Source organism: Sinohyriopsis cumingii, chromosome 13, assembly GCF_028554795.1.
Source record: "Sinohyriopsis cumingii isolate HCF-2022 chromosome 13, ASM2855479v2, whole genome shotgun sequence".
NCBI lineage: Eukaryota > Metazoa > Mollusca > Bivalvia > Unionida > Unionidae > Sinohyriopsis > Sinohyriopsis cumingii.
Window position 1 is genome coordinate 49,122,964 of NC_142973.1, and position 138,941 is coordinate 49,261,904.

Genomic DNA, 138,941 nt, shown 5'->3' on the forward strand with positions numbered 1-138,941 from the left:
TTAGTCCTTATGTTAACGAAATCGATTGATAGGTATATAAATTACAGATTTAATGTTTTTGAATACGAAAAATGCACTCACTCAGATGGGCCTGTCATGAACAACTTAAGTTCGTTTGCAGCGTTGGAAAATAAAATAAATAAAATATATAATAATCACTAAAATATTACCTAGGTCTCAATAAAATTGTTCAAGACTGATGGTGGGGAAAAGATGAAAACAAGAACATCTTCCTAAATCTTTAGATTGCTACTCATGCGCGGAAAACTTTTTTACAGTTTATTATGCCCATGGTTTAAAATAGCGTATGTGACAACTAAACTCGTATAAGAAACTTTCTAACGCGTACAGCCTGTGTGTGCTCTGATATGACAGGTATGGTAAATAGTTTCAATACAGGTAGACATAACCTTGAAGTGATCCATGTAGCTGAATACGAGTAGCTAGCTGATTGTCTGGAAATATCGCCATATAGAGTAAACAAATGCCTGATCAACCTGTCCAGCATTGTTGACTTAGATCGCCTCATACGTGATATTTGGTTGCCCAGTTGACAACTTGTCAAACAACACTGACAAACATCAGGAATTTCAGCATAAACGTTAAATTTTGTACACACTGTTGCTGGCAGTTTTAAATCTGGATTACCTGTAATTTACTGGATGATATAATACACACAGGTGGACACACGGGTGGACAGATTATACCATTATGTACCCTGGTAAGTATCAGAATAAAATATTTCATTTCACTGTACAGATAAGTTACTTTTCATATGAATTCTTCTGTATATATCTTTTTCTTTCAGTGAAACACGTGCGCAAACGTTATGCTTAGGCGTACCTTATAATGCTAATTTAATTGAACAAGTAAATTGATCTCAGAGATTTTGTGTCCTGTGGGTGAGGCATGTGTTTAATTGGGATGAAATCCTATATCATCCACTCTTTAAAAATGTATTAGCATTGATGTTAACTTAATAAGTCGACTCGACAAATAAATTCTACTTCGATTTTAAAACAAATTCATATACGTTATTCTATATTATTTTTGTTGCCATTTTTATTCAGTAATATATATGTAGTGTATTGCATGAAAAGATGGGTACACAATACACGCAGTAATGTGATTGTGTACCCCTAAAGCCATCAATATTTGTAAAAAAAATTACGACGGTATTTCGGATAAGAAGTTCGTTACGTACAGAACATGAAGTAAAAATTTGACAAATATATCAAAACATCAGTAACGTATGTGTAAACATGAACAGTTTAGACATAAGAGTTAGTTGTTATACAGATTTATTTAGAGAGGTGAATAAATATTAATCACCAGTGACAAGTCAGTGGCATAATTCAATAATAGGGCTCTGTTTGCTATTTTGGTAGACCACTGCCTTTCACGTGCATCAATACAAACCGAGAACCGTAGTTTAAATAATAAGAGTAATAAATCGTGTTTCAAGTCTGTTAATATTTTTCGTAAGGGCTACTTAAAATTATTATATAAATATGGAATAGACCCAGACTGTAATGCTTAAGTGCACATCCGCCAAAAACCGTCAAAAATTGTGGCTTTTCTCGGGACGTACTAATTTCTTACCCATCCGTATAACAGACATACCCACCCTTTACCCCCAGCCCCTCCCTAGACGGTGAATAAAATGTTTAGATCGCTGCACACGTGTTCAAAACACATCTAATCACATTTCCAGGGAAAGCCACGGTAGCTCAGCTGATAGAGCAACAGATTGACAACCCAAGAGCGAGATTTAATTTTGGTTGTGGTGGTTGCTATTGTTGCAACAATTATGTAAACTTAATTGAGTCTTTGGTGTTTTGGTTATGAATAATAGTGTGTTGTAGTGGCTCAGTTATAAACACACGGATCAGGCTGGACAAGAGGTAGACGTGAATTAGATTGGTAAAATTTAAAAACTGCATTGCTCACCTGACATTTAAAGCAATATAAATAACATGAATTCATGAGTGCATCACTATGGGTTTAGAAACAAGATTAAAAGATTTAAAATTTCTTAGATGCGTCACGCTGTTCTCAATAAAGTCTCATATAATCAAACACACTCTACCTAGTGTGTCCACAATAGCAACATATGTTTAGGTATTGTGTGCCACTCGAACAGACACTATAAAGTTGGAAATAAAATATATTGGAATGTATTTTTAAATGAATATTTTCATAATAATTCGCTGATAACAGTAAATTTGATGAAAGGTTTTAAGTAGCTCAGTTCTGGGCCATGTTTTTCACGCGACATCCCTTGAAACTATCTGTTTAACTCGTACGCAAAGCTGAGCACTTAATTGAACGGTTCGATACGTGATCGCTTTTGTTGTTTAACTTTGACTCTGCAATTATTGGAATATTTTTCGTATTGTATCGTGTAAGTAGATTTGTTTTCACAAATTGATGATTTTTAAAATTAAATATAATTGAAAATCATATTTGGCACATAAATTACAAAAATGTTCGTGAAATCCAGACGGCATGTTTTTGTTTTTTTTTCTTTCTTTTTTTTATGCAGGACACCATTACATAAAAGGTCAGACTGCTAGTGATAGTTAAGTCTGACCGTTTATGTAATGGTATGTAATTAGGGCTAACAATAATTAATTTTTTTAAAACTTAATCGTTGTTTCTTTGAGGATTAAATCAGCCGTAATATGATCTTTATTTAGAATATTACATACCTCGATTACTATAAAATGTCACGTGACATCTCGCATGACTGCCAGACAGCATTTTGCTCCCTGCCCATCAGTTGGGCGAACCTTGGCCCAGTAAATAATAACCTGTCGAAAACATCAACATAACTTGGCTAAATGACGTTGACCTGGCGTCCTTTTGCTCATTAATATAAATGTCTCGTGACATCTCGCATGTCTGTCGAACAACGTTTTGCTTACTGGCCCTCCGTTCGGACAACTTCGGACAAAGAATGCTTGTCGTCAACATCGACCCATCTCGGCTAAATGACGTTGGCCCAGTGTCATTTAGCTCGTTAGACCTTTCTTGGGCCAGCGTGTCTGACCAACGTTGGATCGACGGATCGTTATAATACTGTGATGTTGGGTCGACGCTGGAGACGACGTTAATACGTCGTTGGCCAGACTTGGGTGTGCAATTGGGAAGACGCTAAAACGTAGGTTTAGAGGCGTGTGGAGTATCATGAGTGTAACTTAGAAAGATAGCAGTCTAACCCATTTATAAAACAGGGCTAGTACATATATCCCAACGTTGGCATAACAACGACAGAACAAAGTTGCCTCAACTAATGGGTTCTTTGCTTTGTTTTTTCCTACCTCGGGAATTGAAGGATGGTTCGACTTTGGCCCAACGTCATATACCCAATGTCGACGATTGTCTGCCAATGATGGCCCAGCAAAGGTGTAATATCTGGGTTCTTCCGCCCCAGGGTCGGATCCAGAATATTCGGGGGTGGGGACGTAAACAAGTAGGCAATGGATCTGTGGGACTGAACCCGCGTTGGGGACCAAGGGAACGAAGCACCCTGAAGCTTCCGCCTTGTCAGCACGTTTGGTGACCTAAGTTTAACCACTGAACCTTGAAGAAAACTTACTCCAGGAACGTTCCATTTGTTTCGCGCTCAATTTAAAAGGGGGGTGCGTACAGTAGCCGCTCCCACCCGCTCTACCAGCCCCTGCGTGCCGTACAATAAAAGAAATATCATCGTGTGATATTACGAATGAAAACTAATTCAATTACTGGGCTAACACATTCTGTTGAAAACGGCTTCCGTGTGTCTCATGTGAAAAAGTGCCCGTACCTAAATTTACTTGTATTGCCTTTACTTACTCGTCAGTATATCTGATGCACGTGAAGGATTAAAAAAATCTTTTACGGCACACTTCATATTGAGATAATCATGTTCTCCCGTTTCTTTATATTTGACTGTTCATTATCCACCTTTCTCATACACATACATCTTCACAAAGGGCAGAAAGTTACGCAAGAACACCCCCATCTGCCCTCATTCGGTCTGTGTATGTGTTGTTTTTTTTTCATTCTTTCACACACGGAAGCACTCACCTCTATCCTTCCCACCCACCTGCACGTACGCACGCAACATAAGTAACACATATCTGTTCTTCCCCAGTTTAAGAACGTAAGGGTTTCTACATTGTGTGCAATGGAAGCGAGCTCCACTGTCGTATTTAGGAACATGCACCCAGATGGCAAGGGCTCATAAAAACCTCGGCCATAAACAAATTAATTAGTTCTTTTAGGTTATCGCATGATTTGATTTATGGCTGCTGCACTTATTTATATTGAGCCAGCCCATGAAGTGAAAGGTATGAAAAAGTCAATATGTGCCAACACTATCTAGTGATAAAAGCCAAGAAGGCTTTATACAAACCAGAAAGGAACGTAATCGGTTTTTATTCTGGAGTACTTCATCCATCGCTAAGTAGTGTGTAGCATACTGCACCAGTAGGTAGGTTAGAGAGAGAGAGGGCAATCCTCTAGCGTCGTATTTGCGGTTAACGTCTTCTTTATCATATGTGGGCAATGTTAGTTGACTATGATTATGACCTATTCTCGAACAGCCACGATATATATATATATATATATATATATATATATATATATATATATATATATATATATATATATATATATATATATTTGTTGTGGTTACAGTGCCAGGGTCGAAGCCAATGGCAATTTATCTCACCAGAAAACATTGTAGCAGAGCAGTTCCTGAGCTTAAAGTTTAAGATTTCGTATTTCACTTACATCAAATGACGTCGTCTGGTGGCAATAGTGCCAGCCGGAACTGATGTAAGGACCGTAGTAAGGTTTATGTTTTCTTGCATGCAAGCTTCCCACATATCTCAGAGCACACTTATCGTCATAGTCAACGCATTTTTAGGACCTTTATAAAAATCCATGAGTGGACTGCCAGTGAGAAATATCATTTTGCGGATAGTTATCACACAAATGAATAGTACTTAAGAGTCATCTTTCGGGTGACCAAATAAATTCCCTCTTTCTATTCGATTATTTCTATGTGGTCATTTTTGTATACAGTTTTGAACAGGAAACCCGACAAACCCATTTTTCTCTAATTTTCATGATGCTGCCAAGTACCTGAGTTGGTAAAAAAAAAAATAAGAACTGCTTGAGTGTGTTATTTAGATGTGAAACATGGCACTAATATTTTTGTCGTCTCGGCATCATTTTGAAAGACCGAAGTAAAAAAAATAAATATATATATATAATTGTAACCGAAACCAGTCATGAGCTTCTACACTGTTGATGGGTCTAAAGCGCTCTCCGTTACGGATCACTGCTATCTCACCTCTGTCGGCGTGGGTTCGAGTCTCGGATTCAGTCAATGTGGGTATGTGAGAAAGTCTGCCAGTAGCTTCTCGTGGGTCGGTGGTTCTTTCAGGGGTTTTCCCGGGTTCTTCCTCTACAATTAATACTGGCCGCCATGTATAGTCTATCGTGTGCTGAAAAATGGCGTTAAGCCCCACAACAACAACACTGTTGATGCTCGTCTCTTGAGTACTCGTATTTGTAGTGAGGCCATTCTTGCTTATCGAAGAATACTGAAGTTTTATATATAAATAAACCTTACTCATTACAAAACAGTGTCCTGACGACAAGTAAATCTTTGTGGTATCGTGGTATCTTGCCAAATCGCTTTTACGTACTACAGTATGTTATGGTTGTTATTTTTACCGATTAAATCTAACATATTTAATTTTATATACTCTAAACATACGTGCGTGTGGTGACAGATGCAAGACGGTATATGTATCTAAACTTTCTTTTTCTTTGTTTCTTTTTGTTTGTTTGTTTTGTTACTCATATAGGTTAGACAAGTTTGCATTGTAAAGGTGACTGGATATATAAAAAGATGGAAGACGTTTTGTCTCAGAAACAAACAAAAAATTAGAAGAAAAATGCGGATTTATTAATACAATATTTCGTACTTTTTTCAAGAAAATCCATCGAGTTGGAGTAAAAGCAGTGGACGCGTTCTTCTCTTATTCCTTTATATAAGAGATATAGTTTACTCTAATAAGACACAAGGCATCCCGATGGTGGCACAGGGGCTCGTATCGTTGCTTTAAATTTACCTGTCATACATGTACTATACAATAACTACTAGTTAATATATAAGTGTTTCTCAAACTTTTTTGTCTTGCGGCGCATCAAAAAGATCTAAAAAATTTCACGGCACACCTAAAAAGATTTAACAATTTTTGTGGTGAAGAAAAATACGAGAACATTGTATAGCTGCCACCCCTGGCGGCCAAATGTAGCGGTCTGATTTTTTATTTATTATTTTAGCGTGGAAAATTCGAGAACATTGTATAATGGGCTGCATGTATTTATTATAAGACTATTCTTATAATTAGAGCGATCGAGTTCTCCCGAGATCTCGCACAAGTCTCGCGTTACGAAAGGAACCAATGAATGACGGACTGACAGAGATTGCGTTTTTATATATGTTACTTTTTTAACTTTTGCGACATTGATTTACCATTTAATATTTCGATATGTTTAAGGTTTCAAAACGCAGCAATTTTAAATATTGTTAAAAACTCCCACGGCACACCTGCAAATCTCTCGCGGCACACTAGTGTGCCGCGGCACACAGTTTGAGAATCACTGTATTATATAGTACACGTATAACAGATAAATTGTAAGCAACGATACCAGCCCTTGTGGATGGTGGAAGTTTCTTGTTTTACTTATAATGATGGGTTACTTTTAATACAAATTCTGAATGAAAAACGAGGGACGAAGTAAAAATGGCATATTGTGACGTAATGTGTATACTGCTGTCACTTTCAAAAACCGCCGAACACCCATTAAAATGTTCCATACCTTAGAGAGAGAGAGCGTAAAATAACGTTGGTTTTACACTGAATTATTTCACTGTAAACTTTCAATGACGTTTAAACACAGCTAAGCTGTCGAAAAACAGTGGTAAAAATTGCTACGGTAATTATAGTACACAGCGTCCAAATTGTGTACTGCATATTGCGTGCGCAAGGATACCATTGTGAACAGGTCAAAAAGTAAAGTTTACTTTTATCTGAAAGAATATTCGAGACAGACAACAAACAAAAAAAATAAACATGAAATTATCATCGATTCAGCTTTGATCAAGAAATGATTTACCAATCAAAAATAATTATGTCAACATGATTTAAAAAAAAACAACAAAAAAAACCAAAAAAACATTTACAACAACGGCTAATTGGACAAGAAATGGACTAAATGAGAGTTGCTTGTAGATATGTCGATCAGTGAGAAAGTGTTTGCTGCTGGAACACTCATAAAGAACCACTGCACGCTTTAGTGCATAAATGTATTACAATTAATATTTATCTTCACTATTGCGAAAGAATGTTCAAGCGATAATTGTAATTGGGAAGTTTTTTGGAACTTTGTATACACTATGCTCGCAGTAGAATGTCAAAATAGTCCACGAGTCAGGATCAAGGTTTCGTGTGATGCGGTATTTTATTGCTGTCGTAAACGAGTTTTACAGGCTGTGCGTCATTGGATCCGGTAAAAAGAAACTTACGACACTGAAACAACCAGGAAAGTCCACGGACTGTCGAACGCAAGTCTGTTATTCCCATTCGAGTACTCCTTGACGCACCTTTAAAAAGGTGACTCTTAAAATATTATTGAAAATATTGCATCTTGAAATAATAATGTCCTATCACGAAATTAATGTTAGCCAAAACCAGCTTGCAAAATTAAAGAGCGAAATACGTGCGGTCAAACAAAAGAACACCTCAGTGACAATAAAATTGTTAAAGTCAGAGGTTGCGCAAATACAGAAAATCATTTGGATATTTACATCTGGTGCTTTCGCAGTTGTAAAAGCGTCTGCTTTAGGGTCTGTCGGAGCTGCGTCCTGATGGCTCTGAAAATAGGCAGTGAGAGGCGGAGCCTTTCGCGGCCGCATACAAAGGAAAATGTCTTCGATTATTGAGGCGTGTAAGCCACAGAACACCGAGCTAAAGTGGTCTTCAGTTGTGGCCTAGCCGTTGACCAGTCCATTGACTAATTGTGATTTACTTCCTATGGCTAAGTCAGTCAAACATTTTCGAGCTGTCTTTGGTGGGATGGGGGTGAACTTGCATCGATGATCCCGCCCACGCGGGAAATTGGCATCATCAGCCTGATTTAATAGCAGGACCTGGAACGCATTGGGTAGCATACGTGGTAACACCTCAATATTTTGTATACTTTGACTGGTACGGATTTCAACCGCCACGTAAGTTGTTTATTATTAAACCGAGGGGGTAGAGTTGTTAAAGTGTTGTTTGCACCCGAGCGTTTACCAACCCCGCAAAGTCTTGTTGATTTTACATTGTCTCTTAGAAAGTACTCTTAATAGTATACAAATAACTATTGACATTTAATAATGATCGACCGCCCGACGACGTGACCCATGATGTGGATCTGACCAGGTTTGCCACCAAAGCTGATTTGACAGAGTTTAAGAGTCCGGTTGTTATTTACGTCGACCCGGGCCGGCTTGTGACTTCTAAGATCGAACTGGAAACCTTTAAAACGTCAATCGTGGACGTTCAATATATTGTTTTGATGCTGTGATGCGCTGTTGCGTTGAACCTTGCCGAAATCATTGAAATTGGGGAAATAATTGACAAAAGTATATCGTTTGCGTTTTTTTTTTATCAAGAATTACATTGATGATGTAGAAACTATGATGAAACAATGAGTGCAAAATATCATAGAGTTGCACCACCACGACGCGTAGTAACTCCGTTGAGTATATGCGGAAAAAAAATATTAACCAGTGTAAAAAAACCGAAATAATTAACGAAATAATCTTAGCACTTGGTAGACTTATTTACGAGAATGTTATGAGTGGATTGATAGATCTAATCCTCACATATTAAAGGAACATGAGTCTGGATAATATTTATTTATCATTCCCGGATATACTGGCATGCAGCGTGTAATGTCAATATTGGTCAATAATCACAATCGTGTTAGCCGAATTGTAAGACTACCTGGTTAAACGACACATATTTTCATTAGCATCAGAGATGAAATTCAATTTGAAGGAATTTGTCTATCCAGTCGTGTATATAACGTCTTTGTTTTTTATAATTATAAATACTTCATTTTATTTAAAATTAAGATTTATCCTTACATATAAGTAATGGATTCTAGCCGCGGTGATGAGGTTGCGGAATTTGCTGACGGAATATTGAATCGGGTGACGGGATGCTAGCATTGATGGTGATTTTGTCCCACTTGTCGATGTGTATCTGCGTTAAAGTGGTATAGTCTTGGCAAGTACAAAAAAGAACTGACAGATGGAACCACCGTGATATACCAATATCAACTAAAGACAAGTATGGTCTCATAGCGTTAGCACGCGAAAAAGAGCAGTCACAAATTGCACATGCAGGTACAGAGAAGGATTGTGTCTACAATGATCAAGAGGAGTTTACCGACACATACACCGCAGTTGCATTACCTGATGATTGGGTTGTACCAGCACTGACTCAATCAAGATGAGAGAAATATCGACCGTTTGTTAAAAAGGACGCACTTTTCCGTGTAACCATGTTTGGACGAAGACGAAAACGGTCGTTTCAGAAGCTTTTCAATGGCGCAATTAGTATAGTTTTATATAAAGGTAACGTCAGGCCGCAAGAACACACAGTCGCCGTGAATGTTACAGACGTGAGAAAATAATCGAAGCGTAACACCAGCTACGAGATGAAATCACCAGGAGAACCGCGCTACTCATGAAAGTTGTGGTCACTGCGGCAGCCACCGTTGGTCTTGGTGTAGCGGGAATCACCACTATGTTGTCTATTATAGGCACATCAATTGGAATTGTTGTAAGAGCCATATCATTAGTAACCAGTGTAACTGGTGGTGCTGGTAAAATAATCTCGTCACGACTGAATTCGCGAATACGTGTCTGTTCAGAACTTCTCGCGGTGGTACAAATCAACCTCAATACAATTACCAAGCTGTACTTCATTGCTATTGTGGAAAACATGATTAGCATAACAAGGATCGACACCATATTGGAGGAAATTTAAACCACCGGCAACTCCGAGTACAGATACGGAACCAAGGCTACTGGATTTACCGACAGTAAAAGTCGAGTAAATGTTTGCATGTTCACCAGTGCACTAATGGTGGGTTCCATAATCATCACTCTTGTGATTTCGCAATCGAATGATCGAGTAGTAAGATAATAGCAGATTTGTTGGTTACTGGCCTAGGTTGAAGTCTTCAACCCACTATGACTTCCCTCTTACAGGGGCGCCTGTAGGTAACATTCACGCGTGGGCAAGTGCGTGTGATAGAAGGCTTTGACCTATATCAGCAAAAAATATGTCCAATCTTAATTACTATACACCTCGTTGTCGATACATGACTTCTCAAAGAGATCAACCGTATTTACTAATTTGTTTTTACTTGATTGTTTTTTGAGTACGCAGGTTACATATTCAGTGTCTTGCTACCCTTCACCTGGAATACAGTGTGTGTGTGTGCGTGCATGTGTGTGTGTGTGTGTGTGTGTGTGTGTGTGTGTGTGTGTGTGTGTGTGTGTTGATGGGTATTGATTCACTGTGCTTAGTTGTTTGATTCCGGTTCTGATTCGTGCCGGGGAATAGGGTTTCTTCCAGGTTATTCGGTTTCCTCTTGTCTTACTGGTTCCTCTGGGGTCTCTGGTTTCCAACGGAATTTTTGGTTCTCCGGGTTCTCTGGTTTTCTTTGGGTTTTCTACGTAAGATAATAAAGCTTTATTGCTAGCACACCCGCCCACCCACCTCCTGCTTCCCATCTACTCTCTGTCTTGACGTAGGCGTATGTTGTTCGTGCGCTCATACAATTACAAGCGGATGATTTATAATAATGATTTTTTAAATAGTATTTTTAAGAATCTGTAATTATCAAACGTTGATCACCTTTCCCATTTTCGCATTCTTGGATTCTATTTTGATTAAATCATGTCATCCCTCGAGAAGAAAACTTTTATCCCTGACATAAATATGTGGCTGACAGCACGACCGCTCAGTAGTATTTTTAAAGAATGAATATCATTCATTTTTTTTGTTTTCGATTTTTCTTCAGAAAGCGTTTATAATCGCATAAAATTTCCCATTCCACTGGCATTTTAATCTGTACAGCATCCTGTTTACGTGACTGATAAGACAAGGTCATAATGGAGTCGTACACAACGACATCAACAAATTAAAGCAATGACTTAATCTTCTGGCAGCTTGGTAACCAGATTTAACATAAAAATAAAGCTGCTAAAGTACTCTTAATCTATTTTAAAGCGATTTTCATGGAACAAAATCTAACAACTTGTACCACGTCATCTGAACGGGTACAAGTTGATGTGATGCGATCTTCAAGTGCAAGAAACGAAAGGACCCTGAGGACACCCCAGCTACTTTCAATTGGCGACTGCTTACCCGTGCATGTATTGGAACCAGTGATTGAACTTGAGACTAGATTTGCAGATCACTATTACTCGTGTATACGTTGCTTTGTGACGTGGCGGTTGTTAGCAATTATTCAAGTGTGTTCGATCAATAAATCTGATACACAACTAATTATAGATTGGTACATTAACAATACCGTTTTGCAAAGCACAATTTGATCGCGGTCAGGATTATGGGGACTCAATTGACATTCTTTGAAAACTGCAAATATTGACTTATATAGATGTGATTTTACGAACAACTTAAGAGTGCATGTCAGCATTTTAAAATATCTTATTGATACTGCATTCGAAAATTTGAACTTTCAGTTTGCTTACACTTCTGAAATTACATAGGTAAATTATATAGTAACGTTTTATCAACAAAGAATGTTCGGTAACCATTTTGAAAATAAGACTGGCGTTTCGTGCGAACTGCAAACATAGGTATACTTGTGTCGATCAATAGAATTTTGCACTTTATATCTATCTATCTATAATATATATATATATATATATATATATATATATATATATATATATATATATATATATATATATATATATATATATATATATATATATATATATAGTTGTAATCAAACGTTCTTTAGAGAAAAATGACAATAATGAAAGTATATTACTTGCAGTAAAACTGCATGCAATTACAAATACTAAAGGCAAATGTAATTACGTAATTACGTGTTTCGATGCAATTGACATATTCACCAAACTCTACATATTTATTACCATTTGTCAGACAGCTGCACCAGTCTTGTTTCACGGCAACGTGTGAACAATTGCGCAATTACACCTGGCCCTGTATTCTCGAAACTTTCTGAGCGCAAAACTCAAGCTCAAAGTCGGAAAACGTTGTAGTTTAGTACCTTTCAGCAGAATAAAGTTCACATATAACCTTTTAGAATCTTCTTAAATTTGATTTTTCTACTGGCAATCAACATTTAAATCAGGTTGGTGAACTCCAATTATCAAATCGGATTTGAAAGTTATGAGTTTGCTCAAAAAGTTTTGAAAATACGGGGTCTGTTGTATTTAGCTTGTCTATGAGGATTGGTGCCGCCCTGATTGTTAGACACCTAGACAGTTCACACCATGTAACATGTATACATCCAATTTTAAACTTTTTTTTTTTCCGTTCCACGAGAAACTATCAATATCAGCTGAAACATTATCTAAAACATAAAATAATAAGCTACACTAACTATTAGGCGTGGTTATCTCGGGTATGACATTTGGTCAACTGTTAGACCTTGCTAAGTAAATGTCTATGTAAAACGTATTCCATTAATATATTGTGAATATATTCTACAGTAAAGGTATTTTAACCTCCCTTCCCCTCCCTATCTGTATGTCTGTCTGTCTCTCTAATACTCAGACCCACATTATAGAATCAGTAACCGTTATTGTGAACGTTAGCTATGCCAATACTCGTATTTATTGGTAAAGTTTTGCTTTTGCCAGTTGATATACGTCAACATGTATATGTTTTTAATAATATTGAATGTATTCAATTAATATATTGTGAATATATTTCACAGTACACGTAATTTAGCCTCCCCTGCACCTCTGTCTGTCTGTCTCTAACACACACACACACACACACACAAACGCACACACAATAGAATCAGTAATCATTACTGTAAACGTTAGTTATGCCATTGCTTGTATTTATTGGTAATGTTCTACTTTTGCCAGTTGACATATGCCAACATGTATATGTTTTTAATAATACTGAACCCTACAATTACCGTTTTCTGTTACCGCGATTCTTTGTTTTCCTAAAGTTTATGGAATTCGGATTCCTGAATATGTCATGCGTCATGGTATAAATCAAAGAGGGCAATAATCAAGCTCTGCACATTAAATAATTATGATTTAGCTAATAATGTGTTTTCAGTGGAAAACGAGTTACTCTTCTTAAACTGTCGGAAACTGAAGGAGGTTTGTCAGCTAATACTTTGACGACCAGAAATGAAGTAGTCTTCAAAGAATTTACCGTAGAGTCTTCAGTCGGCAACACACTTGAAGCCCAAGTCATAAACAGAGGTCATAATTCATTTTTCGTTTTCGACTTTTCGCACCGATTTGTTTTTGTCTAATGTCTTCTTTTTTTTTTATAGATTTCTCACGAAATGTTTAGATAGTACAATTGGCAGGTAATTTTTTGAGTACACTAGCACATTTTTTTTTTTTTTAAATGTTGGCATATATACATTTCGATATTTTCTGACGCGTGCAATTTTGTGACCTTAGAGGTACTCAGTGATCGGAAGTGCACAAGCTACTTGAGTACAGTTACACAAAAAAAAACAAAAAAAAAACACATACACAAATATATATATTATTTAAGAATTGATCATATGTGGAGAACGACTATGTATGTTTGTTATGTACGACATCTGTCGGCACACTCGAAGAAGACCGCCCGACTTAAACTCTTTCTTACCGCTCTGGCAAACGTTTGTCAAATCGTGTATGTTCCAGTGTTCTTTAAAACAAAATTCTCTAAAACATCATTATGTACATTTTGTAATGAATTTTCATAATACACTGTCTTATTTATTTTACGAAAATAGTACTGATAAAACTTTATGTAATTTCTTAGGTGTCATATTCAGTTAGATTTTGCAGAAGATACCATAACATATGGAGTGGTATCTACCCTTCACCCCACTTGTTTATCCCTCCCTCATACTTCTTGATTCAGTACTGAAAAGTATCAATCAGAACTTAATGGATGAAGAATGTGTTCATGCAATACACACCCCAGTCTAAACTTGTATTCTTTTCTTTTTTGCGGAGTTTATGATATAAGACTATACATGTATATCAAAGTAATGCTATAAATTTACGCTTTTGTGAAGTGAATGTAATACAAAAGTTAAGTTCTTGTAAGATTTTTAAAAAGCGTCACACGATTGAAAAACATGTAATCTTCAAAATGTTTCTACGTTATAATCGCAGCTTTAATAATAATAATAATTATTGTTATTATTATTATTATTATTATTATTATTATTATTGTGGTGGTGGTGGTAATGGTGTTTATTATTATTATTATTATTGTTGTTGTTGTTGCTGTTGTTGTTGTGGTGGTGGTGGTGGTCGTGGTCGTGACGTTTGTTATTATTATTATTATTATTATTATTATTATTAAGTGATTTATATATCAGTAAATACCGTGAGTACAATTATGCATTATTTCATCAGGTCCCAGCGTCATCATGGACGTAGACGTAGCAGAAACAGTCAGACAAGTAAGTCCAGAATGAATGAATGAATGAATAAATGATGAATGAATGAATGAATGAAACGGCACTCCAGGGAGATGTGTGAGAAAAACAAATTGTTTGCTTTACGCTTAATTTCTAGCAGTGTGTCTGCATTATTCTAGACAGCCAAACATCACGGACATAGATGTTCACAATCAGTTTTCATTCATTGCGACGTAACGGTCCATCGGTATCAGCAAATGGGAGTGGGGGTGGGGACGAAGGGTGCTGATTTATCTGACTATAGCTAAGGCCTCCTTGACACAGAATACTAATTTAATCAGTTCAATACACACATTCACAGTTCTCAATCTGGCCGATCACGTGTGGTGAGACTAAATCATACAATCTCTATTGATCTTGTTTTTAATTCGTGTAAAGTTACAATGGCCTTGTTAGGCGGTGTTAACAAATGAATGATGGTATTTTTTTTTTTTCAACCGACGCCTGTAGTTATCGTTATAAACATTCTCTGTGTCATAAATACCCATTAATACGGCGGTGTTAAAATATTTACCTTGGAATAAAAAGCTTCATCCTGTATACCTAACACTAGCTCAACTCGTCAAAGCTAGATTTGATTGCAAATATATTGTGTGCGGGTTTTAAAAAAAATACTTTCTCGCCTAACGTTTCCTTAGACCATAAATGTGAATGTCAATATATAGAAAATCGTTCTCACATTTACTAAAGAAAACATTGTACATGCTGTGATCTTCCGATTTTGCATACCTGTGCGCGAGAATGTGTGTGTGTGTGTGTGTGTGTGTGTGTGTGTGTGTGCACTCAGCATTGTTTACTAAATCGGGGCCTGTTATTTCACACACGTGTCTGCATACCGTCTCGTTCAATTTGGATACTTCAAAATTCTACAGTTATTCTCTCTCCACTTTAGGCAGGATACGGGCGATATGACCTTGAGGTGGAGGGTTGAGGTGGGGGTGAGAGATGGTAAATAACCGAGCTCGGGTACATGAGTCGTTCCTTGGGTATAACTATTGTTTATTGATTTGCAAGTATTGTCCGACGCTTATTAAAAAAACCCACAAAAAGTAACTGATTTAAAACTTCTTATTGGTGATAAGCCTAAATAAGCATGATGCAAATGTTTTTTCTCCATTTTATTGTCTTCAAAAGCATTTGAAATCATTAAATTCACCAACTTTTCTTTAATAAGTTTGCAGGCCCACCCCTCCCACATCTGTTCTTGAGACATTCTGATCATGAGATTATTTCTGATGGCAGTATCACATAAATAAAAAATAATAAAAAATATGAAAATAAAATAAAAATACAAAACAACCCCCAAACATTCATGACAGAAGAAAAAAAAAATGTCCGTTCTACTCTCATGGCCTAGGATCCAATGTTTCCATAGATTTAGTGTGAGCTAGCTCTGGTTAAAGTATTGAAGCGATCAATATACATGACACCTTTTCATAAAATGTCGACGATCTGTAATTGACGCTGATTGACTGGTATATAGATTTTTCAGACAACCTCGGTATTCAGACATACTAAAATATCTTTGCCCTGTAACCGTGTTACTGTTGATGAAGGAACGAAAATGTTTTGCCAAGACAATCTTTGAACTCGTGCGTTGAATATTCGTATCTTTTTACGGACTTGTAGATCAACGAGGCAGCAGGGTTGAGTGATATATATATATATATATATATATATATATATATATATATATATATATATATATATATATATATATATATATATATATAATGCAATCGTCAATGTTATAAAACTTGTACCTACTTATTTACCTACCGTCTATACTCGCTTATAAGACGAGTCCAACTGTAAACTTCACAGACCCAGATATGTCGTCGCATAATGCTTGTTAAGAGTAATCAATATAACATACAACATATACCCTGCTCTGCAGGCGCATTGTGCTACTTTTAGATCAGGATCTATGTTGTTTGGAGTTTGACTTTTGGTATAGGCAATTATATACGGTAATGTTCCAGAGGAGTAAAGTGCGTGAATTACAGTGACATACTGAACTTGTAAATCGTTTCTCTTACCTAGCAATAGCACGCTTTTTAGGCGCTGGTACTTATTGTTGAGCCATTTTCTACAAAAGAAGAAAAAAAATCCTGTATTTTTGGAATTCTGCCAGTAAATCTCTTTCTTTTTACTTGAATTTCACGAAATTTACCCGCCCAAAGTTACATGTTTTGTGATTTTATAAATATGGTTACATTAATTGACAGTTTCAACCTCTCTACAAAGTGTACGTTTAGAATGGCAAATAAGTAGATGAATATAATGAGAGAAAAAAAAACATCTTTTTACGATTTAAGTTGTATTAATTAAAGACTGCCATTCGATCAGTTTGTCATTTATTTTGTTTTTATCAGAATCCAACACATGTTCAGTTTGAAGATTTTAGACTAATACCGCAATCATTTAATAGAAATATATTTTACTGAATTTAATCTAAAACGTCAACATATTGAACCCTATTATTCAAAGAGTACTTTATTTCTAAATTAATTATTCTGAGTAGGAAGTTGGTAGCGAACTTTTTTTTTAAAATTGCTATTATCAATAATATAATTACAAATAAATATAAGTTATTCAAACAGCTAAACATTCCAATACATTATATTAAATAATAGCAAAGAAGTACTAAAATAATCCAATATTGCAACGTACCGATGTTAGATTAACATCTTCACACTAAAATTCCTTAAACTATATTTTTTAAAAATTGTACACAGACGATAATCTTACCTGTAACGACACAAGCCTCTTTGAGATTCCGACGAAAGGACTGATTGTCAAACAGATTTCCTGCTTTTATACAGTTTCTTAGAATGCAGCCAAATATGGTCATACGTATGGTTCTTGAGTTTCGCCAGTTTCTCAAAGCGAGGCTTCATAGTTTCTCACAGACTATCGTCTGGGTCTATGTACGTCATTAGACAGATAATTTTGCAACAGAATTTTAGGAATCCGCTAATTAGTAACTTACACAACTTACTGAGTGTAGTTTTTTGCTGACTTACGATACAAGGGAAATATATAGTACAAGAGTTTTGCCTTTTTGCACATAAGGTCGCAGTCTTCATTAAATAGTATGTAACATAACTGTAATACCGAAATAAATGAATTTAATCTTATTATATTTTAATAGAAAATTACTTTCAATATAATTTAATGAAAAATTACTTTTAACATAATTTAGAGAAAATTTCAACCTTATTACTATTGCTATAAAAAAATTGTCCTAATAATAGTTTGTCAGTGAACATTATACTCAAGATATAGCACTGAATGAACTGTCATGATTAATTGGAAAGAAAAAAAGATCAATAACATTTTGGTTTGAGTCACAAAATGTATCTGCAGATTTCCAGACCTATTTTATGAATAGAAACGAGCTAATTTCCTCAAACGATGCCGTTACTTTTTTATGACCAGTATCAGCTAGAGAGATAAAGATAACAAGATTGGGATCAGCAATAATCATAATAGATTTCACATTTAAAAAAATGAAATGACGTTAATTGCAGCTAATAATAAACATGTACAACATAAAAAGAATGTCGAATCAGCCATTTAATAAAATACTAACACTAATTCACCAGCAGATAACCGCTGACAGTAATTTTATGAGTGCTGGAATTGATTTCCTCACACTTCACACAGACCAATACACACGTATTAGATCTAGGTTATAAATTAATACGTTTAAGTGGATCCATCACTACCCCCCCCCAAAAAAAAACATGAATCAACATAAAAAAAATCACAAAACGCGACGATAACGTTTTTTTTTTGTTTTTTTTTTATGCAAGCGAATCAGTTTTAAACACTCGTATATTTCACGCCGATACAACAAGCTGGTACGGCATGAGGATTTATTTCTTTGCTAGCTAAGGTTCCGAAATGTTAACCTATCTACACCTTGGCGGATCGAGCAGATATTTATGTGCTTCCAGTCTATGCATTTCATTGGAAGCCACCGCATCCAATCAAAGTTAAGCTGTTCAAATTTGAACACTGATTCTACATGATCGAGACAAGAAGAGCACACAACTTGAATTGACTAATAAATGAACAATTTTCCACTGCCGGTCCGTGCTTGTACAAATATTTTTTCACTCAAATACACCTATAATGGCTCCTCTCTGGTAGGTAGTCATAATTTCAATGTTAAACATACAAAGTATCATTTTGAAGTCAATTGTTTCCACCATTTTCAGCCAATGTACAATGCACGGCTGTTACATGTTATTGGTTAGTTGACAGTATTATATACAAAGGGAGGCAACTCATGAAATCCAATAGATGTCACTAGGACAAAGCACTAAAATATTTGCTCGATCAGCCAAGGGGTAAATAGGGTTAACATATTGGAAGCTTGACTGGATTTATTGAAAATATTGTAACAAATCTCTAATAAAAATCACAGACTGAAGATGAATATTACCTATCAATCAACATGTACGAACCAGTATGTGAAATGATCAAACCTACAAGACATAAAATGTTCCAAAATGATAGACATGTTAATATGTTGATAATTGCATATAGTGATAACAGTTGTTACATCAGAATGAAAGATTTGACAGGACTAATATCAGGCTGACCAGGCCAGGTGTCACATAAACAACATATTTTATATTCAGTTTATACAAAGATATGTTTTAGTCTTTATAAGATCATTTTATATAATTTATCAAATATCTTTTCTTTTTTTTAAAACCAAGAAATGTAGCTTTAGGGGTTAAATTTAAAAGGAGCTTATCCCGTGTCCAAATCAATAAGGAAGTTTATCCTATCAGTATATTGCCAGTTATACCATTGAAATCAGAATATTTAAGCTCTTCAATAGTAATTCTGTGACTATGAGACAGATGAAAAACAAGCGTTGTAGCTTGAATACTTCATCCAATACAAAGATACAGCAAGTTAGAGTGTTCCTCATTTAATTCATTTTTTTCTCTTCTTTTTTTCTTGTTTTCTTTAATTCTTATTAGTTGCGGGACTTCATAAAGGCTGGTGAACTTCAAAATATCCAGAGATTAATTGGTCCTATTACAGATTTTAAACTTATCAATGCCATAGATGAACAGGTGAGTATTTTATGTCTGTCCATCTGTATGTCAGTAGCTAAATCCTATCCATCTATCTGTTTAATTTGTCTGTCTGCATGTTTCTTTTCTTCAACATTTACATGCAATACTACACACATTATTAACTTTTTTGCTCAGATTCAAATATTTGTATTTCACATCCAAATGTTATATGAATATGTTGAGCAATTTCATGACAATGTTATTATGATTTTATGGTCTTAAAAAATAATAGAAGAGCAAAAACCATCAAGTTTTGTAAAGTTTAACAAATGATTTATTTCACTAGAATACAAAGTGAAAATTTAAAAAAGAATTAAATCCCAAATAGTCCCAAAAAGTTCTTTCATGAGTCCTAATGAATAAAGTTCAAATTAAGATCCAGCACTGAAGTTGTTGATGTGTCTGTAGTCTTGAATGTACTAATGTACCAGTAGCCTGAGGTGTGATGATGTACAAACAGTCTTCCAATTAATGTCAATAATATAGTCCAAAATGACCTTGTTAGAATTCATTATAATTCTAAATTATTGTTTCTGTCCAAAAATATTATTGAAGAGCACTTTGTATTTCCGGTGAATAAATAATTTGAATAAATAAATTCACCCAAATCAAATGCTGAACAAAACAATACAGATGATTTCTGCTTCAGATGTTATGAGTAATTTCTCAAATAAACAAGTTTGTATAAAAAAAATTAAGACACAAAGGAAGAGTCATGATATAGGGCAAAAGTTCATTTCTAGAAGAATCTGTTATTAAATTTATAATAAAGATGTGGTATACATCAGGTAGGCTAGGTATTTTCATGGGTGAATTCCAATAACCATGACCCAGACAACATACCCTAATAAATATGTCTACCCCTACTGATGATGATCTGAATATTTAACCCACCTCCCTAGTGAAATATTTACTATGTATTTTTTGTTACAAAATAAAAACAACATCAGTGCCTCTAGTCAGGAACACAGTGAACTTGATTTTGGACAAGGTCAGGTCAAAAATACAATTATACATAACTTATAAATAATAAAAAACCAAGCTAACAAACAATGCAAATTATATACCTAACAATGTCAAGTTGAGAAGGCATAATCTTAAGCAAAAACGTTGCTGCATTTGTTTCCAGAATAGCATACATGGAGGAAAATTGTAGACTCAAATGTCTAAAATAAATTCTAGAGGGGAATGGTTTCTTGGACATGAGGAATTCAAATCATAATAGAGAAGACTTTTGACAGGGGCGGCTGATGATGATCCTGTCCTCTGATGATTTACTAATTGCTTCAATATTCACCTTTCTGGCATGATGTACTTTGAGTCAGTCATTGCTGAGTCCGACTAATATATAGTTTCCTTGTAACTTAAATGACTGCACCCTGAACACAAATAGCATTTTCCTGACTTATTTTTGATCACTGTAAACATGTGAAATGTGAAAAACATTCACTCTAACAATTAAGTCCAAGTGAAAGAAAAGGTCACAAATATGAAATATTGTGTTTCTGTTTATGTCAACCATGGTGTAACCTGCTAGTCTCTTAACAAGATGCCTTGATTACAAATTGTCAGTGACAGACACTGCATCATAAAAGAGTACCAATTTCATGATACATTCATTTTCAACTTTAACGGTGGTTAGAAAAATAAAGAGATTGTTTGAATTTACCATTAGCTTTCTTGTTTGATGATGATCAAAAAATAAAAGTCACATACATTTAATAGAGACTATTATTATGACTGTTATTATTCAGCCATATAGTGTATATTTATTCAGCCCTATAGTGTATATATTTATTCAGCCATTTAGTGTATATTTATTGAAGCCATATAGTGTACATTTATTCAGCCACAGAGTGTATATTTATTCAGCCGTATAGTGTATATTTATTCAGCCACAGATTGTATATTTATTCAGCCATACAGTTTATATTTATTGCAGCCATATTGTGTACATATTTATTCAGCCATATTGTGTATATATAAGTCCAATTGTTGTGATTGCTGTTTGAATTTCTTGAATAGATAAGAAATGGGTAAAGATATTTGTGACCCCATTTTGTTTATTTTTATACATGACCCCACAATTTGACCTGGAAGGAGCCACAGGGGGGCCCACTTTTTCCATTTCTGGAATGAACACTGCTTTAGTAACTTTGTTATTGACAGGAATGATACATTTTTACAGTTTATGAAATAGCATCATTTAAAGGAAAACTATATGAAGCATGACAGGACTTAGCAAATTCTTTTTTTAAATATAATTTGACCTTTGAAAAATCACTTGTCCTTCAAATCTGTCACTTGTCACTAGATCCAAGTTGCTTTTGTGAATTCCAATTTTTCATTAACACATGGCATTCAGATGCATTCATTTTATGGAACAAAATTTATGAATTTATGGGAAGGTTTAATTTCCTTTTTCTGCATCTAGGATCTATGTGTCATACTAGAATGTAAAGTTATATCTTTAAACAATACATTTTTTGACTATCACAAAAACTGATTGTTCAACATTATAAACCTTATCTTGTATTAGCAACATATGAACTGAGTTCATATTACTCAGTAAATATTAATCAATATATATATTTCACTTTTGATTGCTGCAAAGAATTTAAAAAAGTTATACAAGTTAAACAATTAATTCTTCTGTTGATCCATAGTAGAAAAAGTTCTCAGATAAATTTCCTATCACCTTGATGCCTTCAAAGGTTCTACCATATGTACTGTATCTATGAACCTATTTGATTCCTGCTGCAGTCTACACAGTTTTTGAAGTTGTTATGGTTGTATTATCAGGTGAAGCTGTGTTATCACAGTCATGAGCTTGGGTCTACAGTTTGACAGGTACAGATGTATTATTAGTCATGAATTGGGATCTACTGTTTGTCAGGTAAAGCTGTATTATGACATTCATTAGTTGGGGTCTACTGTTTGCCAGGTACAGCTGTATAATATCAGTCATGATTTGGGGTCTACTATTTGTCAGGTAAAACTTTGTTATCACAACCATGAGTTGGGGTTTATTGTTTGTCAGGTAAAGCTGTATTACCAGTCATGAGTTGGGGTCTGGTTTGCCAGGTAAAGCTGTATTACCAGTCATGAGTTGGGGTCTGGTTTGCCAGGTAAAGCTGTATTACCAGTCATGAGTTGGGGTCTGGTTTGCCAGGTAAAGCTGTATTACCAGTCATGAGTTGGGGTCTGGTTTGCCAGGTAAAGCTGTATTACCAGTCATGAGTTGGGGTCTGGTTTGCCAGGTAAAGCTGTATTACCAGTCATGAATTGGGGTCTGGTTTGCCAGGTAAAGCCATGTTATCACAGCTATGAGTTGGGGTCTACATTTTGTCAGAATTAGTGATGTATTTTTACATTGTAATATAGAGTATGAAACCTTGAAGTGAGCAATGTCTTTGTCTCTGTGGACCCATGTGACCACTTTGATCTTTATAGATAGATTCCAAATGACATCATTGGCAGCCATATTGGTGGTATGCTGACTGATTTACTATCAGTTATCTATAGTGTTTGCAAGTTGAAATAAATTATTTTGAATCTCAAGAAACTGTGACAAAACATACATAAATTGAAAGAATGCAAACCCGGCTTTCTGTCGGTATTATAAAGTCATTTTGCCTCAGTATGCCTTACTGAAAATAGCAAATTTTTATGGCTGAATGTAGTAGAACTACCATATTGCCCATCACCCAGGTAAAATGGACTGAAGAGCATCTGTTAGCAATGTTGTCAGGAAACATCTATTTGCTAAAAAAAAAGGATGAAAGTGTCAGCACCGCTACATATGTTTGCCAGTATTTTCTTTAATGCTGGTGGCAGTAGATAGAAATATTGATCTGCTGTTTACTTCTGCTGAAAGTTCTGTCCATTACTCAATTAATTTGATTGTGAAAACAACTTCATTTTAGATATTATATTACATGCTACTGTAAACAATCAGAAATCTGCAGCTGTCATTTTTTCACATCAACAAAAAAAATTATTAAATGCACAAATGCACCCCCCCAAAAACTTTCACTTTTCCAACCAAGAATTACACTTGAGGTGGAGATCAGCAACGGAGTTTGCTTAGCCCTGTATAACATGTAATTTGTTATATACTTACAGTCATTACGTTTTTATGATATCATCACTGAGCTGTTAAGTTCAGTTTTATCTCATTTATAATTACTTTACCGTAACATTCCCAAAAGTCTCTCAGATCTCATCCATGATCCTATCCTGTTATATTTTCAGTGTACACATCTGTGCTATCAATTTGAATTAGTCCAATAAAACAGCCCACAAACTTGTATTGATATGGCATGGTACCAGTACAAGTTTGGGGGGCTAATTTATCAGATTAAATTTCAAAATTTCCATTTTTAATCTTTTTTTCAGTTTGTAACGCAGTCTTCCCCTTCAACAGATGCCTTGAACTTTGCCATTTCATGTCAGCAAGAACCTGTTGCCATCTATCTTGTAGAGAAATCCTTCCAAATAGACAGAGTCTTCCAGGTACTAGATTCTATTATATAACATTTGGCAGACAAGTGGGGTTGTCAGCTGACATGCCATTATATAACATTTGGCAGACAGATGGGGTTGTCAGCTGACATGCCATTATATAACATTTGGCAGACAAATGGGGTTGTCAGCTGACATGCCATTATATAACATTTGGCAGACAAATGGGGTTGTCAGCTGATATTGTATCAACAGTGAAATCAATGCAATGGCAAATACACTTATCCAGATCTTTGATTAAACAGTACATCTTCATTATTAGAGTCTACACTTGAGGTCGTAAGCACAGTTACAATAACAACAATGACCCAGATCTACTGGCACAGACCTGTGCCATCACAGTTTGCAATTTAGTATATGTTATAAACAGTTATAGTTGCTAATGTTTGGAGCAGATGTTAGTTGTCAGTTAATTTAATTAATGGAATGCTTTGTACTGTATTTGGTTATAACATGAAAATGAAATGGAACAAAGTGCCCTACCGAAGGACTAACCGGGCTGCCATCCAAGGCTGGCAGTGGGTTGGTATCAGACCTCTGAGCCATGGATTATGAGTCTGATACTGTATCTATTGAGCTGAAAATGGCTCCTTTGAGTACATTTTCATCAGATTACAAATACAGCTCCTCTTAAAATAAGAATCCATTTAAATTAATTTCCCTAGTGTGAAAACTAAGAGCTGAGAACAGAAACTATGGAAAAATAATTTGGAAGTCTCCACGAAAGACAGAATGTTCATTATATTTTCAAAATAGTGTTATGTATATATACTTTAATTGTTTGTCTGTTAGTTTTAAATTTTGTTATGTCATTACATGTTATTGTAATGTAACATTGTTTGCTGGACTTGACCTTGTCCAGCATTGAGTTAATTTCTGCTTGACCTGATAGACTTTTTTAAAATTTTTTTAAAATTTCATTTATGTAAACAACTAATAATAGCTTCATTATTCTCTATGTGTATGAGTTTATTAACCAAATTATTATTCAGGTAAACATGCTGATTTGGGTCAGGGTTTTGGAGATTCCAAAGTGAATTTTATCGGCTATTGTGTTGTAAGTAAACAAGGCTTATTTGATCATTCTAGAAGGTTATTTTCCATTAGGTAATGGTTGCTTTTAGTAAATGCTAATATGTGACCTGGGGTCAAGTAGAGAACTATATAATCTTGTGACTGTCAGGATTTTGCCAGTCGTGCTTTAACATCTAGCACTTTAAGTTGTACATGTATTATGTTGTGACCAGTTTGGGCTGAATTTTATTTTCTTCAAATTATAGAATTCAAGTGATTATTTTCTCTGGAAATACAAAAGTGCTCAGACAAAATTCTTGGATAAAGACATTCATTGGAATTTATACTGAATTCAATCCTGCAATAATATTTCTATGATGCAACAAGAGACTGTTGACACACCAGTACTTTGTAGGCTATAACAGACATGTTATCACCTTCAATTTTGGATCTCTTCGGGACATGAACTGAGTTTTATTCAGGACTTTTTTTTGCTAGGACTTGTGTCTTTAATTCAAAGATTATTCCTGGAATTAATTCACAATACTGTAAGTTCTTTTTTTCTCATTTTTCACTTTGTATTCTAGAAAAATAAATTATTTGTTAAATTTTACAACGCTTGTTTTCTTCACCCTTTTCTGTTACTTATTTTAAGAGCATAGACTTGTAACAATAGGCTGTAAGTTGTGTGACAAATTTCCAACCTGAATTTCTCTATAGACCCCTATGCAGCTGTCAGGCAGTCACCTGCCTATACTTTGGATTTTGGTACACAAAAGGGGGGAGGAGGTTACTTCCATAAGACAATTTTATGGGTAATATGCTGCAATATTGCCGGTCAATAAAGACCCTATTTATCAATATTATCTGTCCAAAAGACCCCTTTTTTCAATATTGCCTGTCCAAAAAGATCAAATATTGTCAATATGTTCTTGCAAAACTCAAATGTGTCACAGCCTCTTTTTACCTCCACATCTCTGAGTTTCAGAGCTATACGGTGTGAGTGATATTCATGTATGCATATAAACTATCTTTCAGGTGGCTGGTGCCCATTGTGACCAATGGTGTATGGAGGGTCATGGACCAAGCCGCTGTCCAAAGGAATACAGTGCCACAAGTCAGGCTCAAGACAAAGGAATGTTACGCCTGAAAAATCTGCTGGATGCCATTCATCACAGAAACTACAAGCCAGGCACTGGACTGACTGAACCGGCAGTTGAAAATCACATGCCACACCCACCAACTCAAAGAGAACATAAACCTCACATACATAGGGTACTGTGAATTTATTTATTTTCATGGGTATTAATTTTCATGGTTTTTTGAAGAAAAAACAATTTTGGCAGTGGTATATAAATTCAGGGATTGGGCAAGTGGTTCTGTTATTTCCACAATGGAATCATGGTTTGTTGGGTCTAATTATGTTCATGGTTTGTAGTAACCACAAAATTCATGAAAATTGGTACCCCATGACAAATAGTGAAATTATTTTCTGCTGATCAGCTCTTGTGTGTTACTGTTTTATCATGTTGCAATGTACATTCTTGTATATTCAGCTCTTGATAATTTGGAGTTTACAGGGAAAATTTACCCAAAAATTTTGAACAAAAATGAGGGTCAAGCCAACTTGAATTTTTTATGCCATGTAGAAATAGCCTGCCTCTGTGTATTAATTTATTACCATGCCGTCTCAAGCTCAGAGAAACTTAATTGTCAAGGTGCGACTATTTAATGTCAATTACACATAGCCTGCATTAAGCTTGGTCTGTGGGTGTTGGTCTATGTCATGGTTTGATTTGTACCATGTGACTGACAACTGGTGGTAGGCAGATGGATCTCAATAATTGATCAGTTTAAATGTGGGATTCTAGAATGGAAATGAGATGATAACTTTTTTCCCTCACCTATATAAACATGGGAGACCTTAGTGTAACTTTTTCAGCATTGATGGGAATGGTTTGATCATCAACATTAAGATTCTATGTTAAAGTTTATTTAAGTACGATAAGACACTAACATTTTGTGGAAAGTTTGTTTTTGATATAACAAAGTAATTGGATGAAAGAACATTTTTAGCTCACCTGTCCATAAGGCTAAATGAGTATGTGGTATGTTCATTCATTGTAATCATCCATCAGTGTGACTTATATTGATTTAATCAATGTGAATAAAAATAGAAACTCAAAAATGTAAACAATCAGCTTATCAATATACAGAGGTGATTGTGAATGGGCACAAAAGGACATTACATTTTGTAGTGGACACAATCGGCTGGGATGTGAGTTCATGGACTCGGTCAATACACAGTCGCCTGTAGTCAGTCTAAACTCCATTCAAAAGGCAAATATGTGTATTTGTATGTGATGTAAATAAAATATATTCATAGCATGTACGCTGTATCCACAATATACCACTTGTTTTGCAGGCCTCATTTCCTTTTAATGAAAAATGTATACATTTCGTGGTATATCATTGATACAGCGTACATACTGTGCACAGATTCTGCTGATACACCATTATTTTGGTCAGAAATATGTGTCTTTAAATCATTTATAAATAATCAAAATAAAATATGTCATAAAACACAACCTTGCCTTACCTTGGTTGGGCAGTTAAATATTTCTATCAAAGCTATTTGGTGTTTTCACACAATATTTAACATTTGCATATATTGGTTTTGGTATAATAAGCATTTTAGTACTATTTTCATTTACTAACATAAAATAAGTGAGTTTCTGTCATGTCGATATGGACAAATGCTTTTTGATAATCAACATAATAATAATAGCAATAATAACCGTATTTGGACTGTTCATCGAGCTTTCATAGTTGTACACTCCACTATTGGCTGTATGAATGCACACATGACACTCATAAGGGTATTGTCCAGAAATAGTTTTTAAATCATCAGATGTCAAACCATCACACTTTGCATGCATCAAACACTTGCACTTATCACAAATAAAGGAACCAACAGCACAACTAAGTCCACATACACAACAAAGTTCGTTTTTTGTCCTTTTCGAGCAGAATCACTAGGAATTTTGGAATCTAAACTTGTTAAATATAAAAAAGAAATATAATTTAGAGATATGTAAAATATATCTGATAAAGCTAACACAGAGTCACTCTTTTATTGATATACCAATATTTACATGTCCCCTTAGTATAAATAGGCATCATTTGGCATGTTGCATGCTTTTAATTGGTTAGTTATTCAAAGATATACAGGTGTTTCATTTTTGGGGTTTACTTTTCAAGTTAGGAATGATAACATTACTTTCTGTGATGACGTTGCATGATTTTGTCTGCCATCTTATGACACTGAGTGCCTGTGTGAAAAATAGCCATTTCTGTCGATAATTCACAGAATATATATATATATATATAAAGAAAACATTTGGTTATGATTTTATGATTTTGTCAGGTTTTGTGTGCCTTTGTTATGCTTTGTTAAACATCAACACACTTGTTGAGTTTGCCAACATATGTTTGATAACTCAATAAGACATACTTAAAGATACAGCATTTCATTTCCATAGTTTATCCAAGTAACTCATAAAAATACAAAACATTTCAAATTTGATTTTGTCTGACTCTGTTATTATTCAAATTAATTAATCTCGCGATTTGTGGTCTATTAATGGGGTACATGTATAACCCTCGTCTTTCAGTTTGCTTGATTTATTCATCAATCTGATATTGTAACATAAATACACCTTCCTAATATGACTTTTCTGGCTTTGTGTACCTTTGTTATGTTGTGTCAAAGATTGACACAAGTCGAGATAACAATTGATAACTCGTTATAACACATACTGGAAAATTGCATTTTCTGTCCATAATCAGTCAAAATAACAATTTATAAAATAATAAAAAACATTTCAAATATTACTGTGTCAAGACTTCATCAATACTTAATCATTGTTCGAATTTGAAATCTGTCGCCCAGTTTTTGGTAATCATTTTGGAATAATTATGTTGAAATCTAGTCTTTTGGTTTGGTTAACTTATTTACCAATATAATTAACAATATAAATACACTTGTGGTGATGGTCTTTGATGATCATGATAATGATGATACTCATGGTGTTGGTAGTGGTTTGACGGTAATGATAGTGGTGGTGGATATTGTGTTTTCATGATGAACATGATTTTGGTTGTGTTGATAAAAGTGATTTTGGTTGTGTTGATAAAAGTGATTTTGAATGTGTTGATAAAAGTGATTTTGAATGTGTTGATAAAAGTGATTTTGGTTGTGTTGATAAAAGTGATTTTGGTTGTGTTGATAAAAGTGATTTTGAATGTGTTGATAAAAGTGATTTTGGTTGCATTGATAAAAGTGATTTTGAATGTGTTGATAGTGTTGATAAAAGTGAGTTTGATTGTGCTGATAAAAGTGATTTTGGTTGTGTTGATAAAAGTGATTTTGGTTGTGTTGATAAAGGTGATTTTGAATGTGTTGATAAAAGTGATTTTGAATGTGTTGATAAAAGTGATTTTGGTTGCATTGATAAAAGTGATTTTGAATGTGTTGATAAAAGTGATTTTGGTTGTGTTGATAAAAGTGATTTTGAATGTGTTGATAAAAGTGATTTTGGTTGTGTTCATAAAAGTGATTTTGGTTGTGTTGATAAAAGTGATTTTGGTTGTGTTGATAAAAGTGATTTTGAATGTGTTGATAAAAGTGATTTTGGTTGCATTGATAAAAGTGATTTTGAATGTGTTGATAGTGTTGATAAAAGTGAGTTTGATTGTGCTGATAAAAGTGATTTTGGTTGTGTTGATAAAAGTGATTTTGGTTGTGTTGATAAAGGTGATTTTGAATGTGTTGATAAAAGTGATTTTGAATGTGTTGATTAAAGTGATTTTGGTTGTGTTGATAAAAGTTATTTTGGTTGTATTGATAAAAGTGATTTTGAATGTGTTGATAAAAGTGATTTTGGTTGTGTTGATAAAAGTGATTTTAAATGTATTGATAAAAATGATTTTGAATGTGTTGATAAAATGTTTTTGATTGTGTCAGTAAAAGTAATTTTGATTATGATAAAAGTGATTTTTATTGTGTTTTTGACAAAAGTAATTTTGGATTGTCTTGTAATTGTTAAACTGAAGTTCAGACACACGATAGGAAACTGACGTGTGTACAGTTTGCTTAGTAGGACATGTTACTAATTACCCATGATGCTCTACTGGTAAATGGAATTTATATACATAATTTGCCACCAAACTACTTTCGGGCAAACAGAAGAACATTGGAGTGCGAAGCTTACATTAAACTATATCCTTTACTTTTAGCATTTCTGCATTATTTGATAAAACTGGGAATGGTTGTCTACATATTGAAATTTAAAGCTGCCATGTTTGAAAGTTTGTCAGGAGTGGTGATTAAGACATGTTTACATAGGCTAGTTTTAAGCATTACACATTGCCTCACACTCACCTAACCTGCCCTATTCTAGCCATTAAAGAAACTAACCTTACTTTGCAGTTTTGTCTTTTTGTTGCTAAATGTACTGTATGTAGTATTTTCAGTTTGTGTAATAATTAACAGCATGTAACAGAATATACTTAGTTCTGTTTCCTTAAGGCACAAGGTTGATTATAAATTTTGATCTGGACAGAGTTGGGCACCTCCAAACAATGGGGTCAAATGGAGACAACTAGTTTATAGTTTACTGTTAATTTAAAAGGTTTCAATTTAATGCAGATACAAAATATCTAAAATCTTTTTTAGGATCAAAATTATAATATTATATATGTGAAGAAAAAAAACAATTCTGAGTACCAGTAACCTCAGAAAATAAAAGACAAATCCAACATCTCACATCAATAAAACTATTGCAATATCTTACCCCCCTCCAAAAAAAACTCTCTCAGTCTTAAAAGTACTTTGCATTTATGAAATGTACGGTAAAATTGTTAAATATCACTTGACTAAATAGTTATGACTGTTTTCTAATTAGATGGTAGAAAATCAAAGCAATTCCCCATGTTTGTCTAAAGGCCTGAAACAAGGGAAAGAGAGAAAACAGCCTGTTCTTTAGTTGCCTAGGGGTATGAATACTTAGGGAATGAGAGACTTGCCTTTTGCAAGCATAATTTCCAAGCTGAATTCTGGTGCAGCTTTTGTGCCTGAAAACAACAGTGGACTTGACACAAACCCGGCATCAACCAATCTGAAAATGTCACACAAAACATGTGGAATTATGAATCAAAAGGAAGTGAAATGTTTCCGATTTGGAGAAAATAAAAATTAACAAAGTTGAGCTCAGAGAGTTTTGAAAGTTAGACTTTATAAATGAAGTTATATTTATGAATGCGTTAGTGAAACAGGTGAAATTTTGAAGACTGTACAAGGTACATGATATCATTTGCAAGTTGAGTCGATGTTTAAATAACATAATAAAGTGGTATAATAATCAGTAATTGGGTCATTTCTGCCACATGTTTAACGGGTATGGGTCATATTTGTTTCTCCTTCTTGCAGCCATTGCCAATGGTCAGCACAACACATAAGAAAGAAGTTCGTCCTGCAGATATTGCTAGGTCCATTGTGCAGTCTCATGGAAGATTATATTCCTCAAAGGTAAGATGATGATGATTATGAAGATGCTGGTGACAAAGATGATTGTGGTGCTCATGTTGGTGGTAGTCTTTGATGACATTAATGGTGTTGGTAGTGGTGTGATGGTAATGATGGTGGTGGTGAATATTGATGAGGCACATGTGTTTAATTGGGTTGATAAAAGTGATTTTGATTGTGTATATTGATAAAGATCTTGAAGTTGATAATCACTGAATTAAAGTACTTTAAAAGGAATTTGCATTATCCAAATGAATGCTCACATAGTAGGAAATCAAAATGATATGCATGCAAAAGTAATAAGAATAAAAGAACAAGGCTAAATTTCCATGAGAGATTATTCTGCCTAAGATAGTAATCCTGTAAGATTGCTACCAGCTCAGAAACTTGACAGTCACATTGATAAGTCATAAAATTGTAAAAGAGAGAGAGAGAGAGAGAGAAAATTGTATTGGTCTGCTAAACAGGTAAGATAGTTTCATAGCATCTTGCAAATTTCTAGTTTAGGACACTAACAAATTACTATTTATGGATTCATAGATCCTTAATTCAGTGTAGACTTTTTTAGTAATGATGTTGATAATGATGATGATTATTATTATTATTATTATTATTATTATTATTATTATTAATTTTTACCACTATTATAATTCATGTAATAATAAGAAATATGCAATTGGTATCTCCTTTTATGGTGTTTTTTCATTGCCCAAAACATATAATGGTGTTAAGGTTGGGGAGCCTTGGATTCACCATTTTATTGCGTCTGACATTCAGTAGTATCACATCTGGGTTGACCCAGACATTAAACAGTGCCAAGTTTGGAAAGTGTTGGACTCACCATTTTATTTCCACAGACATAAAATGGTGTCAAGGATGGGAAGTTTACTCTCACCATTTTATTTCCCCAGGTATATAACACTGTCAAGGTTGGGAAGCCTTGAACTCACCATTTTATTTCCCCAGACACATATTGGTGTCAAGTTTGGGAAGTTTGAACTCACCATTTTATTTTTCCAGACATATAATGGTGTCAAGGTTGGGGTGACCTGAACTTAGCACTTTATTTCCCCTGACATAATGATGTCAAAATTTGGAGCCTTGAACTTACCATTTTATTTCCCCAGACATAGAATGATGTCAAAATTGGGGAATCTTGAACTCAAGTTTTATTTCCCTAGACATATAATGATGTCAAGGTTGGGGAACCTTGAACTCACCATTTTAGTTCCCCAGACATATAACAGTGTCATGGTTGGGAAGCCTTGAACTCACCATATTATTTCCTCAGACATATAACAGTGTCAAGGTTGGGGAACCTTAAACTCACCATTTTATTTCCCTAGACTTACAATTGTGTCAAGCTTGGGAAACACTGAACTCACCATTTTATTTCCATAGATATCTAACAATGTCAAGATTTTTGGAGTCTTGAACTCACCATTTTATTTCCATAGATATCTAACAATGTCAAGATTTGGAGTCTTGAACTCACCATTTTATTTCCATAGATATCTAACAATGTCAAGATTTGGAGTCTTGAACTCACCATTTTATTTCTATAGATATCTAACAATGTCAAGATTTGGAGTCTTGAACTCACCATTTTATTTCCATAGATATCTAACAATGTCAAGATTTGGAGTCTTGAACTCACCATTTACAGATTATGTACATTGAGAATCAATTCTACATAGTACATGTATGTTGTAAATTAAATATTCAACTGTAATTCAACAAATCTGCTTCTGTTATTGTCTGAGACTTAAAAAATGACATGAAAAATGAAACAAAAAATCGGAGGGATATAGTTGACATTTGAATTTGATGCCTTTTCCCCCTCTACACACACACACACTGTTTATTTAATTTCATGATTTTTTAATCTATCCTCTCTATCCCTCTATTCATCTTCTTTCCATGAATATTTTCACACTGGACAGAAAGCAATCATACCAAATCTACAAGCCTATTGTAAAAAAAATAAAAAATAAATATCTTCCATGTTACGGGGGCCCTGATTGGAGGAGTGGTCTAAAGCGCTCACCATTCTGGATCACTGCAATCACACCTATGTCTAAGTGAGTTTGAGTCCAAGGCTCGGCTAGCATGGGTACATGGGAAAGCCGGTCAGTAGCTTCTCATGGGTCGGTGGTTCTTCCCTGGGTTTTCCAGGGTTCTTCCTCCACCAGTTATACTGGCTGCCATGTATAGCCTATCTTGTGCTGAAAAATGGCGTTAAACCCTAGAACAACAACAACAACAACAACTTCCCTGTTACTGTTGACATGAGCAGAATTGTTTTCTGATAAAAAATGTTTAACTTGAATTCCTTCTTAAAATGTTAAACATTAGGTAGTTCATTGAAACAGCTGGATCAATAAATGTATTGCTTCAGTAACAAAATAAATAAATTATAAGATCATTTTATTGTTTCTCATTAACAATTCCCCAAAAAAATTAAATTGATTATTACACCCATTCTTAATCCAATCTAAATCATCATATAAATATAGTTAACAGTTTTCACAGCATTTTTGCATAGTCAACAGACCGCTCCTGTGGCCTTGTGGTTAGGGCATCTGTCCTGGATGTGGGAGGTCGAGGGTTAAAACCCTGGCCAAGTCATACCAAAGACTTCTAAAAATGGTACTAACAGCTGTCTCATTAGGCACTCAGCATTAAGAGGTTAGTGTTAGAGCAGGTCAGCCTGGTGTCAGGATAATGTGATTGGTTGGGACATCATGCTAAATGTCTGCAGCATGATGTCCAAGTGCTAGAAATCACAATAAACTGCCACACTACAGACATCATAGCGATATGTCTGAAAAATTGTTAAAGCTACATTAAAGTCAAAATTACACACACACACACACACACACATACACATAGTCAGCATAGATTACTTAATAACTTTTCTGATTTTATTGCCAAAAAAATGAACAAAATTCTGTGCAAAAGTTTAAACTGGAACCATCCTAATTTTAGTGCAATGTTCTTTATTTATTTATTTTATTTTATTTTCATTTCTTCTTTCATCTTTGATTTCCTGGTGCAGACTGGTGGAAGTTTGCTACATATGAGTATAGAGAGAGATCAGCCCCAGGTTTACGTGTATGTTTTTGCTCATGCTGGTGTACCAGTCAATATTCAGGATGTGGTAAGTGTAAATCAATGGATGACTGTTATTTGGAGTACAGTAGTCTTGACTATGAGAATTTGGCAGTGTTATTATTGTTGTCAATTGAGCATTACTGCTGTCACATTAACAGTCCTCACAGTAAAATGAAAAAACTTACATTTTTTAGCAGCCCAAAAATTCCCCAATATGTTCCTGCTGATGTACTTTTTCAGATCTGTATATCAAAATCATTAAACTGTATATATTCTACTACTTTTTACTTTTGGACATGAAAACCTCCTACAGACATAACAAAATATTAAAAATCAGATTTGCAATACGTGCAACTGTAGAAACCCCATTCATGTCCCAAATTGGTACACATGTCAAGCAAGTTGCTTACAGGGGACTTTTGATACTTTGAATTTTCCACACAATAATATGGGAGGATGTAGCTTATATTAATGTGTCTGTCAATCAACATTGTCTCACTAGAGCACAACATTAAAAATTCAAAGTACATAATTAGCCAAACATGTTACAATCATGTAAAGCAAGTTGCTTACAGGTGACTTTTGATACTTAGAACTTTTCACAATAAATATTTTGTATGTTACCATGGAAACACAGTGTTGCATAAGTAGAACATACATTGTGAGTCATTAACCTATATTAGGGGTGCACAACCTTTGTTGGTCTAGGGACAGATTGCATTTTCTAAGACCATTCAAGGGTTGCAAACACGACACTACATGTTCTATACAACAACTACTTGGTAAATAAAATTAACGATAATAAATATTGTAATGAACTACTGATTGACATGAAGGTTTTATATAATTTTATTTTTAGTAACCAAATGGATTTCTAATTTCTTTAATATAATTACTGTTCACGTGCCAGATTTTCTGTGTTATTTTAATTTTCCCTGAGGGCCAGACAGAACAAAATATGGCCCGCAGGCCAGGGGTTGTGCACCCCTGGCCTATTTGGTACTTAAGCATAAGTAGTATAAGAATTGAGAGTACTTAACCACAGGGTACATTCAGTAGGAGTCTTCACATAAACAGGGGACCATGAACCACAGGGTACTTTCAATAATACTCTTTACATGAACAGGGGACCATGAACCACAGGGTACTTTCAATAGTACTCTTTACATAAACAGGGTACCATCAATCACAGGGTATTTCAATAAGGAGTCTTGACATAAACAGGGGACCATGAACCACAGAGTACTTTCAATAGGAGTCTTGGCATAAACAGGGGACCATAAACCACCAGGTGCTTTCAGTAGTACTCTTTACAATTAAACAGGGAACCATGGATCACAGGGTACATTCAGTAGGAGTCTTGACATAAACAGAGGTCCATGAACCACAGGGTACTTTCAATATTAAGTCTTTACAGAAACATAGAAGTCTTTACATAAACAGGGAACGATGGGATATGTCAGGGTACTTTCAGTAGAAGTCTTTACATAAACAGGAAACCATGGGATATGTCATCTTTAGATGACTTATGTTTTTATAAGGTCATGCTTTTTTCTTTTCAGAATGGTGACACCGCACTTCATCTTGCTGTCAGGCGAAAAAGGTTGGATCTTGTGGAAGCCCTTGTTCAATGTTGTGCAGATATTTCTTTAAGGAATAAGGTTTGATTTACCTAGAATTTTTTAATCACCATCCTTATATATATATATATATATATATATATATATATATATATATATATATATATATATATATATATATATATATATATATATACACACACACATATATATATATACACACACACACACACACACACACACATATATATATATACTTTTCTGAGTTTATCATGGTATAAACTGTCAGTTGCCGAATCACACAGCAAATAACGCCCGAAGGGCATTATGTAAGCTGTGTGAGTCGGCAACTGAAAAGTTTATACCATGATAAACTCAGAAAAAAGTTAAACTCTTATAATTGAAATTTCAATTATTTGTTATGTTATTTTGTTTGCATCATTACAAAATAGAAATCTTAAATGAGCGTAGTAATAAATGTTTGGGTTTTTCTGTTACGTAGCTATATATAGCACTTGGGATTGTCCTGCTTGATCGTAATAAGGTCATCATAATACCAGTCCTTCAACCAATGAAAGCCAAATTTATTCAATTATTTTTATAAAAAATGTAAAAATGTTGTTTTCCTTTAATTGCTTACTTCGTGTCTGCCTTAACTGGCGGTGTTTATCTTATGCTGTACATGTGACTCTATTTATAGAAGTGGAAAAGTAGTTCTCCTTGCAGTTCATACAGAAATGAACACAATTCATTTTGATCACATGGTAACATTCTGACCAATGGAAATGTTACATTCCTGTACCAGCTACTGCCATTGCAATTATGTAAAGAATAATCTGTGTTGTTAGGATGATAATTACTTAGATTGTAGCAGAGTGTTGTAAAAATGAGAGTTGCTTAGATTTTAGCAGATTCAGTGTTGTTAGACTGTGAATTACATAGATTTTAGAAGAGACTCGATGTTGTGAGACTGATAATTACTTCAATTTTATCATAATTGGTGTTGTTAAGCTAAAAATTACTTAGATTTTATCATAATCTGAGTCTTGTTTGGCTGAGAATTGCTTAGATTTTAGTGGAACTCAGTGATGATATTATTAGAATTTTAAAATTTATTACAAAATGATGATGATGATGATAATGATGATAATATGATGGCATCAATGATTTTGAAGGTGGTATCAATGGTCATATGGTGGTAATGATGATGATGATTGTGATGATAACTGGTGATGATAACCGTAATGATGAAATAAGTTACACTTGTAGCTTTATTCTGGTACAGATACACATTGGTACTAAGTATATGCTTAATCTGTCGTATTTATGTGGATGTTTGGGTCAGCTTGTCAAACAAGAGAATATTCATATTTACAGGAGGACCTTAGGGTCAGTAGAAAATGAAAAGTGTCACAATGCTTTGCATAATTGGTTTGTCACTGCATTTAATTTTGCAATGTATGGAAATTTAGTGCCAAAAATGTTCATTTAAAATCAGTGCTTGAATAGGTACTTTAAATCACAATATTGCATTGGAAATTGTTGCAGATATATTAAGATAACACAATTTTCAACAATTTCAACAATAACTCTCCTCTGATTTTTGCCGAAAACAAACTGCATGGTGGTTATTCCTTATTTAGTTTCCATTATGTAACTGTCAAAGAAATTCTGAATGAACTGAATCGACTTAATATATCAAAATATACAGGTCTGAAAGTAGCAAAAACTACCCCCCTCCAAAAAGCACCTCCTTCTTTTGACCTGACAACTATAGACCACTATCTGCTCTTTCGACAATTTCAAAACTCATTGAAAAATAAGTTTACAAGATAAATACTATATAAATATTTACCTTTTGATTGGTTCTCAGTCAGGTTTTAGATTTCATCACTCCTGTATTATTTCCCTTACTGACTTAACTGATAAGTGGTTGAATGATTGTATGAAGGTTAACTAATATACAGGTGTCCTAATTGTTGACCTCATGAAAGCTTTTGATGTTGTTAATCAGAAACTATTCCTACACAAACTCACACTGTTCAAATTTTGATAATGTTACTCAACACTGGATTGCATTATATCTCAATAACAGAACTGGACAGCTCCAATTTATCAACACTAAAGATCCTGTTTTGTATGAAGTTCCACAGGGGTCTGTAATCTGACCTCTTTTGTGTTTGTTATATCAGTAATGTACCTTTAATGATTGAGTCTTGTGACCCTGGTATGTATGCAGATGATTCATCATTGCATGCTTCCTCAAGCACCTACAAGACATTGAAGAAAATCAAAATGCTGACTTGATGAATGTGACTCATTGATGTCTAAATATATGAGAATCAACTGGAAGAAATTAAAACTAATGGTATTGATGAATTTAAGAATATAATAAAAGTAATGTAGATGAAACTTTATCTCGCTCCATGAATATATACAAAATTTATGTTTTGGAATATTTTGTCTCAGCTAATTGGTCTGTTAGGTGACAATGAATTATTTTATAATGGCAGTATCCTGATTGATAATGCTTTTACCATTTTGGGGCAGTTCATACAACAAAGAAATGATTGATAATGTAATATACTGGTACATTAGATATCACACTTACAGTTCATTGCTGTGTGTGTGATAAGAAGAGTGTGTGTGATTAGGATTGTTCACATAATTTTAACAATTTTTCAGTCATATCGGTACGATGTCTGCAGTCTGGCAGTTTATAGTGATGCCTAGCACTGGGGCATCATGCCGCAGACCTGTAGCTTGATGTCCCACCCAGTCGCATTATCCTGACACCAGGCCAACCAGTCCTACCACAAACCTCTTAATGCTGAGCGCCTAGTGAGGCAGCTGTTAGTACCAGTTTTGTAAGTCTTTGGTATGACTTGGCCGGGGATCGAACCCACGACCTCCTGCTTCAGAGGAGGACACGTGATAACAAGAAGCAAATATGATAATGTAATGTACATCAGACATCACATTTACAGTTCATTAAGCTGAATGTGTGCTAACAACAAGCAAATATTGTAATGTATTGTACATCAGATATATCACATTTACAGTTCGTTAAGCTGAATGTGTGCTAACAACAAGCAAATATTGTAATGTATTGTACATCAGATATATCACATTTACAGCTTGGACAGACACCCTTAGATGAGGCAGACCTAATTATACGACAATTCTTGAATATGTTTGAGGTATGTATAGCTGCATGACTTCATTTCTTATTTCAAATTCAATCCATCACTTTTAAAAGCATATCTTTTTGATGGTATCAATTATTATATTCATCAATTATTTTTGTTAATATGACCAAATTAAAAATCATGTGATAAACAATGCTATATAACTGTAGCTATTAACTCAAAATGTCACTTTCTTCCATTTGTAGTGCATGCAATTGCTGCATAGAATTTTTTATAAAAAATTCATTGGAGAGATTGTGTTTGAAAGAAATGCAAAGATTAATCAATGTTGGAAACATATATCTATGTTATATTGTATCATTTGTGCAGTGAACCCATTAACTCTATTCTCAGTTGTAGGGGCCCTGAATGTCTGAGTGATCTCACCCTTACAGATCACTCTCACATCCGGGCCACCTCTCTCGGTGTGAATTTGAGTCTTGGCTTGACTAACATGGGTGTCTTAAACCTTGTTAGTAGCTTTCTGTGGGTGAGTGGTTCTTCCTGGGATTCCTCTTCCACCAAATATAATAGCTGCCATGTAGAGCCCAATCATGGGGTGAAAAATCATGCTAATACCTGAACCCCTCCCTCAACTTTTCTTTGTTCTAATTTGCTACATAGGGCAAGTATATCAACTATTTGAATATAGACATCCACCTACCATCAATACTCACTTATAACATGATTCAAACTGCAGACTGCATAGCCTCAGATCTACCATCATTTAAGGCACCATATCTAGGTCTATGCAGTTTGTTAGGAGTAATCGGTAGAACAAACAAGATAGACCCTGATCTGCATGTGTATTATGATCGGGCAGATCAGGATTTTTGTTATCTGCAGTTTGACTCGACTTATAAGCGAGTTACTAAATGGTAACTTTGTTTGAAGAAAAAGAGCTCAAAACAAGTTCACTTATGATTGGGGTATGATTAGCATTGTCAGAAATTCTGTTTTTGTCCATTGAATGTAGATTTAGTGCCTGGATCAACCCTGTGACAACCTTTCACAGCAGAAGAGAATTAGTTGTAAATTGTGTAAAATGATCTTTTTGTTTGACATTTTTTCCAGCTCATAATTATTATTCTTTTTCTTTGTTTTTGTTTAGTTTTATTATCATATTTACTGTAATTTATGAAAGTTGTACTTATACAAGTTTTTTTTATTTATGTGAACTGTATGCTTGATAGTACAATAGTTTGGATCATTTATTTACAATAGCCATCATTTTTAGGTAGCTCATGAGAGATTGGAGATGTAAGAAATACAAAAATTTAAAACAAATTTACACTTTCTTTTGTTCAGTTACACAGAACACCTTTGAAGTACCATATATACATGTACTTACTTATAAGTCAAGTCCAGCTGCAGACTGCACAGACCCTGCTCCACTGATGCATAATGCACCCGCACATTTGGATCTATGCAGTTTGTTAGGAGTAATCAGTAGAACAAACAACACAGAACCTGATCTGCTGACATGTCAAGCAATGGCAGATCAGGGTTTAGGTTGTTTGCTCTTGAAATCGACTTACAGGCAAGTATATATGTATATCTACTCAAAAATATCTGTTGGCAAATGTTGAGCTTGTATTTGGTAGGGACTCCTGAATGCAAGTTTCAACAGAAAGCATCGTGTGTTTAACCGAGTGGCCAAGTGGTCTAAAGCGCTCTCCGTTATGGATCACTGCCATCTCACCTCTGCCTGCGTGGGTTCGAGTCTTGGATTCAGCCAATGTCGGTATGTGAGAAAGCTTGCCAGTAGCTTCTCGTGGGTTGGTGGTTCTTTCTGGGGTTTTCCCGGGTTCTTCCTCCACCATTAATACTGGCCGCCATGTATAGCCTATCGTGTGCTGAAAAATGGCGTTAAACACTACAATAACAATAACAATATCAACTCTTTAAAGTCATGAGTGTTAGTATAATGCAGATTGATAAAAAAGCAGAAATTTGAAATGGCTAGATATTAAACTATTTACCATAAAATGCACCAAAATAATTTTCACTGAGTAGCAATAACACAAGTGTATATTCTAAATTTCATCTATGTATTCGTAATAATTTAAAGATACTAAAAGACTTTATTTTTGTATTTCTTTCATTCAGTTTATATTTTAGTGCTAATTGTAATAAAATCTAATAGTCAAATATATCTTCACCTAGCCTGGGCTTTTAGGTGCATCACTTAGTGGTGATGGGCATCTGGTCAACAAATTCTTTCGCAATTGGTGCTTTGTGGATGCCATTATTAAGGTATCAGGTCAAAGCTTTGCAGTGAAGATGATGAAATGAACCAATCTTTTTAATTTTAATTTTAGTAACTACTGAGTCTATTTACTTACCTCAAAGTGGCAGATCTAGTCAACATTAGATTTATTATATTTGTTATATGAAGTATTATATTTCTCTGAAAATCAGTCCAAGGGAGACAATTAAGTTTTCTATTTCAGAAAGCAATTGGTAGCAAGGGAGACAATTAAGTTTATGTTTCAGAAAGAAATTGGTAGGCTTATTATAGATAAGCCCTTATTAATGGGTTTGTGCAGGACAAGAGATTAAGAAATAGGCAGAGTGGTGATAGATAAATAACCATTATAAGTGCATTAAAGGATGGACAATTTATTTAAGATTAATTAGTATTGAATTCAAAATGAGAAAAAAGAAGAATCAAATGATTTTACATTTTCCAAAAACTTTACCAAATGACACACTTATGCCCACATACATCAGTGCTGAATGCAGAAGAATCAGTAAACTCCCATTTATCTGGACAAAAGGGAGGAACAGAATTAGTGGGTTATTTTGAGATACACCTTGAATTCTAGGTCTTCTTTATGATATTGAAAATGGGCTTATTGTCAAACATGGTCTTATTACTGGAGAAATATGGATTTGAATGCTAAGTTTGAATTTTTTAGAAATGTCCTTGGGTTGATGCAAATAGACAAAGCTGAAAATAAAGTCTGCTATCAAAAAAAATTTTATTAGAAAAATGTGTGTTGCTCAGAATGTATTAAGGCACAGGAGATTGCTGACAATAAATAATACAATTTGCAATGTAAACAAAAAAGGATCTGCCACTTGTGTGTTCTTGTTATCTCCTTGCCAATGGGATGGTGTGCGGCAATACAATGCTTTGTGCGAAACAGAGATTTGGCCCCCCCCCCCATCATTAAAATATTTGCTGATAAGAAAGCTCATAAGAAATGTGATGTAAGTTAAAATCAAAAGATTTTCATAGTCAAAACAAAGGTTCAGTTTTTAGCTCCTTTGTCAGATTTTTGTACCCATTTTCTTCTCCATTTTTTTTTTGGCACACCTTTGAAAATGGCTCCCTGTGGAAGGGCACTGTTTGCACATAGCTTGTGACAACACTGCATGCCATTGAAGTTGGTAGGGGATATAGTGTTTGAAGATTATAATTTTGTGTGTTTGTTTGCTCATCACCCTTTCAAACATTTTGCTACCTGCTCATTATCTCAGACTCTGTTTAACCTAAAAAAACTGTAATATGTTATCTGGATGTTTATCTGGAAGATTATCTCAGCCAAACCAAAACTTGGTTTCTATGACCTAATTATTAAACATCAGTGATTTTTTTTGTATCTACAACTGTTTGCTTGCCCACAATATATTGGATTCTGTTTCACAGGTACTCATGAAAAATGACACATATATAATGAAACTAACTAAACCATACTAAAAACCATGTCAGTTTGACCTAATTTGCAGATTAGAGTGACTTTGTATTTTCAGCTGTTTGTTGAATTTACACTCCCGAAATTTTGGACTCTATTTTACATACATTAATGACACTTGGTATTTAGATACATCTCACTGAAAGTAACTTATGACAACCATATCAAAACTAGGTCATGATGAATGAAATTGCATGCTTGAGTGGCTTTTGCATTGTCAGATCATTCTTGTTGCACACATGCATGCACACATACACTGGACCCCATTTCCCTTACATTCATGAAATTTGGTGTGTGATTACATCTTAGTGAGCCGAGTGGTCTAAAGCACTCTCCGTTACGGATCACTGCCATCTCACCTCTGTCTGCGTGAGTTCGAGTCTCGGATTCGGCTAATGTGGATATATGAGAAAGCTTGCCAGTAGCTTCTCGTGGGTCGGTGGTTCTTTCCTGGGTTTTCCCGGGTTCTTCCTCCACCATTAATACTGGCCACCATGTATAGCCTATCGTGTGCTGAAAAATGGCGTTAAACCCTACAACAACAACAACAACAACAACAACAACATCTTAGTGAAAGTAACTCAACCATATCAAAACCAGATCAATGACATTCTGATCCACTTTCCATGCTTGAATGACTTGTATTTATATCTGTTCATCCACTACACCCTCAATATATTGGACCATATTTCATCTATACTCATGAAAATTGTTTTGTGGATACATCTGATAAAAGTGACTCAGTTATACCAAAACAAGGTCAGTTAGACCCAATTTTCATGCTCGAGTAAATTATGCATTTTCAGCCTTCCATTTATGACACCCTCAATATCTTGGACACGATTTCACCAGCACTAATGAAAATTGGCTTCAATTGCATCTCAAAAGAAAGTAGCTCAACCATACCAAAATCAGGTCAGTATGACCCAGTTTTGATACTGGAGTAACTTTAAATTTAGCAATTTATTTCTTACATCCTCATTGTGGTGTACTCATTTTTACCAAGACTCATGAAAATCAGTATGTCAATGCATCTTACTGAGAACAACTCAATCCTACCAACACTAGGTCAATGTGACCATGCTTTGTTAAGCTATCTATTCATGACATCTCAGTATCTTAGATGCTATTTCACCTACATTTATGAAAATTGCAATGTGGGTGCATATCAAAGTGAGTAAACTTACCATAAAAAATAATCTATTGTGACCTAATTGTCCTGATTTAGAGACCTTTATGCTTTCAGTTATCCATCTGTTACACTCTTGATATCTTGGACCCTTTTTTCACCTATACTGTATATGCAATTTAAAATACAGATGGATCTCAAAGTGGTTAACTCAGTCATACAAAAACTAGGTCACTGTAACTTAAGTTTATTGTTTGAGTGACTTTTGTATTTTCAGCTATCTGTTTGTTATACTTTCAATAGCTTTGACCATAATTTACCCAGACTCAAGAAAATTGGTATGTCGATGGATCTCATGGAAAGTAACTAAAGCCACCAAAAGTAGGTCACTGTGACCTAATTTGCAGGCTTGAGTCACTCAGGTATTTTCCTTTATACCAGTCTATATATTTTCAGTTAATCCAAATGTGTTCTCTTAGTGAGGAGATTTGTGTTTGCAAGTAAACACCTTGTTATCAACTGACATTCACTGCATATTCAGAATAATGAGATAAGAGATGTAACTCAGATAACAGAGATGTAACCAAGGTAACAGAGATGTAACCACGGTAACAGAGATGTAACTGAGAAAACAGAATTTTCATTGACAACTGATAAGATCTAATATGCTTGTTGCTTCAGATTTTGAATGCTAATAGTACTTTTTTTTTTTAAAACACTGCAATAAATGATTTAGTGTTTGTTTAACCCGGTGTTCAGTAAGCAGTCTGTAGTATTAGTTACTGTTTTCTTGTGTGTCTTTTGCCTTTTACTTTCAATCGAACTAAATTTTCTTCAATGTTCTTCAATGCTGTGTTTTTTTTCTAAATCGAATTACTGGCAAATATACATTTTTTCTTACTAATGAAAAGCTCATTATACAAATGTGGATTTCACATTTTGGGGATCAGTGGGATGAAAATTCAGTTAAAACTTCATCATATGGAAAATATTCACTAACATTTAAAAACAGAACAGCTGCAATATACTTCTAGTTTCATTCTATTTCTTACATTTGCTCTTTTAAACCTAAAAAAATGTAAAATTTTATATCTTAAATTTTTATTATTTTTCTGAATTGTAGAAAATCAAAATCCCTTCACTTAAGGGTCATACAGTTTAGGTCATATTTAGTATTATTAATAAGACTGTGACTGTAAAAAAAATATTAAATACAAATTTCAAGCATACTAAAGCATGTTGTTATATACATACGATCCTAAAGATAAAATTCATAATACTTCCTGTACATAATATATATTTTTTCATGGGTGCAGTTTTTTGGTGTATTGAACAGATTTTAATAAATAGGCAAATCAAATTGGCATAATATTCCATTGCCAGAATTTGAACTGATTGACTCCCATCCCATCTACCAGTATAAACTGCATTATACAGTATCTCACATATACAGTATCTCACAGCTCCACCCAGTGGCGTCGCTAGGGGGGTGCGGGGGGTGTGGATTTCACCGGGTGACACCATCTCAGAGGGGTGACACCAAAATGAAAAATTGCAAATTTTACAGAGCACACACTGCTCGGTCTAGTCAGATTTCATAAGTGGATAACCAATCATAGTTAAATACATGACTAGCAGGCACAGCAGTGGCGTCGCTAGAGGGATGTGGGGGGTGCGGACTGCACCGGGTGACACCATCAGAGGGGGTGACACCAAAATGACATTACTAAGGATTCTGTGAGGTCTGTTACGGAAGGAGGACCATGGGGGTGACACCATGAGCTTCCGCACTGGGTGACACCAACCCGAGTGACGCCACTGGCTCCACCATAATTGTTTATCAGTAGTTAAACAATTATTTTAGGTTGCTGTCAGATATTTCCCATTGTGTAAAACTTATTCAGAGTCAATCGTAGGTTTACTTTGTGCTTGGAATTTTCATCCCATTGATCCTATGCAATTTCATGTAATGATTGAAAAAGATCATCAAGTGTGAGCAGCTGGTACTTTGTATCATGGTGTTGGACTCTGCAAAAGCTAAATTTTGGTATATTAGATTCATTGAATGGTTATCATTATTTCACCCCCACTACTAGGATGTGCCCTCTATTTTTAGCCCCCAGGGCTTTACAGTGCCCTGTTCAAGAGCAGAGATCAAGCATTTGGCAGAATATTTAGGAAGTCTTGGTGCAGTGTTGAAACTGTGGTCAAAGGGAAGGCTGTAAGTATTTTAGGAGAATGACAGGCACAGGTAGGGAGACAAAATTACATTGCAGTCTCTGATTAGATGATCAAAGTTAATTACATTTTCTATCCAGAACCAAAATACACTGTATGGTGATTTTAGTACAGTAGTATTTGAAATTTGTATAAACATTCAATAAAAAAACAAACTTATTCCTATATTTCTTATACTTCCTGCTTACAAGTTTAACAACATTGGAACGGCTGCATAGCTAGCCTTTCTGTGTACCACTGAATGTCAGCTGCAGCCAGTGTCTATACCAGTATCTAATCATGGGCAACAAATGAAAGATAGCCTACATTGTAGAAGGATAAGTTGTCATAATAGTCTACCTTGTGGAAGGGTAAGTTGACCTACCAGTAATAGTCTACTTTGTGGAAGGGTCAGTTGCCATAATAGCCTACCTTGTGGGACTCCTGGTAAGTTGAATTTAATAAGATCTTTATCTTGTATTATCACCTCTCTGATCAGCAAGGAGAGTCTCTAGATGCCAGAAATTTTCATCCAAAAAGTGAGAAAAACTGGAAATATTGCTAAAAGCTAATAATGGATTTCCTTATATATTCAATATATTCTGAAAAAAAATCTTCTGGAAATGAAGACAAAATCTCTCTGAAGGCTCATCCAGAAGTATCACATGTAGATGGTCTGTGCAGGTGAAAATAGGCACATAACCATTAAACATGTATACTTTCATTCTTTGTCTAAAATGTTAAAGATATTTTTTTTGAATGAATTAATTTTAATTATGATTGAATCTTTAGTTTAGATGCTTAATTTTTTAACAAATCTATTCAGCAAGTGAAGCTATTTTTATGGTGCATCCATGAATATAATGGCCAATGCATAGACACATGAATATAATGTCCAATGCATAGACACATGAATATAATAGCAATGCATAAGCACATGAATATAATGGCCAATGCATAGACAGATGAATATAATAGCAATGCATAGGCACATGAATATAATGGCCAATGCATAGACACATGAATATAATAGCAATGCATAGGCACATGAATATAATGGCCAATGCATAGACACGTGAATAAAATGGACAATGCATAGACAGATGAATATAATAGGAATGCATAGGCACATGAAGATAATGGCCAATGCATAGACACGTGAATATAATGGCCAATGCATAGAGAGATGAATATAATAGGAATGCATAGGCACATGAATATAATGGCCAATGCATAGACACATGAATAAAATGGCCAATGCATAGACAGATGAATATAATAGCAATGCATAGGCACATGAATATAATGGCCAATGCATAGGCACATGAATATAATGGCCAATGCATAGACACATGAATATAATAGCAATACATAGGCACATGAATATAATGGCCAATGCATAGACAGATGAATATAATAGCAATGCATAGGCACATGAATATAATGGCCAATGCATAGACACATGAATATAATGGCCAATGCATAGACAGATGAATATAATAGCAATGCATAAGCACATGAATATAATGGCCAATGCATAGACACATGAATATAATAGCAATACATAGGCACATGAATATAATGGCCAATGCATAGACACATGAATATAATAGCAATGCATAGGCACATGAATATAATGGCCAGTGCATAGACACGTGAATAAAATGGCCAATGCATAGACAGATGAATATAATAGCAATGCATAGGCACATGAATATAATGGCTAATGCATAGACACATGAATATAATGGCCAATGCATAGACAGATAATTATAATAGCAATGCATAGGCACATGAATATAATGGCCAATGCATATACACATGAATAAAATGGCCAATGCATAGACAGATGAATATAATAGCAATGCATAGGCACATGAATATAATGGCCAATGCATAGGCACATGAATATAATGGCCAATGCATAGACACATGAATATAATGGCCAAGGCATAGTCACATGAATTTTTATGGCCAATGCATAGACACATGAATATAATAGCAATACATAGGCACATGAATATAATGGCCAATGCATAGACACATGAATATAATAGCAATGCATAGGCACATGAATATAATGGCCAATGCATAGACACATGAATATAATGGCCAATGCATAGACAGATGAATATAATAGCAATGCATAGGCACATGAATATAATGGCCAATGCATAGGCACATGAATATAATGGCCAATGCATAGACACATGAATATAATGGCCAAGGCATAGTCATATGAATTTTTATGGCCAATGCATAGACATGTGAATATATAGCCAATGCATAGACACATTAATGTAATGGCCAGTGCATAGACACATGAATATAATGGCCAGTGCATAGACACATGAAAGGCCAGTGCATAGAAATATTACTGATCTGATAATAATGGTGCTGTATAATCACCACTAGTACTGCAATGAAAAGGTCACTGTCATATCTAAAGACAATTACCAATACTTTGTGTCATATCTAAGGACAATTACCAATACTTTGTGTCAAATCTAAGCACAATTACCAATAATTTGTAACTTTGTTTTATGGATATCAATCACTTAATGAAAATCAATACAGTATTACATGTATCTTTTCCTTTCAGGATGGAAAGACCTTGATTAATTTGGTTAGGGAGAGAAGTGAAAAAGATAATAAGGTCTGGAAATGTCTACGCATGTTGCAGGACAACGAACAAAGCAGCGTATGTATCTCATTAGAACTGGAGGATGACAATGTATTTTTTGAGGCTTTCTTATGTTAATGATGGTTCAACCATGACAAATTGACATTTACCTGTGACACTTAAGTTGGTCAGTAAGGGATATTTTCAGCCATAGCACTGTTGAGATCATAAAAGCTGTCAGCATGAAATTGAAGTCAGGATCAAATCATGTTGGTAACAAAACTGAACATCCTTAATATCAATCAGTCACATATAACAAATACCAAGGTCATTGTATTACAACAGAACAGAGATCTGTAGGACATTACAAATGCCAAGGATATTGTATTACAACAAAACAGAGATCTGTAGGAAATGTCAAGGTCATTGTATTACACCAAAACTTAGATCTGTCATGTATAACAAATGCCAATGACATTGGATTACAATAAAACATGGAGCTGTCCCATATAACAAATGCCAAAGACATTGTATTACAGCAAAATGGAGGTCTGTCACATATGACATATTCTAATGACATTCCATGCAACAAAACATGGGTCTGTCACATATAACAAATGCCAAGGACATTGGATTACAGCAAAATGGAGATCTGTCACATATGACATATTCTAATGACATTCCATGCAACAAAACATGGGTCTGTCACATATAACAAATGCCAAGGACATTGGATTACAGCAAAATGGAGATCTGTCACATATGACATATTCTAATGACATTCCATGCAACAAAACATGGGTCTGTCACATATAACAAATGCCAAAGACATTGTATTACAGCAAAATGGAGATCTGTCACATATGACATATTCTAATGACATTCCATGCAACAAAACATGGGTCTGTCACATATAACAAATGCCAAAGACATTGCATTACAACAAAACATGAGTCTGTATATATATATATATATATATATATATATATATATATATATAGAGGCTTTGATAAACAATAATGGAGACATAAATGTACTTTTATTAAGCTTTTTGCCAACATTATGAAGGTCGTAAGGCTTTCCTATTCAATAACAGAAAAATAAATGTGATTTTATGATGCTTTTTGTCAACATTATGAAGGTCGTAAGGCTTTCATATTCAATAACAGAAAAATAAATGTGATTTTATGATGCTTTTTGCCAACATTATGAAGGTTGTAAGGCTTTCCTATTCAATAACAGAAATATAAATGTGATTTTATGATGCTTTTTGCCGACATTATGAAGGTCGTAAGGCTTTCCTATTCAATAACAGAAATATAAATGTGATTTTATGATGCTTTTTGTCAACATTATGAAGGTCGTAAGGCTTTCCTATTCAATAACAGAAAAATAAATGTGATTTTATGATGCTTTTTGTCAACATTATGAAGGTCGTAAGGCTTTCCTATTCAATAACAGAAATATAAATGTGATTTTATGATGCTTTTTGTTAACATTAAGAAGGTCGTAAGGCTTTCCTATTCAATAACAGAAATATAAATGTGATTTTATGATGCTTTTTGCCGACATTATGAAGGTTGTAAGGCTTTCCTATTCAATAACAGAAATATAAATGGGATTTTATGATGTGTTTTGTCAACATTATGAAGGTCGTAAGGCTTTCCTATTCAATAACAGAAAAATAAATGTGATTTTATGATGCTTTTTGTCAACATTATGAAGGTCGTAAGGCTTTCCTATTCAATAACAGAAATATAAATGTGATTTTATGATGCTTTTTGTTAACATTAAGAAGGTTGTAAGGCTTTCCTATTCAATAACAGAAATATAAATGTGATTTTATGATGCTTTTTGCCGACATTATGAAGGTTGTAAGGCTTTCCTATTCAATAACAGAAATATAAATGGGATTTTATGATGTGTTTTGTCAACATTATGAAGGTCGTAAGGCTTTCCTATTCAATAACAGAAAAATAAATGTGATTTTATGATGCTTTTTGTCAACATTATGAAGGTCATAAGGCTTTCCTATTCAATAACAGAAAAATAAATGTGATTTTATGATGCTTTTTGCCAACATTATGAAGGTCGTAAGGCTTTCCTATTCAATAACAGAAATATAAATGTGATTTTATGATGCTTTTTGCCAACATTATGAAGGTCGTAAGGCTTTCCTATTCAATAACAGAAATATAAATGTGATTTTATGATGCTTTTTGCCGACATTATGAAGGTCGTAAGGCTTTCCTATTCAATAACAGAAATATAAATGTGATTTTATGATGCTTTTTGCCAACATTATGAAGGTCGTAAGGCTTTCCTATTCAATAACAGAAATATAAATGTGATTTTATGATGCTTTTTGCCAACATTATGAAGGTCGTAAGGCTTTCCTATTCAATAACAGAAATATAAATGTGATTTTATGATGCTTTTTGCCAACATTATGAAGGTCGTAAGGCTTTCCTATTCAATAACAGAAATATAAATGTGATTTTATGATGCTTTTTTGCCAACATTATGAAGGTCGTAAGGCTTTCCTATTCAATAACAGAAAAATAAATGTGATTTTATGATGCTTTTTGTAGCTGTTGATCCATGCTGTGTTGCAAGAAGATATCAATATGACAAGAGACATTCTCAAGAAGATGAAAAATAAGGAAACTCTCCAGTCACGTTTCAGGGTATGGTTTTTCAAATACAATATTTAATGTAATATTCACGTTATACTCATAAGACATTATTATTGGAGTAAATTTCATGAGGTTTAAGCTCATTATAATAAGCACACACTGATACTTTAATAAACAATGTCCTCCTTACATGTCAGTATTAGAAAAGTTGTATTTGTCTTTGTTGGGAACTCATCACTTTTGAGGTTTGTTTGTTTTGTTGATTTTAATGTCATTTTTTAAAAAAACATTATTGGCTATATCTTGCCTTTCTGAAGGACACACTAAGGCAGGGTCTGACCCAGGATGGCCTGGGTAGGTATTGAACCTGTAACCCTCAGATCATGAGTCTGATGCTTTACCAACTGGACAACCACAGCTACACAACTTTTGGGGTGTACAGTGTGTCCTAATATGGTCATGCTTACGAAAACATGTCAGATTCACTTTATGGAACTGATTTAACCCAATAAATGGTAAAGAGATATGAGACAAGCACAGTGGCAAGTTCCAAGAAAGAAATTATGAAGTTCTAGATGGGTCTTTGCACCACTTCAGTGCTGGAATCAAGAGCCTGCATTCAGTAAGGCAAAATTTTGGAGTTTGGTGTGAAGTTATTAAGGCATATTTGAGTATTATGTTGAATACTGTACATGTGATACAGTGTACATTATGAATGAATAAAGAAAACAATTATATTCATACACATATTTGTTCATTTGTTTAATTAATAAGTAAATTAGTTTATTTGTTGAGTTATTTGTCAGTTCAAACTATAAATATTTATCATTGTAAGCAAAATGAACAACCCTGCAGAAACTTAGGAGCTTAAATGAACAGCTGTAAAGAAAACCACACCAGCCTCAAATATGGGACCCAATCAAAATACATTAGGATTACATCCGCTATCTCAAGCCTCAAATAAAAAGATTTTCACTATGATTTTCAGCTTATATTAGCAATGAAACAGTAAAACTTGTAGACCACTCTGGTGGCCTAAGTGGTTAGAGCATCCATCTTGGATGTGGGAGGTCGCAGGCTAAAACCCTAGCAAGGTCATACCAAAGACTTTTAAAAAATGGTACTAACTGCTGCCTCACTTGGCACTCAGCATTAACACATTAACCCCTGCCGATGAGTTTAAGTGGCAGGAGGTAGTAGCCTACTACCAAGCTCTGTAGTGTTAAGGTCATGTATGATACACTAAAGTGGGTGGTATTATAGAAAGGTAGACAGATGTAGCTCTACAATGATACCAAATAATCTGGAAGTTCTAGTTGCACTACAAAATACAGAGGGAAAAACCTAATTTTTTGGACCTGATTTTCCACCCAAAATTCGCTCGTGGTTGGAATCCGATTTTGTGTCCGGATTTTAAACTTTTTGGTCTCAGATCTAAGGCAGACTGGTATGAACTGAAAACAGGCAGATTAACCTTTCCAAAAAGTAGGATAAGATGGACGTTTGGAATAAAGAGTGGTCTTGATACAAAAATAATAGGTCTCTTAAGCAAAATAAATAAATAAAAGAACTCCAACTTTTACCCTTCTGCTTATGCGCATTAAGCCAGATAGCCAAAGAAAAATGATGTTTCTAACACAACTAGGCATTAGATTATTGGAAAATCACCTGGAAGTAGTATTAGGAAGGGCTGGATTTGTAAGGAGGTAGTAGTTCTCCTAAGGTATTATGATTGGGTAAGTATTCTTGAAAAAACATGTTACTAGGAAATATTTTTCATGATAGATTGTATTTTGTGTCTATTTTTTTACTATAATTTTGTCTGTATTATATTTTTAGCTATTAACAATACCTTCTATATTCAATGTTCGTATGAAACAATTCTTGATAAGCATGTGATGCTAAGGAGAAAAAATTAAATTGATGTAGTTTTTCAAAATAAAACATGCAGTTAACTGAAAGCAGTCCTGGATGCTTGTATGAATGTTTGTCAGTGTATTTTAATTGTTCCATATATTAATTTTTTAAAATATATTTAGAAAAGTATTCAATCCATTTACTTCTTCAAAGTTATTATAATGAAAGTATTATAATGAAACTTGTCTTAGTGTACATCTTCATATAAAGGACAAATACTCAATAAGGACAGCATATACTGGCCTCCTTTTCTTTAGTTTACTTTTATATGTAACCTTTGTGTAAAGGACATTGCATAATGGACAAAATTATATAGTCCATTGAGTGTCTGTTATCAACAGATCACAATCTACCATATATAATATAAATCAAATATACCCTGATCTGGCATTATATTATCTTCCAGCAGATCAGGGTCTGTGTTGTTTGTTCTACTGATTTCTCCAAATAAACTGCATAGACCCAGATCTGCAGCTGCATTGTAAAATGTCCAATCATCAGATCAGTGTCTGTGCTGTCTGCAGTTCAGTCCAACTAATACATGGGTATATATGGTATTTATCATGGAATTATTTCAGGATCGCAAAGGAAAAACTCTGTTGTCCCATGCTATTGAGGCTAACAGTCTTGAGCTGGTGCAGTTACTGGTGGAAAATGGAGCGAATGTCAATCAGATTAGGGTCAGAGAGAGTCAAGAAGATAGTATTACATCGGACACATCCCTGGTAAGTTGTAACAGCCCTGATTAGAGTAGCTGCACGACTCACTTTGTTTATAATTGGTTTGAGAAGCTGGAAGACTTCGTTGATTAACCACAGATGGTTTTGGGAAACTGGAGGACTCTTAAATAAAGTCATTATTATTATTGTTATTATTATTATTATTATTACTTTGTCCAGCAGCCATGATTGGTTTTGAGAAGCGTGAGAACTCTCTTTTATCCACTAGCTATGGTAAGCTGGAGACACTTTAGGACTGACTTTATCTATCAGCCATGATTGCATCTGAGCAGTGGTGGATCCATCTGTCTTTTCTGTTCAAGATTTAACTTTATTTCTGTGAACTTATTGAAACAACTCTTGAGATGTATGTGTAATGTGTAAGGATGGATCCTTGTCACATACCGTATTTATGTAATTTTTCGTACCCTTTAATTTTTAATACACAATCCAGTTATGAGAATAATAATTATTTAAATGTATCAAAATTTTTCATACATATCACTTTGTATTTTTCAAAAAATCCATTAAATTATCAGACATAAAATTTCTACTTTACGTTTGCAAAAAAGATCGAAAATACAGCATTGCCATTTTGTTTTTTCAAAAATTAATAATTAATTGTTGGTGAGAAAATACAAAGATTGATGCATAAGCATGGGTGCCTGCAGCATAGCTCAAGGGGGGGGTCACATGACTCCTCCAAACCATACTGCAGATATATATATATATATATATATATGTAAACTCCTACAAGTTTAATCATGCAAATTAAGCTGAAAATATATCACAAGATTCAGTTCAAAATGCTTAGTAAATATCAGCTTTAGTTTCAGACTGCTTACTATATTAACTCTCCCGGCCATGACTGACTACACTCCCCCCTGCAAAAATCCTGACCCCCCCTCCCCGCAAAACATTCTGTGGGCACCCCATGTGCATAAGCTCTCTCATTGTCATTACAATATCTACTGGTGTTTATTAACAAATGGATGAAGGACTTAATTAGTTCTCCTTATTAAGTCCGTCACCGTAATAAAACACCACGTACATTTTAAAATGAGTTTGGAAGCCCTTTAATGCTTTCTTATCCAACAAAAATTGCATCTCAGTACATGCTAAAGTGAAGACCACAGACCATTGGTCAACTAGTCTTATTGTTTCATTATCGTGATACAAACATGAAATATAAAAACCTTGTCATTTTCCATCATAAATTTTAAAGTCATGGACTCTGTTAAATCGATCCGTATATAAACATATACTATCTTTTAAGTGCTTGTTCTGTTTTGAATAAAAAAATAACATTTTATTGCAAATCTATTCTATGATATACCCCACTATTATCTTTATTGGCGAGTTCGAATAACAAGTAATGTGTATGTTCACTTGTCCTTATAACATCTGCTGTATGGACAATGGCTTCAATAGCACATTGACAGATTTTCATTTCCCTAAAGAGAGCCTCATTTCCCTACTGGCAGCCTCGCTGATTTTACCTCTTCTGTCCATTTTTGCCCTCAATCTGGTTTCCACAAGATAACCAAAGCGATAAGCATGTTTAATTACCGTGTAAATAACACTGCATAGCCATGTGGTTGTTGTGACAATGTACATTGTAATTAATACAAGAATGAATTGTTGATTTAGCAGTGTTTATTGATAGGTGTAATTTCAAGTTCTTTATTTTTTATTGTAATTTGATAATGAGATTATTGTTGCTGTAAAAATACAAGTTGCACTTAATTTCTTGACAATGTTGACTCATGTCATTGCATACAATTTACCAGTAAATAATACCCATAACTAATACATGTTGAAACCATCTTAATCATTTTGCCAACATTACACAACATAACAGCTACATATGCTCTAAATGCAGACAAGCTTGCACACTGAGACATAATCCTCTTTCTCTCTTGTTCACTAATAATAACAAAAATCTTTTTGAGTACTTTTATTTTTATTGTAATTAGATTCTTTAGTTGAGAGCAGAATGAGACAGAAAATATGTTTACTTTGTACATTTGTACCATTAGGTTGTCGAGTAGCGTGTGTTCTGTGGAACTTGTTTAGGTATGATCCCTTTATTTTTTGTACATGGTCAGTACCACCAAATGATAATTATTTATTTTACATATCATTTTTTGTACACTGACATTAATAAATATTTTTTCGTGTACGAAAAATTACATGAAATACAGTATTAGAAGTAAATTATCTTTTTTTTCCAGTGTTTTTTCAACATTTAAAAAAAATATTATCTTGGCTCAAATTCTGATAGTTTTTAATCTGTTTACATTAATGTTACTATCTGGTTGCAACATTTTATGCATGTGTTTCATGCAGCAAAACTGGATCACTGTGACATACTTTTAGAAGCTATTAAACTGTTAAACATGGCCATTAAATATCTGCAATTAAAGTTTTTTGTTCTATTGATTAACTACAGTTTTATGTTCATACCATTTTTTAATGTACTGTATGTATAAATTATGTTGAGACACTGTTATCATTTTCGTCAATGATTTTATCACAGGATTTTTTTGATAGATTTGGATCTAGATTAACATGAGCAAGACATTTAAAAATGTCTAAATCAACAATCAGCAAATTAGTCAAAAATAGATTTCTCTCAGCAGCTGAATGAATGAGAAAGTTCAGAAATGAGTGGGAGACCAGTGTTCTTCAGCTATGATTAAAATGGAAAAATAGTGAAGTGGGTGGACATCTGGTGAAATCTGCAAATCCCCATCAGTGTGGACATTATCTGTACTGATGTTAAGAAACCGATGTAAAGTGAACAACCAGACATTGAATTATCAAGCCAATAGGAACTGGGAGACAGGATTTTTAAAACAACATGATCTAGTGCTTTTGGCAAATACATTATGTCTCAGTGTCTACAAGAAAAATTTGAAGAGAAAATAAAATCAAAATTGGTGAAGGCCTGAAGAGAAGATGATCATTTTGCTAACGAATGATTATCAATGTAGATGAAACTTCAGTGTACGTTGCTCTTGCCCCTGGCTGGACTGTCATTAACAAGGTGGTCAAATGCATGAGAATTCATATGGCTGGTGCAACAACAACAAAATCTCTAACTTTAATCCTTGCAGTTTCTGATGCAGGTGATGTGTTGCATCCAATGATAATTATTTTTTGGTGTGAAGGAGCTAAAGGATATAAAGGCACTGAAAGGACTTATCATACATGTGATATAGAACCTGGGACTAAAGGATATAAAGGCACTGAAAGGACTTATCATACATGTGATATAGAAGGGACTAAAGGATATAAAGGCCCTGAAAGGACTTATCATACATGTGATATAGAAGGGATGGGGTGCTGTGGATTAAAGAGATCTATCTTAAGGAAGGGAACCGTCTCTTTTGGCAATGAATCTAGCACATTACTATGGATGCTGAAAAGAAGAGGAGGAATAAAAAGGTCACTGCATTTATTCCAGGTTGATTCCTCTTGAAGCCACACCTGCTAGATGTTAGTATTCATTCAAATAAACTTGTCAAGTCCAATTTGAATAAGTCAAGCTTTATTCATACTGTAGCAGAGTGCCTTGCCAAGAAGAATGACAACACTTAAGAAAATCATTTTAAGTATGTGGTATTAACAGTAACTTAAATGGATGTTAGCTCAATGTTATAAGAAAAGCTGAAATGTATTGAAAATGGTGGCAACAGCAAAGATGATCAGCTGGATGAGTTAGACACAATTGAATGGGCAATTAAGAATTTGGATAGCTAATGAAGGATTTTGATTAAGTGTAATGCGCATACCATATATACTTACTTATAAGTCAAGTCAAACTGCTAACAACAAATATGCTTATCTTCTGTAGCATAATTGTGCCTTTAGATCAGAGTCTGTGATGTTTGTTTTACTGGTTACTCCTATCAAACTACACAGACCCAGATGTGCTGGCACATAATGCACTGGCAGATCTGGGTCTGTGCAGTTTGAAGTTAGATTCAACTTATAAGTGAGTATACACTGTATGCTTGTTTGTTCAATCGTACTTGGATATGTTCATTGAACATTGCTGTGTACATAAAATGTATTGGGCATTGGAATTAATATGTTATCTATCACTTTGTACCTTCACTATAATAATAATAATAATAATAATAATGAGGACTTTGTATAGCACCTAATCTTTAGAAGCTCTAAGCACTTTACAAACATTAGACAACACATATAACATTAAAAAAAACATATATAATGATATTATTACCAAAAAACAAACACCATGAAATTGAAAAACTTCAAAAACATGCTGAAAATATTTAAGGTAGGGAACATTATTAGGTCTTTAAGTTTGTTCTTGCAGTTGAAATAAGTGAGTTTTAAGAGCACTCTTGAATGGGATCACTGGGTCCATGTGTCTAAGTTCAGTGGGCAATTCATTACACATTGCTGGGTCCTGGTATGCAAAAGAACGTTGTCCATATGACTTCATTTTCATAGTGGGAATAATGAGAATACGAATGTCAGAAGAGGAGCGTAAGTGTCTTGCTGGTGTGTACACATGGGTGATGTCGGATAGGTATGTTGGACTGGAGACCGTCAGTGAAATGTAGCACAGAGAACAAATTTTGTGTTTGATTCTGGATCGAATGGATAGCCAGTGTAGGGTACAGAGCAGCGGGGAGGTGTGCTCTGATCGTGGTACTCTAAGTATGATCTGAGCAGCTGTGTTTTGAACTTTTTGAAGTTTCTGAAGTAGATATTGAGATGAACCAGACAGAATTGAGTTACAATAGTCCAGTCTTGAAAGTACTAATGAACATACAAGTCTTTTAGTGGCATCAACTGAAAGATATTTGCAAATGGAGCTGATGCGTCTCAGCTCAAGATATGCAGCCTTGCAATATGTTCATGACTTTTTGGTGCAGTGAGAGAGTACTGTCCAGAGTGACACCTAGGTTTCATACTGACTGTGTGAATTTAATGTTGGCGTTACTGATATTTATTGTTTGAGGTAAAGGATGTGACTGAGAAAGTCTTTGTGTTGTGATCAGAATGGCTTCAGCTTTATCATCATTCATCTGCAGCTTGCTACATGTCATCCATGATTTCACATCAGAAATGCACCTTGCTAAACCTTGGATGGTAGCATCAACTTCAGTTGGGTGGCTAGATTTGTATATTTGGGTGTTGTCAGCATACCATTGGTGAGACACTGGATGATGATCTATGACTCTTAAGATGACCCTGAGAAAAAATAAGCTATTTCAAAATAAAACATGGATTTCTTTCACTTTCTTATGAAGCTGATGGAGTGTTATTTTTACAACAACAAAAAAACAAGTTTTAAATTAGGGCAGAGAAAATAACAGTAAATAATTACTCAGACTTTTTCATTCTTTATACTTTAAACAGAACTGTGGGGAATAAATGATAATATGCATACATTAGTGTATGCATAATATTAAACAACTCCACCTATACTAATGAAGACAGTAATTTAAGACTCTTCAACCAGTCTTGAAAAAATTCACAATATTCTGATACATCCCTTTCATGGTATGCCATACTGAAATTGGCTACCCATTTGCACACAAGATTCTCACATGAAATCTAACTCAAATTAGGTAGAACTCAGATAAGCAATATAATCTAATAAAATCTGAAAATCACATGTGCAGGAATTGTGATACAAGCAAGACTTTGCTCATGTGAGCAAGCATTTCCTGACCTGAGCAAGATTTTGCTCATCTGAGCAAATGTTTGCTCACATTAGCAACAGGTTAGCAGGAGCAAAAACAAAATGACCAAAAATCGACTAGTATTTGATTTGTATTTGATAAATACATGTGTCTGAACAGAATCCATGTCCAACTAAATCACATGAGAAATTAGAAACATTGATGTAATGGAAATGAATGTATGGGATGAAATGGCGGTGGGGATGGAAGAGGGAAGTGACAGTCAATATTAGATTGGTGAGGAGAGGTAGTGCTTTGTAGCAGATTCCTTGTTCATTATGAAGCTGACTAATGACTTTCTAAACTTTTCAGACTGAAGCAACGGTGCCATTGTTCTTCAAAGCCATCCATGCTGATTTGGATCCCAACATAGCCAAATATTTGGACAATGTGCAGAAGAAAATAGAACATACAGAGAAAGACTGTGTAAGACATTTCAACATGCCAACTTGCATGCTACAATTGTTCATTATCAGTGTAAAATAGAAGCAATATGGTAAACAGATGCTTTTGAGTATTGGAAAGTAAACAGATACTTTTGAGTATTGGAAAGTATAATGTTGGATATAATACATCTGGACATGTTCATTGTAGACAACATTAATGCACACATTTTAGTAAAGACATGGGGAATATAGGGAAATGAAAAATCACTGCATTCCACCTGAAGAAGAACGTATGTAATGAGGTAGAATGTCTTGTATATACTGTCATTAAAGCAAATCTTGATTATATTAAATAGTCCAAATAGTTACATGTGACTTATATTACTAACTGACAACCACATGTGTGCAGGTTAACACAAGAGGCTGCTCTTGGCTAATTGAAATACCTGGTTTGCCAAAATGTAAATAGTTCCAAGCATAGTCTTTTTTTAAATATATTTTCTAATTTTCTATTTTCTATTTGAGGATTATATAATAATTACGTTCTTTGATTTTGGTTTCTATAATGTAACATTATGTAAATACATATTTTGTTTATGTTTTGACATTTGTATTTGTTATTTTATTGTGTCATCTGCCTTGATAAAGGGAACTGTAGATGTAAAAAGCACTTGACCAGTTTCTCAAACTTGCTGACTGTTGTGCATTGTCATGTTTGATTCCTCAGGATACAATTAATGTTTAGATGTTGTGTACATTATCACAGTCAAGGTCCAGGCTTCATTGTATATACTCACTTATATGTTGGATCCAGCCACATAGACCCATATCTGTTGCTGCATAATGTACTGGCAGATCTGAGTCTAAACAGTTTTTTTAAGGAGTAGTCAGTAGAACAAACTATCTTCTGGCACACTATACGATGGCAAGTCAGGATCCATGTTGTTTGCAGTTGGACCCAACTAATAGACAAGTAGATATGGTAGATTTCTAATAGACAAGTAGATATGGTAGATTTCTAATAGACAAGTATAATTGGTAGATTTCTAATAGACACGTAGATATGGTAGATTTCTAATAGACAAGTAAAAATGGTGCATTTCTAATAGACAAGTAGATATGGTAGATTTCTAATAGACAAGTAGATATGGTGGACTTCTAATAGACAAGTAGATATGGTGGATTTCTAATAGACAAGTAGATATGGTAGATTTCTAATAGACGAGTAGAATTGGTAGATTTCTAATAGACAAGTAGAATTGGTAGATTTCTAATAGACAAGTAGATATGATAGATTTCTAATAGACAAGTAGAATTGGTAGATTTCTAATAGACAAGTAGATATGGTAGATTTCTAATAGACAAGTAGGTATGGTAGATTTCTAATAGACAAGTAGATATGGTAGATTTCTAATAGACAAGTAGGTATGGTAGATTTCTAATAGATAAGTAGAATTGGCAGATTTCTATAAGACAAGTAGAATTGGTAGATTTCTAATAGACAAGTAGATATGGTAGATTTCTAACAGACAAGTAGGTATGGTAGATTTCTAATAGATAAATAGAATTGGCAGATTTCTATAAGACAAGTAGATATGGTAGATTTCTAATAGACGAGTAGAATTGGTAGATTTCTAATAGACAAGTAGATATGGTAGATTTCTAATAGACAAGTAGATATGATAGATTTCTAATAGATAAGTAGAATTGGTAGATTTCTAATAGGCAAGTAGATATGGTAGATTTCTAATAGACAAATAGATATGGTAGATTTGTAATAGACAAGTAGATATGGTAGATTTCTAATAGACAAGTAGATATAGTAGATTTCAGCCCATTCATACTCATGCATATGCAGTTTTAAAATTCATTGAAGATATTAACATTATCCTTTTTGGTTATTGACACTGTAAATGCAGGGGTTATAAATTCATCATTTTGGGTATTGACACTCTGTTGATGCAGGGGATATAAATTCATCATTTTGGTTATTGACACTCTGTAAATGTAAATTCATCATTTTGGTTATTGACACTCTGTAAATGCAAGGGATATAAATTCATCATTTTGGTAATTGACACTCTGTGATGCAGGGGATATAAATTTATCATTTTGGTTACTGATACTATTGATGCTGGGGATATAAATTCATTGTTTTGGTTATTGATACTATTGATGCAGGGGATATAAATGCCTCATTTTGGTTATTGACACTATTGATGCAGTCACTATAAATTAATTATTTTTAACATTTCATTTCATGCATCCTCTTTTCATCAGGAAGGAAATACAGTCCTATTTAGAGCAATATTGGAAGGTGTACCTGTGTCAACAATATTTTGGCTTATGGACACGATGTCTGGATCAAATCTTCTAGACAGGAATAAGGTCAGATATTGTGTAATTGTTCACCTCTGTCAGATATTTGAATAGAATCTTGAGAGTAAACAAATTTACTTACGTTGATAGAGTTATCATTATTTTTGTGAGTGCAATTTAAATTAATAAGAGGCAAATAATTTTTATTTTGTTGTAAAATATGAACGTTAAAAAATGTTGACAAAATATGTATTTACTCTTGCATAAAATCTACATTTTGTGTTTTCTGTAAACATTTATTTTAATTTTAAGACCAGATCCAATGTCTTCTTAATGACACATGATTGTATGTATTATTGCTAAATTTAATGCATTTCCCCTAAAAAAGGAATAAGTGCAATTAAATTGTAGTCACTTTGCTGCATGCTTAACAAAACCCATAACATTCATTATGATTAAAAACACTCATTCTGATCACATATCATGTAAGTGCTTGAATTATAGTTCAGTTGTTATTATCAAATAACTAAGTGACCTTTTGCAATGGAGTAATGAGGAGCTTTCATTTATTATATAGTTATCATAAGCACTTGACCAACTTCACTTGACATGGTTGTACAATGGCAGACATGCGAATTTTGATATTCAGCTGTAATTAAAGTCTAAAACAGCTACAATGTAGTGCAATTGTGATAACACATTAATCACTGCCACAGTGTTGATAATATCAGTAATGCATCTTTATTCATTACCAGTTATTTATCATACACACATTTGTTGAAGCATGCTCAAAGTGCTCTGTTCATAGATACTATTCTCATACTCTCACCCCCTTAAAAATTAAAAACTCCTTTTTCAAAATGCTAGAAGGGGGTGGGTGAATCCCCCCTTTGTATGAAAATAATGGCAATTCCATTTATGGCTCTTTTAAATGGCTTATGGAGCAGATGTACTTTTAGTTTTCATCACACATAATAACAATAATCTTGTACTTCCAATGCAAAGTTTATATCCCATGCCCAACTAGTTTCTTGATTTTATTCAGTCACAAGTCATGTCTTGGGTACAAGACAATTTGGGGCAAATGAATATAAATGGATGAGATGGGCCCCACTCCACCTCCTTTTGTTATTTAAGAAGTGAGCACTCCAGCAAACAAAAGACTTCATTCAAATTTTCTGTTTTTTTTAAATACATAATTACTTGTTCATATTACTTATAATTTAAATTGTACATTATATGACCGTGACAAACTTAAAAATTTGTGACAAAATTTAATTTGTAATTGAAGTTTTAACTAAAAGTATGTTTCTGAAAGTAATCAACAGTTGTTTGCACAAATTTAAAAAAAAAAATTAAATATGCAGTTTTTGCTAACATTTTATTAAGTTCAAACTTGAGAATTTACAGTAATGCCTCATCTATGTTGATAGAATGGTTTGACAGCAAGAGAATTTGCAGAAGAGAATGGAAGACCTGATGTAGTACAAGCCATTAATAGGGTAAGGAAAACATTACTAGGTAATAGCCTGAAATTCAGCTGCTGTTAATGTAAGAAACCAGTACATGTTACATTCAAATCCAAAAGATGTTTTTGTTGTTGTTTCCTTTCCAATAAAATAACCTATTAGTGCACTTAGTGACTAAATTAAAGAAAATCTTTATTCATTAGTAATTTCTTTGTCTTGCCTGTGGATGATTTTAAGTTTTGCATGGTCTTTGCTACTACTGTTTTGGGTTTATCATTAGTAGATGTCATTCATGGGTTCTGTTCCTGTTAAACAATGGCAAATGAGGTTAACACTTTTAAAATGACAAAACAAGAACCCATTTGAAGACTGATTAAAACTTCAGATAGTGTGTTAAATACCGTTTACATGCACAATGATGAAATGATAAAAAGATGATGAGACTATACATGTAATAATCACTACCAGTAGTCTTGTTTACGTCTTGTCTGTTGATTGGATTCTTGCTTTAATACTATACCCCGATGCATGGTAGCAAGTCACTGAAAGTTATAAAACATTAAACCCATTTATTATCTCACCAATGATTGGTGAGACAGATGGTATCACTGTTTTTTGCAAGTGACTTCAATGTTATTGTCAGTATTGTGATTTTGTGCTAAACATTTTTAAAGTCCTGTCTATTTGTATCTCTAAGATTAGTGTTCCTGTAATCAGTTGGAACTTTAGAGTTGTATTTATTTTTCAAATACATCACCTGATCATGATACAATATCAGAACACCAACTATCTTGCAAATGCAGCCCTCACAAGTTAAAGAAGACATAATTTAGGCTTGTTTTTAGTAATAAAAATGCTAAGGTTTCCAAAACAGAAGTCAGTCAAGAGTGATCTCCCTATGGATAGAGGATTTTATGTTAAATCCTGTCAGTCATTCCAATTTGCGACTGGTAAATCAGGTAATAAGGACCGATGAAAAAAGCTACCATAGCAGAAGGCTTTTTTGTCACCTCACATTTCTAACTTTGAAGATGTATACTCCAAGCCCTTTCTCCTCTACTACATTTGATGATATCAGGAAGACTTGGTCTTTTTTGCATTCATTCAAGAAGTGTTCTGACTTCTGCTATGATCTTCTGTCTGATCCTTCCTGCACTGTCAGTGAGTTCTTAGAGAATTTGTTCATCAGTCGACCTCCTAACCAAGAAAGTCTGGACTTTCAAACAGTTACCAAATTACTGTTGAATCACTATCTAAGCACCACTGCAAGAGGTAAATTCCAGTCATCTACAGACTATTCTTTCTGCAGCAATTACACAACCACATGTACTGCAAGCCTTTGAAGGAGACAGTGTGGGCCTAAGAATGTTGACATGTTCCTTTCTATGCATGGACCATGTTCCTTTCTATGCATGGACCATGTTCCTTTCTATGCATGGACCATGTTCCTTTCTATGCATGGACCAGAAATTCTTTCTTGACACACATCCACTTGCATGCAGTCATAGCTAATATATTTGCTTCACGCTCAACTGGCTCTTGGTGGCTTACTTGAGGAAAGTGAGCATAGCCAGTACCTCTCCATTGTGACTTCCACCAACAGATGCCTGGGAGTCAGTCGTGTGCATAGTTTGTGTACTCAATTCCATAGCAACTCGTCACTCATTCTCTAATTCCATAGCTACTTTCATTGACCTCCACCTTGTGGACAGAGATGTGGTTGCACTACTAAAATACCACTGAAAGATCATCCTCAGATCTCAGCTGCAAACCTCAATCTCATAATGCAAACCTCAGTCTCATAACCTCCTATAATGATGCCATGTTCATTTCACTCTTATCCTACATTGCAGAAAGTTTCAATATCAAGCACATAGCATTCATCCTTCAATTCAGTCCTGTGAAATGTTTGTAATTTAAACGAATTATATTTTCCATGGTTAACCAGTACACAATGAAAATAAGACCTCATGTAATAAAAATCAAAGGAAAAAATTCACATTTGTGGGGTGGATTTCAGCAGTAGTGTTATGTGCAGAATTCAGTCACTAATTTCAGTTGATTTTGACTATTAGGGAATGCATGATGGTAGTCACAGTGAGTGGAAATGTTTATATTCTAGCTTTACCTTGGAGATCTTTCATCCAAAGAGCTAAATTTTGACTGGTGGGACCTGTGTTGACAGCATAAAAGATTACCTTTTTAGGTCATTCAGCATGAATGTAATGGTGCTGGTTGTACTACTTTTGATTGATTTAAGGGAGTGAAAGCATTTGCACTACGGTAATTCATTTATCCAAAGGGAGACCAATCAAGTTTGTTATTTCTATCATAGCAAACAGTCAGCTGTTTGTCAGATGATTTTTTACTTAAAGAAGCCAAAAGGTGTGGTTAGCATCCTTTTAGCTTGAAAGGGATGGATTTCCAGGTAGTGGCTGTTCTCTTGACATTTTTTATTAAGTATGTATTTTCAAATATTTTTCTCCAAACATTAGTATGTCTGTTCTGATATACAGAGGTTTCCTTTCTTGTCTGCATTGATGAAGTCAACATTAAGATTCTATAAAAAAAAAGTTGTTTTAATTTTAGTTTTATATGCTAGCACTTTTCGTCTCACCTGTATAAGCAGAACACTGTCATCAGAACACTATTCACAGGTGAGAGACTGTGCTCTGCAGAACCCTTGTCTGGCCATTGAGTTTAAGAAGCATTTTGAACTGCAGACAATAGCATCTGATCTATGAGATAATGCTGCAATGTAGATAAAACATTAATTCACTCATACATAAATAAATTTATGACAGAATTATTCAATCAATTTTCTTTTTCCAGTACATTTTACAAAACATGAACTTGAATTCCTGGATACAGTTTCCTATCAGATTTTACAGACAAGAATTACTCAATATAACTGATGAGGTATGTATTAAACTTTAAAAAATCTAACTTGTCAGTGTTACCCATTGACATCATAGTAATTTTATAAAAGATTTTTATGGTCAAAAATTATTTTGCCTTTCAAACATTGGTTCTTGGTTCATATATGTGTGTGTTCCCTCCCATAAATATGGCTCAGTTCATATGGTTTATGTTTTATCAATTTAATTTATGCCTGTTTTTTCATTAATCTGTCCCTCTTTCAAAATATTTTGCAAGTGGGATTACTGTAGAAAACTTCCAACAGAAACTTGGGAGACATTATTATCATGAACCATGAATATATATATTGCTCCATCTTAAGATCAGGCAATTTTTTATATTTTTTTTAAAAGTTAGGCCCTTTTTAGCTAAGGCTTATTGATGGAGGCTTCCATGATTTATGACAAATTTCTAGTTCTGGTATCAAACCTCAATTACAATTTAGCTTGACTCTACTAAACAAAGAAAGGCTGTTGTACTACCCAGTGTCAGCTATAACTATAGATGATTGTATGCATCTATTTCAGTACCCCATCCTTACAAAATAAACATAGGTCATTGTGACCTACATTGGACATTTTACTGGCCTAGGTTAGGTTCTTGTACTTTACTCTTTACTATATAGGATTTTTGCATCCTGTATAAGTACTGTTATAATGGGAATCATGCAACCTAGTGAGGGGATGCATAAAGAGAAGCACTACATCATCTTCATAAATGCATGTCATTGTGACCTATATACTTCATGATTCACTGACTGGCTAAATTTGGTTTTTTAACTCTGATACAAGAATCATATAACTAGATGATTGTACACCTCTCTACTTACTGCTTAGGTCAACTTTTTGTGTTTATCTCATGGCTACATAGGTTGTTTTTGTTGCATTCAATGGAAATACTATCCCATCTATAATACCATGAAACTTGGTGAGGGATGCATGCTGATGAGCATTACTCTATCAATTCAGAAGTAGGTCATCATAGCCCATATATTAGGTTACTGGCTTTGGTTACATTTGTGCTTTATGTTCTCATGCTAAAATCATATATACATATCTGTTTGTACAATAAGCTTATCATGATCTATATGGGTGCTGTTAATGTTAGAAACATGATGCATGGTAATTGAATGCATTTTTTTTGTACTACACCCTTACAGTCAAAAAGGTCACTGTGACATTCATTTTTCTTGACTAATTCAAGCTCAATATTTTTGTCCAGTTCATCACCACATAGATTTTTCCATGCTAGATTATACACTTTGGCCTACACAGAAGGCCCTTTCTGACCAGTACAGAAGGAAGTAGGAATAAATAGATGTATTAATTGGTATAAATATATGTATTAATTGGTATAATTATATTTATTAATTGGTACAAATATAATTATTAATTGGGAAACTTTTCTTATTATTTGTGTAATGGCTACACATTGTATGGGATAGGTTACTCACAACAGGTTAACTGTTAAGTGTATGTAAAAATTGAATAAAGGAATTAAAAAAGTGGACTGCATGCTTTCTATGTGAGACCTCATCATTGTGGCCAATCAGGATAAATACTGATATATGGACTGTGCTTCTAATAGTGGTTGTACTGGCTATTTCAACCTTTGAGATGGACATTGATAATAGCTTCAAAAAATGACTTTAAGATTAATCGAAGAAAAACAAACAAAATAAAATTAATATCTGATTTTTATCAACTAATTGTGGTATCGGTACTTTAACATTGAAGAAAAAGTTCTTTTTGAAATTATATGTGTCACGTATGCCCTGTCAAAGAGGTCAGCATTGTTTTATCAACATCAGTGTTGTCTGAATTTTATTTTTTCTGCATGGTAGTTAATATTTACAATTGCTGCTGGATTCTACTGAAAGCATTGTTTACATGAGCTATGTAATTATTATTAATTACATTCTGGTTTCTATATATTATCAGTTACATGTAGTAACATAATTTTTAATGATTATATGCTGCTATGCAAAAGTACCAGACATATACATGTGGTTCTTGAAATATTCATGGCAAATAAAAAAGTGGTCAGAAATGCATGTTAACACAAAAGAGATAAAAATTATTTTGAAAAGAAACAAAACGAAAATACAACATGATCCCAGTTTAGTCAGACAGCTAAAACAATAAGATAACAAAACTACGGAACATTCTTTCTTTTAATAACATGTTATGGACTTCTGAAAGTATATACCATAGCCAGATTGCATCTTAAGTTTACACCTTTAATTAGGGAAGTCAATTCTTAATTTCAGCAATCAGGCAAAACCTTTTGGGAGAAGCTGGAGGAGGAGAAAGACAATCAAAATCTCAAGAGAGTGATGGACTTTGCTCAAACAGAGGTACAGACTGTTTCTTGAGTATTGTAAAACTTTCAGCATAAAACTTTTGCAAATTAGAACACAAAAAAACCATTCTGTTGGAAGTCATCCCAGAAATAAATGTGAGTAAGCTATAGTGAATACAGGAATTTTTCGAAGATAAAAGCAAGAGGCCCAACTGGGCCTGATATTCTTCACCTGTGTATATAACCTAAAAGTTGATGATCTCACTAAGCAAGCTTATTGTAGTATTTAAGAATCTAACCTAGGTAAACTCTCAAACTTTATATCACATTGATTTTATCATGTTGTACAATATCGTGATAAAAAATGTCTTATGAAGATAGTAGCTTAAATAATATGCATATTCTCTTTCTCATAATCGACCTCAGATGCAAGAGGTCGCAGGATTCGAACCCCGGCCAAGTCATACCAAAGTGGTACTAACAGCTGCCTTGCTTGGCGCTCAGCATTAAGAGGTTAGTGTTAGGACTGGTCGGTCTGGTTTCAGGATAATGTGACTGGGTGGGACATCATGCTACTTGTCTGTGGCATGGTGCCCCAGTTCTTTAAGACATCACTATAAACTGTTACACTGCAGACATCATAGTGATATGACTGAAAATTTGTTAAAGCTACGTTAAAAATCTAAATCACACACACACACACTTTCTCATTATCAAAATTGACCAACTGGTCTTGATGATATAAACTCATTTATCAGGTTTGATAGGAACTAGATGAGAAATAAAGTTTCTTGTTCTTGAGAGGCAAAACAAACTCATTCGCAGAGATTCAGGTATCATTAATTTAGCCTATATTGAAGTTTGATGAAAATCTGATGAAAAGTATGTCTTCAAGATACTGTCCAAGACTTGGATGATTAAGTCCTTAGTACAGTTTTGAACTGAGTGAGATCAGAGTAATGGCTTGTAGAGTGGTACAAAAATCATTAAATTAGATGCAAGTCCACCTTATTAATATACAAGGATGTTGCTCATTATTAAAATTGTTCAAGATCTGAATGATATTAGCATATACTCCAAGTATGATCACAAAGGGATCAGAACTATCTATGATCTCCAGACTGGTCATTATCTCAGCCAATCAGATGCAAAATTGCCTCATTAATATGCATGGATCTTACTCATTATCAAACCCATCCAAGGTCTTGATGATATAAGCCCACATTTCAAGTCTGATCAAAATAAGACCAGAAATGTGGCTTTCAGAGAAGTAATGCCTAGTTGTGTTAGAAACGTCATTTTTCATTGGCTATTTTGCCCATGCATGTGCAGAAGGGTAAAAGTTGGATTTTTTACCTCACTTATTAGACCCATCCTGGCCACTTTTACTAAAAATCCTCAACTTATCCTATTTCTTGCAAAGGTTCACCTGTCTGTGTGCAGTTCAGACTGATCTACATTAGCTTTGGCCAAAAAGTCTAAAATACAGACACAAAATCTAATTCTGATGAGACAAAAATGGGTCTAAAAAAATGTATATTTCCCTCTGCATTTTGTAACGCAAGCAGAAAGTTCAGATTATTTGGTATCATTGTAGAACTACATCTATTTACTTTTCGGTAATACCACCTACTTCATTGTATCTTAAATGACCTAGACACTACAGAGCACAGAAGTAGGGTACTATCTCCTGACACATAAGCATCACACCAGGTGTTAATGAGTTAAAGTGAAACAGTCAAATTCTTAATTTCTTTCATTGAATGAACAAGTAGTACACAAGAAATTTACCATTTTTGATGGGAATTAAAGTTTGTGAAGTCTTTGATGAATTTTACATTTTAATGACATGATCAAGATAAAAATGTTATATTTTGGTTATTTATTTCTTAGTATCCTAAAAACAAGAATAAATTGGAACCTTTACAGTTTGCAAATTAAATGCATATTATAAACAAGAAACTATTATTATTTTCTGTTTTACTTGCAGAAACATGCCATTAGCTTGTTTGAGGCAGCAGCATCAGGGTTTCTAGATCAAGTAAAAAATCTCAATGATGCCTTGTACCAAGACAGAGTAAGTACATGTACTGTGTAAAAGCATGTCATTTTAGTGATGGAGTCTGGGTGATGCAAGGAATTTACATGTACAGTGCAAAGCATGTTATTTTAATAGTGGAGAATTTTGATGATGCCTTGTACCAAGACATAGTTCTGAATAAAGCATGTGATTTTAGTGGTGGAGAGTCTCCATCACGCCTAATATGTCAACACAGAGTAAGTACTGTGTAAAGCAATGATGCTTTGTACAGAGACAGAGTTTGTTCTGTGTATTTTAAGTGTGTCATTTTAGCGGTGGAGTTAATGCTTTGTACCAAGTAAGAGTAAGAACATTTCTGTCATTTTAATGGTTGAGAGTCATGATGATGCCTTGTATGAAGATGATAATGTCACGTAACAAGTCCAACAGAAAGCACTTTATCAGGTCCTGCTTAAGTACTGTGTTAAGCATGTCATATTAGTGGTGGAGAATCTCAATGATACCTTTTTCTACTAAGATTGGTTGTTATGGGTTTGATGAGATTTTTTTAGCACATGTTAGGCCATACATGGCAGCCAGTAATTTGGTAGAGGAAGAACCCTGTTAACACATTAACCCCTAGCGATGAGTTAACTTGGCAGGAGGTAGTAGCCTACTGCCGAGCTCTGTAGCATCATGGTCATGCAAGATACACTAAAATGGGTGGTATTATAGAAAGGTAGACAGATGTAGCTCTACAATGATACCAAATAATCTGGAATTTCTAGTTGCACTACAAAATACAGAGGAAAAACCTCAAATTTTGCAATCTATTTTTTTCTATCCAAAATTGGTCCGTGGTTGGAATCTGATTTTGTGTCAGAATTTTATACTTTTTGGTCTCAGATCTAAGGCAAACCAGTATGAACTGCAAACAGACAGATGAACCCCCGTACGAAATAATTAGGCGGATTCCACCTGGAACTTAAGCAGGCTCCAGGCGGAATCTGCCTAAAATGTTAAAAATCTGGTTAATACAAAGGCGGACATGGAAAATTTGAGAAATCAAAGATAAATCCATCTAGAGTCCGTCTAACTCTAAGATGGACTTTTGTCAAATTCCTGCTATAAATACATCTTTAGGCATAATTTTGGACTTGGTTGATTTTCCACCCACCATCTAGGTGGAATTAGGAACTTAGTCACTGGCATCTATTATATGAAAGGAGGAATCTGGACTTAGTTTATTTTCTAACCAACATCTAGGCGGAATGAAGAACTTAGTCATTTACATCAGTTAAATAAGGCATAATTAGGATTTGGCTTTTGTGTGTCAGTAAAGTTAAATGACTGAAAATATAGTGATATTTTGTGATTGTAATATGACACTGACAGTTCAATAAAAATCTCAATAAGATATTATAAATAACATTTATTGTTTCTTGTACAATTTGAATGATTTTCAGCAGCATTTATATTTCCTGTTTCTGATAGCTGTAATTTTATTGTTTATTTTTGTCACAATTTATAACTTCTTTCCACAGCTTTCCTTGTTAAATTTCTTTTTCAAATTTGTTGTTGTTGTTGTTGCATTTTTGTTTAACTTCAGTTGGATTTAACTGCCCTCCAACAAGTTTTCATCTTGTTTTCCATTTTATAACATAATTTCGCTCTTCTCCTGACCTGAATTTCCTCGATATGGACCCATTTTTTTAAATCGTCTCCGAAACTTTATTTTAATTAAGGCTCTATCCGGTCCTATTCCACAACGAGCTTTCAAATAAGTACTTGTTCTGTTTATTGTTTAACAGAGGATCGTTGTATAAAGCTTTCTGATTGGTCAAAATTTTGTAATTGCCCAATGAATCGTCACATAACAGAAACTGAGGGAAGAGCATGTTTGCAAAACGTGGCGATTCGAATTTTAGAGCGGGATGAGAAACTGAATAACTATTTAAAAAATACCCTGAACGCAAATTTGGTGGTAACATAATTGGTCAGTCTGTATGAAAACTGAACGCCAGGACAAGCATTTTGCTTTTTGTGCCATAAAGAGCTTTACAGTAACGGCTAACGTGCTAAATAGGACAAGGAATTTAATCAGGACGAATTCGAAGTTATACAACTCCAAACTGATTAACTTAAGGATTTAAGGAGGGACAACGTGTATATCACTGGTGGGAATTGTTGCCAGATATCCATGTCTATCAAAGATAGTCATATCTTTGCGGAATATTCTTGGCTGAAAAGTAGAATCTACTTTCAATCTCGTGAGGCATTATTGTGTATATTATCAAAATATTCTTGGTGTGTTGGAATTCAGTGTAAAATAAGAGTAAATATAACATGATAAACGTTTGTCATGGCTGCTTATGGAACAAGGACTAATTCAAGAGACCACAACAGCATCATAGTTTGTGCAATCAAAAATCCAGTCTACAGTACAAGTAACATAAGGCAGGCTCCTAGCTTTTCTTCTTCTCATAATCAAATTGTCTCAAATGGATGCTTTTCTGTAATTTTGCATTATTTCCATGGCTGAATTTTTCAATGCAGATTAATATTTTATATATGTTTATGTGTTCACAGATGCCTGTGCATATGCTCCAGGCTTGATACTTTGATTTTTAAAACCACTTAATTATTTAGTGTCAGATACTTCATATCATGTTGTAGATACTGTATATGTTGTACATCACAGATAGAAGGCCTCAAGGTAGATTAGTTCTGTAACTAATTGAATTACCTTCTCTAAATAAAGTCATTATTATTATTATTATTATTATTATTTTTATTATTATTAACTCCCATTTCTCTTGCCTTGGATGTCATATAATTTCAACATCAGTATAATTGTTTTCATGCACACTTAAATATCACTTTGGTTAATAAAGTCCTGTTTAATTCATATCCATTATTTCTTTGAAACCTGCTGAAATGTCTGAAACACAAAAAAAAAACTTCAGTAATATAATGATCAAAATTGTAGTGATAATCTTGCAAAAGTTTTAGTAATTTTTTTTGTGAAACTTCACAAATATTTCAAAGAAATTTGAGTGAGACCTCAACATAATTTCACTGAAAGTTTGGTCAAAATATGTGTGAAATCTCCCCAAACTTTAAAGTGAAATGAAAAATACTTAAGTGATGCCATGTTGGATTAGATTTTGAATGCAAGAAAGAAAATGGCATTGCCCCTTAGGACAAGAAAAACCTATATCTTATTTGATAATGTCTGTCAAAATAAAATTTATGATCCATTTTAAATATTACTGTGAATTTTTATTATTGATTCCCAATAATGTCTAAAAATCATTAGGCAGTTTAATAGAAATCTGAAGTATATTTTTTATGGTTTAGGCAGAAATTGCTTTAAAAAAAAACTGTATGAAATCCACCTTGACATTTTCATTATTGGATAGGGTTTCTGCAGGTATTTCCATCTAATTAGGCAGAAGTAAAGATTCCGCCTAGTAACAGTAATTTGCATATTTCGAGCTATATTCCACCCTAAATCTGCCTAAAAGTGATAATAAGGGGAATCTAGGCTAAATAAGCGGAATAAACAGATTCCGCCTAGTAGAAGGAATAAACAAATTCCACCTAGTAGGCAGAATAAACTAATTCCACCTAGTAGGCGGAATAAACAAATTCCGCCTAGTAATAGATGGACTAATTTGCATATTTCGGGCTGTATTCCATCCTGAATAAGCCCTGAACCCACCTCAAATTTATAATAAGTGGAATCTAGGCTTTAAGTGAAATCCGCTTTAAAATTCCACCTGGAATCTGGTTAAAGTCAGGGCAGAAGTTTTCATACAGGTCTTTTAAAAAAATAGGATAAGATGGGCATTTGGAATAAAGAGTGGTCTTGATACAAAAGCAATGGGTCCGTTTAGCAAATAAAAGAAGAAAAAAAGAACTCCAACTTTTACTCTTCTGCTCATGCGCGAGCCAAATAGCCAATGAAAAACAATGTTTCTAACACAACTAGTATGTAACACTGGAAGATCACCTGGGATTTTCCTACTTGAATTTCAGGCAAAAACAACAAAATCCTCCAGGGGTTAATGTGTTAAGAACCACCAACCCATGGGAGGCTACTTGAAAACTTACTGTGACATCATGCCAGGTTAAGTTTAGTGGCATCACATTTGGATCAATTCTGCACTTAACCAAAACTAATAAAGTTACTCCAAACTTGCCCTAGATGTTTCTGTTACATGCAAGATATCACATTTCAAGGTAGACTCTGTACTTCCTGACAATCTACATCATTTGCAATAGCAACTGTGTGCATGAAATAAGAAAGCTTGTAAAAGACACTTCTGAAAGTAGTAATGGAAAACATTTTTTGTTTCTTATTTTATTCCAGAATGGCTACACTGCCATGATCCGAGCAATAGTATTCAATCAACTGGAAATTGTGAATGAATTCTGCATATCAAAGCCATTGCTGAAATCCATCCCAGACAATGTGAGTGTCTTATGTCTTTAATTCACATAACATTCTTTTTAACATTATTGTTGTTTGGTTTAGAGATCTAAAAGATGTATTTTTAAATCCTTTATAGTCTGATCATTATTGCTGTAAAGTTATTCAGAGACCAATATTAAATTAATTTATCTCTTCCTATTATCCCTTAATAATGAAAAATTACAGTTTTAGCTTGGTTTTATCCTTTTGTGAATTTCCTTTGTCAGCAAAGGCTGTTGGATTTTTGTAATACTTTAACCTCTCAACCATCCTACCCTTTAATTATCAATGCACAAGTCATCCTGAAATATGCTTTTGAGAGCAGTAATTAAAAATTGATATTGAATTTTTTAAAAAATGTTTTAGCAGATTTTTCAAAACCTATAATAACAAATCCAAATTGGCCATGAAATATAGCATTGATTTACAGTCTGTAGTGTATGCAATGATTTTGATAGTTCTTGAAATGTGCAATGATTCATTCACTCATTAAGGGAGTAACTATTGCGCATCTAATTTCTTGTAAAATTCAGTAAATGATAAATTATTATGAGTTAATAATGACATGTGCCATTGCATACAGATTTAAAAATATTTAAATACATTTCATTGTAAAGACAAATTTTGAATTTTACGGCAATAAACATTAGCAGAGTTGAGCAGAATTTGCCATGCCATACGAGTATAATGTTTTTTTTCTTGTTTCTAAAAATAGAACAATATTCAAGGACTTCAGTTGTATATTTTCTTACTGCTTGATATTAACATTACACAGTAAATTGTGTTTAAAATATTCAATATCCATATATTTAAGAAACTGGTGTTTTTGGGTGGTACTGTATCTTGTTGATGAAATAACAGTTTTAATGTTAAGCAGTGTCACAAGTCAGTATGGTGTTTTAAAATACTGTAACCTTGTTCCAGAGTCTGAAATTTGCTCTACACTTCCCCTGTTTAGGTGAAATTTTGATAACAATTAACTGAACTTGTTCAAAGAATGACAGATTCCCATCTATATCATCAACAATCTTCAATAGCATTAAAATTTTCAAATGAATTTATAAAGTAACCACGGGATACAGAGTACATGCAAGTTACAGATGGCTGGCATGTTACATCCAAGAGTCTAGACTGAACTGCACACTTGCTTAAATCTGGTGAATAAACTAATTTCTTATATTTACTCTCAAAATGTATTGTCTCAGCTGGGTATAAAGACTTTATTTTTATCAGATCATGAAAGGCATCAAATGGCATAATTGTGCAGTAAAGGGGTTGGCATCAAAGGGCATCATTGTGCAGTAAAGGGGTTGGCATCAAAAGGCATAATTTTACAGTAAAGGGGTTGGCATCAAAGGGCATCATTGTGCAGTAAAGGGGTTGGCATCAAAGGGCATCATTGTGCAGTAAAGGGGTTGGCATCAAAGGGCATCATTGTGCAGTAAAGGGTTTGGCATCAAAGGGCATAATTGTGCAGTAAAGGGGTTGGCATCAAAAGGCATAATTGTGCAGCAAGGTGTTGGCATAGAAAAGTGTCATTGTGCTGTAAGGGATTAATATGCAAGTCTATATTATGTGGGAGTACATTATAAAGTTCAGGAAATGTATACATCTTGTTCTTTGATATAATATCAGGAAAATTCAGCACAGGAAATATCACTGGACTTTTCTAACATTTCAGTGTAATAGGTACCCACTTCATTATGCATACATGCTTCCCAGAGAGCAGTGTAAACCATTCATCCAACTGTTACTGGAGAAAGATGCAGAGGCTGTTGAAAGTCGAATGGATAAGGTAATAATTTTATTATATCATTTTCAGGTTTTAGAGATTGTCAAGGAATATTATGTTAAAATTTCCTGATTATTTGAAAGATAAAAAGAAAAGTTGGGTGACCAAGAGGTCTAAGGCATGAACCTTTACAGATCACTCGCATCTCATCAATGTCCATGTTTGCACGAGTCTAAGTTAAGCTTTATCCAATGTGAGTATGTGGGAAAACTTACCAGTTGCTTCCCTTTGGTTGGTAGTTCTTCCTGGGGTCTTCCTCCACCAGATATACTGGCCACCATGTATCTAAGCCTATCATGTTCTGAAAAATGTCATTAAACCCCACAAAACCAAACCTTAAAAGATAGAAGCAATATTTCAAGGAGAGTTCTTATTTTATGTGAATTCATGCAAGGGTAATACTTCAGATCTCTTTATGTCAAAATTGACTTGCAGTAGTCTACATATTTGCATTTTTTCTTTCTAAAACATAATTCTAAGAAAATCAAACATAAACAAGTTCTATAAATAAACCTATCTTTGAAAAGTTTGTGTTGCATATATTTGTGCACAACTGCTACAATTTCTTGATTTGAACTGATTTGTCTATTTCATTCTTGAATATGTAAACTCTAATAATCATTGCAATTCATAATTTAAAATAATGAGTACAAATTCATAATAACAAGCTACCACCAAAATTATTCAAAACATTCTGTCAGAACTGACGAATGAAAAAGTACACAAGTCCCTCACTGTAGTGCACTATTTGTAGTCTATATGAATCTTTGTTGATAATGAGGTTCAGTAAAGGGATAGTACAGTAAAACTTCTTAGGTGGACTCCTTACAATGGGTATTTACTCAGAATAAAAATATTTACAAATCCCTTTTCTTAATTTCACTATCAAATTCAACCACAGAAAAGGGATTTGTATAGGACAAAGGACTTCTGTTCATAATGGCACAAATTCAAACCCCCCCCCTACAAAGGACTTCTGTCTGTAAAGGCACAAATTCTATGGTCCATTGAGAGTATTAAAGCAATATTGTAAGATTTATTGTGTATTTATAATTGCCTGTTAGTACCACCAACATAGTCTCCATGCCTGGCTAATAATTTTACAGGATGGTAGAGTGGCTGCAGAGTATGCTGATTTAAGAAACACAGTGGACATACAACAAATGCTGTACGATGCTAGGACCTTGGATGCATATGGGAAAGTAAGTCTTTATTGATACAACCCACAGGTTGGATCCTCAGTTTTACAAAAGCATGTAAAATCATTCAGGTAAACTCATAGTATCTGACAAAACCCTGAGAGACTCTGCTGTTTAGGAGTAGAAATTCTAATCTGAGCCTAATTTTAGTTATCAAACTTGTGCTTATTTTGCTGTCAATTTGATATGTTATAAATTGGTCATTCAGAATTTTTTTTAAAAATAATAAAATGTTTTTCCAACAGTTGAATTTTTCTGATAGTAGAGGTTTTAGATTTGAAGAAAACAAATTAATATTAAAGATAGATTACATCCATAGGAAATGCTGCCAGACTTAATGCAGGTTAGTTTTCAAATTTGTACATACTTATTATCAGAAACGAAAAGAAATAAACCTGTTCTAATACCTCTCATGTGATACAGCTAAATGCTAATTACACTGCATCTGGATATTTTAAAATCATTTACACAAAAACATTCAAACTATAAACTACAGTATAATACATTAATAAATCATAAGCAGAGATGTCAGTTTGAAACTTTGCATATTTATTGAACCTGAAAAGGTGAGTATTATCTCAATAGTTCAAATTGTACCACCTAGCCGTTTTAATTGGGCAGGTTTGATTTTATTATAGCTGAGAAATACTCATCTTTAATTCTTCCAATATTAATATCCATGATACCGCCTGTAAATAATCTCTGATAAATAGCAGCTGCTTCATTAATAATTTCTGGGGAATTACTACTGGCTCGTCTTCCGCCAATCAGAATTTCAAGTCGTTCAACATTGGAGAGAACATTATTGGGACAAAGTTTATCAAGGCCACTTCCTTGAGTAGCAAGACCACTTCCAATGGCACAGGGCTTGCATCATACCATTCTTCTTCCTCAGTAGAGGTGGTCTGAATGGCAATTTTTGGGGGATAATATATCTCCAGGTAATGGCGCTCTTTTAACTTCTTTGACTTGTTTCACAAAATTTCAAAATCATTCCTATATTTAGTAGTGATTCTAGATATACCATGGGACTTTCAAAATATAAAAGGAACCTAAATTTTTTCTAAAATATCAGCGGTGTTTGGATCCAATAATCGATCATGATTTGAATATCCTGTTGCGGAAACTGCTCTAGTTCTTTCTCGAAGTAGTCTATGACCTTCTTAAGTAAATCAGGCAGGTGGTTTTGGTTTTGGCGTAACAAGATCCCTTAACATCGCCTACCTCCTTATGGACTTTGTTAATACCCTCAAGTACTTGTCATATTTCTTGCAATTGTCTTTTTTGTTTAGTTCTTTTCGCAATTTAGTCCAGTCGCTGCCGTGGTTAGCTCAGTTGCTTTAGCAGTTTGCTCCAACGCGGGAAGAAGACCCATGGTAGCTTTCATAACCAGTTTAAATAACTGTTCTGCACCTTTTGTAAATTCTACCTCAGACTCCTGACGCGATTGTAGTTGTTTCTTGACAGAATCACGAACTGGATGATAATATTAAATTGCATCTGGTTGCTGTTGAGCTAGTTTAGCTGTGCGAGATTCCATGTTTAGCATTATTAGTGATATAATAATGATTTCATTACGCTATCTGTTACCTTTCTTTTACACCCTTGACTCATTCAGGTCACACACACGGTGATGACCCTGATAAATATTTTTTACACCAAAAAAAAATAACTGTAGGTCTCAGTGACGCTTGTATTTTTTGAAGCGTCATAGGAAGGCACAAATAAATTTGGTCTATTTACCCTCCCGACTTTAGCATTATTGATGCTTGTATTTTTTTACTCTCCTCAGAAAGCTTTTTTCTTGGTCTGAAATTCTGGTCTGTTCACTCTCTCTGCTGCTCAATATGACTGAAAAATTGTTAAAGCCATGTTAAAAATCAAAATCACATAACCATTTTTTAAAATGTTTTCTTTCAGTGTGCCTCTCTCACTCTTTAATGGGAATTGATAATGATAACATTTCAGATGCCTCAGTAGTGATAAAGAAAATACACCAACAAATAAGGGTTTTGTAGAATGTGTCTGGTTTGCAGATGGCACAATAACAACACTGCTTTATGCTATTGCAGGCAAGACATGAATCCTGGCTTATGAGCTTTTGGCATAACATAACAGTACCCAAAATCAAATGTAAAACTGATTATCACATTAAAGAAAACATTAATACAAACTCTTAATGAGATTCAGCAGAAAAAAGATCTCACTTCCTGTTAAAAATAACCCAAGTCAACAAAAAAATAAAATATTCCATTTATTTCTCTTTTCAGAGAGGACCTCCACTTGGTCCATGGCCACATGGGGCCTTGAAAGTACCACCAACAAAAGTTAGAGGAGATTAAATTAATGAGTGAAAATTTTGTAATCATTTAGTTATATTTTGCACTGACAAGACCCATTTCCACCTCTCAGCAGATGAATACAAGGAAGTCATACACACCACAGCAAAATTTAACCTGAAAATTTATAAATTGTAACCTCTATAGTGAATTGTTAAAATGCTTGCTTTGCACCTCTGTGGGTCCAGGTTTAATCCCAAGAACTACTGTGTGTGAGATTAAGTTGTCACACATCCAAGGTTGCTGGTTTCCTCCAGTTTTTTAACAAATTTCCACCACCATAAGGATGTTATTTATTTCTACATGATTATGGGTAGGTTGGTTTATACACACACCTAATGCCATCCCCTGGGCTGTTATTTATTTCTACATGATTATGGGTAGGTTGGTTTATACACACACCTAATGCCATCCCCTGGGCTGCTATTTATTTCTACATGATTATGGGTAGGTTGGTTTATACACACACCTAATGCCATCCCCTGGGCTGTTATTTATTTCTACATGATTATAGGTAGGTTGGTTTATACACACACCTAATGCTATCCCCTGGGCTGTTATTTATTTCTACATGATTATGGGTAGGTTGGTTTATACATGCACCTAATGCCATACCCTGGGCTGTTATTTATTTCTACATGATTATGGGTAGGTTGGTTTATACATGCACCTATTGCCATCCCCTGGGCTGTTATTTATTTCTACAGGATTATGGGTAGGTTGGTTCATACCTCCTTCTATGCATGCACTTTTACGATGTTACTGCAATATTAGAATTGCATGTGCTGTACATGTAGAGGTTTTTCCATGTTGTATATTATGTGTCTAATATATATACAGGCTAACCAATTGTGTAAGAATAGTGATCATACACAATTTGCTATTTACAAGCTTGTAGTGGAGTTACAACAAATGACAGTGGAGTAATGAGAAATGACCTTGAACTCTCTGGCATAAACTCATTTGTTCATCTCCACCAAATCATCTGGAGGTGGGATGTGGAGTATGCTGGTAAAATATGGGTGGGTATGTGCCCTGCAGGGTTAGAAATACAGGGTCTCAGAAACTCAGGGGTCGTAAAATGACAGGTCTTTTGGCTTTAAAGCCCTAGAATTACACAGAACCAGTGAATACACTATGTAACATGCTAAATGGATATAGATATTAGATAAATGTAGGTACAATTAGAGGTAATAGAGATATTAGACATAGGCAGATATAAGTCAGAGTATTCAAAAGAAGTGATTAAAAAGTTATTTATGGAAAGCAGTACAAAACAGTGACCAAAAACAATTTATAAGGCTCATTTTATGGATTCTCTTTTATCAACTTTTCTATTAACCAGCAAAAAACACTGTAATTAGCATGACCATTATAAATTTGACTGGTTTACACTGATTAATTTCATAACATTTTAGGTTGCATATTTTTTGTTTAACATTGTATGTCTGTTTGAGGTGGAAACCAAAATGCTCAAACTGTTTCAATTATTTAAAAGTTGATATTTATCAGGTTAACTGAACTGCAATAAGCTCATATCAGTTAAATGATCCAGTGAGCAGAAACAACATCATGGTTCTCTCTTAAAATACATGTGCTTTCTGTTACATATATTCTAGGGGTGAAATTATTAATTGATGTGTTGATAAATTTTCAATATTGATACAAGAGATGGACATACCAAACTACATGAATTCCAAGTTATAGCCATCTTGTTAACTTGCAGAAGAAGAGTTGTTGTTGTCAGTAATTTCCTTCTTGACTGGCAGAAACAAATACCTAATGGCCACTGCAGTTTGTATTAATCTGCAGGAAGTTTTATGCGAAGGATTTGGTTGCTAGTTATCTTCGCTTCCACGTAAGATCTTTTTGCACAATGATATTACACTATTTCTTCTGTAGTGAAGATAATGCTGTAATATCTTCCAAATTTAAGTGAAGACAAGAAATTGGTAATAAGATGTTTTAAAGCATTCATTCAGTACAAAACAAAGGGCACAATGACCAAGACGAGTCCTGCATCTGTTCAGTACAAAACAAATGGCACAATGACCAAGACAAGTCCTGCAAATGAATCAGCCTGAAATGACCTAAAAGGTTGAATTATAATCACTGACAAGTCCATAGAAATTTATTTTTGGATTCATCTCAACAATGGTGAGAATTGCAAATGAACAGATAATAAATTTCTCTGTAATACGCATATTGGAAATATAACCAATATGTCAACCCATGTAAAATAGCACTACCATACTACTGTGAGACCTTCTAAAGATGACAAGACCATAAAGTTGATAGGACCATAAAGTTGATAAGACCATAAAGTTGATAATGTGTATCAATAATGTATCATATTGGAAGCTGTGAATCATAAAATTATATGGCAGAGGTACGTAGTTTCATTCCCAATATATTTTACATAATGTGCAAGATTTATCATGTGAAGATCGGTTAAAAGTATCATCTTTTATATGTCTGTGATAGATATGACTATTAGCATCAAATAAATATACTACTCAAATGCTTTACTTTTAATTTATAAATTGTAAATTATTACTAATTTTCAATGTTTGTTGTTTGACAGCAAAATACATTGTTATATATCTGTGATATATGTAGGAAGTCCAGTTTTGCTTAGTACTAAATATAATTATTTATGTAGACTTGTTTGTAAGGTGAATTATTATAAATGCTATTTTATGCACATGTTGGCCTTTGAACAGTCAGCTAACCCCTCATGAACACTATTTACACAAATATCAAGATTGGAAAATCCTTTTGACAATGCAAGTGTTATCAGAGTTTATATTAAAGCAAACCAATAAATATTGTGGATTTTAATGACATCTATTGAAAATATCCAAGAAGAATATTTTCCAATTTTTTTTACCATGAATTATTTCAATTTAGGAAATGTATCTTATGGCATCAAGGGATAGATCATGAATGAATGGTAACTATTTATTATGGTACCAAATTGAGATATGGCATCCCAAGAACAACCGTCTTTTCTATTCATTATTTTAATCAGCAGAGCTCAGCAACTACTATCACATAATTGGACATGTCAGATGTGTAGATGTGCCTCTTAAAGTATAATCTGTTCAGGCCCAATTTTGAAAGAGTTATTGCCCTTATCCCAACAATATTAAATCTCCAGAGCAACATACCCTTGTTGTCAGCATAGCTCAGTAACCATACAACCTATTCTGATGCTAATGGTGTGCACTTTCTCTCACATAGATTGTGCCTTCAATGCATTTTTCATCATCTACTCTATTTTTGATAAGACTTGTGACCCTTGACAATTTAGTTCTTGTCTTCATATTGGATGTTGCTTGTAACTGGCAACATTTAACATTCTGTTGGAAATAGGTATGAATGCTGTCTCATAGTCTTGCATACTTACATATGCCTTATATGGGTTCTGACCAGCTGATTGTCATCCTGACTCCAGTTTCTGCAATAAAACTTCACCAGAACGTGTTCAATTTCAAATAGACCTGTTATGTGGCTTCTAATTTTATTTTTAAAAAACTCTAGGCTGGATTTGCAGTTTTCCACATCATCAGGTGTTATGGCCCCTGACTGCCATCCTCTGGTTTCCACAGCAGTACTGCTACCTTTGTTGGATTTTGACCATATTTAGTATGCAGCCATTCAATGAGTATTGTTTTTCAGGTGTTCCACATTATCAATTTGAAGAGTAATGGCTGCCAATTGTCCGTTCTCACAACTTTGCCTTTTGCAGCATAACTTTATAAAGCTACTGCTTTTCAGCCAAATACCATTTAGAAGTTATGGCCCCTGAATGCCCATTTAAGGTCCTGCTGAGCAAACTGTTTAAAGTGGGACCTTTGTAGTTCACCGATTATAAAGAATTACTAGTAATCTGCATTAATGTATACACAAATTTAATAGAAGCAATTAAAGCCATATTCTCTCCTAAAATGTTTTAATGAGTACAAATCAGCATGTTCTTTGAAGCTCCTAACCATGTAAAAAGGTCTTAGCACCAAATTCCACCCAGTTTAGATTATTTAGTTTTGGGGAAACCATGGTGCCAAAGACATGGAGGCTCTGAAAATGAAACTTGTTTTCCATAAGCCATAAATATGCAGTGTTCAGATTGTCTCGTGTTCCATTCGGGTCTGATAATATTCCTAAAAAATAGATTTTAAGCAAGGCACAAACTATGTGATAGTGACACTTGGATTGTAGGAGACACACTTGGCCTTGTTATCCCACAAGTGGACAGTATCCGTTTCCCTTGTCCTCAGCCAAGAGTCACAAAATCATGTCACGCAATGGTCTCTTTTTAAAAAAAAATACATTTTTCTGAGATAATTTTGCCTTATACACATTAAGGAACTTAATATTTTCACCTGGTAATCAAAGAGCAGTTCAACTAGCTGCTAAATATGAGGATGAGGATCACTAAAATGTGAGAACTTGACCTCGAAGTCATCCTTCCAAAGTATGCATCATACTGTCCACTCTGTTAGTAGTTTTGTTACTAATAATAAGGCACTTCTCTGCTTTTGACTATGAGAGATCAGCCGTGTGACAAGGGACATAACTCATTCTGATAATTTTTTATAGTCCAAGTAGTTACTTCCCTTAATATAATGTGATGGGTAAAGGCATCACTAAAAGCAATGAACAATCAATTCGGCTATGCTCATTAAACTTAAAAGGTAATTTTTTTTGTGTTCTCAAAATATTTTCTAGCTTTTGTAATCAATTATCCTAGGAAATCAATAGAAGACTTGGAAGATAATGATGATTGCATATACTTAGAGGAATATTGGCTTTTGCTTGTGATAATTAAATGAATACAATTTAATTATTTTCAAGTTCATTATATTACCTGAACCCTCCAGACTACCAGTATTCTTAATACTTTGATTTTTTGGGTCACTTTTCCAACAACCAGGTAATCTTTGTTTTGAAAATTATTCCTTTTGTGAAAATTGTAGAACAGGCAAAAATTTCTTAGTGTTTATGGTGTATTTTGGCATTTACATTGCATTGATATATTTTTCCATTCATGAATTGCTGTGAAGTTTCCTATATTTATTCTTCAGTTTTATGCTCAACTTGTCTATATTTACACGAATGTTTTACAGCTTTAAAAGATTTGGAAGAAAAGAAATAAACATGTATGAAATATTGCAATCCTGTATTCATTCTAAATGAAAATTTTGTATGGCAGTATTAGTAAGGGTGGGAACAAGATATTACCAAACTTTTAAGGAAAAAAAAACCTATGCACCTCACAACTGGTATTTCACAAAAACATAAGTTTGGGTCCTTCGAAGCTTAAAATAAAAAGTTGGAATGGCACTTTTAACAGAACTTGCTATGTTGCACATCATGCAGTGGAAATGGGAGCCAATTGCCTTTACCAAGGCTACAACAAGTCAATACTGGCTGGCTTGAGTGGGCACTGAACTTGCAACCCCTGGATTACAGATCCTATTCTCCAAGTGAGCTACCACAAACATATGTAACCCGACAGCTATGGCATCTTTTGGTGTTTTACAGTCCAGTAGCCAGCACCCTTTTGGTCATGTGTCCAATGCAATAACCACTGTAACTCCACTAGCTGTTATGAAGCTCTACAGCTGCCAGGAAACCCACAAAATCCATAGCTTTGGTAGTACATCAAAGGAACATTCCGACAGTTTGTTCAACAAGAAAAGGCTGGAGTGTCAATTGTGTGTACAATTCACGTGTGATAGTTATCCAGTTTCCACAAGGCATACAATATTCAAAGTTAATCACAGATCAACTCTTGGACAAATATAGTAAATTACTGGTTATGATTATTAATTTTTTTTATTAAAGACTTGTTAAGATGAAACTTCAAAGCAAATCTGGCTCAAATCAAACATCTTGTGTAAATGCTCCAGTGTTCACAAGAAAATGGGATACCTAGTTGATCCAAGTTCTTAACCTGGCACGATGTAAGTTTGGATCATTTTTCTCCTACTTGACTTTGGTGAGGGAAATCACATAAAAATTGAATGCCAAATTAACATGCTAGGGGGATGCTTACTCAAGACTCAGATGAGTTAATTTTGTATATAAAAAAAGTTAAAATCCAATAATTGATCTTGTACTGAGATCAGGTGTCTCATTAAATTTGGTTAAAATTAAATTTGTGAATGCAAGAGTGTTCAGAAGCAACTGCATGCCAATTTACAAGTTGAGCAAGTGCCATCACTTGGTAAAATATGGTCAAAATCCGATCATTGTCATCTTAACTTGTATTGGAATGAAGCTGCACTGCAAATTTGGTTGAAATCAAATTAGGCAGCTAAAGTCTGAATGTCGAGCCCACAATCAAAGCATTGCTGTAACACACATTATCTTCCTCACAAGGTTTAAAGATAAAGCAAGCACAACATAGAATGAACTTAATTTCAAAAGGATTCAAAATTGATCAAGGGATCAAGAAAATATAATTAAACAGGTAAAGCCACAAGCCATTACAGCCGACACAGCTAGTATGGGAAGGATTCAAACCTTCAACTTTTCAGTTATAAACCAAGCACTCTATCACTGAGCCAGTGGGTGTGAATGTTAAGTGGTCATTAATTTTGGACGACTTTCTCTGGGTACTTCACCTCCAACACCACCTCATGTTAACACTTACTTGCATGCCATCAAGAACGCACACATTAAAACTGATCCAGCTAGCATTCCTGTTTTACCAAGAGGGCAAGAGCAGACCCTTTAGCAACTTGGTTGAAAGTCCTTTTTTTGGAATGAGGGCACTTTTTGAAGCTAATAAAATTCAAAAATGCAGAAATAGAAAAAATAGCATATTAATATATTTATATTACATTAAATAAACATAAAAATAAGTGCAATAGAAAATGACAGACTGGAGGATGTGTTTTGGAGACCTTAATGGGGGCTGAGGGGGAGGCTTCTAACGTGTGTGCAGTCTAAAATGGCAGAGAGGAAGGACAGATGGGTGGATTATCCCCTCCATTTCTGTCTAGCTGGAGCAAATTCATAACTGAAAGAAATATTGCATAAAATAATTTTTAACAAAGAAAAATCCAAAAGCAATATTCTTTGAGAATTTATTCTCATCAAAGGTAGAGCGAGAAATGAAACATTCTACTCGTCATCTTCTGAGCGTAACCTGGCATTTGGATTTGTAACCTTGATAGAAAGTTGATTTGCCCTTTCAACAATGTGTTTCCTTTTCTTGCTAGAAACACTGTGTGCAATCTCAGCACAGAAAGTTCTGTTCTGCATTAGAAGAACCTCCAATTCCTGAAAAGAAATGTAAGCAAACTTAAAATGAGAGCCAAGTGGGTCAGGTATTATTCATCCGAGTTTATACACACATGTATGTATGTAGGCATGTGTATGTGTGTGTGTATATATATATATATCACATGAGGGCAAGTTGATATGAAATTAACATTTGTATTCACTTTTTGTCTATATTGAAGTTAGGTGAGTTTATTTTATCCTGATGCACGAGAGTCTGGTTAATGATGTATTTTAAAATTGAAAGGTGGATAAAAGAAATTTTTACCTTAACATTGTGCACCAAAAACTTCTTGAACCCATCAGGCAACACATGTTTTGTCTTCCTGTTTGACCCATAACCAATGGTGGGCATCAAATACTGACCCTTGAATCGCCGACGGACTCTGTTGTCTATACCTTTAGGTTTACGCCAGTTTGGCTGAAAATAATACATATAAATATCAGGTTTTCTTTTTTTCTATAAAAGCCAATATAGCATTCATTTCTATGCAAGTGTCAGTAAACAACAATCCAGTGCACATACACAATGTGCACTTTGAGACAGCAGAACTGCATACATGCCAACCCCTGGCGAGGAAAAAGTGTAATCCAAGTGGACAAAAAGAGTAATCCAAGCAGAAAAATAGTAATCCACATGTAACATGATAAAAATTCAATGAACATATGTATAAAATTATTTATTTATCCCTCTGTACTTTTTACATCAATTACTGCTTCAAGTTTTTGTTTATAACACTTTGAGCTTTAAAAAGCAACAGACTCTCATATTGCATTTCAAAACACCTTGTACCAGCTGAGACTGAATGTTTTGCACACCAGTAGAGCACTAAGTGCTGGGTTAAAGAACCTGGATCTGAATTCAGTTTTATTTTTGTTAATAACACTGAACAATCTCTCTCAGTCAGTATTAGACTGGTAAAGAACCAATATTCCTTTCATAACCTGACAAAGAAGAGGAAATTTATATCTTATTTACTGGGTCTTTTAGCTGGGAAATGAAATGAAAAAAATCAACTCTGTCAAAATGAAGTACATTGTCAGACAGAGTGCCAACAAGGAGTTCTTCTAATTTATCAGCAGCCTTTCCTTTTTGTCATAATCACTACTCCTGTCTGTTGCAATACTAAATGGACCAATTTTCATGGCTTCTGCAATTTTAAGTGAAGTATCTTCTGCTAAACACCAAACAATATTAGATGACTTTGTTCTTGCGCATGCATATTTTTTGCAAGTTTGGAATCAGGAAACATCTGTTTGAACAAAGGACCAATGTAGTCTTGTACCACTAGGGGTAGTACGTGTTCTATTATGAACTCGGTAGATAACGCCCCTGCATTTATTACCTTAGTACTGGAGTTAGTAAAACGAGCTAATACAAGGTTTCTTTGTTTTTACCACCATGACCAATATTAAAATCCTTTCCAATCAGCCTGCAAGAGCATAAAGCTGCCCTAGAATGGAACCCTATGTTGTGTATATTATGTAATCACCTCTGAATCGGTTTTTCGTCTTTTTCTAACCCATCTGCGAAATTATTTGAAAAATATTTTTGCTCTAACACACACATCAACTAGAGAAAATCTTACTTACTTTCAGTGCCAAATGCCTACTGACTGGTTCTGTACCAGATATGAATTAGAACAAAGAATCTGCAATTAACAATTAAAAGTTAGAAAACCAGTCTGTTCTCTCCTAAGCCATACAGCTGCTATAAACAAGAAACCAAGGTCAAAAGTAGAAATCAACATATTTCTTGGAAACAGGGTAACTGCTATTTTTGGGAGGGGGACATACTGAAAATGCGTAATCCGAATACATTCACGCATAAGGAGTAATTTAGTGGAAAAAAGTGTAATGATTATGCCAAAAGCATAATGGTTGGCATATATGTGTGTGCGTAAGAGTGTGTGTGCATGCGTATGGTATAATAACTCTTCTCTACTTTCTAAAAGCACGTTACAAATTCTAAGATAAAATGTTGTTGTTTTTTTAAAAATAAGGCAATATTTATCTTGCTGTATAAACGTCATTGTGCCAACAGCAATAACCTTTGTAATGCACCAATTTTAGTAGGTTTAGATCGTACAGGGGGTGGGGTGGGAGAAAGACTTACCTTGAGCTTGGCATATCTATCAGACTGATGTCGGATAAATTTCTTTGTCCTCTTCTTTACAATCTTAGGCTTTGATAAGGGTCGGATTGCCATGGCTGTAATTACAAGAAAGATCAACAAGGTTATACAAGGACTGCTTTATTTTGAAAAATTATATATTAAAAAATTAGTTTTTAAACTAAACATGTCTCAACTAATGTCAGACCTGCCAACATTGAAAAAATCAAAATCTGGAAAATCACCATTAAAAATCAGGAGGCAGGGTAAAAAATCAGGAGGTACAGAGTAAGGTGTATATATCATGATAACGATGTATATATTTTTTTATTTCAGCCCACTGAATGTTGCAGATTTGCACTTCTGCAAAAGTTCATTTATTTGTCCTTGGGTGCCAAATTTGCTAACATGAATAGCTTCCCGGGTTGATGCTGACAGGCTGGCTCTTTGACTAGCTCTGTTTTTTCTTACCATTGAGAATGCTCTCTCAGCATTGCTGTTGCTGTGTGGTATTGAAAATATTGATAGCATTACTCTCCCTAGGGTTGGAAACAACAGTTGGCCAGATCCATCCTTTTTTTCCCACGGGAGCAACCCACTGATGCTCTGCTCTTTCCCTATTCAATTCTGTGTCTAAATTATAGCTTTGGTACGGCTGAAACTCTCTATGTAGATCATCAGTGTTGATTCCTTCCATTCGGCTGGAGAAAAAGGCCAGGTCCTTAAATGATGCTAGAGATCGTTTAGCCACATCTGCAATGCTTGCATGAACGAGTAAGTCATTCTTTAAAGGAAATTTTTCCTTCATGTATGACAATGATTTGATCAGAAATGCCCTACAGTGCATTCTTTTCTGTAACTGTGCTTCATTATTCATCTTCTCTTGAAGTTTGTTGGTTGCCTCACCCAAGTACAAGTCCTGAGAACGAATGTACAAACTTTCATCTTTTACATCAATTGCTGTGATGTCTGTCTTGTCAACAATGTACTTTGGCTTAATAACAATAGAAAGGAATTCTCGGTACATAGTAGAATGTCTCTGGTCTTGTGTATTAGGGGCTTGTCATGCTGTAGAGCTTGGTTGGTTCTATCAAAACTGTTCTGAATCCAGCTTAAAAACTGGCGGATGAAAACCGGAATGATCCAAATCAAGCCGGATATGGTAAAGTATTAAGAAACATACCAGACACAGAAAAACCAGATACAGAAACAGGGAACCAGAAAATGCCATTTTTGTAAAAAAAAAAAAAAAAAAAAAAAAAAAAAAAAAAAAAAAAAAAATACGGATTTTTTTTTCTCTCGAGGAGCTGAAAAATCGGGACTTTTTCTTAAAAATCGGGGAATCGGGAGATAGGTCCAAAAATCGGGATTCTCCTGATTTTTTCAGTAGGGTTGGCAGGTCTGTAATGTACCCAACATTTCTTTTTTTTTAAGATCACTGCAGTCAGGCATTGACAACAGTGATTCAACAGACAAATGATTTGCATGACCTTTTTAACATTGTAATTTCAAATGACAAGAAGTAAATCTTTAAACTCTGCCATTTTACACGTTGAAACATGTACCTATCTTAAATGACGTGGAGGGATCATTTGCAGGTCCCTCCACCTCATTAAGATCATCTATTTTTAACTGTATTGAAAACTTAAACTTTGTGAACAATGTGATGTGGCCTATGAATGCGATGCAGAACTATTTCTGTTCTCCATACTAATGAGTTTAATTAATGCTCACTTGCAATGTGATAATGATAAAGTGATGCATCTTGCTTATGCCAACTTGGTAATGATGGGAAAAGACAGCGGTACTTATGTGAGTGACTCGGGAGTTTGCGTCTTCAGTAATTGTGACACATCCACAGTAATATCATACAATTACAAAACTTGTTGTTGTGGGGCTTAACGCCATTTTTCAGCACACGATAGGCTATACATGGCAGCCAGTATTAATGGTGGAGGAAGAACCTGGAAAATCTCCAGAAAGAACCACCAACCCTCGAGAAGCTACTGGCAAGCTTTCTCACATACCCACATTGGCCAAATCCGAGACTCGATCCCACGCAGACAGATGAGATGGCAGTGATCCATAACGGAGAGTGCTTTAGACCACTCGGGGCGCCTCCTACAATGTAAACTGTCTCCCCATATATTTTTGTTTTTTGGGCGTGAACTTCCTAAATAATGGCACTGTATAGTGCGTTTCTAAGTCAAATGGCAGGGAAATGAGTGGCTACATTTTCAGGAATATCTCAAACACTTGGCAGCACACAGCAATACTTTTCCAACAATTTATTGGGTTAGCAGCATATTTCTTTCAACATTTTCAAGGTTCAAATCATGTTTTTCAAGGTGCATTATTACATTAATTTTAAAGGATACATAGATGAAACTGTATGTAAACACAATACTTACTATTACTCCATACGAGGAACATTTCATACATATTTGTAAAAAAAATAAAAATAAAACGTGAAGTTCAATAGTATGATCATTAATATCTTTCCCATTAATAGTAAACATCCTACATCTGGGCATTAGAATAATGTAGTCACTGAACAAAGTTCATTTTTACTTTACACTACACTATTTTTACAAAGTCAAAAATATTTTAAAGGGAATTTTTCAGTTCTTGCCTTGAGTGAAGAATTCATTTTTCAAGGTTTTCAAGATCCCCTTTGGACCATGAATTTAGTCATGTTCCTTTAGTCAAACTTGACCTACTCTTAAATCTTTGTTCTAATATGAGTATCTTTAATGAAACAAAGCTCTCTATGCACTTTTTTCAGTATTAGTAAAACTTATATTTGCTCCTTCAAGATACTTGTCACCCTTTCAACCATTTTCGCTAGACAAGGTTCCATTGTTAACCCTCTCTACACCTTGGCTGATCATATAGATTTCTGTGCTTCAGGTCTGTGAATTTCATTGGATGCTGCGGCAAGCTACATCAATCAAATTAAGTTGTTCAAATTTGAACACCGTTCCTACATGGGGATTGAATGGACGTGTAAATAAACCATTTTCCACTGCCAGTCAATGTTTGTACACTTTTCACTCAAATACACATGTAATGGGCTCCTTTCAGGTAAGCAGTCACACTGTTCATATTAAACTTATAAAGTATCCTTCTAAAGTCAACTGCATCCACGGCCACTAAACGATGTACCGCTGTTACATGCTGATAGTTGGCATTACATGAAATTCAATAGATGTCACTAGGACATATTACTAAAATATCTGCTCTATCTGCCAAAGTGTAGATAGGGTTCATATTGTAGGGTTATATTGTATATTGGGTTATACTGTATACTGGAACCTTGGCTTGCAAAAATGCCTTCAAACAATTTCAGCATTCCTGGCTTCCATCTCATTCAAGCCAATTGAAATGTAGGTCAATGGAACTTGAAAACACATCCATTTGCTTGAGAGAATTGGAATTTTTAGAAAAAAGACATCACAGTTAAGTAAAATCTGACTAAAGTGACATGACTAACATCAATATGTGCTACTAAGTGCTCGAGATATTCCTGAAAATTTAGTCTTTCATTTTTGTCAGGCAGCACGCTAAACAACGCCGTTACTTTGGCAGTAAAATATCTCACACAAAAAAAAAAACACATCTGGGTAGACGGCTTACATTGTCGGACTAGATAAATACTAGAAAGCTTTAAATTTCTTAATGCCATTTTTCATATAGCTCTACTTTGTATGTGCTACTGATGTTGCTCTGCAATATATCATTTAAACCAGAGAATATGTACAATGGTGTCAAAAGAAAGACGCTTATGTGAGGTGCGTCAAAACACAATCTTTACAAGGGGTCGTCTGGTTGAAAGCATTTGAATCAAAGAGAAGTACAAGGGAATAGAGTTTTCATTTGTAATCCATACTTTCTCAAAATAACTCATGTTTATAAAGTAATGTGATATATCACTATGAAGAAAGTATCTTTCCGAAAAATTTAAAGTGCTTAAAAATGCGTCAAACATCGAAGTCCAGTATCCTATAACCCCACCCCACCCCCGGTCTCGAGTTTTTATATTTTAAATGCTTCTAGATCATAGCTTCAAAAACAAGGACTAAATAAGACCCATTTTTGGCATACTAGAATATATATATATATATATATATATATATATATATATATATATATATATATATTGATTCAGTTTATAACAAGTGTTCATTCATTTAAACAACTCGATTCGCTTACCGAAACCAGGATACGAACATTGGCTGCAAGTCGTATCCCGACTATGACTACTAATTGATTTTACTTTCAAATACTGCTTTGAAAGCTTATATGGCAACAAGAGACATATAAGAAAGAAAAGAAACGAAGAGATGACATTGGATATTTGTGATTTTGACTGATTTTGTGAGCTACATGAAATACATACTGATGTTCCCTTCGCACAACCGGAAAAGGAAAGCTTTTTCTAGCGCCCTCTCTAAATATCTCTCGAAGGGAAGCAACTTTGTTTTCCTTATATCAAACGTGCCATTGATTTGATTCCCTTCCTAATATATATTCTTTTCTCATGTGTACACTGACCAAAAATAGACTTAAACTTTCAAACAAACCAAAAATTCTAAAATAAAACAATCGTGCTTGTTAAATAATAATATTGAAGCTCTCACAGTACGATCAAAACATAAAACAAACGAGACGCGTCCAAAACGGACAAATGTCACAAGAAAAAAGAATAAACGCCAAATGAAATAAACCGTATTTAAAACAACAATATCAATACTCAAATAAAATAAAGGAGTCATAATTGAAACAGACAAATGTAAAAAAGAAGAAAAGAAAACACGAATGAAACAAGCAAGCGCGTAACTAATAAAAAAGGTATTTAAACGAACCAACAACAAAAAAATCAAGATGGTTAAGCTAACGTAAAATAAAACAAAGATACATTGGAAAATATAAAGAACACGCACATATACAACACCCATGCGCGAACACTATTAACAAATGACCGAAACACAATACTAAAATCAGTGGCGTACCTAAAGTATTTGTCATCTGGGGAGGATCCTTCCTTTGGCACCCCCACAATTAATTTTACAATGTAAACACACAGAAAAATAGAATTACGGAGAACTCGCCCCATGGAGAACTCGACCCATGGAAAACTCGCCCTCGGAGAACTCATCCCAGGTGTCAGGAGAAGTCGCTCCATCGTGGTCGGAGAAGTCGCCCCACTTCGCCTGGAGAAGTTGGCCCAAGGATAATATATACTAATTCTGAGATGTCGCCACATGGTTGTTAAGGCTTTATTTATTGTTGTTTATCTTCAACTTAATAACTTACTAAATATATAAAATTTGCAACGTAGTGCAGCCATCAGATAATCAAGACGCATTTCAGTGAAACCATTTCAGTATTTCTAACTCAGGCTTGTTTCTATTAATTAAAGAGGGTACTCGCTGATATAATTTAGATATTACTAAAATAAGAGGGCAAGATTAAATTCCATTGAAAAAAAAGTTAAATCAACTGTTACAATGAACGGTCTGCTCTTTGATGGATGGAGATAAAACTTATGAGGTAAAATGGAAAACGACGTGTGTGGGGTAAAATAATTGTGATTTTAAAAAAAAACACAACACAAACGCATAAAATTCTGTGCAAATAGTATCGCATTTAATTTATGCTTCTTCAGACGCGAAATGTTTTGAAAGAAACGGATGACGTCGTTTATTTTAAAACAACAATTACGTCATTACGTAACGTTATATATATATATATATATATATATATATATATATATATATATATATATATATATATATATATATATATATATTGCATGACAGGATCTAATAAAACTTGAATTAGTAAAATAAAAAAATAAAACTAGAGACAAATAGTCATACATATAATTATATTGTTATAAAGGATATACAATATAGCAATTTAAAAAAATACAATTTTATATAGTGCATTGGCATTAAGTCCATTAGGATACAAAGTATCTAACTTATGAATCTAATAAATTTCTTTTATGAGTATATTCATGTCACCATGCACAATATATATTGGCATGAAAGAAAAATCGAGTAGAGAGTGATTATTGGTGTTAAAGTGTGTTGAAATATTAGAGGAAAACCGAGGATCTCTATAATTTTTTAATTGAAAGCGATGATTATTCATTCTTAGAAACTTGTTGAAGTGTTTGTCCAACATTTTGCATGCTACTTTTTTTTTTACAGGTTATCAAATAAATCACTTCAGTTGATATGCATTTAGTGTTATCACGTAGAGAAATACCTCTTTTGTATTAGCACTACTGAAAGAAGTACTTTCTCTTATGTTTGCACATCGAGAGCACCGGTGTATGTTACATTAGATGACGAAAATTGTTGTTTTTTTCTTTTCTTTTCTGTCTATTTAGTTATAGTTAAAAAAAAAACTTGCAAATTCTTGGGTCTTCTTCTATAAGCGAGAATTGATTTATTTTTGTAAAGTAATTTTACGTTGGTTTTATTTTACAAATTTAGGAGACTATAATATTTATTAATTATACGACCTATATTAAATAATGAAAGATTATATTGTATTGTGAAAGGAATTATATTTTTCTCTATTTTACATTCTGCTGTGTTTAAAGACTCACGTTGAGTAAGATTACGGGCTTTGTTCAACGCAGAATCAATGATATATTTAGGATAATTTCTATTTTGGAAATATGTTTGTAAATTATTCAACGAATTATGTATCTGACAATCATCTGAAATAATGCGTCGGTATCTTTTGGACTGGCTATACGGTATATCGTTTTTATATGACACGAGATGTTATCAGTATTCTTTTTATTACATTTACATCTAATAATGAAACATGCGTACTATATGCAGTATAAGTACATTTAATCGTCGGGTGAAAATGATTTAGGCGATCAATACATTTTTTTTCAGTTCTTTTGATGAATGGTTCCAGATCATAAATATGTCATCTAAAAATCTGAACCAAACAGATGGATTAAACTTTTCGTTTTGAAGAAAATCCTTTTCCAATTTACCCATGAAAAGTGAAGCATATGAAGGAGCCATAGGACTACCCATTGCCGGACCGATTATTTGTATGTAATTCGTATTATTAAATTTAAAATAATTATTTTCCAAGATAAGTTTTATTAGATTACAAATATTTTCACTAGATAGTGTGCTAGAATTGTTATCAAGAAAATATTTAAACGCTTCAGTACCATCTGCATGCGGAATGTCAGTATATAGTGATGTTACGTCTAATGATACCAGGCTTGAGTTATCAGATAGCTGTGGAATAGCATTCAACATTTTAATGAAATCGGTAGTATCTTTAATGTATGAAGGAAGTGATTTCATTAAAGGTTGTAAGACACTATCAATAAATTTGGATAGGTTTTCAGTATATGAATTACAACCTGATTTAATGAGTGGTCCTGGATAATTTAAAAGTAAATTATAGTCAGGATTTTTATGAGTTTTGGGTAATATGTAGAATTGAGGTGTACGTATGTTAAGAGGCAAAGTATCAAATTCTTCATATACGGAACTATTATTTTTAGCGATCTCATTAATGCATGCTGAAATTTTTTTATTTGATTTGTATTGACGAGTCTTCGTTAATATGTTTGTTGTATTTTTCATCATATAATTGACGTTCAACTTCTTTGACATAATCTTCTTGATTCATAATAATAATAGTGTTTGACTTATCATCCATTTTAATCACTATACTGTCGTCATTTATTGGATTATATAAAGACTTAATTTCGTCCTTGAAAATATTACTATGGTATTGCTTTTTATGATTACCAGTTAATATCTCTTTTGTGATCGCGCATATATAAATATCTAAATATGAATCACGTCCACTAGATGGTGTAAAAGATCATTTAATTCTGTTAAAATAACCCATTTTGTTAGAATGAAAAGAATTCGATTTACTCTCTGAATTGTTGTATGCTTTATCATTACAAAAATTCTTTTAACTTTAGGCGTCTATAAAAATAAAAATAAAATCTTCAGCTAATTTAAATTTATTGTGACATTTTGGTTTGGGACAAACAGTATATAGTCATTATCAGTTAATCTACTACGTGAGAGGTTTAACATTGTTTCTTTATATCTCTTATTTTGTTATCTTCGCTTTATTTCTTTTCTTTCCCCATTACATCTTTGAATTACAGTGCAAATGTAAACCAGGATGAATATATTCTCAACTAGGTAATTGAACAATTCAAATTGCGATCAATAACTTATTTATTTCCAAGAAAAATATTATAAACGTTATCTGGGTGACATGTTTTGGAGTGACTTCTCCAACCAATTGGGGCGACTTCTCCAATCACTCTGGGGCAACTTCTCCATATACGTTGGGGCGAGTTCTCCATGGGGCGAATTATCCGCATACCGAAAAAGATATTGTGTTTGCAAGTAGATTTTTAAACAGTACAGTGCTGTCATAAGCAAATTGGAAATAACCTTTACTTTGGTGAATTTTTCATTTGGTTTGAAAACTTGTACTGGTATCTGAACTCTCCCAATGGCACACACCATTTTCTGGCTGTCAGCCGGGGCGAACAGCTCCTCTCGCGCCCCCTTCGTATGACACTGACTAAAATTATCAGTTTAATGAAAAGAACAGAGGGACCCTGCACTGTAAGCTGAGCAGCAGAGAGGGTGAACAGACCACTTAAGGGAGTGGTCACCCTTGTGTTTGACCAAAAAAAATAGTGACCACTCATAGAGGTCAATACCACGTCTACGATTATTGTTTGTCCCAAACAGAATTGTAGACGCCCCCTCTCTGCTGCTATCCATGTTGTAAAGAAATTTTAAGTTTGATGAATATTTTTCTTCTCATCTGAATCATGGGAATCTTCATCTGTTTCATCTTCATCTGTTTCATCTTTATTTGTTCTATGTTTCAAGTAATATTCAAGTTCTGATGGTGGTTTTTCTATTTTTGGATTTATGTTCTTTCTGTGTTTATAATATATCATCAAACTTCTGTATCGATCTCCACCGCAATTTTTGCAAATCTGATATAATCCTCTAACGCCGTTGTTACAACCAACACAACTTCGTGGACCAGCATGAAGGTTTTTCTTTATAAGATAATTATGTTTCTTGCAATATTCTCCACGGCATTTTTTATTACATTTATCTGTTGTTCCTTGACGCAGCCACGCACAGTTGTTCATTATCTGTTTAATTTAATTTACACCCCTTCTGCTGATATTAATTAAATCATTATGTTATAATAAAATGATACATCCAGAATCTCATACTGCAAGAACAGCACGAGAACGATTAGAAGCAATTAAAAAATTTCTTCCTGTCAGAGACTCATTCAGAAAAAATCTGCAAGCGCAGCAAGAAGCACAAGTTGAGTATGAAGAAGAAACTAAAAACTATTTAAGCCCGTCACTGCAGCTACTGAGAAAGTTACAACTGTCATCAAAGAAGATCTTCTTCCGGTATCAGAAAAAATAGCAAGAAGAACTAAACAGGCAAAGAAGATTTTACGAGACCTTCCAACTGGCATAGCTGCGGCTCAACCTCCACCTGTTGGTGAGGAAATACTTGAAAGTATTGGAGAACTTCGTACTGAAGTCGCCGATGTGAGAGAAAAACTTGCATCTAAATCCAAATCAGCAGGAGAAAACTTAAAATTAATTGCAAGATTTAACGAAGGAGTTGTTGATATTATTAGAAATACTGAAAGAGAGAAATTACCTGAGATGATATTAAATAATATATCTGATAAATCTAATATTTTAAAACCCTTTCATGAAAAAACAAGTGATGATAATTTCATTAAATGGATATATCGCGTATATTACAACAAAAAACAAGCTAGAGGTCCAGAATTTAAAAGACTTAATGAAGAAGTAAAAAGACTTCACAGAGAGAGACTGGAACAACCAGAACAAGGAGAATTCTCCCAGTATCAGCTTCCTCCACCTCTGCAACAAATAGAACAACAGCAATCTTCTTCGCCGCAGCAAAGGTTGAAGTCGGAAATTAAAAGGGCTGAAGAGCTACTTAAAAAATCACCCTCCCGGAAGAAAATTCCTTCACCTTTACGTAAAATTTCTGCACCGGAAATAACATTTACACCGATAGATACACCACCTGGATTTCGAGGAAGTGACTCACCTGGCTCACCCCCGGTCACCACTGAAGTACTTACTCCGGTAATGCAACCACCAGTATTTAAAACACCTCAAGATGAACCTAAAACAGGATCTGGTTTATGTCCTGATAATATCATCAATGACGTGTCACGGTTAGAAGTTCTCATAGGAGGAAAACGAGCTGGAAATAATTCACCAGAAATAATTAATGAAGCAGCTGATATTTGTCGGCGACTATTTCAAGGTGGTATCATGGATATCGGAGTTTACCGAGAACTTATCGATGAACTTGTTGATGACTAGTTGTTAGATAAATGGTAAATAAAAATAAGATGATAATGCATAATAATCATCGCAAACCTGTACAGGTCAGGGCGGTAAACTCACGATTACCAATCTATAGAGCTACTTACGGAGATGGACTTGGTGATGTTATTCAGGGATTATTTACAAGGATAGCTCCAAAAGTAGCACCTGTTGCAAAACAATTATCGATGAAGGCTATTGATATTGTTCGTGATAAAGCTCCTGGTGCAATTGTCAATGTTGCTGGTAAGGCGTTCTCGGCGATCAAAGAAAGACTAGCACAATTATTGCGACGAAAACAACAACCGGTAAAATTACCAAGTACTGAGGTGATGCCTGCAGATGTTAGTAAAATAATAAATCAAGCTGCAAATCAAAAACTAGCAGCGTTAGCAGATCAAGGACTCGGTGAATCTGGAAATAATATCTCAAGTTTGATATCCGGAAGTGGAACTTCCCGAAGTGGAATTTCCCGAACGCGGTAATCAACGTGTTAGACGAAAAATAATTATAATAAAATGTTCAAGCGCGTATCCGACACAGCATTTGACATGGAAGCACCCGTCCTTAAGGATGAATCGGTACGTGATTATCAATTTTATTCCTATGACGCAAAACAACCAGATCAACGTGGAAGAATTGAACTACAAGTTCATGACACAAGTAGGTACTTTTTACCCGCTGATGCCTTTCTTGAGGTAGAAGGTACAATTGTGAAAAACGGATAATACTAATTACTTAGATCCAGTAAAAATTGGTTTTGTCAACAACGGGATCATGGCATTATTTAGTAGCGCCACATATATGATTGATGGAAAAAATATTGAATCAATTCAGAATGATGTCGACGTTGCTGCAACAATAATAGGATTAGCAAGATATTCTGATGATTATACAAGATCAGCAGGTCCTACAATGATGTTTGTGAAAGATAATTCTAATCACCCTGAAAGTACTCTGTATAATACAGGACGACCAAGAAATAATGCCAATAACGCTGATGCTGATGTGGAGTCAGTGGTTAAAAGTGTTAATGAAAATTTCAACTTGGGATTTTCAGCACGTAGAAATATGTTGCTAGGAGGCAATAGAGGTTTTTCATGTACAATTCCACTATCGCATATTTTTGGATTTTGCAGGAATGTTAAAAAGGTTATTTTTGGAGCTAGACACACGGTTGTTCTTGTAAGAAAGAACGATGATAATGATGCTCTGTGGAGACCCGCTGGTGATGCTGGTAAAGTAGTATTATCGAAACTTTCACTGTGGATGCCGGTAATGACTCCAACGATCGCAGAAGAACAAAAACTGATTTCTTTCATGGATGCAGGTGGTAAATCCTTGTTGTCATGGTTAACAACAAGCACGGATAGTATGCAAACTAACGTTAACGGTCAGTTTACATGGCATATAGCATCACAACAGGGTGTTTCTGCACCACGACATATTTTTATTGCTTTTCAGGAAACTAATCGTTTAAACTCACAAACTCACTCTCATATGATATTTGACCAACTAGGTATCACAAATATTTCCTTACGGATAAACGGACAACAAGAACCAACAGAGAATGTACAACTAAATTATGCACAAAATCATATAGGACGTGCATATCATCGTTTGATGTCATTTATGGGACGTGATCAAAATGTTGATACTGGGTTGCAAATATCACAACTAGATTTTAAAAACTTGTACCCGATTTATTATTTTTCATTAGAACATCTTGATCTATCAAAACAATCTGTCGTTGATATACATCTCAAAGCAACATTAAATACCGGTGGTGTTGATTACAGAGCAATCGCGGTCATACTTAGCGACAAAGCCATGTTACTTGAAGGTGGTAGTGGTCGAATGAGAGTTGTTGATGCACCAGTGGAAAATCTTTAATTATTCAGAAAAAATATTATTTATATAAAAAATGTCGTATAGTCATGTTAATGTTACTCTGACTCCCGGTCAGGTAAAAAAGCTTCAATCAAAAACCTCCAACAAATGCGGAACTAAAATATCACTAAAACGAGATCAGATTAGTGGTGGTCCAAACAAATTATCGTTGACAAATAATCAGATTAAACATTTCAATAAAGCCCTAGAATTAAAAACTGGAGTTCAATTCCATCTCTCCCCGAGCGCCATCAAAGACATGGTTAAAACGGGTGATATATTTCCACTTCTCGCGGCCATTCCGGCATTAATAGCTGCAGCTGCTCCAGCCGTAGCAAAAGCAGCCGCGTTAGGTGCTGTTGGAACAGCTGCTGAAATGGTACTAAAGAAAGCAACAGGAAATGGATACAAAAAAAAGGGACGCGGCTTAAGATTGCCAGGATCTCGTTGGGGGAGAGGCCTAAGGCTTCCAGGATCACTTCGTTAGACGTTCCAACATCAAATTTTGATTTACTTGATGCTGCTAAAAAATTAAAAATAAAAGCCTTTAGAGGTGTTTTTATGCGAGATCAATTACCGAAACAACCAAACAAACTCGAAACAGGTATTATTAATCTTGACGAACGCTCCGGACCCGGTACTCATTGGGTATCATACGCGGTTGATCCACGTGGAATCATTTATTTTGATTCGTACGGGTTAGCTCCACCTGTTGAATTTATCAAGTATGTCGCACCACTTCACGCAACAACCAGAGTTTGGTATTCAACGCTACCCACACAAACAATGACAGATCCGCCAATATGCGGCCGTGAAGTAATTAATGTACTCGACGCTATATCAAAATCATCCAGGCCGCCACATTAAGTCGTGCACGATTATACAAGCAACCGATATGTTGCGCGTAAAGCGTTTTAAACAGATCTTAGATCCGAAGGATCTTATATAATGGTTGATATTTACGGAAGATCTTCTTCACGCGTTAAGAAAAAGCCCGGCGACGTTGATCTGTCGAAGTATGCGACTAAGGATGACCTCGCTGATATTATGAACCTGGCTGGAGTTGACCCAGATGAGGTTGTTATTTTTCAAGATCGATATGGTAAACTAAAAACCAGCAATATCAAATGGAATGATATAGTTAGACGAGTACTTGGTGCAGTTACGGATAATATTCCCGTGTTTACTGACAGCGGCAGAATTAGGGATTCAAGTATGTCACTTAAAACCATCAGAGATGAAATTGCAAAAAGTGTTGCTAATCGCGTAAAAAACACCGGTGACACAATGACAGGTGAACTTAGCATGAACGGAAATAAAATAGTAGTTTTAAGAGATCCAACATCTGACGAAGACGCAGCAACAAAAAAATACGTCGACACCGTAGACGGTAAATTATCCACGTTACGGGCCGAATATGATGTTCACGAAGGCGCTTTTGGAAGATTTCGAAGAAATTTTCAAAAAACCGATGATGCCATAGATAAATTCTTCGGCACTCCACACGCCATTGACATGAAACTCGTTGATATCAAAACTAACCTAGACACGATCAAACAAACACAGCTAGACATCATAGCGGGAATTCCTGAGATTATCAATAAAACCAATTTGATTAAAATTTCAGCTGGAATAACTCCCGGGCATATCACAAACATCGTATGCACGGTATCATCGGGATTTGCAACATGGTCGCAGCAAAATAATACTATCAAATATACCGCAACAGTCACTGGCGTGTACAGGCTGTCTGTGTTTAGTGCTGCAAAATTTGAAATATTTACAACGTTTCCATGGCGTCATTCCACCGACAGGTTTTCCGGGGTTGTATCTGTTATATTAAATAGCGGAACCGAAGAAATATTTATTCTGGAAGCAGCTGATAAGAAATTAACCGCAACATCTTACTGGTGGTGTTTGGAATTTGTAGCTGAAACACCTCAATTGGTTACTGCATAAAAATATATATGGACGGTGCACAATACAGGTACAATCAAGCACGTGAATGGCAGGCGGCGCTAAAAGATCAAGTCGATCAATATACAGTAAAAGTAAAAAAATATCGACGACGATTGGTTATCGTTGATGTGATTGTTTATTCAGTATCCGCTGTTGTTGCTGGAACCGGTGTCATATTATCAGCGTTGACAACGATGGCACCAGTAGCTGTGACTATTTGTATTTCAGCAGCAACAACTATTGCAGGTGTGTTTAATATCATCACAAAAAAAATATGTACTTGCACGAACGAAAAATTATCCGATTACATAATAAAATTACATACAGCGACGGTAGCATACTCGAAATTATCCTCGTTGTTATCAGCGAGTCTCAGTGATGGAATTATATCTGATTTCGAATTTTCAATGATGACCAAAATATACGACGAAGGTATCGGTATTAAAGATACAAGTATTAATAATGACAGAATTACTCCAGCAGATCGTGACCAACACAACTCCGCCAAAGATAACGATGATCTCGGTAAGTTCAATTAATCCTGAATTTAGTGTTAATTTTCCTACTGCAATTCAAGTAAAAGAAATAGCACTAGCGCAATTACGAGTATATTACAGCTGGCCAAATATCAGATCAAAATCATTTAATGGTACACCAGCAAATAATTCGCTTGTATTTGCTAACAAGAACAAACCCGATGGAACACCTGACTGGGTTGTTGTTGGAATACCAACTGGCAGTTACGAGATTGAAGAGATCAATGAGGAATTTCAACGTAGAATAAAATCAATAACGGGAAAAGAAGCAAAAATATCAATTAATGTTCATGAACCGACCCTGTCCTCGACGATTGAAATAAACTCGCTTGATTATGCCGTTGATATTTATCAATCTTCAATCAGATCCGTGCTAGGATGGCCTGAAATTCCCCGGGTGTATGTAGGACCACCAGAACCAACGAGGGGTGATTTTACGTCAAAGAACAGTCTTCGTCATGATATTAAAATGAATTCAGAATGGTTAGATTACATAGAAGTAAAACCAGAATGGAGGGGGAGGGCACCTGTATATGATCCTAGAGCTCTTTTTTATAATCTTAATGAACGTGTTATTGCTTTGAATATTGATTCTATATTTGCTTCAATAAACTTAGACCATGAAATACAGGTAAATAATTTACGTGATAGTTTTCAAGAGTATTCATTTGATTCAACATCTGCGCGCGATAATATTATTAGGTACATAGAAGTTTTAAATTATATAGTTAATTCTTCTGAAGTTATCTATAATAGAATTAGAGATACGGTTCTTAAGTCATCAAGCGATTATAAAAAATGCTTCGCAGCCAAGTACAAAATACCCGAAGCTGACATTGTAACGTTTAAGTTTCCTGATTATAATCCGGATAAATTAAGAAAATCTGTCAATGATGTCATTGATGAGTTTTTTCCTAAAATACTCGATGCATGGAGAAAACTAGCACCATATCCAACCGTTCTTAGATATGATAATGATCCACATGGCGGCGGAAGACACGTATCTCCGGGAATCGTTAATATAACACCGACGGTCGCGGTCAATCTGGTTTGTGACGTAATCGATGGCAGCTATCAAATAGATCTCGGAAGATCAAATCAAGCTCAACAAGGATACATCCTGTACACGTTCACACCACAAGTTCCCCCTGGAAGTTTAATCGTGCAAGAACCAACTAATCCTGTGTATTTACGGTGTCACAATAATATGTTAACACGAATCAATTTTAAACTCACAGACCACCTTAATCGCTTAATTGACATACGTGGAGAAGAACTTGTGATAAATCTGTATGTGAAATCGTAGATCTTTATGTAATGGAGGGTTTTTACACACGAGGATTTCTTAACAGTTAGAAGAACATTTGTAACAGAGATCAGACTCAAATTCGATCAACTTAAAAAAAATAAATAAAAAAATATTTTATTATTACTGGCACAAATTTGTGTTTGGTACAAATTAATCGGCCTTGCAAAAAAAAATATTTTTTTTCTCTGAAAATTTGATCATTTTACACTACACGTAGTCAGCGTTGACAGGGACCCCAGTTACCAAAACTTTCATTTTCATTATCACCAGTAACGAAGTTACTCTGGATCGTTTCACCAGTAACGAAGTTACTTTCTGACATAATTTTTCTTAATTGTCTTATACGAGTACTAATCGTTTTCTTTGCCTCATACTCGTGGGATAATAACGATTTAATTCTTTCTACGGCGGCAGAGAGAGGAACGAACTCCTTCACATGATCATCTTCTACGGTAGCTAGCGACTGAAACATTGTCGCCTGAATCCGCTTCATGAGCTTGTATTCAGATGATAGTGTGTGTGTTCCCTGGTTTTTACGTTCTTGTAAAATCTCAAAGTCAGAAACTATTTTTTCCGGATTAAGTTCATCAGATATATTAATTCCATCTTTTTTCAATTTTTTAATAGCAACAATTACATCATTGATATTTTCATGGTTCATTATATAATATATAAATCTTTAAAATAAAAAGAAATTATCCCTAGAACCCCTATCGAGTCTTTAGCGAGTTCGTCGGGATGTTTCAAGGACAGCACAACATATACAATGAATGAAGAGCCCCTATCGAGTGTATTAGCGAGCTCAGATTATGAATGAAGAGCCCCTATCGAGTGTATTAGCGAGCTCAGATTATGCATTGGACGGCACAAACATATAACTTAATTAAGGAAATGGATATATACAATGAAATGGATATATACAATGAATGAAGAGCCCCTATCGAGTGTATTAGCGAGCTCAGATTATGCATTGGACGGCACAAACATATAACTTAATTAAGGAAATGGATATATACAATGAAATGGATATATACAATGAATGAAGAGCCCCTATCGAGTGTATTAGCGAGCTCAGATTATGCATTGGACGGCACAAACATATAACTTAATTAGGAAATGGATATATACAATGAAATGGATATATACAATGAAATGGTTATATACAATGAATGAAGAGCCCCTATCGAGTGTATTAGCGAGCTCAGATTATGAATGAAGAGCCCCTATCGAGTGTATTAGCGAGCTCAGATTATGCATTGGACGGCACAAACATATAACTTAATTAAGGACAGTACAAACATATACGCTCAGCAAAAATCCCACCCACAATAATTAATCCAGTGGGTGATACGAAAATATGTATCAACCACCAGTCAATATTGTGGTTGAATTTTGCTGAGCGGGGGGTTTTACGGTTCCCCCATTATTATAAAAATCGCAATTAATGCGCACCACCGACAAATTGTCAGCCATGGGGATTCGATCCAGGACCGCGAGCGTCACAGTCCAATACCATACTGATTGAGCTATCAAACCTTGTTACGAACATATGTTTCGGAAGTTAATATATAGCCAAGGAACCAATATTTACACTAAAACAGCGGTTTCTGAATAATAACAGTTTCTGTATTTATAACAACAGTTTCTGAATATAAAACAGCGTTTTTCCTAAGCAGACTGCGAATCAATAATAACAGTGGCATGAACACACCTGCAGATCGATTTATACCATGACAACGGTTTCTGTTCTGTACCTGTATTACAGCTTCCTTGCGGATCAATAACATTATCATGATTTCTCGTAATGTTGTATGATGGGAAATATTTAAAAACCATAAATAATACTTCTACGAGTAATTAATTACGATGTAATTAGTTAAACTGACTAATTACGATCATAAAAAATCAAAAATCTACGAAGAAAACTATATATTACAAAGTAATCTCCCTTTTATATAATCAAAAATTCAGTAGTATACAATCAGACAGTACTGGACCCCCTCAAATAATGATATAATTCAATGTGGTGATGATAATTATTGATACTGAAAGGTAATTTTCTGTTTATATTTTTTCGAGAAAGTAGATCTGGTTATATTTTCTGCGACGTATATTACCACACGCGAGTCAATATCAAAATATTTAGCAGCTGAATACATTGAACGAAATATAACTTTTTCGCCAGTTTCTGTGTTTGTAGAATTTACCGCCCTTCTAGAAACTGTCTTACATCTTCCTGTATTACCACATGCAGAGTTCACGCTTCGTGTGACAACTCGAAGGTTGTGCAGGGAGTTATTTTGAGGATCCCCGTCAATATGATCAATAACAAGACCGTCTTTGATCACTCCGAAGAAACATTCGTAGATGAAACGATGAGAATGATATCTTTTCTTTCCAACTGTAAACCTAAGATAGCCAGTATTAGAAACAACGCCAACTGGTCTCTTCAACTTGCAGTGTCTGATGATACCATTAATATTTGATTCATAGTTTGTTATGACAGGATGTGGGACAAATTTATTTTGCTCCATTATAATAATATTATTTGTTTAAATCATTGTTTGTCTGAAATCTTGATATATAATCCTCCACGGATTTTATAGCGTTTTCACCGCTATTATTTTTTTTGTCATAATATCTTTTAAGTTCTCTGAACCGTTTTCCACCGCACTTTCCACATAATTCTGTTTTTCCTCGCACTCCAATACCACACCGCAGACATGGTATTGGTCCTAGACTTCCTCGTCGTATGTTTTGTAAGTGCATCCAACAAAATTCCTTTCTGCAGGATTTGTTGCATCGATTTACTGAGCCGATCATCAACCATCTGCATTGAGACATTGTATATATAATATTTTTTATTTTAAATATTTGTTTTAATTATATGAACGAGTTTGAGAGATTATCCCAAACTAGGCCTGTTAAATATAAATTCAACCTCGACAGATTATCTCCAGACTTGCCAGTGCGAGATTTGGTTGATCCGAAAAATAAAAGTCTGATCTCGAAAATTCACGACGCCAAGAAAGAATTTTACACGGATGGTGCATCTCATACATGGTCAACGTTCAAGATCATACGCCTTGACGGAGTCAAGAAAGCTGACAAAGTCACGGACGCCACAATGAACGACAAGCGAGCGGCAACTATCATTAACTACATTGCTGAATACGAGGGCAATCAAAAATATTTCTTCAGAGTAAAATTTATTGTATTAACAGAAACAGGTAGTTGGATTATCCGTGACAAATATGATCCTGTCCTTGGTAATAATAAAACTGTCATATTAAGTAAAAATTCCAGACCGGGTCTACTGACGGGTATTGACAAACCGTATTATGAGCGAGCGTATCCTGTAACAGCGGTTATTTATGGAATTTATGAGATAAATAAAAAACCCAACGTTGATAAACTAGCGCCAATGAAATTTTCAAGGTTAAATTGTGTAGCCGAGCGAGTAACAGAGCACTTTACAAACGCAATGCGTGGAAATGGATTAACTGATTTAAGGCGTGAAAAAATAAACTCGTGGGCTGATTCAGTTAAGGATACCGGTGCTACAATAAAAGATGTTGCTGAACTAGGAAAACTATTAAAATTTCCAATAACCGTAGCGACAATAACGGGAGAAATTCTGTACGAATCTAAATATAAATCGAAAGGAGCTCCAATAAATATTATCGATCATAATGCGCACGCATGGACTAACGCAGTAACAATATTTCCACGTGATCGAACTGTTAGATTTTACCCCACAGATAATTCTGGGGGAGGTATATTTGATTTTATTAAAGAAATAAGTAAAACCGATCCTGTATCGGTATGGTTATTTAAAAGTAATGAAGAAGGTGAATTTGATCAGTTTGTCAAACCAAACGGTGAAATATATCGAACAGAATCCCTCCATGACGAGATGAAAAATCTCGCGAAGTTTTTAGAGTGCAAGCACGCGGAAAATACTGAAAAATTACTAACTAATTGTTTTACCGTTCCATCTGTTGCGGTTCATTTCGCCAGAGAAAGAAATTCATGGAAACCAACACGATTTGATTTACTCGAGGACGTACGCGCAAGTTGCGTCGAATATGGACATGGCGGATTATGGAATACCAAATATAATTACAATGATGTTATTTCGGTTGATATGGTTGCATGTTATCCAGGAAGTTTTCTGGGATACGGAGATTGTTCTGTGTACTTTGAAAGATTTGGTCACCCTACAAACGAGATGACGCGAGTGGCAATTAATGGACCATTACCTGATTTTGATCTGACTGAATTCGCCTGTATTGAATCATTCGAGTTTGACGAAAATCTTCACAAGATTTGTTATGTTTGGTTTGGTAGACATTTTTGTGAAAAACGTTGGGCACCTATAGTTTTGTTACGATATATGCTAGATTGTATGATACTGACATCGTTGGTGGTCAGTGAGGCAATTATATCATATCATGCACAGACAAAGTTTGGTTGCCCATGTCAGATTCTGAAGTTATTAGCGAGTTTAAGGAAAAATATCCTGATATTTCCGAAGATGATATTCCTAATAAACTCAAAACCGCAAAAGATCTCGGTAGAAAAATTATAGGTAAATTTACTCAAGGTGGTGCATATGATTATAAAAGACATCACGCACGATTAATTCTAGATGATGCCGAGTACGATTTTATAATCGCTGACACAACAGCGAAAAATATATTTGTAAATCGAGAAAGTGTTTATTTATCCGACGGAACAAAATTGGGTACGATCGTTAGTTACATAAATGACGTCTCCCCACAATATACTCATCTAAGATCTTCCATGTTGGCTTATGTTTCTATAAATTTATTATCGATGATTAATAGATTTCCTGAGACCGCAGTCAGAGTCGCAACAGATTCGTTTTATATTTCAAGTAAATATTTAGAACCTGTTATGAAATTTACAAGTAATGATGAACGATGGGGTTCGTGGAGAATAAAAAAGGAACTATTACACAATTATGCAGAATCAGCAGATGTTCCAATGAGAGATTTTTATCGTAAGGGTAATAAAATATCAGAAATGTCGAAAGCACCATCGTTGAGTGATCCAATAACCAGATATAAGACAGTATATCTAAATGGACCTGGTGGATGCGGCAAAACAACTCGAACGATTAATGTTTTTAAAAATTCAGATATAATCGTGCTGACACCCACACATAGACTTGCACGTGAGATGAAACAGCGGCAAGTACAATCGTGTACGTATCATAGTTTCTTTCGGTGGCGCGGAGATACATGGACTCCTGAACGGATGGGAGAAAAATATTTACCTAAAATAATTATTTGGGATGAGATATGCACGGTCTCATTGGATACATTAAAAAAGTTTCTTGATTGGTTGTTGACGAAAAATACCGCTATAATAATGTGTGGCGATCATGGTCAACCGCCGCCTTTTGTTGGACCATCTCCACATGATTGGTTAAAAAATTTCGTTGATTATTACGAAGAAATAGATGATGATCATAGAGCTCTCGATGCAAATTTGAAGGAATTTAAAAAATTAATCAGATTACAATCAAACAAAATTCAGTGTGAAATAATACGTGGAGTGATCTCAGAGACCTCAATGAGTGATTTTTTGAAATTATGGAGACCCACCGATCTGATCGTAGCAAGTAGAAAAATAATCAGAGACAATTTACAACAGCAGTTATTTCAACTGCATAAAGAAAAATATTCAGAATTACCCGTACCGTTGTGTTATAGACCATCAGATACACGAAAGCAGAATATTAATGTTGATATTCCAGGACAGACTGAGAATCAAAATCTCGAATTAAATGATATTGTCGCCGTTGATATCAGTGTGGTCGAAGATGCAATACACGCTGACAAATCTCCATGGGTGTTGGGATACGCTATGACGATCCACTCGTCTCAGGGATTAACTATTTCTGATACACGAGTCTGGATTGTAGACGATCGCATCGAGTGGTCAAATTTAGTTTATTTAGCGGTATCGAGGATCAGAAATATATCTCAATTATGTAGAATTATAATTCCTGAAATCGTTGATAAATTTAACATCATCGATGATGATATAATAAGAAAAAAATTAATCGGATACAAACAATCTGACAAAAAAATAAACGTGACTTTGATCTTGATGTTGAATTTATTATTGAGTTAAAACAGCAGCAGAATAATCATTGCGCAAGTTGTAATTGTATAATGTTATGGCGGTATTCGAGTAATGATTCAAGACAATTTACCGTAGATAGAAAAGATAATAGTCGCGGTCATACACGAGAAAATACCATGTTAACCTGTCTTGAGTGTAATCGACGTAGAGGCGCCAGCGCCTTGGGTGCTAGTTAAGTGATCGAAATCACTGAAGTGATTTTGGCGGTAGTTGTGTATCCGTGGGAATTATTTGTAGTTGTTCACGTACAAATCCACGTTGAGGAGCAGCCGAATCTAATCTGTAGATTGCAGGTCTACCTGAGGATCTTGTCACGGTAGATATTTTGTGTGTGGTAACACTCCAAATAGGATCAGTTGCTCTTCGTTTACCACCTTCAAGTTCACCAGGCTCATATAAATATCTAACTGTAACATCACCTAATATTTTTTGTTTTTCAACATCTTTTCGTTGTGTTGGTATATTTTTTTTTGTAATTGCATTAATGGGTTTTATGTTGGTTGTTCGTGTGATCTCATTATTTAATGCAGCTATCACGCTTGGTAATCTTGCAACACATTCGCGAGATCTTTTATCCTGAATAAATTCCCTCGCGTATTGATATCCAAATAACCGCTCAGCAAGTGTTCGATTAAATCGCTCAACAATTGCTTGATCACGGTGAATTGCAGTATGACCTCGTCGTATTTTGGTATTATGTCGTTTCATCAGCGATGATACTGGACCAAGAAATTCCTTACCAGGATCAACCTGTAATAATTGTGGCCATCGCAGACCACCTTGTGGTCCGAGTCCTCGTTGATAAATTCGTTCAAACGCATCGGCTACTTCAGATGATGTTTTTGCTGATAGCGGCTCTGCTTCTTTATATCTACTTGCAACATCAACTACGGTTAACGCGTATTTGTACGTTTTTCTACGCACAGTATCATGCGGTAAAAACAGAATATCAGCTTGATGAACTTCATTAGGAACACTGACATCGAAATACGCGTACTGAATTCGTTTAGGACGTGGTAGATAAATTTGCCATATTGCTTGTTTGGATAACCACGCTTTAGCAGTAGAATGTTTAACCGCTGCTGCATCAGCGAGTTTACCAATTGCTGCTTTGCCTCTCCAGTATCCTCTTGGTGAATAATAAATTAATTCCATTATTAATTACCAGCCCCAAGCACTAATTTACCTTTCATCGAGGATCTTACTAACCAATTAGCTAATGATTCTCTAATATTTTTATTTTTTATAGAATTTAATGCATGAATTAATTTCACATCTGCAATATGCCTATGTTGTAGATTTTGACTTTTATAAGCTACATCATGAGCATGACAAGCTCGATCAATAGCGTTTATTGGTTCCTCGCCTGGTTTTGGTTGATCTTGATTATCGAGCCTGATATCAAGTCTGGTACCAGGACCGCAATAATTATATCCCGGTAGATGTTTTTCTCCACTGTATTTAGCCCATGGAGTACCTGGAAACTTTGACATCAAATTAGCAATATCACCACCGCGCTTATTAGGTAAAAACGAAAATTTCTTTCTACCGCATATAGAACATTTTCCACCGTACGCTATTTTTTTATTTTTTGTTGTAACCGTAGCTAAATCAGTAGTTGGAGTTTTAACTTTACAGCGTAAGCAATATAAATTCATGTTATAAAATATATGGATATAATTGATTTCTCAGCAACAACAAAACGAGAGCCAGTTAAACACCATCCTGCGCTACCAAATTCCATCAGAATGATTATCATAGGACCATCTGGATCGGGTAAGACGCAATTATTACTTAATCTGATAATGAGATGGTTGAAATGGGATAAATTGTATTTAGTAGCACCATCCGCTGATGATCAGCGCTGTTATGATGTACTTAAAGATTTCAATGAAAACGCGCGATTACTGGATGAAGGTAATGATGTTATAGAGTTTATAACCGATATTGATGAAGCACCATCCGTAGATTCCATAGACGGATTTATTAATAATTTAGTTGTATACGACGATGTGATGCTAGATAAACAATCAAATCCAGCCAGAATATTTTCCCGAGGTAGACATAAAAATACAGACGTGATCTATGTTACTCAACGATATACACAAATTCCGAAGGTGATCAGAGACAACTGCAACATTTTAGTTGTGTTTAATGGCGTAGACACACACACACTTAGAAATATTCATCAAACTTGGTGTGGTGGTGACATGGATATAATTAAATTCAAAAATTTCTTCTCACGAGCGCAAGCTACTCCGCATGGATTTATAACAATAAATTTACATGATCCAAGAACAAGATATCGTGTGGGTCTTGATAAAATATTTGGGTAACAGGGGGTGATGATAAAATTAAATTTAATTAAACAGATATCATTAATATAATGAACAACTGTGCGTGGCTGCGTCAAGGAACAACAGATAAATGTAATAAAAAATGCCGTGGAGAATATTGCAAGAAACATAATTATCTTATAAAGAAAAACCTTCATGCTGGTCCACGAAGTTGTGTTGGTTGTAACAACGGCGTTAGAGGATTATATCAGATTTGCAAAAATTGCAGTGGAGATCGATACAGAAGTTTGATGATATATTATAAACACAGAAAGAACATAAATCCAAAAATAGAAAAACCACCATCAGAACTTGAATATTACTTGAAACATAGAACAAATAAAGATGAAACAGATGAAGATGAAACAGATGAAGGTTCCCACGATTCAGATGAGAAGAAAAATATTCATCAAACTTAAAATTTCTTTACAACATGAGTAGTGAAGGGGGGCACTCTACGTACAATGGGAATTAGCATTAAAAACACCCTTGGGTCAATCTACGTACAATGGAAATTTAACATGGAGAAAAATCGTGGGTCAATCTACGTACAAGGGGAATTAACATGGGAATAAATCGTGGGTCACTCTACGTACAAGGGAATTGAACATGGCAATAAATCGTGGGTCACTCTACGGACAAGGGAAATTTAACATGGGATTTTTTTTAAATTTAAAAAATTTTTTTAAAAAAGGGGTAGGCAATGAAAAGGCTATCTCTTTTCGAGAAATATGGCTGGCCCTGAAAAGGGCCTTTGGGTTTTCTTCTTCTTCTAATTTCTTCTTTTCCTCCACCAAGTTCTTATTTTATCTACAAAACTCTTCTTCTCTTTCTTTTTTTTCTTCTCCTCCTCTTCTTTCTTCTCTTCCTCCTCTTCTTTCTTCTTCTTTTCATTTTCTTCTTCTTTTTCAATTTTTTCGTTCCAATTGCGTATTCTTATTCTTTCCTCTTCATCCTCCTTCTCCTCCTTGATCTCTTTCATGACACCACTAATCTTGTCCTTTGCTTTCCTTAAGTTATTAATTTCCATCTTCACACGATGGGGACTATAGGAATAATGGTCTTCAACCAGTCTTAATAGCATCTGTTCCATTATTCCTAAGTTGTCTAAAACGTCTTGCAAGGTTTGTATTTTGTCGATTTGGTTTGACGCCATCTTCTTTTTATTCTTTGCAGAATGGTTTGAACAACGAACACTATGGGTTCTTATAGTGAAAGCGCGGACGTGAAGGAAAACATCCCCCCTAATAACATAAATTTTATCTTACCTAGATCATGACAAAGATCGCGCGGACGTGAAGGAAAACATCCCCACTTTTCACATTTCGTATAATATAACCCAAACTATACTCTCCACATACGCTAAGAAACAATAAAGAAACCCATAATCTACTATTCACCCAAACTTACTTTATTAGTTACTAACACAAACACACAATCACATACACTTCCACTATTAATAAAGAGTTAGTGTTTATATTCACACTACTCTACCTACACATTGGCAAATGGATCGTTATTTCTTTTCTAGAGTATTGGGTAGCCCTGAAAAGGGCTGTTTTGTTTGGAACTTCATGGACACCTGGTTAATGGTGGCACCTTCCAGGCCTGGCGCCACATACACATCTTATCCCCCAGTTACTTTTTACCTTTTGGGGGGAGAGAGCAGAGGCAGGATATGTCGCTTCAGAATCCCAATTTTCACTCTCTGGGATTCTGAAATTTTTTCTTCTCTCCTTTTCCTCCTCCTCTTCTTTATATCTTCTCTCCTCCTCTTCTTTTTTTCTTCTTTCCTCCTCTCTTATCCTTCCCTCCTCGACAATGGCTTCCGCGGCCAGTTCATTTAATATGCGCCTGGCATATTCCAGATGCACATGAAGTTCCAACAGTTTCTCCAGTCTCGTGTTCATTTTTGGTGTTGATCAATCAACAAGGGTAGCTGGACTGTCGAACGAGTTTCAATTTATACTGAAAGCGCGGACGTGAAGGAAAACATCCCCTAAAAACATAAAATTCATCTTACCTAGATCATGACCAAAAAACAACAACGCGCCGACCTAAAAGAAACACTCACTCACTTTTTTTATGCTACCCATCACTATTTTAAAATTTTTTCATAAATCACTTCAATAGACTATTTACATATGCAAAGCAATCCAATCTAACCCCAAATATACACCTCAAACACCAAAAAAGACATCATTTTAATGTACTATCCACACCAACTTACGTGAGCACTTACAAACACACAAACACACAAACACATACCCTCACATTTTTTATAAAAGAGTTAGTGTTTATTTTCACACTACTCTACCTACACACATTGGCAAATTAATAGTTATTTCTTTTCTAGAGTATTGGGTAGCCCTGAAAAGGGCTGTTTTTTTTGTTTTGCTATGGCATTCTTTTTTAGTTTCTAAGAATGCGATGTCCTCTGAGGATAGACTTTCTGGCAATAGGTCTGCTTCTTCGGAAAGAGAAGAAGAACTCTTTGGTGTCGATACGACAATCGACAAAGCCTCTGTCAGCTTCAGGTTGCTGTTGTTGTTGTTGTTGTTGTTGCTGCTGTTGCTGCTGTTGCTGCTGTCTCTGAAGTCTGTACTTCTCTGTCCATTCTTCTTTCTCCCTGTTCATTTCTTCTCTGAAGAGCTCTTCTATCAGGTCTTCAGTGATTTTTAACATTCTCACATTCTCTATTTCTTCTGGCTTCGGTATCAGACTGTGTCTGACCCTATGCAAATTCACGTAGGCTTCGTTGAGCTTAGCTAGTTTGGAACACATCTTCTTAGGAGGATGAGTCGACAATGGATGGTTAGACTGGGAACAAACCGGTTCTTAAAGTCAAAGCGCGGACGTGAAGGAAAACATCCCCACACGGTTTTTGAGTCGCAACGTTTAGTGAGTGTCATGAGAGGGATAGTAAGAAATGAAAGAGCATCAATCCAACATTCTTATAGCTAAACAAAAGACAAAGGCATTTTTTTCTAAACACAACATTTTTTATTCAAAAATCACTTAACACTAAACAACAACATTTCTAACATTTTTAACAATAATCCAACACTATAACATCAAACAATCTTTTTCTAATCACAAACATTTTTTTCTTCAAATACTAACTACTTTGAACAGGGCTGACAACGTTGTGAATGAAATTGTGATTTCCACTGTTGGAAATCATTAGGCCATTGATGGACACTACGTTTCCTAGCTTGAGACAAAAGATAAGCATAATGGTCACAAAACCATCGATCTACTTTCACATCGTTTCTAGCAGAAGAACGAGGATCGAAATGAGTCACTAAATGTTCTAAGGAATAGCCCAGGCTGCGATGATGCAGAAAATACACACAGTACTGTCCACACACCAAGGAATCTGTGCCTTGTAATTTCACATTATTGAATCGGGTGGTTTGAGCATTTCTTCTCATAAAGTCGATGATATCGTCTTCCAAAGGAGGCAATCCATACGAATCGAAATATTCCACACATCCTTCTTGAGGAAAGTAGACGGCTACCCAGTGGGTTCCTGGGAGATGACTGTCGTCCGTGTTGATCACGTAAGCTTGATGGTCTTTAGGTTTGCGATGAGGGAGTTCATCTTTAGCACAGACGACGGGATTCCAAGAAGACGTATACGAACTGTGGTTCAAAAGGTAATAAAGTTCCCAGGTATCCATTGTTTTGTGTTTGTTTTTTTCTTCTTCACAGGTAATAATACGTTGTCAATTCGATCCTGACTTTTTGCTTGAAAATGTCTGAGGAATAAACGGTTATTCGTTCTGTTTCCTCACTCTGATTCAGGAGAGCTTCGATACGATGGATCTCTTGAGTGGTTAATGGTGGACAAGAATGTTCACGCAAGTCTTTATACCACTGGTGCAACACGTCTTCGTTCGAGATGAGACTCCAAGCTTCGTCCAGATACTCGTCCAATTTTTCTTCTTGACTTAACATCAGGCATTTATCGTGTTGAATTTGACTGGGATGATCGTTTTGACATCCATAGCAATTTTTCTTGATCAATTCCGTCATTTTGTCGACCAAGTGTTTGGCAAAACAGGAGACTAAATGGGCTTCTTGTTCTGGCCATCTCGACTTCATCATGACAATTTCTTCGTCTTGGGATTCTCCTTCCACGGTCTCCTCACATTTCATGTCCAAAGTTTCTTCACTTTGTAAAGAGGGATAACAGTCTTCCATGGCTTCTAATAATCTAGAATGACTTCTCTCAAACTGTTGATTTCTATGGTATTATCGAATTCTGCATACAGGATGACGTTCACTGTCTCTGGCAGAGGATTTGCAAACTGAAGTTCCACACGAATCTGGCCGGATTTTATAGGGTGGAAATGTCCCTCGTCGCTGCCTTGGTCTGGAGTGAAATCAAACGCCCACAAAGCATAGCCTCCTGCATAATCTTCGTACGTAATACCGTGACTGGTGTTGGTTCCTAACTGACCGGTGGCTTCGTACAAGGACAAGTACGATCTCAAGTAATTCTTCTCTTTAAAGTCAGGTTCAAAAGGTCGGGTACACAAGGTCTTACCATCGCGACTGACTTCGATCTTAGACACGTCAAAGTGTTCAAAGTTGAAAGGATTTTTATCGGCAGCTCCGTTGAAGGCTGTATTCTCGACCATACCAACGATCAAACGTTTGGGTAACTGTCCTTGAAACAGATGATCTTCGATCATGGATCGCTGTCCCTTGGGAATGGTGAAGGTTTTCACTTCCACACGTCGTATGGGATATTTGGCGGTCGTTCTGCTCAACGTCTGACTGATGTCGTTTCCCACTTTAGGTAACACTTCCACACGGCGTACGTAGAGTCTGGCTTCTAGGATTTTGGTTTTGTACTCGTCAGCATTACCCAATAAATGGAAAGCGGTACTGCTCCGATTCAGTCTCAGGCGAACATTCACTCCGTTTAGCAAATATTTCTCTTGCAACCACATGTCCAAATGCAAACGGTCCATCAGTTCTAAACTCTGTCCATCTTTGATTCTGTCTCTTCGTTCTATAAATCCCGCATTGTTTGGTGTTTTTTTTACATCAATTTCGAATGTTTCAAACTCGCTTGCTTCGTCAGCTTCCCATACCACACAGGAATTGAGATGAGTGTTCTTGGCATCTATTCCGTACGTCAAGAGATTTTCCAGGTAGGCACGATAAGGGTAAGTATCCATGCTGCTACTGACCAGTTTGTTATTCAAGTACAAGTCCACTCCACTGAACAAGGAATGCATGAAATTGTTGACGGGAGCTACTGCTTCAGTGTCTATAGGACCTCCAGTCTTATCTAGAATTTTGACTTTCAGGTACAAGTAACTGCTATTCAGATCGATGTAATCTTCGGGCTGTCCTTTGATTTCAAACTCGATGGGAGCGGAATCGGTCAATGAGGAGACGGGGTGAAATTCCACCCACTGAGATTCTTGCATGGTCATCATGGTGGGGGGCATGGCAAACAGATCCAGTTCCGTCTTGGAACAAGCGCAAGACTCTCGGTGCATCATTTTTTTTGTTCTTTCTCAATAATCGAAAACGTCTAAGTCTCGAACGGTTCTTCTTTTCTTGGCCTTTCTCGCTTGAAGTCTGGTGAAAGGGTGTTTTCTTCTTCTTCGTCTCTTTCTGCCTTGTCCTTGCTGAATGCCTGACTCGGTAGCGTGCAGGGCATTTATAGGTGTGTCTCGTCGGCCCAAAATGTCTTTTCCCGTTTGCAGCAAGACATTTTTGCCTGCCCTCATGAAGGCTTCTTTAGGGTTTTGTTTGTCGATGATGACATTTTGGAGAAATTCTTTGCCTTGCGTCAGTGCCGCATCTTTCAAGGCGTGCAATCCTCGTGTCACCATCGGTTTCAACACTGGGGCCACCGAACGAAAGGCCGATTTTAACATGTCTCCTAAACCGTGTCCTCGCTGTCGTGCAACCCCTCGGTACACTGGATACATGACTTAAGAGTCGTGAGAGAACCGTTTTCGAAAATGGAGTTTCACCGTGACTTTTCCTTTGGTGAATGGAATATTTTGTCCCAAATCTCCTTTTATAGCAATGTTGACCGTGTCCAAATACGACTTGCTGACCGGCAAATAGTGAGGATGGACAAATTCGCGGTGGACGTGGTAAGTGTTTCCACCTTCCTCGTCAGCGTTCGTGGCAGAATCTACTTTGAAAGGAATGACACGTAGTAACGGTACGGAGGTGTGTCCCACCACGTTGTACTCCACCACATCGGAGTACACGAAGATCAAATTCAGTCCTTGGTTCAGTTCTACCGGGAAACGAAAATACCTGGCAAAAGAGTCGTTGTCATGAATGACTGGTAATTCGGGGTTTTTTTTTTTGTTCTCCTATCTTCCTCAGCTCCACGTCACCGCCCAATATGTCAAACAATTCAGTACAAAATAAGAAAGACATGAATTTTTTGGACCCCTCAGAAAATTTCATCAGAAAGCGACGAGCTATTTTGTGGTATTCCAGGGTGACACTTTTTTGGACATTACTCAAAGCTTTATGGAACACGCCATTAAACCTGGAGGCTATGGCGCTGACCAAATGATGACCACTGAAATAATAGCCTGGGAGAATGAACAAGTTGTAGGTGGTTGTTTTAGTTCTGTCATCAGAGGTTTTATTGGTATATGTGCCAATCTTATCCAACTCATCTTGCAATTGTTTGTCATGAACTTCCACCTTAAACCAATTTTGCTGGGCAGTGATATTGTGGACTTGGGTTGGGTGAATCATTTCCACTAAAGCCACTTCCCAATGGGCTTCGTGATCTAAGGGGATGGCTTGAGGTAATTTGGCCGTGTAACAGCACAACGTGTTGTTGGGAAACACCTCCATGGAACTGTCACTGGGTAAGGTTAAGTAAAATTGGTTTTGGTGACTCATAATTCCAGAGTTCTGTGGCTGTCCGAGGGGATATTACTGGATGTCAGAGGCGTGTCTCCACCCAAAATGGGGTTCTGGTTGTGGTTGTTGAAGTGGTGACTGGCACTGGCACTGGACACAACGTTCCCGTTCGAGGAGAATTTCAGGGAGGGATTGGGAAGCAGGTAACCGATGCAACTGCTCAATAAAATGGTCCACAATTGTTTGTCTCCTTGTTGCAAACTCAAATTGGCGATGGCTGCCCCGATGACACAATACACCACGAAGATTTGGCAGAAAAAGACGATTTGCGTTTTAGGCACACGTTCTCCACACCACACCCACAAGGGTTGTTTTTGTAAATCTTGCACAGAAGAACTAGGGGAAGAAGGACTGGTCGACGTAGCTGCGTCTGCTGTGTGAAAGGGCATGATGGTCACTTCTTCTTTTTATAGTCGATGACTTGCGAAGCGTCGATCCAAGAATCGAAACTGGGTGGATATCCTTTCCAACGTACTTTGACTTCTTTGACACGTCGTTTGCCCACTTTACGGGTTCTGCGTTCCAGAATGCTTTCGATGTCGTACACGTCGTCTTCTTTTTTGGTGACACGTTGTAACTCGGGCAAATAAAACGTTCCTTTGAGTACTTCTCCGTTCATGTCTTCCACTTTATAGACGGCAGGATGACGGCCATGCACTCGTCCAGTGACGCGAAACAATTCGGTCGTCCAGTTAGGTAAGTAACCTTTGTCGAAAGTGCGTTTGGTTTTGCCAATGCGCACCCAATCTCCTACGGCCAACTCTCCACTTTTCTTGGGGACAGCCCTCGTCGGGGACGTACCGAACAGGCGCTCGAACACCAGCACTTCGTTGTCGGGAGTCACGTCTTGCGGGGCACGTCCGATGCTTCGATGGTAAGATTGGTTGTACGCTTGCACCAGGTGCGGTAAGATGTCGATGTACTTCAGAGTGTGGTGATGCGTAAAATATTTCCACATGCGTTCTTTCAAAGTACGTTGAAAACGTTCCACGATACTGGCTTTGGTTTCGGGATTCTCGGTGGTAAAAAAATGAATGTCACGTTTCTTTAATTCTTTTTGGAAAGCTTGATTCAGAAATTCGGTGCCTTTGTCCGTTTGCCATCGAAGAGGGCGACGACCGCTTTGTTTCAACACCCGTTGCAGGGCTCGCACTAACTCGCTGCTGGATTTGGAAGTCAAGGGCACGACCCAGGCAAATTTGGAAAAGACGTCAATGACACAAAACAAATATTTGTAACCACGATTGTAGCTGGCCAAATGAGAGACATCGGCTAAATCGGCTTGCCATTGATGATCGATACCTTCCACTCGGGTGCGACTTCTGGCAAACTTGCGTCGAATGGGTTTGTGTAAAGTGTAGGTAGCTTGTTCTTGTAACCATCGTTGCACTTGAGGTAAACGGAGACTTTTCAGTCGCGTTTTGGCAGCACGATACAATTTTTGAACTCCTGCGTAACCTGCAGGATGGGAGGGATCGTAGTAAATGCTAGCTAAGACTTTTTCCATTTTTTGTGTGGATTGGTGTCTTAATAAGGCACCCACTCTTGGAAGAGGCTACTCTTTTTCTCTTGGGGTATTTTCTTGGATTGCAAGGCTTTGCGTGTGCGGCCAGCAATAGGTGTCGAAGAGGAGGAGGATGTCTGAGCAGGGGATATCGGTTCTTGTTTCACTTCTGTCTTCACTTCTGTCTTCACTTTCTTTTTCTCTTGTGAGGAAGAAGGGGTGGCCATCATCTTTTTAATCCATCCAATTCTGGAGGTAGGTGGTGTTGTTAACTTGCGTACTTTTTCGGGTGGAGTTTGAAATCCTTCTTCTTCTTCTTTTCCTTTTTCTGTCTTGACCACTGGTACTGGTACTGGTACTGGTACTGGTGATGGTGCTGGACTTTTCATCAAAGTCTTAAAATCTTTCAGAGTGGGTAGAGCTGTTTCGTCTAAAGCTTTCTGGTGAAAGAGTTGCAGTCTTTGTAAGAGTTGACCGTACTTTTGCGATTTTTCTGTTTCGGACAAATCTTGGCGATCCAGCAAGGATTGCAATTCGTGTTGTAACTGGGACATCTCGCTCAAATTGGGATTGGGAGGTAAAAACGGGGTGCGTTGTTCTTGCCACCGATGGTATTCCATCCATCGTTTGTAAGGCACTAAAGCTAGTTTTCGTCCTTCCATGGGGTTGTCAGGGGTGAATTCTGAGATCTTGGGACTTCCGAAGGCCTTTTTATCTTGCTCCCACCAGTCCTCCCAACATGGTTCCCAAGACTCCTTTCAGTATGGGGCCTAACAAGAGAGGTAAAATGCCTCCACGTTGGACCAACATCTTCTTTTTTTGACGAATGGGAATTTTCTTTTGAACCATTTTCCGAAGAACGTGACGATGTTTGCCTAAGCATTGTTTCTGGTGTTTGGACAAAGGGATAGTGCCTTTCAAAACGTTCAAACAACATTCGCACACGGTATCGATGACCTCTTTGGAGGCCGTTTGAATGAGTTTTTTTCGTAGGGGTGGAGAAGCTTTGGACAGGACAGATAACAGGTCCCCATGTTTGGCTAAACGTGGTGGTAGTCCTTTCCTTTTCTTTCCTTGGGGTTTTCTGGAGGGTGACATCTTTGAGTCTTTAGGAGCACCTAAAAACACTGATACCCTACTCGGTCACAGGCCTTTTTTATACTGGAACGCGTCGCCACTGATTGTCTTTACGTTTTATCAGTTTGAGGACAGGCATGACACGTCGTGCAGGGGTACGTAACGGACTAAATCGAGCCAGTTCTTGCTTGGACAAATCCAGTAAACTTTGTAACATGCCCGATCTTTCTTGAACTTTGATTTTGGGAGAAGGTACTTTGTGAGCAGCAGCCACTGCTGCTAAATGGGAAGGTCCTGCCACTGGGGAAGCTCTTTTGGGGGTCATCAACGGAGAAGTTCTTGGTGTGATCAACGTCTCCAAGTACTCTTCAGTTCCTGGTGACATCAACGGAGAAGTGGACAAACGTGAGACTACCGGAGACGTTGTGGCAGGTCGTGGCTTGCGAGTGTAAGGTTGCGTCCTGGCTGAAGTGCCTCTCTTGCGACTAGTTTTCTTCTGTGGACTTTTCTTTTTTTGAGGACTTTTTCTCTGTTTCTTTTTCTTGGGGCTTCTTTTCTTTTTCCGGGGTGATGGTGGTGGTGTCTGGTAAGAGGAGGGTCCTGCCACTGGAGAAGTTATTCTTCTTGGGGACTTGGTCTTTTTCTTTTTCTTCTTGGGGCTTCGTTGAACTTTTGTCTTGGGGATAACTTTGGGGGCATTAGGATCCCATCTTAAGAGTGAGCGAATGATGACCCCTCCTAGAGTACCGCTCCCTCCAGGTTTCAAAATGATTTGTTTTTTGGTTTGAGTGTCGATGCGGGGATCAGCCAGTTGGACCAAAGCGACTTTGTTTCGATCGAAAAAGCGTTGGGTTTGATGAGGAATCTGAATGATTCCTTGGAGTAATTGACGTGCCGTCACCGTGAACCATCGTAAGACTTCTTTGAGACTAGCTTCTAAGACACGGGCTCGTGTTTGTGGATCTTTTTCTCGGCTGATGCCATACAAGGCACGAATCAATTTGACGGGAAGATGTGACTGAAGGGACGTCATGTTCACACTGTGTGAGACAGACGAAAAAGGGTCCGAGGTTTTTATAGATTTTTTTCATGGGAGGAGTGAAATGAAGTCGAGGACGGAGACGTGTACAGGACAGGTCCTCCGTCTTGGCACCAGTGGTGAAACAAGTGGGTACGAAATCGCAAATCCTCGGGGGTCGTAGGTTTCAAATCGACGAGTAAATAGGCGTGTGGAGTTTGAGTGGCATCGTCGTACGCCTGAGTCAGCCAAGGCGTTCCTAACTGTTTGGCTAAGACTTGCACTTGCGATTTATCTCGAGGGCTTTTAAACAAGACCACGTAATGCGCATTGAGACTGATGGTGCGATGGGCTTTACTTTGTTGAAACAAATTTTGGGTGATGTAAACGACACTGGCATTACGGTGATGCCCTTTGCGCGTGAACCACAATTTAATTTCTTCTTCGTCTTCTCCTAACATGTCGTCGAAAATGACCAAATGGGTTAGACGGGAGTCAGAGACGATGCCATCGTCTTCTTTAGGAATGCCTTCCACAAACACGATGGAATCGCCTTGACTTTCTCGCAAGAGGTTGTACGCCGATTGCCACTCTTTGTAACACCACACGATCCGTTGAGGGGGCCGATCGATCAAATGATGTTTATGTTCGATCAAACGTTTGACGAATTCGGTTTTGCCTGAACCGCTAGGTCCAGCAATGAGCATGTTAAAGGGATGGCGAAGATACAAAGCCTCCCAACTGGCACGATCTAAGTGTTCGTCGATGACTTTGACAGTAGAGGAAGAGGGAGCAGAGACAGCAGAGGTAGCCATGGTATGAGAAATGTCACTTGTGACACGAAAAAACAAACAAGACAAGAGTTTATATACTTTTTCAGAACACGTTTATTGAATGTTTCAAATATGAACACGAAAGACAAAAATACATACAACCCAAATAGTGATGTACAGGAATATAAAACACAGCAAAGTGATCAAAGTGGAATATAAACAAGTGTCTGTACAACATGTTTTGGTTAACCAAGATGTCCTAGGGACAGTGTGTAATGTTCTTACAGTCTCTACATGAGGTATTGTCACACAAGTGTCCTCCCGGAATGACCTTTCAGGCATGTCCATGACAGTCCTGTCCTGAAACGAGTGGTTGTTCTCGGTGACGGGTTCTTCTGGCACCGTCACTAACACGGGTTGAAAAGTAACTTTTTTCCTTGAACAACTCTTGTGCATACTGGGCCACTTCTTGGGTCCAAGCCTCAAAACCCCCCTTTTTCCAATCACGAACATCTGTCCAATGGGGATGTAAGTCACAAGCTACACACACATCGTCATACACGTCTTGGGTCGCTAAAAGTTGACGAATCTTTTTTTCCTGTTGAGGTCGAGAAGTATCCAGATGAAAACGCAAGGCTTTGAACAAAAGGAGTTTTTCGTGACCATTTAAGGCCATGGAGGTGGTAAGTACTGATCGTAAAGAGTCCACAAGGAATCGGCTGGTAAACGAAATCCCAGAAAACAAGTCACTAAGACACACACCACTTGTCGTCCCAAATTGAATGGATATAGTTCTTGTAATAATTGATGGTAATGATCCACGGTTTGAATATGGTCATTGAGTTCCTTCCACGGAATCTGTTGAATGATATGTGACATAATCCGTGGCATGGCAACTTGATTTTATAGTGTCTTTGTTTCGGAAGCAATAAAGGTAATTTCTAACCAAACACGTTCGTTCTCCAGTAGGGAATTTAAATGTTACATACTGTAACTGAAACGCCAGAGTTTGTCTAGATGTTTCGTCTTTTTCTAAGCAGATTCCATGTAACAAATGTTGGTAATCCTTTAACTCGTCTTCCTCAATACGTTGCAGTAAGTGAATCTCCAAGTAACCAAAATTACGAACGTCTAGCCCATCATCATCATTCATATACTGAAAGTATTCAACAAGGTCTGACCAGTGAAAAAATTTCTGACGAATCAGTCCTCTTATACCATTCAGGTACCAGTGGTTAAAGATCTGGTGACGTAACGGATGCAATTGTTCTTTACGTTTCACTTGTATTTTCACCAACTCTCGATAAATCCTTTCTCTCAACTCCTCAGGCAAGCCCAAAATGTACTCTTGTAAAGTATCCATAAGTATATACACTGTTTTTGGAATCGCTGGGTGGTAGCCAATAGCCTCGTTTAACTTTGTGCCTAATGTAATATCCACTCATAATCAGTCTTCTTGTACTTTGGAACAGAGCATAATTTAAAAACGGATGAATCACTTTGAGTTTGCGTTTCACTTGTATTTTGATCAGTTCTCGGTAAATGCGTTCTCTCAACTCCACAGGCAAAGCACGAATGTTCTCTAGCAAAGTATCCATGAATAGGTCATACTAAATCCTCTTTGGTCTGACACAAGAAATGTACTCTTTGCACAAACATGGTTTCACTTCAGTGTCGAATTTAAATCGTTGAGTCACTAATCTACACATTACAATTCGTTCAGAAGTTTCCTCTTTCACCAAGTTGACATTGTGTTCAAGATGTTGGTAATTCGTTAACTCTTCCTCTGGAATTCGATGCAGTACGTTTACAATGTAGTAACTACAATCGTCCATACCAAACCATTCCTTTTTATAACCAGAAGGTCGTTGATCAATGTCTGTCCAATGGAACACTTTCAATTGAATCAGTCCTTGTATAGCCTTCAGGTACCAGTGGTTCAAACACCGGTGACGTATCGGATGCAATTGTTCTTTACGTTTCACTTGTATTTTGACCAGCTCTCGGTAAATGCGTTCTCTCAACTCCACAGGCAAAGCACGAATGTTCTCTTGTAAAGTATCCATGAACAGATGATTATGGTAAGAAGTTACTTCAATGTCTCGGTCCCACTAAAGGTAAGTAATGACAATTCGGTGACCATCGAGCATGTTCAACGTAGGCCGAATCTTGCGGTTCCCAGTGGTGAAGTGACACACCGCAACTGAAGCACTTGACTTTATCTCCTTCGCCCAAGTAGAAAAATCCGGCTCTGGCTAATTCTTCGGGGGTCGGTCCTCCCAGATACTTTGGCCATTTTCCTTTGAACGATTGAAGACGATTTTCAAAGTCGCAGTATTCCGACAAACGCACAGGAAACGAATATTCGTCTTTCACAGGTTCGTTTCGATGAGGGTTGGGTGACATGAACAGGAGTTTGCTCAGGGCTGGATGACATCCGTAGGGAGGTAAACGTGAAGGTCGACATTCCCCTTTAAAACGAAACCCAGTAAAATGTCCAAGAGGACGAGCAGCATCGCTTTCGCATCCCACAGGTTTGACACGCACAGCATCACTTTCCATGACAGGGGTAGGGGTACTAAAGTTCCCATGATGCTTTACGGCATCGCTCAGGTCACAAGGTACAGCATCGGTCCCATCGCAAGGCTCACAATCGCACTCGTCTGCAAACTCCGTTACGCAATTACAATGGTAACCACATGGACAATCGCAGTTTCCTTCCGGACATTTTCCGTCGCAATGCCTGGGTCTTATCCATCCAGTATTAGTCACACTAGAGGAAGATACAACTTTTTTACAATCCCCAAACTGAAACGATGTCTTTTTCAAAGTATTCATCTTGTTCGCTCGGTCTTGGTAGTCACAATGAACTATCGATCTTGACCATAGCCCCTTTTTTATACTAGTCTCAATGCAGTCTCCAACTTGTACATCTTTCCTTTTTTACGTTTTTTATGTCCTGTTCTGGAAGGTACCGTCTCTAAGGTACCGTCAACATTGTACCGTAGTGTGATGGGTGGAAAGGCCATAGAAAGGTAAGGGCAGTGCGGAGACCATCGAGTATGCTCCAGAATAGCTGAATCTTTATAGATACATAGATCCATTCGTAACTTCAGTCCGCAAGCGAAACACTGTACCTCGTATCCCAATCCTGACTCAGGTCCCAAGTAGACAAATCCTGTTCTAGCTAAAACATGCGAAGAAGGTAATCCTTCCCTATTCGTAGGCCATTTCTGAAACGTGTCCAATCGACGGGCACGATCACAATAGTCAGGTAAGAAGACTGGAAAATGGTAGGGTTTGAACTTGGAGTTCTCATCGGGTTTCTCACTCGATTCTTGCTGTGGCGAAGTCATCTTTCTGGTGGGGTAACTATCCTCTTACAACCAATGTTTTATACCAACGTGTCCATACGGTAAGGTGAAATGATTGGGAAGTCGAACTCGCTTCTGGTACACGATTTGATAGACTTTTTCCAAGGGCCGACTGACGATGTGGTGAGCGGGTAAACGTACAATCTTGTTCGGTTGATAGGTGGTCACTTTAAAGTTTCCATCCTCTCCCGATTGCAAGGCTTCTTTCAATACCCCAAAGTTGACCACTCGACTGGTACGATAATTCAGAGTCAGTCCTTTCACTTTGCACGTCGTGTGCACTTCTCCTTGTTTGTCCCGGTATTCGTAGCCGTAATTTTTGGGACCGCCACTGACGAAACTTAGAATCTTGTCGTCGGGATGCTCGTCTGTCCAGGCTCCTAAACGGTCTCCTTCGATGTTAGGGTGATGTTGAATCGGGTGATGGATGTAAATGCAACTGTCCGTGTCAAAGTACAGGACGCGTTCTTCTAACAGTTCTAAAGCTTCGTACAATTTTAAGCGAGCATGAGCTGTCACGTAAGCCGCAATGATGACATTTCCAAAAGGGTCGTCTTGTACAAAGTCCAGATCTTCTTCGTAATTGACCAAGATTAAATTCTCTCGAACGACGTCCACGTGTTTCATGTATTTGGTTTTGTCGTGAATCATCTGGAAGTAGCGGGAAGGTTCTGTCAAATATTCCGTCTTGGGTAAACACGGTCGTTGTGCCATTTTACCCCACAAGCAATTTAACATCACTTTGGCAAACGATCGCCTGCCTTCGTTTTTCTCGATGTGGTCTAAAGTGATGCCTTCTTGTTCCCGGTATTTCTCTTTGAATTTTATTTGGTCTTCGGGAGTGTGACACCAGGAAGGATAGCCGCTGGCTTCTTGCTTCAGTTTCAAAAAGGCATCCACGTAGTCGGCGAAAATGCCTTTCTGAGTAGGGTCACCTTTGCAGTACTGTTGTGTCTTGGGAAAGTGGCAAATTTCGTACACTTCTAACAGTTGGTATCCCATGTCCAGAGCTTTGAACAATTCTACGCTGACCCAAGTTCCCGTCAAGGCCCGTTCTTCCTGACTGTGCTGACAAGGTTGGTCTTGGTTGCACGTTTCGGCACAAGTACGGCACAAGGGAAACATCAGTTTGCCTTGACAATGGTGAGGTAAGACGGGGTGGTATAGGTTCGTGGGAGGCAAAACTTTGCACTTGATCAAGCCTTCGTATTGTCGAATGTTGACCAGGTCGATGTGTTCCGTCAGCAATTGCGGGTGCCCTACAGGAAAGCGACAATATTTGCACACGTAGGGATACAGCGAACACACGTCCAAGTATTTGATTTCTTCTCCTTTCTCTTCGTCGGCTTGGTACAGCAAACAGGCGGCATTGGTCCTTCCTCCGTACAAACTATCCCTTGGGTTCAGCGGGTCCATGAACTGGTAACTTTCCACGAGGCGTTTAAACTCGGGATCGGTTTTCATACGGTGATCGTACTCGTGTTCCCACATTTCCACCACTTGGTATCCTTCCTGTTCTAACTTTAGGCGTCGCTGACAAGTGTCCTGGTACAAGTCTTCCATGGTTCGTTGCAAAAACTGATTTTTAGTGCCACGGTCAGGGTAACAAACAGGACATCCGTGAAATAAGCAACCGTTAAACTCGTACACGATCTTGGGGTTTTCTAAGTCCCAGCCATCGACCGAATACGTTCCGATGGTCTTTTCGCCCCCTCCGTTGCGGGCATGCTGAATCCACTTGTCTTCCTTGTCGCACAAGTAATGTAACCAACGTAGGGCTTTGACCGAGTATTGACGTTTGACAAAGTGGGTCGTTTGAGGGCTGATGACAGCCACGGTGTTTTCAGGCATGAATCGTTGTCGATACACTAGGGAACACGCTTTGGCAATGGTGCAAGCTTCTTTCAAAGGATCCACCCCTCCGTGTTCCATGAACAGTTCTCGAAATTTTCCACAGCAACGCCGTAAAATGTCCACGTCGGAACGACAATACTTTAGCATTTCTTCCTGAAAGTCGAAAGGGTCCGAGGCGTGAACCTGGTACCAAGCGTAGAAAGCTTCTCGTTGTTCGGTACGCATGTTGTCGGGGTCGTAATAGTGAGCCTCAGGTAAATGGGGTAGAACGGCGTGTTGATTGGCTTCCGTATTGAAAAAGTGTGGAAAGTACCCTTTAGCCATTTCTGTCATTCCAAACGTTTTAGGCATTCGACTCAAAGGCATGGCCAAATAGCTCATCGAATCTTTAAACTGTACTTGTCCCACTTGCATGAAAATGATTTTGGATCCGTTCAAAGTCACTTTAGGACGCTCGGTGCCTTGTTCCGTATAGTATCTCAAAAGAAACTGTCCATCGTATCCGGAGAAATTGTGAGCCATCACCGTGGCATGGCGATGACAATCTCCGTAACGTTCGATGTCCTCTTGGCTCCACGTCTTGTCGACGGGGTCTAAAACCCATTGGGCAAAATCGGCTAACGTGTTCGGTCCTCGAAAGATTTTTTCACGCCCTCCGGGAATCTTGCTGCAGTGAGGGCAATGACTGAAGATAGGTTCTTGAATGCACTTCTCGCACGCTCGATGAGCCACGCAAAAATTAGGAATGTGAATGCCCGTCTCTTGCATGCATTCGAAATCGAAAAAGATGAAATTGCCTTTCTTCTTGTGACCGTCCTCTTTCTCTGGTGAGGGTTGGTATTTTTGCACGTAACATTGGTGTTCCAAGTCCACGATGTGGTGACAAATGTGACATTTTTTCTTTCCTGAACATACGTGTGCCTTGGTATTATTGGTACGTATGACTTGTTCACACGTAGGGCACAATCTCAGCAGTTGACAAGCGCATTTCTTCTGTGAACCTTGCGTCTTCAAATGTTGTTGGTAACAGGTAGGGCTGACAAACGTGCGCAGACAAGTGGAACAAGGCACTGGTTCTTCGCTCAGACAGGGTGAAGAGGCCAAACATCCTGTGCATTTCGATCCACAATGTTTGTGCTGCTCTCGATTGTTATAACCATGGTCACATTTCTCACAATAATAAACATATCCCAGGAATCCAGTGATACTGGTAATGGTATCGAAATGGTCATCATGATGATAAAGGTGAATGTATTTTCCGTCCTTAAAGTCTTGGCCTCGAAACAACAGAGGTCCGCGCACTTCTTGAGGGTGCACTTTCAAGGTGTAGCGTGGAGCTAGGGCATCTTGCAATTTTTGCATCTCAGGAATGCCACAGGGTGTGTCTTTGGGCAGTCCGGCTTGTTGTAACAGGAGTTCTGCTTCGTTTCGTTGTTTGGCTCGGTCGGAACGTTGAATAGTGTTCCAGGTTCTTTTCCATTCTACCGTGTCGTTCTTGTTGGCATAGGTTCGTCCCACCACGATGGCACGGGCTAAACACATCTGGTCATGAGGGTTGTTAATTCGGACGAGACTCGTTTTGGTGTTGCGAAGGTCGTCCACCAATAACATCTTTTTGCGTCCAGTCCCTTGAGGAGGAGAGACGTGGGTCATATCCAGTGTGGCTTTACCATCGGTGATGTCAAACTGATCATTAGATTGTTGTACGTGTTGAATCTTGTCCATGACTTTGGAAGCAGTTAATTCTGCAGGGGTGCTAAACTCGATCCAAACAGGGGATTTCAAACCGTCGTGTTGTATGGAAAGTCTCAAGCGATCGTCTTCTTTGGGTTGACATTGTCGCTTGAGTGCAGTGAGCAAAGAATCCCACACCTCAGTGATGAACCCTTCTGCTTTCTCTAACGGCACTTCAGCCTTGAAATCTTTAAACTTCACCGTGTATTTGTAAGCCGTGGTTCTAAATTTTCTAGAGGAGCGCTTTTCCGTCTCTCGAATGGAATAGTACTTTTCAGGGTTAACTAAGGGTGATGAACTTGGTTTAGAGGGTTCAGATTCTGGTTCACTCATGTCCTCTTCAAAATCACTGGCATGAATTTGTGCCAAGATCTCAGCCCTGGTACGAGGCGATAGATCACGTTTCTGCCTCTTACTTTCTTCTTCTTTCTTCTCGAATGAATGGGATCGTTTCATCTTGAAAGCAAAAAGTCAAATGACTCAAGTTCAAACACCATAAACTACTTTATAGTCATAGCAGACCAGCGTATATAAAAGGGTGTGTGTCTTGTCCTTTCACTATTCATTTCACTCTCGAGCCGAGCACAACGATGGAAGAGACTGACCAGATGGAACGTTTCGTCAGAGCTTTGCGAGGGGTCATTAGAAAATTCTCTTCAGACCAGCCTACGGACTACTCTCCTTCCTTTAGAGATAAAAGTCAAGATACTTGCTATATCTGTCAGAAGAAAGGGCATTGGTCTTCAGAGTGTCCAGACCGTCAAAAAAGAAAAAAAACAGGGGATAAAAAAGACAAAAGTCAAGATACCTGTTATTATTGTAAAGAAAAAGGACATTGGTCTCCAGATTGCCCCAAAAAGAAACAAGAGGAGTCAGAAGAAGAGAGGAATTCTTCAGAAGAAGAGAGGGATTCTTCAGAGGAAGAGAGGGATTCTTCTGAGGAAGAAAGAAGACAGGTGAAGAAAAAGAAACAGGAGAAAAAAAGAAGAAGGGAAGAAAGCGAGGAGGAAGAAGAGGAAAAGAGTGTGACGGTGAAGAAATTCAAAAAACCGAGAGACTAAACAAGGAGAAAAGAAGAAATTAATGAACTTTTTATTAAAGTGTTGAGTTATAAATTGTGAATTGGATTGTAAAAAATGGAGAAAAGAATAAATGAATGATATAAGGTAAGTGTCTTTGAGATGTGATTTTAAAATAAGAAGCTACACTCACGCACTCATACACAGACACGTATTAAAAGGGTAACATGGGTGAGTTTTTTTTTGAGTTATTGGCAAATTGAAATTGTATTTCTTTTCGAGAAATGTGGGTGGCCCTGAAAAGGGCCTTTTTTTTCTTCATGGTGTAGGGGTGAGTTTAAGCAATCAATTTTAACTGCCTTAAGCCTTTGCCACGGCCAAGGCCTACTTCTGGACTGCGTAATGTTGATGATAATGATTGGGTTGAAATCACTAAGGGTGGTACGGTAGGCTTAGTCACAGGGTTGACATGTTTGGCTCGGGAAGGTCGTATTCTCTTCGGTCGTGATAAAGAAGTCTGATACATTTGTTTCAGACTTCTTAACTCCGCTAAAATGTCCAACAGTACCGTGACCGTTTGATTTTCACCCTCTTGTTTCTTTGCTGCTACTTCTTCTTGCTGTTGTTTTTTTCTTACCTCTTCTTCTTGTTGCTGTTGCTGTAGGAGAAAAGTCTGTTCCGCTTCCTTTTGTCGTTGTATAAATTTCTCCAATTCTTCTTTCTGTCTCTGTCTAAAATTCTCCACTTGCGGTAATGAAGAAAGTAACGAAGGTTCCGGAACAAATTCTTGCGAGGAGAGAAAATCCACAAAATCCCAATTCACCTCTTCTGAAAGTAAGTCCGGGTTCCCTTGGGCAGTCTCCCCTGCTGGTGCACCCCACTGGATCGTTTTCTGAGTTTCCGTCATGTTGAATCACTGTCGCATAGATTGACTGCACACAAGCGCTAGCGAATCTATATTGACTACGTGACGTCACAGACTGCTCTCTTCGGATTGGATGCGAGCTGACTGAATTCTGTAACGCGTGTTCGGATTGGTAAATGAACTCAATCCGTTTCAATCCTTCCTTCGCCTATAAATAAGCGCCGTTCAATGCATTGATTCACCTGTTCTCGTCGCTTCAAGATGTGGACTACAGTTGAGTCATCCACCCTTGTGTCTTCCATGATGTTTCGGACAGACTTGCTCATGTATGTCCGATCGAAGTGGACCGTTGTCCACAGGACAAACACCAGCCTGTGGATACGTAGGATCTACGTCGAAAGACAAGGATGCCTGAAAAGAGTGCTGATGTACGGACCAACAGTAAGACGCAGCCTAAGGACAAGAAGAAGACCAATGCGGTGCCATTTATGTTAATGAATACATTAACATAAAACCCAAAGGCCCTTTTCAGGGCCAGCCATATTTCTCGAAAAGAGATAGCCTTTTCATTGCCTACCCCTTTTTTAAAAAAATTTTTTAAATTTAAAAAAAATCCCATGTTAAATTTCCCTTGTCCGTAGAGTGACCCACGATTTATTGCCATGTTCAATTCCCTTGTACGTAGAGTGACCCACGATTTATTCCCATGTTAATTCCCCTTGTACGTAGATTGACCCACGATTTTTCTCCATGTTAAATTTCCATTGTACGTAGATTGACCCAAGGGTGTTTTTAATGCTAATTCCCATTGTACGTAGAGTGCCCCCCTTCACTACTAACATGGATAGCAGCAGAGAGGGGGCGTCTACAATTCTGTTTGGGACAAACAATAATCGTAGACGTGGTATTGACCTCTATGAGTGGTCACTATTTTTTTTGGTCAAACACAAGGGTGACCACTCCCTTAAGTGGTCTGTTCACCCTCTCTGCTGCTAGCTGAGGTTAGATTTATTGAGCCAAGAGCGCATAAGATTCAAATATGGCGCATCAGGTGAGACAAAATAATTTACATAACACTGTAAGGCTGTTAAATGAAGCAGCCGATTTTTGTTATCACGCGTCATTAAAACCAGTAAAGCTAAACTGAGTCCGCCGCCGTCAACTCCGAAGACCCCCAATGTCATTGAAAAATCGCTCCTCAAATCGCCTAGTGCAACATCGTCGACATCGGCTACGTTGATCTGCGACAACAGACAGTTATTTCGAAGAGTTTCCAATTTAAATAAGCTTAATTGGTTGTGAACTGTTTATTTTCCATTTCTACTGAATTCGGTTCAAATCATTGGAGCATCGTAAAACTACAAACGACAAGATAAGATGGACATTAAAAGTTTTATAGACGTGGTTTCATTAAATCTTGAAGAGAGAGAGAGAGAGAGAGAGAGAGAGAGAGAGAGGTGGAGTATCCATGGATTCTGGATTTTCCTCCACATACTACAAACATTATTATATTTATTTTGATTTCTGCATTTGAACTGCTTAAATGATTTAAGGTTCTGTAAGGGATACTATATTGCAAAGAATTCTTTGCTTAATATATGGGAGAATAAGAGGACGAAAGAGATTGAGAGAGAGAGAGAGAGAGAGAGAGATCATAATCAAGTGTACAAAGCTACTTGTGTGATCATTCTTCTGTATTTTCACTCAGTATAGATGTATATCACTACTGTATTATAAACTTATGATTAAATGTACCCAGTAGTTAAAATGTTTGTTGTATTTTCACAATATTTTTCAGTTCCGTTAGACGTTGTTGAATGTTCCACACAAAATTCAACATTCTTTGAAAATTTGCAACCTGACATATACTGTATATTTGACATTTTTAACACCATTTTCAGAGCTGAATACGCTATACACGACGGCCAGTATAGCTGGTCGAGGAAGAATCCAGGAAAGCCCGGGTATGAACCCACCAATCCAGGGGAAGTAGCTAGCAAGCCTTTTCACGTACCCATAGTGACCGAGCCCGAGACTCGAACACTTGCGGACAGTTGTTATTGTTGTTGTTGTGGGGTTTAACGCCATTTTTCAGCACGATAGGCTATACATGGCGGCCAGTATTAATGGTGGAGGAAGAACCCGGAAAACCCCGGAAAGAACCACCGACCCACGAGAAGCTACTGGCAAGCTTTCTCACATGCCCACATTGGCTGAATCTTAGACTCGAACCGCCGCAGACAGAGGTGAGATGGCAGTGATCCGTAACGAAGAGCGCTTTAGACCACTCGGCCACTCGGGTCCCCCACTTGCGGACAGAAGTGAGTTGGCAATGATCGGTAAAAGGGTGCGCTTTGAACCACTTGGCCACCCAGAACACCTGAAATAGTATAAGAAACGAACGGTTATTTTTTTTACTGATTCAACGTCTATATTTTCAAATCTCTTCAGGTTAATTATTTAATGACACCACCTTTGAGGGGCGATCCGGATGTTATGAATGACATTGGGGTCATCGGACTGGGCGGCTTGTTAACCTCTGTTGCTTTTATGGTGCTCGATAATAAATCGGGTGCTTCAGTTATCAGCCATACAGCATTATTTAAATCATTCTGTCTCACCTGCGGCACCATGTTCAAATGTTTAGCACTCTTGGCTCAATGAATATAATCTCCCCTCAAAGTGCAGGTGCGCCCTCTATTCGCTCATTTGTCAATAGTGTTTGCGCATGTGTGTTGTATATGTGTATATTCTTTAGATTTTCTGTTGTTACTTTGTTTCAATTAAACTTTGCTCTTAAACCAGCTTGTTTTTGTTTGTTTAATTTAAATGCCTCTTATTTCGTTTGGTGTTTGATTCTTTCCTTCGTGTTATTTTTCCTTTGACATTTGTCTATTTCGTTTGTGCCTCATTTGTTTTATTTTGGGTATTGCTTTTGTTATTTTTAAAAAC

General features: G+C 36.0%; 2 protein-coding genes across 3 annotated transcripts; one reads left to right on the plus strand and one right to left on the minus strand.

Moving 5' to 3' along the window:
- Positions 1–410: 410 nt before the first annotated feature.
- On the plus strand, positions 411–86,974 carry LOC149785516 (uncharacterized). The gene is made up of 23 exons (XM_089979318.1): positions 411–721; positions 14,735–14,781; positions 19,803–19,898; positions 24,300–24,416; positions 26,478–26,714; positions 31,930–32,028; positions 35,084–35,185; positions 36,702–36,800; positions 39,857–39,919; positions 46,854–46,958; positions 49,557–49,655; positions 52,169–52,264; positions 54,709–54,855; positions 60,888–61,001; positions 63,242–63,349; positions 64,714–64,782; positions 67,582–67,668; positions 69,938–70,024; positions 71,960–72,046; positions 76,365–76,466; positions 78,148–78,261; positions 79,365–79,460; positions 81,728–86,974. Exons 1-23 carry the CDS (start codon positions 712–714, stop codon positions 81,797–81,799), a joined length of 2,253 nt encoding a protein of 750 aa, XP_089835444.1. The 5' UTR covers positions 411–711; the 3' UTR covers positions 81,800–86,974.
- A 1,905-nt stretch (positions 86,975–88,879) lies between these two features.
- LOC149785517 (large ribosomal subunit protein eL32-like) lies at positions 88,880–95,655 on the minus strand. 2 transcript variants are annotated; one of them, XM_089979319.1, is made up of 4 exons: positions 95,602–95,655; positions 91,206–91,300; positions 89,358–89,510; positions 88,880–89,089 (listed from the first exon to the last, which is right to left on the minus strand). In XM_089979319.1, the coding sequence occupies exons 2-4, from the start codon at positions 91,296–91,298 to the stop codon at positions 88,931–88,933; spliced, it is 405 nt and encodes a 134-aa protein (XP_089835445.1). In that variant the 5' UTR covers positions 91,299–91,300; positions 95,602–95,655; the 3' UTR covers positions 88,880–88,930. The 2 variants fall into 2 exon arrangements, with proteins under 2 accessions (XP_089835445.1, XP_089835446.1); XM_089979320.1 differs by having other exon boundaries at positions 95,415–95,616.
- Positions 95,656–138,941: the final 43,286 nt, after the last annotated feature.

Bases quoted from the DNA above. Each gene is read 5' to 3' on its own strand.
- LOC149785517 (XM_089979319.1), bottom strand. From the start codon at position 91,298: ATGGCAATCCGACCCTTATCAAAGCCTAAGATTGTAAAGAAGAGGACA. The intron at 89,511-91,205 runs GTAAGTCTTTCT...TATTATTTTCAG, and splicing joins ATAGATATGCCAAGCTCAAG to CCAAACTGGCGTAAACCTAA. The intron at 89,090-89,357 runs GTAAAAATTTCT...ATTTCTTTTCAG, and splicing joins TTTTGGTGCACAATGTTAAG to GAATTGGAGGTTCTTCTAAT.
- LOC149785516 (XM_089979318.1), top strand. The intron at 78,262-79,364 runs GTAATAATTTTA...ATAATTTTACAG, and splicing joins TTGAAAGTCGAATGGATAAG to GATGGTAGAGTGGCTGCAGA. The intron at 79,461-81,727 runs GTAAGTCTTTAT...TTCTCTTTTCAG, and splicing joins CCTTGGATGCATATGGGAAA to AGAGGACCTCCACTTGGTCC.